The 144,179-nt window shown below is 42.9% G+C and overlaps 3 protein-coding genes and 1 pseudogene across 4 annotated transcripts; 2 read left to right on the forward strand and 2 right to left on the reverse strand.

Moving 5' to 3' along the window:
* Positions 1 to 18,198: 18,198 nt before the first annotated feature.
* Positions 18,199 to 82,650, reverse strand: PTDSS1 (phosphatidylserine synthase 1; the record flags this gene model as incomplete). Its single annotated transcript, XM_080694241.1, has 13 exons — positions 18,199 to 18,308; positions 19,995 to 20,064; positions 20,741 to 20,809; positions 26,993 to 27,092; positions 34,459 to 34,524; positions 34,997 to 35,109; positions 37,313 to 37,454; positions 41,334 to 41,485; positions 44,960 to 45,118; positions 52,993 to 53,117; positions 56,662 to 56,706; positions 67,429 to 67,520; positions 82,472 to 82,650. 13 exons carry the CDS (start codon positions 82,648 to 82,650, stop codon positions 18,199 to 18,201), a joined length of 1,422 nt encoding a protein of 473 aa, XP_080550367.1.
* On the reverse strand, positions 61,769 to 62,457 carry LOC308261919 (post-GPI attachment to proteins factor 2-like; annotated as a pseudogene). Its single transcript has one exon. The product of its transcript is annotated as a post-GPI attachment to proteins factor 2-like (transcript).
* A 3,276-nt stretch (positions 82,651 to 85,926) lies between the features above and the next one.
* MTERF3 (mitochondrial transcription termination factor 3) lies at positions 85,927 to 110,072 on the forward strand (the record flags this gene model as incomplete). The annotated part of the gene is made up of 7 exons (XM_080695002.1): positions 85,927 to 86,263; positions 87,844 to 87,996; positions 93,894 to 94,083; positions 98,358 to 98,505; positions 98,875 to 98,946; positions 101,158 to 101,319; positions 109,878 to 110,072. The coding sequence occupies exons 1-7, from the start codon at positions 85,930 to 85,932 to the stop codon at positions 110,070 to 110,072; spliced, it is 1,254 nt and encodes a 417-aa protein (XP_080551128.1). The 5' UTR covers positions 85,927 to 85,929.
* Positions 110,073 to 113,015: 2,943 nt separating this feature from the next.
* UQCRB (ubiquinol-cytochrome c reductase binding protein) lies at positions 113,016 to 117,320 on the forward strand (the record flags this gene model as incomplete). Its single annotated transcript, XM_080693852.1, has 4 exons — positions 113,016 to 113,034; positions 115,164 to 115,235; positions 116,078 to 116,244; positions 117,243 to 117,320. The coding sequence occupies 4 exons, from the start codon at positions 113,016 to 113,018 to the stop codon at positions 117,318 to 117,320; spliced, it is 336 nt and encodes a 111-aa protein (XP_080549978.1).
* Positions 117,321 to 144,179: the final 26,859 nt, after the last annotated feature.

A 144,179-nucleotide genomic window follows, 5' to 3' on the forward strand; every position in this document is an offset into this window, starting at 1 on the left:
TCCTAGATGATCACTCCAAAAATGAACACATAATATATAACATAGAAAAAACAATTTGACAGCAGGAATTGGACATTAAAGAAATATGGGCCATCTTAAAAGAGCTAACCTAAGAATAACTGGCATAGAGAAGGAGAAAGAAGATGAAACCAAGGGGCTCAACAATCTTTTCAAAGAAGTAATAGCAGACATTTTTCCAAATATAGAACAAGAGATCAACACACAGGTACAGAAAACTTATAGAACCCCCTTTATACAAGATCAGAGAAAAGGTTCCCCATGCCACATAATAGTCAAAATAACCAATGTAGAAGCCAAGGAGAAAATATTCAAAATAACCAATGTAGAAGCCAAGGAGAAAATATTAAAGGCAACAAAAACAAAAGACAAAGTGACAGTCAGAAGGAAAACAATTAAAATCACTCCAGACTTCCCAAACCAAGTCATGAAGGCCAATAGGGCCTGGAGTAACATATTCTAAACTCTGGGTGTGTGTGTGTGGGGAGGAACAACCTGCAGCCAAAAATTTCCTACCCAGCAAAACTATTCCTAAAATTAAATGGGGAAATGAAAACCTTACATGACAAACATGAAGCTGCTGAAGGAGATTATGTCTTTAAAACCAGTGCTAGAGAAAATACTCAAAGAGATTAACTACAAAGAAGAAACAAGTAATACATGCCGGAACCAGCGAAACAAGAATTTTCATCCAGTAGACAACTAAGCAAAGAAGAACAAACAGTACCTCAAACAGAAATAAAATCTCAACATGTTAGGAATTAAAAATCATCTCTCAATAATCACACTGAATGTAAATGGCCTTAACTCCCCAATAAAAAGGCATAAAGTGGCAAAATGGATTACAAACCAGAACCCATCTATATGCTGCTTGCAAGAAGCACACCTTACAAGTAAAGATAGCAACAAACTTAAGGTAAAGGGCTAGAGCAAGGTAACCCATGCCAATGGAATTCAAAGGCAAGCAGGAGTTGTAACTATGATATCAGATAAGTGAGACTTCAAGCTCAAGCTTATTAGAAGAGACAAAGAAGGTAATTTTTACTGTTCAAAGGAACAATTCAGCATGAGGAAATAACAATAATCAACATTTGTGCCCAAACACAGGTGCAGTTACTTTCATAAAACAAACTCTTCGTGACATTAAGTCACATAAAAATCCCAATACAATAATACTGGGAGACTTCAACACACCTCTCACTCCATTAGATCAATCTTCTAGACAAAAGAATCAGTAAAGATGCCTCAGACCTAAAGAACACCATTAACCTAATAGATCTGTTAGACACATATAGACTATTTCGCCCAACTACAGCAGAGTTCACATTTTTTTCAGCAGCTCATGGAACCTTCTCCAAAATAAATCACATCCTGGGACACAAAATGAGCCCTAGCAAATTAAAAAAAGGTGACATACTTCCCTGTCTCTTTTCAGACCATAATGGAATGAAATTAGAAATAAACTATAAGAAGACTCAGAGAAACCACATAAATATGTGGAGACTGAACACCACACTTCTAAATGAAGAACAGGCCATTGAAGTAAGGAGTGAAATCAAAAAAATTCTAGAAACAAGTGAAAATAGAGATACAACCTATCAAAACCTTTGGGACACTTTGAAGGCAGTATTAAGAGGAAAATTTATAGCACTGAGTGGTCACATAAGAAAAATAGAAAATCATCAAATAATAACTTAATGACATATCTCAAAGCCCTTGGAAAACAGGAACAATCTAACTCCAAAGCCAGTAGAAGACAGGAAACTTTTAAAATCAGAGTGGAAATAAATGAAGCAGAGAATAAAAAAAAAATACAGAAAATCAACAAAACCAAAAGCTGGTTCCTCAAAAAAAATTAACAAGATAGATAAACCACTAGCCAACCTAACTAAAAAAAAGAGAGAATCAACCCACATTTTGAAGATAAGAGGTAAAAAAGGAGATATCACTACTGACAATGCAGAAATCCAGAGGACTGTCAGAAACTACTCTGAAAAGCTGTACTCCAACAAAATGGAAAATCTGGAGGAAACTGACAACTTTCTAGATAAATACAACCTTCCTAAACTGAGTCAAGAAGATATAGAACACTTCAACCAACCAATAAAAATCAAAGAGATTGAAACAGCAATAAAGAGCTTACCATCAAAGAAAAGCCCAAGACCATATGGTTTCCCAAGTGAATTCTATAAAACCTTTATAGAAGAGCTAACCCCAATACTCTTCAAACTATTTCACGAAATAGAAAAAAAACAAGATGCTCCCAAACACATTCTATGAAGCCAACATCACACTAATACCCAAACTGAATACAGTTTAAGGAAGGAAAACTACAGGTATATAGCTCTGATGAACTTGGATGCAAAACTATTGAACAAAATACTAGCAACACGCATTCAAAACCACATCAAGAAAATCATACACCATGACCAGGTAGGGTTCATCCCAGGGATGCAAGGCTGGTTCAACATACGAAAATCAATCCATGTAATTCACCATATAAACAGAACCACGGACAGAAATCACATGATCATTTCAATAGATGCTGAAAAAGCATTTGATAAAATCCAACATCCATTGATGCTAAAAGCACTGCAGAGAATTGGAATAGAAGGAACATACCTCAACATCATAAAGGCAAACAATAAGCCTACAGCCAACATCATATTAAGTGGGGAAAAACTTCAAGAATTCCCCCTAAAACAGGAATGAGACAAGGATGTCCATTATCACTTCATTTCAATATAGTACTTGAGACTCTAGCCAGAGCATTAAGGCAAGTAAAGGAAATCAAAGGAGTACAAACAGGAAAAGAAGAACTCAAGCTTTCACTATTTGCAGATGACATGATACTATACTTAGAAGACCCAACAAACTCAACCAAAAGACTTATAGAACTGATCAACAAATTTAGCAAAGTATCTGGATACAAAATCAATCTTAAAAAAATCAAAAGTTTTTCTGTACACCAACCATAAATCCACTGGGAAAAAAAAATCAGAAAACACTTCCACTCAGTATTTCCCACAAAAAAATAAAATACTTAGGAATAAACTTAGTGAAAGAGGTAAAAGACCTCTAAAAAGAAAATTATAAAACATTAAAAAAAGAAATTGAAGAACATCTTGGAAGATGAAAAGATCTTTCATGTTCATGGATACTTCCAAAAGTGATCTACAGATTCAACACAATACCCATTAAATTACCAAGATCATTCCTCACAGATATAGAAAAATCAGTCTTTAAATTCATTTGGAACAACAAAAAACTCAGAATAGCCAAAGTAGTTCTCAGCAACAGAAACCATGCAGGAGTAATCACAATACCTCACTTTAAACTATACTACAAAGCCAGTGTAATAAAAACAGCATGAAGTAGAGAATAAAAAAATACAGAAAATCAACAAAACCAAAAGCTGGTTCCTCAAAAAACATTAACAATATAGATAAACCACTAGCCAATTTAATTAAAAAATGTGAGAATCAACCCACATTTTGAAGAGGTGAAAAAGGAAATATCACTACTTACAGTGCAGAAACTGAGAGGATTGTCAGAAACTTCTTTGAAAAATTATACTCCAACAAAATGGAAAACAGATACATAGACCAATGGAGCAGAATAGAAGACTCAAAACAAACCCACACACCTACAGCCAATTGATTTTTGACAAAGAGGCCAAAAACATACACTGGAAGAAAGATAGTCTGTTTAACAAATGGTGTTGACAAAACTGGTTAACCATATGCAGAAACATGGAAATAAATTCCATTTTCTCACCCTGCACAAGACTGGATTCAAGATGGATCAAAGACTTGGAAATCAGACCAGAGACCTTGTGGCTCTTTGAAGAGGGCATAGGTCCAACACTGCAACACATAGGCACAAATAAAACCTTCCTCAACATGACCCCAAAGGCACAACAAACTAAAAGGTGAATCAATACGTGGGATTTTATTAAACTGAACTGTAAGAACCTCAACTAAGAGCCAGCAGAATGGTAGAAGATTTTTGCCACCTACTCCTCTGATAGATGAGTAATATCTAGAATACAGAGAACTCAAGAAACACAACACTAAAAAAACAAATAATCCAATCAACAAAATGGGCAAGTAAACTAAATAGACACTTCACAAAAGAAGAAATTCAAATGGCCAATAAATGCATTTGATGAAAAAATGCTCAACATCATTGGCAATCAGAGAGATGCAAATCAAAACTACCTTGAGATTTCACCTAACTCCAACTAGAATTGCAAGCATTCAAAACACAAACAACAACAGATGCTGGATGTGGAGAAGTGGGAACTCTAAAACATTGTTGGTGGGATTGAAAATTAGTGCGACCACTTTGGAAAACAGTATGGAGAATCCTCAGAAGAATGGGAACAAATCTACCATTTGATCCAGCAATACCACTTTTGGGTATCTACCCAAAAAAAGGAAATCAAACTACCAAACCAATGCATGAGTATCTATGTTCATAGCTGCACAATTCACCATAGCCAAACTAGGGAACCAGCCAAGATGTCCATCAACAGATGAATGGATTACAAAACTGTGGGGTATGTACACAATGGAATTTTACTCCGCCATTAAAAAAACACAATTACATCATTCTCAGGGAAATGGATGGAACTTGAGGACATTATGCTAAGTGAGATTAGTCATAAAAAAGAAGAAATCAGATGCTTTCCCTAATATGTGAAAGCTAAGGAGAAATGGGTCATAGGAGGAACTCTAGATGAAAAAGGAGATCCTATAGAGGAATAAATAAAGCAATCTAACTGAGGCGATGGGAGTGGGGAAGAAGGAAACTCTCTAAAGCACAGAATGTACTTAAACAAACATACTGATGTCAACCACTAAGCCAAGTGTAAGAAGGAGGGATGGGTGGGGATTGGGTAGTGGCTAACTGGGCGATGTGTGCATGTATGTCTACACAAGTTTTTTATCCCATTATGTTGTATGAATACAGTGCACCAATAAAAAAAAATTTTAAGTGGATTTGAGGGTGTGGCTCGGAGGTAGAATGCCCCTGGGTTCAATCCTTAGTTGCAAGGAAAAAATGTACATACATACATATTTAAATATATACATTATGTACATTGTAAATATACATATATACATATATACACACATACATATATACATCTACACACACACACACATACACACACACACACACACACACACACATATATATATATATATATATATATATATATATATATACCTCAAATATATAAATTTTAGCTCAGGTAGAATTTTTGATCGAGGTTTGCTCATTTGTGAAATTCCCACCTCTCCAATCTTATGAACATATTAAAACATGACAGAAGATTAATTGTGCATAACATGTTCTTACTGAACCTCTGCTAAAGCCCAGTGGCCAAAGCTTTCTTCTGCAGGGATGGTCCCAGGTAACCCTTTCATACTCTGCTCTAAAATTTACTGCAGCTTTTCTGCAGCCTTCAGAATCTGCATTCTCTCCTCTTTCCCTCGTGTGATACTTTCTGATTTCTCAGGGCTTGACCTATGCCACCTCTGAAATTCAGCACCATGGTAGTTACAGACCTAGTAGCCCAGGACTTGGTATTTTAAACACATTTTGGTGCTATCTTAGGCTTCGCCTCTCCTAGTCATGTACGGTTCTCTTCCCAGGATGAAGAGCATTTGCTTGTTGGAGAACATGTAAATGAAATCTAAGTAACTCAGGTTCATGGTTGAGGTGATCCTCCCTGAGACTCTCCTGCTGCTCATGGACATGGATAATCTGAGGCCACAACTGGCCTGGGTGTTGGTAAAGTTCTTCCTCCCAGAGCACTGTTCCATGTGAGAATGAGAGATGGAGGAGGCCTTTACCAGGGGCAGGGAGGAGACCGAAGGTGATGGAGATGATTGTGATGAGTGACCGGAGGACAGAGATGAGAGGACAGTTACCTGAGGGAAGAGAGGCCAGAGCACAATTTATGAGCCATGGCAAAGAGCACAGGGTCATTGTGGGAGGGTCTGAGCAGGAAGACACTATATTGAACTCCCACACTGCGGACACCCATTATTTTGACTTCCTTTCTTGTTATACACCTGGTTTTTGAAAACTCTGCCCACTTCCTTTAAGAAAAAACAAAACTGTACTTAGCACTTTCTAAAACCCTTAGATCACCCCATGTTTGGCCATTCCCAATATGCCACCCTTCTGTGGGCTCTGCCACTCTATTTAGTAAGTGTCCTTGACTCTATGCACTCATTTTTGTCTATGCCGTTTAAAATGCTGAACCATATTCAACCATATTCAACATTCCAACATAGAGGCCCAGGTAGTAACTTTCTCAACAAGACCTCCAAAGCTTAGAAAATTAAAACAAGAATTAACAAGTGGGATGGCATCGAGTTAAAAAGTTTCTGCTCATCCAAGGAAACCATCCAGAATCTAAAGAGAAAGCCTACAGAATAGGAGAAGATCTTTACCTCTGACAGAGGGCTAAGATCCAGAATTTACAAAGAGCTTAAAAGACTTTACACTAGAAAAACAAATATCCCAATCAAGAAATGAGCAAGTGAATTGAATAGCTACTTCACATAAGACGAGATACAAATGCCCAATAGACACATAAAAAATGTTGAACATCATTAGCCGTCAGGGAGATGCAAATCAAAACATATTACACTGAGATTCCATCTAACCCCTATCACAGTGGCAAGTATAAAGCCAAATAGCAAATATTGGTGAGAATGTGAGGAAATAGGAACTCTTCTACACTGTTGGTGGGAGTGCAAGCTAGTTCAGCCACTATGAAGATCAGTGTGGAGATTCCTTAGAAAACTGGGAATAGATCCACCATACAATCCAGCTATGCCACTACTGGGCATCTTTCCAAAGGGGGTGAAATAAGAGAATTACAGTAACATATGCACACCCATGTTCATAGCAGCACAATTTGCAATAGCCAAAATATAGAACCAACCTAGGTGTCCATTAACAGATGAATGGATTGCAAAATTATGGGAAATACACACAATGGAATTCTACTCAGCAACAAAGATCAAAATTATGTCATTCATAAGAAGATGGAAAGACTTGGATAACATTATGTTAAGTGAGATTAGCCAAGCACAGAAGGAGAAGAGACATATGTTTTCTCTACTATGCCCAAACTAGAGAGTATTAGGGATACCAGAGGGACTCCAGACAATGGAGGGAAAACCTCAGGGAAGCCAAGAAGGAAGAGTAGAGGAGGAAGAAGGCTGAAGTTCATTAATGGAAAAGCTGCATGTGACTATGTGATGTGAATATAACATTGTTAACCTGGACATTCAGTATCGGGAGGGGGAAGATGCAGAAGCAGTGAAGGGGGGGCACCAAGTACTGTGTGAATATATGCCATTGTCAACATGGTCCACATTATGATGTGAGACTATAGTGCACCAATTAAAAAAATAATTCTGACCCATAGCCAGGCACGGTGGTACATGCTTGTAATCCTAGTATGGGGAGCTGAGACAGGAGGATCACAGGCTTGGTGTCAGCCTCAGAAACAGAGCAAGACTCTCAACAACCTAGTGAGACCCTGTTTACAAACAAACACACACACACACACACACACACACACACACACACACACACATGGCTGGGGGTGTAGCTTGGAGGTAGAATGCCCTGGAGTTTAATCCCTAGTATCAAATTCCCTAAATGCTTGAAGCCTTGGGGTGGGAGCTGCACGAGAGACAGAGGGGTCACTTTCAGCAGCTTGTGAAGGCCAAGGTAAGCGGGCTTGGAACCCCAGGAGCAGGGACGTGGAAGTGGCTTCCATCCTGGTGCTGGAAGAGCTGCTCTGCGGCCCTGGCCAAGTCACTTCAATCTATCAGCATCTTGGTCCAGGACAGGAAGGCATCTGGCCGCAGACTGACCCTGAGCTGCCCCTCACCACCCTACACTTCTGGTCTGCAGTGTTTGCATGTGCCTGTGTTGCCACCTGATGGTTCTGTCACACAAGGCTTTTGGCCGCCCAAGCCACCACCTCCTCCTTGAACCGTTTGTGAGTCAGAAGCTGGACGGCAGACACAGCATCTGGGAGCAACTTTCTTTGGGTGAGAAAGGGGGTGAAAATGTGCGATTCTGTTTCATTTCCTCAGCCATCTTTTAATACAGCCTAGCCTTCTGGCTTCCATCAGCCGGAGAAACGGGTCGGTGACTACAGGGTTGTAATCCTGCAGAACAGAGGATTGGCCTCTCCCTGTGGCTAAAGGAGCGACTTGTGTTTAGTTCAGTTAATCTGAGAAAGAAGATAGACTAACACAGACAATGGCTTAGAAAAAGGAGCACCTTGCACTGGAGAGGCTTTCTCGAGGAAACAGATTTCCAAAAAAGCACATAAGTGCTTTAATTCACAGGAAAGCATTTTACTCACAGGTCCATGGTTGCCTGTCTGGAAAGCTGGGGTAAGTGGCTGCAAGAGGGAAGAACACTTGTGTACCAAAGCAGAAATAGCAGCCTCCGCTAAACTGGTCACAGCAGGATAGAGTTAGCAGGATGCAGGATAATTAGTTCAGTTTGGAACCAGCTACCAATGGAAGTGCCTTTTCTTTAGGGCTCTTTTCTTGTCGAAGCAGTGAGCTGCCCTCGAAAGATACAGAAGAACATCTTTCTTAGATTCAGAACAGATGCGGTCCCTGGCAGCCCAGACCCTGCGGCTCAGCAAAGCTCTAGAGAAAACCCCACAAACACTGTCCCCATCTGAAAAACAGAAGGACTAGGTCCTATCAGGGAGGAAGAAGCTTATACGGGAGCAGGAACTCCTCTGTAAACTGTCAGGTCTGATGAAACATATCCTGCCAGCACCTTAGGGGAAAGACCATAAAATGGGATGGAGGATTGTGGCGGCGGCAGATGCTTCAGCTCTGTCTTTGTGGCCTGGCAGAGAGCTTGTTTGCCATGCTCTCTATCAGCCAGGGGTACTGAGGAGTCATGACAAGTCTGCAGAAAGGCCAAAGGGGAAGAAAGAGACAAGAGAGCCCCAGCTCTTACCTTTCAAGGAATCCCTAAAGGGGATCTCCTGGATGGATGAGTTGGCCCTGGTAGAAGTGGGCACCCACAAGAAGGGTCCTCCTGAGGAAGATGTGCGGCTGGTGAGCTGGGTTCCGTGAGGGTGAGGGCTGGTCTGGGGTAGATTGTGTTTCTGCCTTGTACTTCCAACCTCCCTGGCACGATCTCGAACTTCCAGGCATAGTGCTGCCTAGTCACCCAAGCTGAGATGCTGCCACTGTGGGATGAGACTGGAAAAGGTGTCATGGCAGAGCAGACCACTGTTGACCACCCATGCTGAGCTGATGGGGGCGGACCACCTAAAGCACGGGGCTCCCGGGATGGCAGTCTACCCAGCTCACTGGATAAATCCTGGGTATTCTTTGGAGAATCCGAGTGGGGTGGGAGGCTTCAGTGGGTAATCCCACACTTCCAGCCGATAAAGGCATCTTAGGAGTTGAGCAGTTGATTGGAAAAATACAACACATGGCTCACTTAAACTCCAAGCAGGTGAGGCAAGTTATACTGGTTTTATTAGAGGGGCAACACTTTTAAGTCTCTCTTCCTTGTATGGCGCTTTTCCAAGGCTCCAGAGGGAGCCTGGCAATGGGGCCAATGGCATTTGCTTTTGTAAAATTGAAAGAGTAAGGTCTTTTATATTACTTTTCTTAGAAAGGGTCTTTAGGATTGTGAACCTCAAAGATAAAACCTGAAGTTTTGAGTTTTGCCCATCAGCTGGCATTCAAAGGCAGGGAGAGGTGAGAAGAAAAATAACATAATAGTCCCCAAAGCCACATCCCCAGTAACCCTCCTCTAGCCACACTTTACCGGCCTACAGTTACTACCCAGGAAGTCCATTCAATTTATTAGTCCATTCAGGTTAGAGCCGGATTTAATTATTTCACCTCTGAACCCTTCTGCATTATAAATGCGTGAGTTTTTCTGGGGGCCACTCTGTAGCCAACTATACCCTTCTCCAAAGGAGGGGCTATCCCTTTCCACTGTTGGTAGAAGCCCAACAGGAAAAAGGCAGATTGGCCCTGTGGACATGCTGGGTGTGGGCTCCACAGACAGTTGAACGTGCCAGCCGAGGGAGCGGAGGCAGACACTCAACTGCAGATGCAGGCCGGGCTGCGCTGGCCAGAATCCCACGCAGGACTCCTGTGGAGCCAGAACAACCCACTGGATTGTTCCAGAACTGTCACATCCTGGAAGGATTAGTCTGCAGCCTCTGTCCTACCACCCTGTTCACGCATTTACTGAACTGCTGCTGTGGGATGGGGGTGAGCCAAGTGCCCACAGAGCCTGCAGTCTAGTTGAAACCACCATCAGAGGGGCAAACAACAGAACATGGGAGGAGTGTGTCCACGTGCTTCAGGGTCAGGGAACCTCACTGAGAAGTCTGGGCTGAGACTGGAGGGCAGAGTGGAACCTGCCAGACAGAAATCCAGGAGCAGGTCAGGGTACCCCAGACGTGGCAAAGGTGCCATGGGGCCTGAAGTGTGCTCCACTTGGAGGGCCAAAGGAAAGGGCCAGTGGCTTCACAGTGCTGCGAATAAGGTGGCAAGGGGGTGCAGGGATCAGAGGAGCCGAGCTTGGGTCATCTCATGGTAAGCCCAGGGCATGCCAAGGACTGTGGGTTTTCTCCTGCATCCCTCTCCCATCGGGTATCAAATCCCATTGCGTCTCTGTAAGAGCTCATCTGCCCTGTGCAAATCCACACTAGTTCCCGTAGAGCTCACTTTGATCACCTCAGTGTCTCCCTGCCCCATAAAAGGGGTGTCTGCACAATAATTGTGCACATTTATTGGGCACTTAGAATAGACTGGACACTGTTCTGTATTCTTAAAGAAACACATTTATTGTATCTTCTTACCAACCCTGTGAGGCAGGTGCCATCACTCCCACCTTATAGGGGAGGACGCTGAGGCACAGATAATAACTTCCCTGAAGTCATATAGCTTGAGTGGTGGGGATAGGACCTGAACCAGGAAAGCCCCGTGTGTGCGCGCATACACCAGAATTCTTTCACTATCAACTCCCAGGTAGAGAAATCAAGTTTGCTTTCTGGAATCAGATTACGTGAATCATTTCACTTCTTTTAGCCTCTTGTTTCTTCAGCAGAAAAATGGGCCAAAAGCAATAAGGGTCTTGTGAACAATAAGTAAAATCTGTGGATATGATCAGGCGTGGTGCCTGGCACCTGGTGTGCCTAAGTGTTAGCTATTTATTTATTTACTTATTTTGTTTGTACTGGGGATTGAACAGAGAAGCATTCTACCTTCAAGCTATACTCAAGAGCCCTTTATTGTGTTTTCAAACAGGGTCTTGCTAGGTTGCTGAGTCTTGCTAAGTTGCTGAGGCTGGTCTTAAATCCTCTTGTCTTAGCCTCCCAAATACTGGTATTACAGGTGTGTGCTACCATGACCCCCTAGTTGTTGGCTGTGATATGAAATATTTTGCCAAGGAGAGCAAGAAACATCACTTGCCAGTCACAGTAGCAACTCAACAGCAAAACTGTGATGAGAACATATTAAGTGTAAAGAAACTCAGACTATCTATCTATCTATCTATCTATCTATCTATCTATCTATATATGGCCGGAACAGGAGAAATGGAAAAGCTGAGGCAGTGAAACTCACATATGATGTGGACTTTTGTTGTTATCCTTGGTCAACTCTGATACCCATTTTGGGTGAGACTTCATGAGCCTGGCTAGCTCTGAAGCAGAGTACCAGAAACTGTGTTTATATCATTGCTTTGAACTTAAAAGGCAATTCTGCTGTTCACAGAATTGCAATGTGGTCTGAAAAACCAGTGATGACGAGTTAATTTACACACCAATGCATCTGGAATGGCCACTACTCCAGAATTCTGATTCTGTCATTTCCCTGTGTGAGTTTAACTTGCAAACCAAACGTAAGGCCAGCCTTTACATTTTCTGTGGCTATCACACTGTTGGACTTACCTGCCCTTCCTGTTGAAATTTCTCAGGCTTACATAAGCAGAAATTTCTGGCAGGAACATAGTACTGAGGAAGGGACACATAGCTGAGGTGATTCTAGTGACCCAAACATGCATACCCACCCTGACATTTTTGAAAACCAGAATATTGGGTTTTCTCCTCCATATCCTATGTGGGTCTGGCTATCCCCACACTCAAGCCAGGCTGGCATTTTGTGAATCAAATGTGGTCCAAAGAAAACGTCAGGAAGACACAAAGGGTGAGTGTGTGAATGAATAAGGTGTTTGTGAGATTATATATGTCTGTGGGTGGACATGTTTGTGATTTTAAGCATCATGTTCTCACGCACGTTATGCACCCTGCTCCGCTGTCAGCATATTTACTGACCACACCAGGAAAAACAGGAGCCCACTGACTTCCAGAGGTGCTCTGGCCCGCTCGAGCTGGGGTAACAGTAGCCTGGGAACTCCAAGCCCTGCATGTTTTTTCAGCTTTCACCCATCATTCTGAACTGGACCGAGGCTGGATTTAAGCAGAAAAATGCTGAAGCCCAGCACAGCAATACCAGGCATCGGCTTCTGTGGTCTAAGGATTCCGGCAGCAGGAATTCACGTGGCTCCCTACCCCTCGGTATGGCCAGGCGCTGCTGCTGCCCAGCTTGTGAAACCCAAGCCAGGAGGGGACCCACCGCTGGAATGAAAACTTCAGGGTGACTTTGTGGCTTCTCCTTCCTGCTTGAACAGCAGTAAATCTGTTCCTGGGCAGCCAGCAGAATCCTACCGCTAACGGAGACAGGAAGAAAACTTCAAAAGTCTTTTAAAATCAAGGAGTGGCTAAGTATGAACAATGAGGGTTGGTTTGGGGTGGAGATACCAGATCACCAGGCTGGGGTGCATGGGAACATCACTGTCACCCGCTGTCCCATTCCCCTTGATGCAGAATGGCATTTCAAAGTATTTGGCCATTGAGTCATTGGAGAAGTGCTATTTTTCACTTTGGAAAAACACTGCATCTCAGCAGGACATTTCACTGTTATCTGTTTTCCCTAGAAATATGGCGGGGGTGGTGGGGGAAGGTTAGAAATTAAAGCCATATGGATCCCATATTAAAAAAAAAAAATCCACCAGGCCATTACCGTGTTGCTGACGGTAGGAATTCATTATTTATAATTTGCATTCTTTCCCATCCTTGCTATGTTTCAGAAGTGAAGAGTGAAGCTTTATGGCCTCACCAGATTGTAAATCACATTCCTGAGGGCAGAGGGAGCTGTGACGGGGGAGAGGGACGAAACCCCAGGGAAACAATCCACACGGAGAGGCAGGACCCTGCTTTGAGGGGTGGCATCTTGGCTCATTTTAGGCCACAGACACAAAGGGTATGTCAAGGATGGAGTCCGCCTACTCATGTAACACACTGACACCAGTCATTCCTTCCACTGAGCACCGACCAGCCAATGGCTTCTGGAGAGGGGTTTGGTGGTGTGGCCTTCTAGGAGAGTGAGCCCCAGAGACTGGAATCTCCTTGCAGGGAGGAGCCCCCGTGGAACTCCTGAGGCTGGCCAGGAGAAAGGTGGTGGGGAGATGTGGGCACGGTGGTCTGGTGGTAGGATATGATGTGTACCTGACATCAAGTCGGTGAATCTGGGGGTGCCCCAGGTTGACCTGACAGCTCCCTTCTGGCTGAGCGCTGGGGCATGGACTCAAGTCTCCCTAAGCCTCCTGCTTCTAGAAAAGGGAGGAAGGTGGAGGATCCTCAACCCTGACAGCTGGAGCCCTTCTGTGACCTTTCCCATATGCACCCACAGAACAGCTCCCCAGCCAGGATGCACGCGTGCATCTCAGATGGAGGAGGGCACGCCCACGCAGCACTCTGTTAGGGCAGCAGGACTGGCCAGGTTTACACATTTTCAGTGTGGACTGTTCTTGTCCCTGCCTGCAACTGGACCCCGCAATTAAGACTATTGTGTGCATCCTTCAGACATGGAAATGCAATGTTTTGGTTCTTTGGTCTCAAATTTTAAAGAATTGTTTTCTTTTAAAGGCAGACAAAACTTCATTTCCTGTGGTTTGTGAAGCAATGAGTCCCCTTTGCTCGGCATCCAGAAAATCCTGTAAGAGGGGCACGCCCTACTCTGGAACATGGAGCCTGACCGCTAGGAGTAAGGGGGCAGGCGGCTCTTGACAAACCTTCCTACCACCCCAGGGCACCATCGCAGCAGCATGACGCCTTCAGAACCTCCCAGTAACAGGAAAAACAAACCGGGCCACAAGAACAGGCACAAGCCCAGAGAGATGAGAGTCACTGGGGGCTTGGCTGGATCAGCTCTGAAAGCAAAGCCACCAGGAACGTTGTTTTCTGAAGGTCGTTACAGTCATGATTAGGCTTCATGAGAAGGGAATGGATTTGTCCACATCCTGTCTGCTCCAAGGGGACAATAATGCTGGAGATTTGGGAGTGCTTTTCACCAGCACTACAGCAGGAGGCCTGCCTGTTGTCCACCTCTCCAGCCAGCCAGGTGTGCTGAACATGGAAACTGATCTTCAGCCAGAGTTTAGAGTGTCAGAACATGGAGAGGCAGAAACTAAGCTTCGCCACGTGAGGCCTTGGAGGGTCCTGGACCCATTGCAAACTTTTGAAAGACTGTGGCAACAAATATCACCTCATAGGATGGGGTAGCTTCAAAATTCTACCCAAGAAGTCGCGATAAACGGAGTATCAGGGTTTACAATGTCACAGATAAAATTTCTGAAATGGACTAAAAGAGTGTTTTGTGAACATCAGTGACAAGGATGATTTCCACAATACAGCAAACCTATAAACTAAATGATAGAAGGCCACAACCAACTATTCCTCCTCTTCTGGAGACATTAATAATTCCTTTAAATTCACAAAAGAGCAAAATAAAAAAGGCCAATTTATTTATTTTTGTGGTATTAAGGATTGTACTTGTGGGTGTTTTAGCTCTGAAAAAATTCCTGTATTGAAGCCTTCATCTGTGGCAGTCCTATAATCAATTTAGAATGTCTAAAACACTAAGAATTATGAGCCTGTCTGTCTCGGCCATTCCAATATGTCTTTTGCCAAAAACCAGACCTCAAGTATAATCCTGGGAAGGTGCTCAGAAATATGAGGGTAAGTGGTGTCCGCTAGGTAGTGGAATGCTGATAAACAGGTCTTGGCTCTGCTTACATCGTGATTTCCATCATATAAATGAAGGAGATTGAATGTTGCCATAGTCCACCTGGGGGACTTCTAGACTTCCGATGACAACAGATTTTCTTTCCCATCTCTGTCCAACCTCCCTCCCCTCCAATGACCCTGGGAGGGCCTCTAAATGCTCTACTCTCCCCACACCCTCTAGAAGCTCAATTCAACAGGCGAGCTTTGACAAAGACAGGCACTGTTTTGGGGAGCTGTGCAGGAAGTGGTTTCTGAAGGAACATCAATAGGGTTGAGCCTGATGTATTTGGTACAAGTTTTCTTTCTCTTGGGGAAGGTCTTGACTCAGCTTACAGCAGAAGCAGTCCTAGGGAAAACAAGCCTGGCATTTATAAGATGGTTAATGGGTCAGAGAAACATCCTAGCATGGCCATGAGAGCAGTGGGGTCAAGGCTTCTACCAATGGTGAAGAAAGACACAAGGAAAGTGGCGTGAGGTCCTGGAAAGAACACAAATAAAAACTGAACAGTGTCTAACACTCAAGGAAATGTGACTTGCTGTGAAAAAGACATAAAATACTCTTCATGCACTATGCCCTAAACCAAAACCATGGTGTCTTTAAAGACAACAGTCTGCAGATAGGAAACAGGAGGCCATTTATAATCAGATCATTTCAGGCACTGAAGGATGGCTCTGGGACACTATTTCCATCAACGTGAGGTCCATTTCCATAGAGATGGTGGGAAAGCAAGCCAAGCCCGGCAGCATGGTTTGGAAAAGGAATGGCAGTCACGGCCACTGGCCATTCACAAAAATACTTGGCTTTGTAAACACTGTAGTCAAGAGCTTTCACAGAAAGAAGGGGAAAAAGAAAATATGAACTTGAAGAAAGTGCATAGGAAGTATCTGCGGACTTTCCTGCTGTTCCCTACAAAGCCGTGTGCACTCTGCTCCCAGCACATGCCACAGCACGTCAAGGGTACCCTGTGCTCCACCGGCTGCTCTTTCTGCTAACCGTGGGCACCCGAGGACTGCTACAGCGCCAGGCCCAGCTCTCTGCAAGAAGGAACCTGAAAACCCCCAGTGATGGGTACACAAATCTTCTCGGCTCTGAAAAGCAAAATACAGAGTGAAACATAATGAACTCATTGCAAAGTAATGTTTACAAATTGCCCTTGTTTAAAAAAAAAAAAGGCTTCTAACATCTTGTACCCCATTGAGATATATGACTACAATCCACCAATTTAAAAAAAAAGGCCCCTTTGATGGGTTACAAGAGTGTAGGCAGGCTGAGGGTACAGCCCAGTGGTACAGCACCTACCTAGCATGCACGAGGCCTTGGGTTTGATCTCCAGCACTGCAAACAAAGCAAAAGCCAAAATGGCAGCATTTTTCTGCCCCATGCACCTCTTTTTTTCTCTCCAACGGTTTCTGGGGGAGGCTGCAGATGCTAACTGGACAGCGCAGGAAGGCTCAGTGTGGTGCCCACTGCGGCAGGTGTGTGCTGCAGCCACCGATGTTCCCTATGTGAGCAAGTCTGCGGATGGCTCAGAACCAAGGGCTTGCTCAGAACATAGCCTGTGCCTGGCTTTTAATGTTTCTTTTAACTCCTTCACCTTGGAATTCTTTTGTAGAAAAAGGAAAACATAACACTTGGATGGCTAAAAGATTTCCTTACAGGGAGAAAAGATATTGAAAACCTTGCGCTCCATGAAATGAGAAAAAGATTGCTTTCAGCAAGTTTATATCTGTAAGCTAATCAACTGGAGACTGGCTTCTTGTTAGGAAAAAAAATCCAATTTGGTAACCATGTCCATAATGAAAAACAATGACCGTGCTGCTCATTTCCTATGGGTCACCTGGGAAGCTTCAAAGTAGGACAAATATATCTGTGAGCCCTATAAATACATATTGTTTCCTTTTTTCTTTTCACCATATCACTCTCATACCCATCATCATCTGAACATTGTTTGCAAGATATAGAGATTGCTTACAAAACAATGAAAACACCAGTAAGATGCAAAGAAACAAGCATTTTGTAGATGTGCCTTTGACGGGCTTTAATGTGAATTGTCTTATCTCAAACAGGGAACCATGGGGGGTACTATCAGGAGAATGTTCTAGAGCATGGCACAGATGGAAGGTAATACTCACCAGCACCTCACATGGGACCAAGGGACACCTGGGCAGCGCGCGGCGGAAGGGAGCCAAGCACACTTGTAAAAGGCACCTGGGGAGGAGCCGCGGTGCTCACTGCCCCGCTAGTAGGGCCACTGCCGTGCGCTGTGGAAAAGTCTGGACAAGTGACGTTGGAATGGAACAAACAGCTTCTGATTTGAAACCCAGCCGCCCACGCAGGCAGCTGGCCCTTCCTCAGTCTGCTGCTCACCCGCCGTGGGGCTGATGATATTAAAAAGGGGCTGAGGTTGTTAAACAGGAACACAAACATTCCTTTCTGTTTTCCTCTAGGAGGAGGAGACACAGCCCCCTCGCCACCACCATCAATGGATTCTGAAGGCTTTGCAGCATTCTAACTTGAAAACAACAAAATAAAGAGACAGAAAGGTGGCCTGAACTTAAACAAATCAGTCAAATGGAAAGGCAAACTCATAAAAATAAAAACTGGTGACCAGTCCCTTAGCCGTCCAGATAAGACCATGTTTGAACGAAGATGTTTACACTGCGTCCACAAGACACACCAGCACAGCGCTGTGCTTGGGGACAGTGGCGATTGCTACCTTTTCCTTCCAACACATTGTAACTGCTACTGGTGACTGCTTGCCGAGTGCTGAAGTTAGGAGAGACCCCAAATTGGCAAAGGAGCCCAGGCAATGATCTGCCCAATATGGCAAGGTCTATGGGAAACAATGCTACGCTGTCAATTGCTGACTCTCCCCCCAAGCTCCTTCTCCTCTGCCTGCCTGCTCTGTACAGTTTGCTCTCCTAACAGGGAGGTCCAAACATGTCCCAAATGAGCTCTGTTTCCCTCTCAGCTGTAGGCACTCTCTGGAACATCTCTGATTAACCAGGGTCTTTCATTTCTTTCCAACTCCGTTGGTGACTTTTGACTTGGAATGTCGGTTCCTTCTTCTGGAAGAATGGCTTTCGTTGTTGCCTGAATGCTTAGGTGGGCTGTCTTCAGAACCTGGCCAAAGGAATCAGAACACACCGTCACCAGCGGCTGCTGGGCCGCGAGGGCTCATGCCTGTGACTTTGGCTCTCCCTTGCCTCGCGGCCCAGCCTGCCGGCTAGAACAGCCTCTTCCTTGATGCTGGCTCTCCCTCTAGTGGTCCTGCTTATAAGTTAACACCAGGCTGAGAGAAACCCCCGTTGAACAAGGACAGCTGGTGCCTTGGGTGTTCATAGTAAAAGCCCCACAAAATCAGGGTAGTGCCCAAAGAACTTCTGCACCTGCACTGTGTAAGGCAGATGAAGTCATGGTGATGGGGACCCGAAGTGAGGGTACAAATGAAATCGTAGCCCATAAAACCCCAAACTCCATGGGTGCCATCTTATCCCTGCAAAGGACAGCTGTACTGAGTTTCCACATCTTGAGCTGCTATGCACCAACATTTTTAAAGCCTCGATCACAAAAGATTCTTCGTTTTATAAAGCTATTCCTTTTCTCACTAAGTTGCCTAAATTGGCTTGGAACTCGCAATCCTCCGGCTACCACAGCCTCCTCCTGAGTATCTGGGATTACAGGTGTCTATCACCATGCCTGGTTAAAGTAAAGCTATTAATTGAGAGTGACACCTTTACATGTGGTAAAGATGTGTCCATGACACACAGCCCTGGAGTCACAGAGTCACGATGGGCTGGCTCTACTCTCTGCCGGAGTCTACAGCCTACCCCTTGAAGCCTAGCCGAAGGGTTCTCAGCCTCTAGGCTCGGATCCAGTCCTGTGGGAAATCTCTAGGTAAGACAGCCATCAAAAGAAAAAAAAAGTTCCCAGAGTTTTGTCTCATTGTAAATATCATTTACCACTCTGAAAACATTTTTATTTTTTTTACTATTCTGTGTATAAATATATCTCGAGCACTACTTATTTCTTTCGACAGAGAACCCAGAAGGGCCCTGAATAGAGCTACAAGATGGTCTGCGGAACCCCTTCCTATGTCAGCATCCCACTTGGGATGGCTGACTGACTCCCTGATCTGGGAAAATCTGTCGTTAAGAGGGTGACCAGCAACTCAGCAGGGTGCACACTCGTACCTCCCCAGGGTGATCTCTGAGGAGCCCGGCCCGGGAGAACTGTGCAGGATGCTCAAGTGAGCTTTCTCCCCCCAGGTCTTGGTGTCTGGGCAACTTGAGGCTCAGCTTCCAGCAATCGGCACTTCTTCCCCTCAGCTCAGAACTGACCAGCAGTTGCCGGCAATGGAGCTGCCTCGGTGTCATTACTCCACAAGTCTGATTCCTTCAAATAACTAAGTGGCCCCAGATCCTTCCCAAATGCTCCCCTGGAGAAGCCAGTGGGGGTCCCTAGCCACACTACTGAAATCCCTCTACACTCTGAACAAATGCAGCTAAACCATCTACCTTTTCTAGCTGGCTTTTCCTCTCCCCACACAATTTATTCTAACTCTTTTTACTGTGATCAAAATCAAGAGAGAGGACACACCCGTGGGCCTCAGGAAAGGCAGAGCCACATGGAGACGAAGCAAGGGTCTTGGTGAGTGCTGTGCTTGTTCCTTAATAAGTGGCAGGAGACATCTGATGAGCCGGTGTGGGGCCCTGTGAGAGCGACATCCACACCGACCCCTAGTCTCCTCAGCGGGCCTACTGGGGGCAGAGGATGTAGTAAAATTTTAAATAACGAAGGCAAAGATACCTTTTGCTCCCTTCCTGTGATGCCAAGAGATGTCTGGGCTGTAGGTGCCATCTTCACACTCTGAGTAGGTCTAGAGAGAGAGACAGGCTTGATGAGGAGATTCCGGTTATTCCCTGGGAGACATGCAGAGCCAACAAATACCCCAGACAGCTGGGCTGAGAGCATCACTCGCAAGTGACAGCAACCTCCTGCCTGTGTCTAGGCTAGAAAATCAAGGCTTTTCTGCTGGGCCATAGAGAATCAGCCTTCTAGACAGTGCCTTTAGTTCCTGGGACTAAAGCTGTGAGTAAAGGATGAAAGCATTCCTTTTACTTAAAAAAACAAAACAAAAAAAAGTATAGTTGAGTAGACTGCTGTAGTGTTAAAAGCCATTCACATCCATTCTCTGCTTTAATCATTCTCCTACCTACTAAGAGAAGGACCTGGCAGGTGTTTTGCAGATGGGGAGCCCCACCTGAAATACAAGGAAAGGCTACAAAGCCCAGTACCTGGGAATGAAACCCAGCCTTCTGAGCACAAGCCGAGGCTTTTCCCACTTGGAAGATTAAAAAAAAAAAAAAAAAAAAAGTGACCTACTGGCCAGGTGTGTCTCAAGCAGGGGCAGCAAGTGACAGGGCATGAACTGTGACCTGGTTAAGCTCTCCCGGGGCCCCGGGCCACCTGCTCCCATTGGCAGGCTCAGGCTAGCCCTACAAGTACAAGGTGGTTATGGTAAACACAGACCACCTCTGTCTCTCCCTCTGTACCTTTTCTCGGTGACCGTAGTGCTCTGCGTACCAAACCATGCCGTACAGGCACAGGAACGTGGTGAAAGCCTGGAAGACAAAGGCAACCACAAGACCACTTTATAAATGATAATGTGCAAAAACTGTCTCTTCTCCAGAACTTCCAGGATGTGATGGGAATGCACAGCAGATGGCTCAGTACATTTCTGCTTCTGTTCTAAGGATGCTGATAGCTGGACATGGCAGAGATGGGACCCCAAGAAGCGAGTGGAGCTTGAGGAGACAGATTGCACACCCAATGTTTTTTTTTGTGTGTGTGGTACTGGGGATGGAACCCAGGGGCTTTCTACTCCCAGACCTATTTTCTATTTTATTTGGAAACAGGGTCTCACTAAGTTGCTGAGAGCCTCACTAGGTAGCTGAGGCTGGCTTCGAACCTGTGTGATCCTCCTTCTCAGCCTCCCGAGTGCTGGGATTACAAGTGTGCGCCACCACGCATGGCTCATCCAAAGCTTTTAAAGAAGGGTTATGAGACTAAAGCTATGATTCCCATAATGCAAGACCACTGTCAGAGGGAAAGATGGAGGGAGGGAAGGAGGGCATGAGTGGGCAGAGGGAGGACGGACAAGGCAGGCCTCGCCTTCTAGGCTGTAAGCAAAGCAACCAAACCAAAGCCACACAGAATGACAGCCTGTCCTGCAGGGCCCCGCGCTGTAGGAGCCCTTACAGCAAGCCACTGGCGGGCTGGCCTGCCTCCGTCCCTCCCACCGCATCTCCTGTGGACACCCATGCACCTGGCAACCTCGGTAATCACCCGTCAGCTCGCCCAACATGGCAGCAGTTGGGAAATCACGGTGGGATTTGCTCTTCTTGGAGATCACTTTAGTTCTCCCTAAGAACCCTAACTTTGGATCTAGAAGGGGCCTCAGATGCCCTTGCATTTTACAAAAGAGAATGAAGCCTCAGAAGTGAGTGGCTTTCTAAGCACATGCAGCTGGTGTGCAGCAAAACTGGAGCCAGAGGAAGGTCTCTTCAGAACCGTGGGTCATATTTAAGGTCAGATACTGGTATAAACAAATACTGACTATGTCTAAACATCTTTATAACTGTCTCCATTTTATCCAGCCATCCACCCAACTATTTATTCCCATGATAAAGAAAAATATCATGGGAAGAGCCAATCCCAACTGCATCAGCTTTCCAAAGCCTGGGGAGCACAGACAGGCAGGGGCTGGGAATTCTCATCAATGCCACGTGGAGTCTGGCTTTGGTGCGGTCCCTTTAAGTCAGCACCATTTGCTAAGTGTCTGCTGAGAGCACAGCATCCTCAAGTTCCACGGAAGGATTCCCAGTGCTCCAGCTGGCCTCCCCTCCTTCCATACCAGTGATGGGGAATCGTGTCATGGTGGCAAGAGAATGTCAAACAGAGCCACAGTGATGCTATATTAAACCTCTAAGTGCCAAGTCTCCAGTTCTGCAAATCTCAATGAAATCGACACAGATGCATTAAAGTACATTGGAAATCATAATCTATGTGTGTATTTTTCACAAATATGTATATACACACATATTTTCAAACACTTTTATTTTTCACCTACTACTCTTTCTCAAAGTAAACCTCTAAAAATATGACAACTGTTATTTTTACAGTTAATTCAAAATCACCATAAATGGAATACTTGCCACTCAATTTAGGCTTTTATTCCACATGTGGAATGGAACAAAATGGGTTAATTCCATACACAAACTGGCACCCATCTACAGATTAGGGATTTAAAAAGTAAAAAAGCTCATACTGTCCCATCAAAAAACTAAGTGAATACATTAAAATTATAAAATGAAAATGACTGCTAATCTTCAGCACATTCTAATACTTTCTCAGATTGCTTATGTACAACACTAACTTTAAATATGCTTGCTTCATAGCATGGAAAGAGTAGGAAACAATAGTTTATTTATGTGTTATGCCCTTTATAAAGAGCACAACAGGTGGTCCTGGGCTTCAGAGTGGGATGCGATTTGCTTGTATCTTTGGAACACAGCACTGGCTTTGGAGTGGGGTTGGGGCTGGGGAAACAGGCCACATCATTAGATTGTCACTGCAAATTCTGACCGCCAGAGGGCAGGCACGCAGGGCTCTTCCAGGGGCCAGGCAAACACCTACAGACAGGGGGTAGCAACAGGTGCTTATCATCATGACAGCCGCACAAAGGGCCTGCTGTGGTTGCCAAATCTAGCACTTTACCTGGGTACAAGAAACCCATTTTATAATTGTCCCAGGAGACAAAAGCTTGAAATTTATGGGTTTGCAATCACACCTCTGGAAATCTAGGCAAGTACACACTTAAAATGTCAAGGTCCGGATTTAAAATAGCAATTGTGCAAAATTTGTTTAAAGAGGGGCTGGAGAGGGACAGAGCAAGGAAACTCTGTGGGCTGAGAGCCTGGCATCTGTGATGGCGGGGTGGAGGCAATGAGGGCACAAACCTGGCTTGGCTCCACAGTATGGAACCGGGCAATCCAACGTATGACGACTGATCAGACAAGTGTATTAACCAGAGCCCCAGTCTTCGCTTCTGCATTGATCTCATCACTGTGTAGGTTCTCTTGCTAAGCAAGGGGAATAATTAGGGGCTTTGTTTCTCAGAGTAGTATGGGAGGTATGGTGTAACTTAATGCTCTCTCCCTCTCTCTCTCTAATGCTCTTATTGAATAATGATTGCCTCACTCCTAAGCTGGAGATCATCTCGCTCTTTCAAAAGGACTGTGGTCAGGAGAAAGCACCAGGATCTTGTTTCCATTTGTATTTCATTGGCAAATGTGCAAGGCACTGGGGACCTCCTATAATTTAGATCTTGATATCCCATAAAGACACATGTTAGTTAAAGGGTTAGTCCCCGCTTGATGCTACTGGGAGCTGGTGGAAACTTTCGGGAGGTGAAACCTAGTGGGGAGATGTGGGTCGTGGGGTGGAGGGCCCTAGAGCCTCCTCTTTCCGTCTTTCATGTCCTGGCCGTGAGGGGAACAGGATTTGCTCCACCACACACTTCCCCCATGACGTGCTGCCTCACACGGTTCCAAAAGCGATGGAATCAAATGATCACGGGCTGAGACCTTTATAATTATGAGCCAAAGCAAACCTTTTCTTTTAAAATACTGTCCAGGATATTTGTTACAGTATCAGAAGCTGACCCCAAGTCATCCCATCTAGTAACTTCTTTTTGAGCCAAGTCCCTCCATGTCTCTCACAGCGATTGCTCCGATTAGGGGACTCTGTCTTAAGTCCCCTTGTCCTTCGGCTATTCCTTGCATTCTGTCTGAAGTCGTAAGTGCAGCTGCTCCTTTGAATCCCATCCTCAGCCAGCTTCTCCTCCCCAGCATGTCTCCTAACTCTTTACCTAATCCCATGACGTCAACTGTGCCCTACACACAGACAGCTCCAAGTCTTCTAATTCAACCACTGACCTAGCCCTTCCAATGTTACTGGATGAACCAGGGAAACCTGTAAACCTGAAAGGTCTCTCCAACCTCAACTCTGAACCAAATTCACCCTCTCCTTTCATATCCTCCAATCTGCTATGAGCACAAACAGGGGACCTTGGTGTTGTCCTCGAGCCCCTTCCCAGCTATGGCAGGGGAGTGGAGTCCTGCTGCGCTGACTCTGAACAGCTCTCCGGCCAGCCTTTTCTCTGCACTTTATGTCTCCACCTTGGCCCTGCCCCAGCTACCTGTCACCCAGGGCCCTGCCATACCTCTGGCTGCCCCTGCCCTCACCAATCCCCACCCCAAGATGTTTCCCTGGGACAGAAACCAGACCACACTGCTTTCTTACAAATCTTTGAGGCTCCAACTCTAGGCACACAAAGCCCTTCTTAGGCAGGCAGCCTTATTCTCCTGTTCCTCCAACTTGGCCTCTCACTCCATCCTCAAACAGTTCACCATGCTCCTGACAGCTGGGCACTCTCGTGGCCTCACGTCTCCATCCGCCTGGACGACTTCTCCTATTTGTTTCGCCAACTCATTTCTTTGCTCTCCACATTTCTACACACCAGGCAGCGTGCTCAAGATGGTAAGAGCAAAATAAATAAATAAATAAATAAAAAATTCCATCATGGCAGGGTGAGGACCACAAGGTCCCACGGCTTCACCCTCCGTGGGCCTCAAGGCTCCAGGCAAGGACAACAGCCACCTCTGCCCATGCAGTGAGGCCACATTCCAACCCACACCTGCGGCGCCCGTGTCGGAGAAATCCGAGAGGATCTCCATGCCCATCTGACCCGCTCCCCTCGCTCATTCCTCATGGGTAGTCTCACTAGGACACAAAATGCAGCCAAGCGTTAACTGTGTGCTTTAAAAACACAGGAGATCATTATTCCTTGTTATTGTTCAAGATGAAACGGAATGGCACAGCCTCAAGGTGCCCTGGCGCAGTTAGGATTCCTAACAAGTCACCCAAAAATAGACACTGTGAAAAGAAAAGACACCTGAAAAATACCAACCTCAGTCTGGCAAAAAAAGAAAAGAAAAAAGACCTGAATCTGATTGAACCTCTAGATCCAACTACTGATATACAGAAAATAAAAAGAAATTTGTTAAAGGGCAGGACGGGATGGAACAAGTAAAATCCTGACTGTGGGAAAATCTACAGGATAAAAGAGCTGGTTTCTTCAACAAATAAAGCGTATGGGAGCAAGATCTAGAGACAGAAGGAAAATGTACAGAACAAGATACTTAAAAGGCATGCCAACGGCTGGGTGTGATGGTATACATCTGTAATTCCAGTACTTGGAGGCTGAGACAGGAGGATCACAGGTTTGACAACAGCCTCAGCAACTTAGGCCCTCAGGAACTTAGTGAGACCCTGCTTCAAAATAAAAAACAATAACAAAAACAGGACTGGGGTGTAGTTCAGGGTTCTGATCTGAGAGTGCCTCTGGGTTTAATCTGAGGGTTCCTCAATTCCCAGAACCACAAAGAAAAAACAGGCATGCCAGCTGCTCATTGATGAGTGGATGGTGATTCAAATAAATATGTATAAGTTTAGAAATGTGTATAAGTATGAAATTTAAAAAAATTCATAGTTCAAACATTGACTGGATATTTGCTAATACTAAAGAATTACTGTTGATTCTTTTACCAAAGGCAATAATGAATTGTGGTTGCATTAAGAAAAAAGAAGCATCCTTATTTTAAGAGATAACATCCTGAAATGTTAAAGGTCGGTCCGCTTTATTCTGGATTGGGATACTGAATAGAGCATAAAAGAAGACAATGTGGGTCCTGTGTCCATCAGTGTTGAACTGAATGACAGATACCTGAGGGGGTCATTATTCTCTTTAATTGCAAATATATTTGGAATATTCTATGATTATTAAAAAATGTCCAAATTAATATTCTAAACCAAGTAAAGTGAAAAATCTTAAGCTCAAAAATAAAAGAAGAGCCAGCGTGGTGGCGCATGCTTGTAATTCCAGCGCTTGGGAGGCTGAGACAGGAGGATCACATAGGTTCGAAGTCAGCCTCAGCTATTTAGTGAGGCTCTCAGCAACTTATTGACCCTGTTTCCAAATAAAGTATAAAATAAGTCTGGGAGTATAGCTGACCCTGTTTCCAAATAAAGTATAAGATAAGTCTGGGAGTATAGCCCAGAGGTAGAAAAGCCCCGGGGTTCCACCCCCAGTATCACCAAAAAAAAAAAATAAAAATAAAAATAAAAGAAGAACTTTTACCTAACAATAACTTTAAAGTAAGAAGGTCAGTCACAAAATGTTCAAGCTGGAAAGACCTTACTTTATTTAAAGCTAAGAGAAAAGTGCAGGGCCACTCCAGGAAGTGGAGCCCTGAGCTGGCGCCCCCCTTGGCTCTTCCCTTCAGAGCACAGGTGTGCTGCACCCAGACCATGGCAATCAAGTTGGCCATGAAGTAGAAACTCCAGGACTCAATCACCTTCAGACATATATCACATATCAACTGCACCACTTTACGCAGAAACCCATTTACGAGATGCTGCTTAGCACGTGGGGGCAAATTCCCATAAGTGAAATAAAGTCACGGGCGGCGTGCCTGCCGAGGGCACTGCTGAAACCTGCCAATGACCCAAATCAGATCCTGGGTGGTCATCTGAGTTTTGTTCTTGAATTTAGGATTGACAGTCAATCTCAGGTTATTATAAGAACATGTTTCTGTGAATTTCTTAGGAAATTTGGTGCAGGAGATAATTTTTTAGGCTGGGGAGTTTGGCTAAGACTTTTGGATAAGAAAGCAATGACTCACCACACAGAGAAGCCAAAGCACAACGTAGAGTATTTGGGTCTTAGAGAAGAGATCTTGTCCGAATTTTATGCAAACAATAGCTTCCAGGAAACCAATGACCCTAATTAGATGGAGAAAAAAAGGTTAATATTAATCACTTTGTCTTTTTTTTTGTACGAGGGATTTAACCTAGGGTTGCGCTACCACTGAGCTACATCTCCAGCCCTTTTTATTTTCTATTTTGAGACAGGACCTTGTTAAATTGCTCAGGGTGGCGTCAGACTTGCAATCCTTCTGTCTCCACCTCTCAAGTAGCTAGAATTACATATGTAAGCTACCATACCCAGCAAGTTTTAATTCGTCTTACTGGAGCATATGCATTGCCAGACAGATCTATGCATGACTGAATCACACAGTTACATGGCTCAGGGTTTCTGCCCAAGACACTGGTAACAGGTCCCCACAAACGGACATTGTGCTAGCCCATTGCACTTTCCTTAGAAATAACATTTCTCATTTACCCTTCCTCCCAGACAAAATATGCACCCACACATTTGAATACCTGGGGACACCTGGTACCATGTGACTCAAGCCTCTCTTATCATCTGTGATGGACTCTGCTGATGCCCCAGGGAACCCGGATGGCAGCAGCCTCCTCTATCTTCTGCTTGTGCGTCCTCACACTGCCCTAGCTGCCATAGTGAGGGTGAGAAACTGCCCAATGACTCAAAGTCATCAATTACCCTCCTTCACAGCCTTCTAAGAATGTCCAGATTAAATATCCTGCTTTTATTGACAGTACAAACCCTGTATTCTCTCTTGATCTGCAAGTAAGGTTGCTGTATAAAAAATGTTAACACACACATATATTCTCTCTCTTTCCCTTCAGGTTTTCCCCCTTACAGAGAAGGACAATGTCCCTGGGTTCAATACCCAGTACTGCAAAAACAAAAAACACTAAGAGGTGGAAGGTAGGAACAGATAGGGTGAGGGTTTCAGAGCAGGCCACAAGCCCCAAAGAACAGAAGACTACTGGTTTCAGATGATTCTACTTTCAGTGTTTCTTTCTCCAGACAGAATCTGGAAAGGCAAAAACTGGTATACTTGCAAGCTATTTTCCAAAAAGATGAGAGAGCCCAAGGTGGCCTCCTGCCCACTGGCAGACACAAGGGCACAGCCATCATCAAATGTATGGCTGGCTCTGAACAAGTGACTGCCAGGAATTAGAACTATTTCAGCAAAGCAGAGAAATCAATAGAAGTCTCCTTAATGTCATCTTTAGAGAGTTTGGGGCTGTCATTCCCTAGCCCCAAGTAGACAAGGTTTAGTGGTAGCTGGTTTGAATCTATATCTCACTCCCCACATAGCTAGCCCTGTGTGAGGAGCATGTTTTAGTTGAGGAATACATGCACAAGGCCTTCCCACTGCCATCTCATGTCTAAATGGCGAACCGACACTAGAATTGGTCTTGTGTTGGTTGTCAGCCTGCACCGGGGAGGAAGAGCAAATCCTTGGTTGGGACTTCCTGATGAACTGAGTCCAGGACACAAGTGGGACAAGTCTACCCTTAAGCCAGACAGAATGTCCTGAGTCTTCTATGAAAAATATCTGGATATTCAGCTAGGCTCGAGTCCCTTTTCTAAAGCCTGGTGACCAGCACACTAGAACTGGCATGAAATATGTTTTCCACTGTGACCCCCACTGAAATGCATTTCACAAAACAATTTATCTTTTGCAAATAAAAATTATGGGAGGCCATTACTTTTAACTAAGCTCCTTCCCCAGTGCCCAACAGACCAAGTTAAAAGTCAAAATGAAATTACTCACATCAAAGTTGCATATCACCAAGCTGAAACTAAGCTGTTCATAGGACCTTCTGAAAAATCAGGGCTAGAGAGGTGATGGCCATATTTTCTAAGCTGGCCAGCTTTAATGGGCATGATAATGAAGTTCCCTCTGCCTTAATCTTTTACACAAAAAAGGGAACCTGAGGTAATCTGATGTTAGCAAATCGGTTGTTTTCCTACCATTCTGACTCTACCCACTTTCTGCTCTTTGCTTCTGCTTTCTTCAGTCCTTTTCTATCTGTAAAATCAACCTCTGCTCTACTTGTTACAACACTTGTTCTATTTTATGCACTGAAGTGTTACCTGGCTCTAGAAGTGAAAACAGAGTCAATTACGATCTTTAACTGAATTGCTGCCCCGCACTTTTGTATTCTATTTCATTTTAAAATGCCCATCACTTGACTGTCCTTGCATCCACTGAAGTTTTTTCTAAACTCCAGTGCTTCCGAATCATTGCCTCCTGGGTGTCATAGGCTCCTGGGTTTGGAGGAGTCTTAGCTAAGCAGCTGTCCCTGGTAGTGGCTGCCTGTCAGCAAAAAGGTAGTAGCCGAGCCAATCCTAGGAGGTGAAGAAGCTGGCCGTGGGGGTACATGGGTGTGGAGGGGCCCCGGGTGAGGCCTGGGCATAGGAAAGGCACAGATGGGCCAGAAGTGAGGGAAAAGGGCTCAGGTTGTAATTTGGGTCTAAGATATCCTAGGGATTGGCTATTGGTCTAAGGGAGCCCTAAAGGACTTGGAGTACAGAGTTTAAAACAATAGGCATCATACTTTAATATGGTCGTCTTGGGCTGCAATAGAACCATTACATGAAGGTAAGGGTAGACATAGAGGCTCCTGGGTTAAACCAGGTGTGAGGGCCTGGGCAAGGGCTGCGGGGTGGTAGGAACTTGGTTGCACTAAACCAAGACTCCTTTAACTACCAGCCACATCCCCATCCACTAGCGAAAGCCCTGATCAGCAGCAACCTTCTAGAAGGCTAACCTCACTTTCATGATTAGACTCTAAAGGACAGCTAGTCTGGACTGGGGCTAAAGTCTTGGGCACAGTAGGAGCCTGTATTAAGCCTGACAGTTGAGACACCACCAACCTCCTTTCCCCTGGGGTGGAGGCCTCCCCCTGAATAGCTCTGCAACCCAGCCCTTGTATTAGTTCAAATTTAAATATCTAAGCTCTTTCCCTGGCTGAGCAAGGGGCCAAACTAGTGTGATGGACATCAGCCTGCATCCCTCCCCTTGCTTCGCGCTGCCATGCTTATCCTGGCTGAACAAAGTTACAAGGCAAATAAACATTTGGGCTACCTAAGATATAGGCCCAGGGCCGGCCACGGAGGTTCTGACTTAGTGCTGGTCTGCTGGCTCTCGGCTCAGCCTCTTTGGAGCCAGCTCTACAGGGTAGAGAGGGGTGATATTCATGCTGAGTCAAGCGCAAGGAGTTCCTTGGTGAACGGGAGGAGATGGCCAGCAAAGTGATGACTGCAATTGGGGCACAGAAGCTCTAGGCTCGTGTGCAAGCTGGAGGCACAAAGCAGCGCCGTGCAGTGCATCAGCAAAGGCTGCTCTTGAGGTCTGAGAAAGCTGCAGCACAGCCATGGCCCCGGGGCTGCCTGCCTGAGTCCCACAGACAGCGTCCTGCAGATGCACAGCGTTCCTCAGAGTATGCTGGGAGGTGGGGGAGCCGGCCTCCAATAGTGCTGGAGATACTACATGAAACCCAGCTGTCATGGGTGCACAGGAAGCCAAGCGGTGTCCTTCAGGTTCAGGGGTGTTGTTCTGGTTCTAAATGGGACTTTTGGAATAAATGAGAGTTCTGCTGGGCCCAAACAGAGAGATTACATTGCATCTGTGTTCTGGTACTTTCTGATTGTCAGAGAACCCCGGGGCAAGGAGGGAAGGAGGACAGAGGATCTTCAGTTAACTTTATGTATTAAGGGGCTGGGACATTTGAGCAAAGGGAATCAACTGCTAGAAAGCCTCTGTAACTACTGCTTGAGGTCTTGAGGTGCGAGTGGGGATTTCCTAAGCCAACGAGTGGGGACAGCCGGGGTAATAGCCAGGAGAGGACGGTGGAGGGTAGAGCCTGCAGGAGGATGGCTCTGGCCCCGCAGGTAGTGTGAGAGCCCTGGCTGGGCCCCAACCGAGGCCTGGTGGGCGGGAAGGAGAGGCTGCAAGAGGGCTGTTGGCCGGCGGTGACCCGGAGGTGCTGGATAGGGTCACAGAACGGATAAGCCTGCTACCACATCTGTTCCCCCAGCTAGCTCCCTCCTCCTGGAAAGGGCTGCCTGCTTCCTAGCTGTGTCTGTCCTTAAGGAAGAACGCTCGGAGGCTCTGAGACTGGAAAAACGACGACTATGGGAAACTGCAGCAAGAGAGAGGGACGGAATGGGAAGCCAGAAAAGGAAAAGTGGGAGGAAATCCAGGATGGCGCTCACAGAAGCAAGAGGACAGTGTCAAGATGGCAGAGAGTGTGGAGAAGGTGCAAGAGGTGAGGGTGGGTGGGAACCGACCTTGGAGCCCACCAGGCAGAGTGGCGGGCACAGCAGATGGTAATGGGGGTTGGGATGGGGGCCCGTGAGGCTGCGGGGCAGGGGCAGCTGTGCTGCTGGGGCAGGACCTGGTCCTGGGCCTCAGGCAAAGGCATGCTCCCCTTGAAGGCCTGGTCCAGGGACTCTCAGGAGGAAGAGGAGCCACAGCTCACTCCAGCCAAGACTTGGCTACAGCCCAAGACCAGGTGACAAGACTGCTTTTCTTTCAAAACCGGGCTAATACTCTCTTCCTGGGGCAAAGACGCTCAACTATAATCAGAGTGAAGTGGGGAAAGGGCAGAGAGAGCAAGGATGTGAACTGCAACCTCCTGTCAGCCAGGCCCCAAAACCCTGCAGAGCTGAAGAAACGTACGGTGACTTTTTTTTTGCAGATCTGAAGATGGAATCCAGGGGCATTCTACCTCTGAGCTACACCCCCAGTTCTATTTTTTATTCTTTATTTGAAACGGTCTCGCTAAGTTGCAGGGGCCTCTCACTAAGTAGCTGAGGCTGAATGTGAACTGCGATCCTCCAGTCTCAGCCTCCCAAATGCTGGGATTACAAGCGTGCGCCACCACGCCCAGCTCATACTGTGACTTCTTAACAGAGGGGACCAACTCTTGCACACTACTGCTTTCTCCTGCTCGGGGCCCCATCCCCCAGCTGCATGGGCCCCAGCTCTGCCCTGTGCTGCAAGTGTAAGAACGCAGTTCAGAACTGCATTGCAACTGTAGAAGGCAACGTGGTAAGTCTGTACTTGGTTAAATCAGCAAATAACTAATACAGTTTTGGGATATAATGTTTACTGATGGCGAAAAAGATGTGAAATGGTGGGAAGGAAGCCTTAGGCAAGTGGCTGTTTGACCTTTGCCTTATCCCCTTGTACCTCCCAAAAGACAAAATGTCATAATATATGGGTCACTTCTCACAGGTCCACACCAACTTAGTCCTGGGATCATCCCTAAATTAGTATAAAGAAAGCCACATGGCAGCTACTAGTTATTAAAAGAATTCAGACATTTAAGTGTTTTCTATTTTGATAGGAGAAGGAATAAATTGATGGCAACAGTGGATAGGGGAAGGGATGAGGCAGAAGAGGGGAGGAAGAGACATTCTTGTGCACGCACACACACATGCACAGGCACACGCGCATGCAGGCAGGTGGGACCCCTGTGAGAGTCATGAAGATGGATTTGTTCTTTTTCAGCACACAGCGCCAGTTCTCATAAGACTCATTAATCTTGGCCCCACTGTTCTGGGAGTTCACAGTTCTCAATAAGGCATACTAAGTGAGTCTTTTGCATTTAACTTTATCTTAATCACCGTCCAAGGAGCACGACTTTCTAGCATTTCACAGTATTTCTAGCACCCTTTATTTCCCTTTACCTCTGCCGTTGCTCCCCCTGAAAACTATACTTTCTGGCTGCTCAATCAGGAAGAAACTGCCACATCATTACTCTGTCTCTGACCCATATCTCCTTTTCTCCTACAGGAAAACTGCTCAAGTTCTATGGAAAACATGCACTCCACGGAGGGGTAAGACCTTGCTGAGGACTTTTAAACATCAAGGAAAAAACTGTATATAAATGGATTGCATCGGTGAAAGAGAAGGGCTAAGCTGGACAAAAAGTGAGAGGAATAGCCACATCCCTCCTGCTAGGACACCTGACTCATGAGGCTGGAGGCCTCCTCTGCATAGTCCATCAGAAACCCGGAACATGTGTGTGTGGCCTCTTGCTACACACGGCTAAACAAAGGCAACTTAATCCACCTATCATCCTCCACACTGCAAGTGCTTGGGCAAGAAAATCAACTTACCCACAGAATTAAGTCATGACTAACGAATGACAACGGCCCTTTGTCTTCTAGGGTGGGGAAAGACTTGCCTAAATTGAACACTTTTTTCCTTTAAAGCTATAGGTAACCCCTCAGAATCTGGAATAAGAGCTCAAGTATACATGTACGTGCACGCGCACACACACACGTTTCTTCTTCTTCTTTTTTTTTTGATGGTACTGGAGTTCCTGTAAACCCTTCTATCTCTGGGCTACACTCCCAGACCTATTTTTATATTTTAATTTGGAAACAGGGTCTCTTAAGCCAGCGTGACTGGCTTCGAACCTGCAAGATCCTCCTGTCTCCGCCTCCCAAGCACGGGGATTACAAGCGTGTGCCACCATGCCCGGCATACACACACACGTTTCTGAGGAATGAAAGACTGCTGCACTTCTCTCTGTAGGGTTGATTTCTTTGGGTGTTCTTCAGTTTCTTCAATATTCTTTACGGAAGTTACGTCCATGTGCCTACATTGCAGTTAAGTGGAAAAACCGTATTCTGTCTAAAATCCTGTTGGATATAATTGCTTCTCTATTATGAGTTTTCCTTAAATTTTCTTTATACCATCACCGTCAATTTAGAATCTAGATTAGGTCTTGAATCTATGCGACCTCAGGGAACAAACTTCCTATGCAGAATTGCTGGACAGCTCAGAAAGTTTGGTTGCTAAATGAGATGGCAAGTTATTATTGTTGAAGCAGACTGACTTCTCTAAAACATTTAAGAGGGGCTCACCTTTAACAGGGGGCTTGGGGGCCCTAAAACTAGATAAATCATGGCCTCTTTCACGGTAGTTAAATAATAGTAAGTTAAGATAGAGCATTTATATCTGTAACAAGATAATAAATTTGAGCCATGTGGCTGTGGATTCTTTGAACACTAAGATTACACTTTGGTAAAGAGTAGATAGCTGTTTCAAGAGCCCCCGAACAGGATGGTGTCCCACACTCAAGATGCGTTCAGAGGATATTCGACTGATCTACATCTAATTTATTTCATGAGGCAAGCTCTATGTAGAAAATACCCAAAGATTTCCTAATAATTCTTCTAAAAGACAGCAGTTCATACCCTCTTTCTATAATTTGCCAAGATGACTATGCTCTGCTTAGGGAAGGAACTGTTAAAAATTAAAAATATGTAAAAACTAAAAAATAGCAGGAAACCTTGTTCACCTGCCTTCCCAGGGAAATCACACTGAAAAGCACTGACCACAAGGCCAAAAATTACCCAGAGAAATCTAGGGGCATACACGCTCTTGAAAAGCTCTGCAATATAGATACTCACCCAAACACCCAGCACTGTGTTCCTACGCGTTTGCACTGTGTGTCGGTGAGGTAAGCATAGTACTGTCTGAAAGAACAAAACTGCATCTCAGTAAGAACTTCTGGAAGACGAACAAGCCAATGTATAGTTAAAGGACTCGGACAGAGTGAACATAAAACTTGTCCCGCCTTGCTTCCTGTGCCCGATCCAGTCCTAGTCAAGGGGACAGACACCAGTGCCTACTGAAGGACTCCTCTAAGAGATTCAGAGTTCAGATTAGGCCGGAGGGGGGGAGCTTGGCTTACAGAACCAGCCTGTGAGCAAAGGGGTTTGAAAATAACTAGTGTGGCACTGATGCGGCAATGATGATTCACTTTCTGTTTTTTAAGCCCCAATAACAATAAGCCCTTAGTAACACTACAACCTTAGAGCAAAACCAAGCAATTTTTTAGAGTGGCATCTTCATGGAAAACCTGTTAACTGATGTGACTTTCTTTCTGCTAGGCAAGAGACCACAAGGCAGGTTATGTTCTAGAATAATAGGCTGCAAAAGAACTACCTCACTGTGGGAGCCGTGATGCAACCAATGAAGAGAATCCTGCACCAACTTAATGGGTGGCTGGCTTGGAAAACAAAGATGTGCTTCAAGAAGAAGGTGTTCAACTCAGTCAGCTGAAAAGAAAAGGGAGGAATCAGTCACCTTGGCACATCGCGTTAAGTCACAGGCAAGAATTCCTTAAATAGATGTCTATGGCCAAAAAGAACTGCTATGTTCAAAGCATTTTCAGTAAATATACAGGTCTGCAGAGGTCAAACTAGCAACAGTCAGTACAACATGAGCATTGACAAACTGGGTCTAGGGGTGGATCTGAGGCAGGGGAGAACTGGAATGGTGGGTAGGGCTCAGGAGGGCAATCACTATCTGTCATGTTTTCTACTTTGTCACTTAGCTCACGTGTGATCTGCTGAGACAGCTGGGAGAGGAATGCTTCGAGCACCACGGAAACCATGCAACACTTGCTTCCACTGACGGCCTTAGAGTCAAGCCGGGTCTACAGGAAGTCCAGCTGTAGAAAGTAAGCTTGTGCCCAAAGTACGTCACTGAGATGACTATGCACTTGAGCAGCACATGCCTGGGCTGGGGCGGATCCTCGACCTCAGGCAGCTCTGGAAAGCAGGGGTCAAGGCTTGGTCCAAGTTTCACCTAGGGGCAGCAGCACTGTTCCCTGAAGTTAGCATCCGAGTGCAGCCTGCCATGATGAGCTCTTGGCGGCAACTCTATCAGAAGACCATGGCCAAGATATGGCTGCCATTTGCCCCAAGCCTGGTTCTAGATCTCAAACAATGAACAGGGACCATGGAAAGGTCACTGAGCTTTGAGGTCACGCCACAGGGACTGCAGGTGCCTTGCAGTTACATCAAACACTCGCTGTTTTCCCATAGCATGGACCTCAATAATATAAAATAAAAAATAGCACAATAGTTACCACCATACCTGGTGAGCTGACCAAAGCACAGTGTTCACAGCCATGAGACAGCTGTGCTCTGTGAAATGCTACCAAGTACTTCTATTCTAGAAGTACTGGACTATCTCTCTTTCACAGATCTAATCATTCCTCCTTCTAGTAAAACTTAGAGCTTCTGGGACATTTGCCTGAATAAGGCAAAGCCTAATCCTGACACATTATACAGTCCCATTTTTATAGACAGACGCATCTCTTGGCATCTGTGAGAGACTGGTTCTGGAGAACCTGTAGATACCCAAACCTGCCGGTGCTGAAGTCCCTAATATAAAATGATGCAGTATGTACACTGAATGTATGCTCATGTCTAGATTACTTATAATAACTAGTGCAATACAAATGCTATGTGAGTAATTGTTGTGCCGTGTTGTTTACAGAATAATGGACAAGAAAAAATTCTGAACAAGTTCAACACAGAGACAGTTTATTTCAAACATTTCAATCTGCAGTTGGTTGAATCCACAGATGTGGAATCATGGATATAGAGAGCTATTCGTCCTGACTTCTCCAAAGCATGGGGATTGCTCAGTATTCACTACACTCCTGTATACACAGCCCCACTTACTGAAATGGGTGCTATTATTGTCTAGGTATGAATCTAGTCTTAAGAAGAATAGTCTTAAAAGTGACATCTGCTGATAGTTCCTTTTGTTGGGAATATTTAGTGCTTGTGTGTACAAAATATATTTTCTGTTGATTTTGAAAGATCTTTCAGGCAAAAACTGATTTGTCTTGCTAAGTCTCCAGAAGTTGAGAAACCATCTAGGGACAGAAAACTCAATAAACAGAGGCTATCTCTAGAAATCAGAAATGTCTTAGAAGCCTTTGCCAAGACCTGTGGCTGTCTGGATTGCTTCCATTATGTAACAGTCCATCTGGAACCACACCTTCTCTCCACTGGGGACCACACCGTGGAGGACGCACATCACCAAAGGGCCCATGCCAGAGCTGATCGGGCACATTGCCCACAGTGGTAACAGCTGATGTATACACCTGACCATTAAATGCTGAATTAGAAATATAAGAAAAGCCTTTTGATTTGTCTTTGGTTTTGAAAATGACCACGTTCTAAAAGGCAATACATTGAGTGATGGATGCTAAACATGCCTCTTTTCAGGAAATCGAATCTGTTCCTAATCTGCAATTCAAAGATCCATATTTTAAAATGTCTTCATAACAAAGCAAGACCTTAGATGTAATCACTCTGCTTAATTATTCTAAAGCCAGGTGCAGAATATCTTTTCTAAATTACCTAGTTGATATGCAATGCAAATTAACACTAATTCTAAATTCCTGGGCAGCTTGTTTTTGTGTTTTTTTTCCCCCAGAGTTATGGGCATCTGAAAAAATACCTGCCAAATGATCATGAAAAGGTAGACGCCAGCCACTCTCTGGAAAGAAGATTTGGGGTCAAACCATCTAACGTAGGTCCAGCTAGCAGGGGTGAACTGCAGCACGGCTCGCTTGATCTTCCCAGTGGTGGTGTGAATGTCCCTGGAAGAAGAAAATATCTCCAGTGATAATCCAGAGACAAAAGAGAGGGGATGGGGCAGGTTGGGGTCAAACAGAAAAAAAAAACTGTGCACTGATGATTTTATAGCAAAATGAGAAAGAACCCTTTCTCAATCCAGGACTCTATTTGCAGGGGGCAGGTGATAGAAGCCCAGTGGATGGGGAATCCCAGTGATGAGGGGCACGGTGCAGTGTGGTCAGGGTGTTCCTGAGCCAGAGTGAACTGGTGACAGAAATGGAGGGTCATCAGCACAACCACCTGGACTCCGCCCAGGAAGAACCTGGATGCCAGCAGGGCACTAGTCTGTCCACTGTGTGTCTCCTAAGGGGATGTTTGGGTAAAATGACTCATGCTCCATATTCTTGAGCTCACCCAAGTCCTGTCTTTATACCATTTCTTTCCCAGAGATGTGAAAAGTATGGGATGATAAATAGTTGACTTAACTTTTCTTAGTTTTAACTAGAATCACTCAACTGACAGTTTCACACAGCGATGACAGAAATGCTCCCAAGTTTACAAATGAGCATATTTAGGGTCAGGGAGAGCAGCTGGCTGATGCAGACTGACCTTATAAGCATCAGGGGTGGGTGTAGATTCTGGCCTTCTCATAATAGTTCAGGAAAGCTGAAATCCAATGCAAATATCATCTAATACCTGGCAGAGTCTTTAGTTTTACAAATATTTATCAGGGACCTTTATATCTCAGACATGATGCTAAGTGCAGAAGGCCCAAGTATCAACAATTCAGGCTTTCCTTCTGGAGAGAGAGGGGTCGGGGAGAGTAGAGGAAACCAGGTCTGCTCCTTCACCCACCCACCTGTCCATTAGTAAGAATGTGATAAGAAAATATCATAGCAAGAAGCCTTGTGGTACAACTGTAACACAAATGGAGACTACCCCCAAATTAACAAGAGCTATGAAGGACTTATCTTCAAAAAATGGCAAAATGCACAGACCTACCAAAAGAGGTACATATAGCACGATCAAGAAAGAGAATCCTTAATACAGTGAAGAGGGTAATTCAATTCAAATTAATCCGTATTCATTTGTACATCTAATGTGACTTTTAAAAATGAGCTTTTTTTTTTTTTTTGCCGGGTGTGGTGACGCACGCTTGTAATCCCTGCACTTGGAAGGCGGAGACAGAAGGATCGCGCTGGTTCGGAGCCAGCCTCACTGGCTTAAGAGACCCTGTTTCCAAATTTAAATAAATAAATAAATAAATAAATAAATAAATAAATAAATAAGAGGTCTGGGAGTGTAGCCCGGAGGTAGAAGGGCTTCCAGGAACTCCAGTATCACCCCCCCAAAAAATGAGGGTTTTTTTTTTTCCATTTAGTAGTTGGGCTTATATTTTGGCATCCTGGCAAAATGATACTGAAGTTGAATTTGAAGCATAAACATATAAAAACAGAAAAGCACTGTGGAAGGAGTCTGCCTGATGCAAATCAAGACTCCCCTACTTAGTAGCTGAGTGTCCTTGGGCAAATTACTAAGTGTGAGCCTTGGCATCATCATCCCTAAAAAGAAGAACACACCACCATCCTAGGATGACCACAATCATCCCTAAAACGAAGAGAATAACAATAAGATCCCAACAAGGAGAATAAGAGTCCCAGGACTGATCAGGCTCAAATGTGATTCAGTCCATAAAGCTTGCTTGTAGCAGCAGTTCCTCACCCAGTCACTATGCTTGTTTATGTTCTGCTTTAAAGTCTTAAAATGCCCCCCTCCCTTTTGATACTGGGGATTGAACTCAGGGGCATTCTGCCTCTGGGCTACATGCACAGCCCTATTTTATTTTTTTATTTTGATAAAGGTCTGGCTGGTTGCTAAGAGCCTCACTAAGTTGCTGAGGCTGTCATCAAACCTGTGATCCTTCTCTCTTAGCCTCCCATGTACTGAGATTACAGCCATGGGTCATGTCTAGTTCTTAAAATGTCTTTTTAAAGTTGGTTGCCGCTAGGCATGGTGGCTCATACTTGTAATCCCAGCATTCGGGAGACTGAGACCAGAGGATCACGGTTCATGGACAGCCTCAGCTACTTAGTGAGGCCCTCTGCAACTTAGTGAGACCTGGTTTCAAAATAAAGAATAACAAACAGGGCAGGGGGTGTAGTTCAGAGGTTGAATGCCCCTGGGTTCCATCCCTAGACCTGCAAAAAAAAAAAAAAAAAGTTGGTTTTCAAAGAAAGGATTGTTAAGGGTCTAGGAAAAATGGTTAGTCAATTACAAAATAAATCATGAAATCTCCTTATATCATTATATCATATGCTAAAATACATTTGAGGCAGATTAAGTAAATTATTTAAAATAATAGAGTGCAACTATTAAAAAATTAAAAGAAAATATAGGTTAATGTTACCTGAACAAATAGATAAAAATCTTTTTGAAGTTTTAAATAATAACCCCAAATAGACTAAATTATAAAGAGGCTAACAAAATAAAAAATATAATTACATTTATGACAAAGTATAATATTCTTCAACTATAAAGCACTATTAAAGGGAAAAATTTTAAAAAAGAACAGACTAGAAACCCATTATCACACAATTTTATGTGGGATAAAATTAAAAAAGGTTTAAATATAAAATTCAAAGACACAATAAATGGACACACAGACCACACACACCATGATAGATGAGAATATCAATTGTTGTACTTGTAAGAATTTATTTACAAAGAAAAATCTGAGATGCGCATAAAAATCTATGTCTACGAATATTCAGTAAAAGCTTTGGAAAATCTAAGTGACAAAAACAGAGAACTAATTTATGTTGGGATAGGATGAAACCCTTTAAAATCATGTTTTACAAGAATACTGGATGAGATGGGAAGATGTTCATGTTCTGTTATGTAAAATAAAGGTTTTTTTTTTTTTTTTTTGCAGGTTTGGGGATGGAACCCAGGGATATTCAACCTCCAAACTATACCCCCTGCCATATATTGTATTCTTTATTTTGAAACCAGGTCTCACTGAGTTGCAGAGGGCCTCACTAAGTAGTTGAGGCTGTCCAAGAACCGTGATCCTCCAGTCTCAGCCTCCCGAGTGCTGTGATTACAAGCGTGAGCCACCATGCCTGGCTAAAATAAGGTTTTAAATGCAATGAAAACAGCTACTTCTATTATCGGTATGCCGGTCTTCCTCCTCTCAGTGGCATGGTGAGAACTAAAAACTAAGTTGAACTACACAGAATGAAGAAAAGATGATGGTGTGGGCCATCCTCCTGGAGGTCTAGAGGAGGGGCGTGCAACTTACACTGGAGACAAGGACAGCTTCCCCAAGAGGGGACAGGTGAGCTGAGTCACCAAAGAAAAGGTGGAGCAGCCTGGTCCAAGGGAATGTGGGCCGACTCCCAGGTACAGAGGGGACGACTGTGCACAGCCACAGAACCTCGGGGCCTGGAAGGCATGAAAGAGGGTCCTCCCCACCCAGCCCACGATGTGCATTCTCTCCTAAAGCCATGAGAAGCCACCCACAGGGCCAGGAGCTGAGGAGCCTGTTGTTTTTACACAGTTCATGCAAGCGATGTGTGAGGAGGGCTGTCTCCAGGGGCAGGGGACCAATGACCTCAGGTGGGAGTGTGTGTGTGGCTGAGGAAGCACAGATCGAAAAGGGATGGATTTGAGAAACGCTTTGAATCAAGATGGTGTTAGGGCCCTCTAAATACAAGGTGGAAAAGAGAAAAATGACTTAGCATTTTCTGGACAAATGCTTAAACTGGGTTTAGAATCATTTGTGAATTTCAATTCCTAATATGGAATTTCTTATCATGAAGGATGGGACTAAATAGGACTCCTAGCAAAGCACTTAAAGATACATTATGTAACACTGTGACTAATGTTGAAAAAGAACTCACTTGAAGCTGGCCCAGTGGTAAGTCCTCATCTCTAAAAACCGGCAAACGACCATGCCCAGCCAGATGCCGCCGCCGTTGCACAACAGGATGTCCAGAATGACTTGGTCCCACCAGCACTCGGCGAAATTGGGCAGAAGATGCATGAAGAACAGCTGGGGAACACAAAAAAGAATGGTTGGAACAACTAAAATGGGTGCCATCAGAAAGATACATTTCCTTTTAATAAAATATTGCTCCAGAAAAAGTTATTTTATTCTTTCCTAATGCACAAAAACAATAACAAAGTCTATAACCTGGTTCTTTTTTTATATTGCAAGTGGTTTGCAGACAACATTTATGTAAATAGGTCTTTTTTTTTTTTTAGGAACTAGCTTTAAAGGCATGATGGTGCTTTAAAAACATATGACCAGTGAACAACCTTGGTTAAAGACAACATAAGGATCTGGGAGAAGGAGAAAGAAAAGTCTTCCTGCCTGACCACAAAGTATTGGGATAATCCTCAATATTAGCAGCTTGAGAATTCAAGCTGTTCTTTTCAGAAATTCCTGAGATATTTAAGTAAATCAGCGAGTAAACGTAAAAGCTGAAAGGTTAGATCTTGATGGACTAACCAGGACATCTCATGCTAACCAACTCACAAGGATGACAATCTCTCATTAGGCACCCATGACGTGTATAGCTGCAGACCTCAAGAGGAGGAGCCAGATGCGTGTCCAGATAACCAGAACCACAGAGGGAAACTGAGGCAAGTGTTACGATGGTGACATAAATGAAGTATGACGGGGACAAAGATGCATTCTCACTGCGGGTAACTGGAGAAAGATTCTGGATGAAAGACATGTTGAAGCGGGAACACTGAGGACAGGAATGACTGATTTCAAGAGGTGGAGATAAAGATGAGGACACAAAAGAAAAGGGTAAAGGAAGATCGAGGGTGGAACAGGAAGTCTCTTTTATTTTTTAATTAAAAAAACGTTTTTTTGCGGGTCTGGGGATGGAACCCAGGGGCATTTGACCTCCGAGCTACACCCCCTGCCCTATATTTTATTCTTCTTTATTTTAAAACAGGGTCTCACTAAGTTGCGGAGGGCCTAAGTAGCTGAGGCTGTCCGTGAACCGTGATCCTCCGGTCTCAGCCTCCTGAATGCTGAGATTACAAGTGTGTGCCACCATGCCCAGCTAGGAAGTCTCTTTTAGAAGTGTATCCAAAACAAAGGATGTACCTGTCACACTGAATGGCAACCTTGTCTGCATACCCCTGAAGTAACATAATAATAAATACTATAAAACTAAAACAGTATCTGTGGAACCATTTTATAAGCTATAAACAATAGGCAAACATAGGAAACTCTTCTTAATGTGCCTGCTGACAGCCAGCGTGTGATGGCTGTGGCTGCACATTTCTGTGGTGGCCTGACGACGACCCCTGAAGTGTGTCCCCACCTTCTGAGCCACAAGGTGGAGCTGGAACTCTGGATCATGAACAAGAAGAAAGAGACTGCAGCAGAAGCCAGAGACTGTTAGCTGGGGCAAAACACGTAGGCTGCAGTGATGGAGGATACAAAAACGTTAGTCCAAAAACGTTCTAGAAAGTACCAGATTCTGGGCAAGACGGGCCCTGAGAACCCGAGTCTGAGCAGCTAGGGCCACCTTTGTTCATTCACAATGGAAATGCAGAGAAGCAAGTGCCATGTGTAAGGAAAAGTGCTTGGGGCCAGGAACATGCAGACATGAGCTCTGTCCTCTCAAGGAAGAAAAATCATGTGTCTGAGACAAGAAGGGCATTTCACAGGAGAAGAGAGCGTGTTCTTCCCAGGGTGGAAGATGGAGCGCAGCTAGTGGCGGGGTGGGGAAAGCTCTCCTCTGGCTGAGCCCTATGACAGCAGGCTAGTGGGTGAGGAGTAGGGAAGGGGGAAGTGCTAAGTGGAGGGCTTCCGGGAGGGAAGGGAGCAAAGTCTTCCCAATGGGGACAGCAAGGCTGGCTAGAGGACAGAGGCCGGGTAAGAGGCTCGGGGAGGCTGGGCAGGGAGGCAGTGGCCAGTTCCCCTCGGGCCTCACTGGCTGGCTCAGAAGTCTGGCTTCTGTTTTAAGAGCAATGGACAAACACTGAAGTTTTTAGGAAAAGAGGGTCTTGATGTAGTGGAGGGCTGAAAAGGATCACTTTGCAATGGGTAACTCTTCAGACAAGAGACGGTGGATCAGACACATGTGGGAGCACAGGGATGGACTTTACAAGTGTTTAGAAGTCACAGGGCCTGGGTGCCAAGGGACACTGGAGAACAGGGATAGGAAGGGACGGCGGAGTGTCCAGGCTACAGAGCAAGCGTGTGGACGTGAGGGAGGCTGAGACAGGCTGGGCGACTGCACAGTGCACGCAGTGGGTGAGGCCGGTGCAGGACTCTGAGGTAGAATGTGGCATAAAAGGACAGGAATGTGGCTGCAGAATGCAGTCCCGGCTCACCTCAGGAAGCAAGGCTCTGAGCTCTGGTCCCCTCCTCTGCACAATGGGAGGAGATACTCCTGCCTTTCCCTGTGTACTGAGGATTCATGACGACAAGTAAGGCGCTGGGCACTGTTATGGAGGAGTTGAATCCTACACCGAGAATTCCGATACTGAAGCCCCAAATTCCAATTCTCAGAAGGTGAACTTATTTGGAAATGGAGCCATTACTATTTATTTCAGATGAGGTCACACTAGAATGGGGTGAGCCCCTACTTCATTATGACTAGTGTCCTTATGCAAAGAACCCCGAGAAGGCTCAGACACACAGACATGGAGAATGTCACGAGATCATGAAGGCAGAGATGGGGGGGGGTGCACCTACAAGTCAAGGAACACCAGATTGCTATAAACCACAGGAAGGAAGGACAAAGGCCTGGAAATCCTCGGAAGGAACCAACCTCTGGCTACCACCTTGATCTCAGACTTCCAAGTGGAGTTCTAAAACTTCCAAAAAAGGTTTGAAGCTTTTAGAGGTGCATTAATAGGAGCTATATCTAACTGGCACACTTCCCTAAGTTAGGATCAGGACAGTGATTGACACTGAGAAATAAACCATGCACATAGCCAAATTTTGTTCTCTGGGAGTGACTAATGATAAAACAAAATTGAATCATTAATTAGTTCCCCAAATTTATTTTACTAGTAGTTTTCAAGAGTGTATCTTTTTTTTTTTTTTTTTTTTTAATGACACAAGCTTTTAATCACTGAGATGCTGGAGCTCTATTGTTAATCCATTTTTCAACTACAAAATGCCTTTGGCTGCCCTTGTAATTTCGGAACACCTAATTCTATTTCTCTCAGACTGAAAGTCAGTGAGTGGGAACACCCAACTCTTCTATGCGGATCTCATTACCGTTTATTTGTCTCACTTGGGATTTCAACTTCATTCCGAAGCCTGATTTCATTTGTTTCTCTTTAAGACTTATGGGATAAAAACATACTTCATTAACCAGACAAGTTCTTTTTGGCTTTTTTAGACAAAGGTCTAGAATATTCTCACGGGATGGTATAGTTTTGTACCACAGAGGCTGGAAAATAGACTGTTATTCAACAGTTTTCTTCTTCCTACTCATGCGCTGGGCACACTGCTTAGCCCTGGGAACCCTCTCCCCCTGCGTCTTACCTCAGTCAGCTCCCAAGTAATACTGATTGTCCAGCAGAGCCCGTAACTGCGGATCAACAAGGCCTTCATGGCCCAGCCCCAGAAATGCCCAAATGCAAATATATCAAAGTGGCTGACGATCCTCTCCCAGGTGATGACGTGGCAGTTCACAGCATACTCCTGTTGGACATGAAGAATGAAGAGGGAACCCGTGAATGGGACGCTCGACACAGGCCTGCACAGGATTTAGACAGAGAATGAGAAGAACTGCTCTGAGCTGGACAACTAATGCATGTCCTACTCAATTGCAAAAAAGTTTAATAAGACGTTTCTGGAGTAAATGCACAAGGACTAGAGTTTGTAAGCAAAAACTGCTTTGCTCTGAATTGCAAACAATGGGTTAAATGAGAAGCAATATAATTTTACAAAGGCCCATCTTAAAAAAAAGCATCACACAGACCATGTCATCTGACCACAGAACAGAAGACAAGGCCCATAACAGAAACATGAATTTAAAATCCCACTAGACTTGGACACTTAAAAACATGTTTCTAAAAATTATGGGTTAAAAAAATCATAACAGAAAAATTTTAAAATTTGAGTAATAATATAACTACATATCAAAACTAAGGGGATGTAGGCAAGTGGAACTTTCAGAAAAGTGCAAAGCCTTAAAGCTGAATCTCTCAGTCTCTGAGATGAGAAGAAAACAGAATAAGCCCCCACTGAAAAATATATCAGCTACCTCATACTGCAAAATACTAAAAATTCTAAAACCTTTAAAATTTTCAGTCCCATTTTAGTATCTTTTTGGTTTTGAATACATTATATATTTCTAAGAAAGTTTAAATCTTATGCTTAAGTATTATGAAAGTAGTTATCATATGCTGACTATAGGACAATATATTTTGGATTTTGGAACACTTTATATCCTTTCTTCCCCAAATTAATCTAACAGGAAGTAGCTGGAAGATATTCACCTATTATCGGACAACTGGAAACATTCCAATTAACTATAATATTCTCCAATGATATTTTCTGAGAAATCGAAAGAACAGTTAAGAGCTTTTTTACCTTTCCTGAAACCCACCATATGGGATTTCCTCTCAGATGAAATGCATTTTACTTTGCAAAGCTGCACAGATGCTGTCGTGGGTTGGGTTTGGAACATCCCCAAAGGCTCTTGTGTTAAAGGCTTGGACCCCAGGGTGGCACTGCTAGAGGTGGGGCTCTTGGGAACTGATTGGACCATGAAGACTCTGTCCTCACCAATGGACTAATCCATTCATACATTTAAAATCTGATGGCATTATTGAAAAGTGGTGGGAACTGTAGAAGGTAAAGACTAGTTGGAGGAAGACCTCTTCTTTGCTCCCACTTGCTGTTTGTCTATCTGTCTCCCTCTGCTTCCTGGCTGCCACCGGGGAACAGCTTTCCTCTGCCTGGCTCTTCTACCATGACACTTCTGCCTAATAGTAACAGAGCCAGCCCACCACGCACTGAAACCCTTCTTTAAGTTTCTTTCCAGATACTTTGTTACAGACATAATAAGACTAAGATTTTTGTAATCTATTTTTTTTTCATTTGCGAAGTAGTGAGATGTAATATGATGTGTAAGTAGACAATATGGAGAAATATGGATATAATTCAAAAGGGGTAAGTGAAGATAAGGCTTAAAAACTCAAATTGCCCTGCACTGGGATGAAAAGTCTCTCCCTAAATGTTAGCAAGAGCAGGTTTTTTTGACAGGGAACTCCAGGCTGACGCAGAAACACACTGGGGCTGAACAGGTTATATATTAGAATATGGACAATGACAAGGTCCCACCAGCCCCAAATTCCTCAACCTCTCTAACCTCTACTTACTCTGAACAGATCTGCCTTTCAATGGGCCAGGGGAAGACAAGCCTGTTTAATCTGGGGCTGGGGCTATTAGCAAGTCTAAGGCTATCTGAGCTCCACTGAGCTTTTATAGGAAGAAATCAGCTGATATTCTGAACTTTCTTTGGTTTCCAAATTCAACTCCAGATCAGGGTACTGATTGACTCCCTAAGAGAAACATATCGCGGCCTTCTATTACATTTGGAGTAACTTCCAAACTCCTCCCTGCGGCCACCTGGCCCTGACAGCCTCCCAGCCTCGGGCACAGCTCTCCGCTTCTGCACCCCCACAATCCTCAGCCTGACTCACCCTGCTCCCTAGCCAGGGCCTCCATAGGGGCTGTCCTGCCTGAGTAATGGCCCCTGCCCGGCTGGCTCCCACTGCCCCAACTCCAGCTGCCAGCTTGAACATCACATCCCTGGCTACATTAGGTCCCTGCACAGGTTTTAACAGCACCTACTCCTTTTCCTTTATAGTGCTGCAACATGATGGAGGGTAGGACCATGCTCCCTCCCTTCTAGGCCATGCCCATTCCATGCTGTAGTACTTTGAGAATCAGGATCCATATTTCAATATTATTCACTGTAAGAACTGGCCTGGGATCTGGAACCCCATTCAGCCGCTACATCCAATTTTTAGTGCATTGAAAATGCAGGCAGACACACTCAATGATACCCTGCAAATGCAGGCTGTGAAACCCACAAGCAAGAAACTCTATGGGATAAGTAATATGGTTACTTCAAAATGAGCTTTAAGAGCCAGGCATGGTGGTGCATGCTTGTAATCCCAAAATGTGGGAGGCTGAGACAGGAGGATCACAGGTTCATGGTCAGCTTCTGCTACTTAGTGAGGCCCTCTGCAACTTAATGAGACCGTTTCGAAATAAAAAAATTAAAAAATAGAGCTGGGATGCAGCTTGAAGATAGAATGCCCCTGGGTACAATCAATCCCTGGCACCACCAAACAAACACACAAACAGAGAGCGAGTGCAAGCACGAGAGCAAGCTTTATGTGAAAAGAAAATGTATAGTGGAGACTACTGATCAAAAAAGATAAAAGAAGCCAGGCATGGAGGTGTGCGCTTATGCAATCCCAGCATTTAGGAGGCTGAGACCTGAAAATTGCAGATCACAAATAGCCTCAACTACTTAGTGAAGCCCTTTGCAATTCAGTGAGATCCTGTAAAGAATAAGCCGGGTATGATGGCACACTCTTGTAATCCCAGGGCTTGGCTGAGACAGGAGGATCCCACAGGTTCAAAGCCAGCCTCAGCTACTTAGTGAATGAGGCTCTCAGCAACTTTGTGAGACCTTGTTTCCAAATAAAGTATAAAATAGGGCTGGGAGTATAGTTTGGAGGCAGAAAGCCTCTGGGTTCCACCCCCAGTACCACAAAAAAAAAAAAAAAAAAAAAAGAATAAAAAATAGGGCTGGGGGGTGTTTTCTTGGAGGTACAACACCCTGGGTTCCATCCCCAGTACCACACAAAAAAATAAATAAATAAATAAATTTAAGAGATGTATTTCATGCAATGTGTGAGCCTTGTCAGGGTCTTACTTTGAACAAGTCAGTTGTAAAATACATTATCAGGCAACTGGAGAAATGTGAACACTACCTGCATGTTGTCTGTGAAGTGCTTATGTAACAGCAACAGCAAAAGGAGTCCATATACTTTTTATGTAATGTCTGAGAACTATTACAAAACGATCTGGGATGGGGTGAGTTAAATATCTGGCATGTGTTGGTAACTGTTGACAGGTACATGTAGACTAGAGAGTTCCTTCCTTCCTTCCTTCCTTCCTTCCTTCCTTCCTTCCTTCCTTCCTTCTTTCTTTCTTTTGCAATACTGGGGATGGAACCCAGGGGCATCCCACCTCTTGAGCTACAACCCCAGCCCTATTTTTTATTCTTTATTTTGAAACAGGGTCTAACTGATTTGCAAAGGGCCTAAGTGGTAGCTGTGGCTATCTACAAACTGCGATCCTCCTGTCTCAGCCTCCCAAATGCTGGGATTACAAGTGCGTGCCACCACACCCAGCTTACTCTTGCATATTTTTCAAAATTTCCTTAAAAATTAAGTGTTGAAACTGTTTTAGGGTTCAGTAGCCGACAGCTATTCCTTTACAGTTGCCTATTGGTAGACCCTAACTTCCAACAGGACAGGACAGGCACATGCCCACCGCTTCCTTCACTGCAGCCAGCATGGCGTCAGGAGGTAAGGAAAAGCTCAACTGAGGCTACATGAGCTGTGCTCTCAATGCTTGTCTAAAGCTTAGAAGACTTGTTTTTGTTTTTAATTTTTTTTTTTTTTTTTTGTGGGTCTGGTGATGGAATCCAGGGGCATTCTACCTCTGAGCTATACCCTCTGTCCTATTTTTTTATTCTTTATTTTGAAACTGGGTCTCACTGAGTTGCAGAGGGACTCACTAAGTAGCTGAGGCTGTCTGCGAAACACGATCCTCTGGTCTCAGCCTCCCAAATGCTGGGATTAAAGCATGCGTCACCACACCCGGCTTTGTTTTTGTTTTAAAAAACAAAATTGACAGCCGGGCGTGGTGGAGCACGCTTGTAATCCCATGCTTGGGAGGCGGAGAGAGGAGGATCACATAGGTTTGAAGCCAGCCGTGCTGGCTTAATGTGACCACTTTTGCTCCAAAGCTTTAAAACGTTGTTTGAGAAAATACTGTATCTGGGAAGTCATTCTCCCAATTTCTATTTCCTCAGGCCCCTGTGGGCACGAAAGGGCTTATTATTATAACTATATACTTGAAGCACAGTGGAAATGAAAGTATGGGGTTGGAAGCTGGACGGCACTATGGGCTTTGAGTGAGGCCCTCGGAATTTTAAGCTTCTGTTTCCTCTGTTAAATGGTCTAGTGACCACCTAGCATGTTTATATAGAGTATATATAAAGTGCTAAGCACCCTGCTTAGCAGAATAAACAACAAATAATCAGTAACTGTTAGTATCCTTCCTAAAGCCATCACTTTCGTGAGAGGCTGAGATAGGAGGACTGTAGGTTTGCAGCCAGCCTCAGCAACTTAAGAGAGGTCCTCTGAAACTTAGTAAGACCTATTTCAAAAAATAAAAACAAGGCTGGGCATGGTGGCATATGCTTGTAATCCAAGTACTTGGGAGGTTGAAACAGGAGGATTGTGCAGGTTCAAAGCCAGCCTCAACTACTTAGTGAGGCTCTCAGCAACTTAGTGAGACCCTGTTTCCAAATAAAATATAAAATAGGTCTGGGAGTATAGCCCGGGGGTAGAAAGCCCCTGGGTTTCATCCCCAATACCTCCCCCAAGAAATAAAAACAGGGCTGGAATGTAGCTCAAAGGTAGAATGCCTCTGGGTTCAACCCTCATTGCCACACACAAATACAAAATAAATGAATAAAAATAAAACCATCACTTTCATTATTGTTATAGTTTGGATCAATAATGTCCGTAAAAGCCCTATGTTAAAGGCTCGGTTCCCAGCTCGGTCCTATTGGAAGGTGGTGGGACCTTTAAGAAGTGGAGACTAGGGGACAGTTTTAGGTCACTGGGGACTTGCCCTCAAAAGAGACTGTGGGATTCCAGTCTCTTCCTCTCTCTCCTGGCTTCCCAGGTGCCATTAGGTGAGCAGCCTCCTGTGCCATACACTTAACCATGACATGCTGCTCCCCACAGGCTCAGAGTAACAGGACCAACTGACCATGAACTGAAACCTCCAAAACTGTGAGCCAACATAACCCCTCCCCCCTTTTTTTGTTGGTTGCAGTACTGGGGATGGAACCCAGGAGCATTCTACCTCTAAGTTACAACCTCAGCCTTATTTTTTATTTTATTTTGGTGGTACTGGGGTTCCTGGAAACCCTTCTACCTCCAGGCTACACTCCCAGACCTATTTTTATACCTTTTTAAAATTTAGAAACAGGGTCTCTTAAGCCAGCGTGGCTGGCTTCGAACCTGCGCGATCCTCCTGTCTCCACTTCCCAAGCACAATGATTACAAGCGTGTGCCACCATGCCCGGCTATTTTTTTTTTTTTAATTTGAAACAGGGTGTCACTGAATTGCAAAGTGTCTCACTAAATAGCTGAGGCTGTCCATGAGCCACGATCCTCCTGTCTCAGCCTCCCAAATGCTGGGATTACGCCCAGCAAATTCCCCCCTTTATAAATGTATTATGTTAGGTATTCTGCTTCAGTTATGGAAGGCTGACTAAGACAAGCATCACTGTTACAAGCTAAGTCACCTTCTGCCATTCTCTTCCTGTGAGAAATCCCCAGACGGATCTTTCTTCCTAAGACATATAATGTCTGCATTTTAATTTTTGTTTCAATCGTGCCCACTAACTTTTTTAAACACAAAAAGTTTAGAAACACCATATTTCAAGAAGTTTTTGAGCAATGTCAACTATGGTGGGATGATTACTTCTTTAGACCTTTTATTAAGTCCTTCATATTATTTGTTTGTCAAAGCAAATATGTCTATGACCTAAAAGCCTGTTCTCTTTCTCCTGAGCATCACCAGGTTTTTCTTTAAATTTTATCAAATATTAGGCATCTGAAAGGAAAGAAAATTGAAAAGAACATTACAGAATAAAACAGCGGGATATTGATTTTGGCCTATGTCCCTGGTTCCTGGCACACAGCTCCTCTTAAAACCCCTGTATTTTCCTGAGCAAGAGGAATGCTGGCAGCAACTTTTGCTTTGTCTTTGGCCTAGTTCCTGACCCAGAGCTCCGAAGCCATTAGAATTCCCTAGGTTGCAGGAACATCTATTGCTTTAATGAGGTGATCTTTGGTGGCTCCTGGTTGGGGGTTGGACACCAAAAGACCAAGCCATAATCAGAGGCTTAAAACCTTTTGCCCTACCCCTCATCCTCAGGAGTGGAGGGGAGCAGAGAGAAACTGGTAATGTTGATAACCGAACATATCTACTGATGAAGCTTCAATGAAAGTCCCTGAACTATGGGGTTGGGAGATCTTTCCAGTGGGTCAGCACACCCACCTGCTGGGAGTGGCACACCTCAACTCCAAAGAGACAGCGACTCCTGCATTTGGGAGCCTTCCTGGCCATGTCCTGTGTACCACTTCATCTGGCTGTTCATCTGCATCCTCTATCACATCCTTTATAATAAAGTGGTAAACACAAGTGCTTCCTGAGTTCCATAATCCACTGTAACAAATGAGTATAGCAGGGACCTTCTATTTGTGTCTGTCAGGTCAGACACAAATAAAAAGCAAGGTGCCAACCCTGGTTTATGATTAATATCTGAAATGCAGACTGTCCTGTGGGACCGAGCTCTTAACTTGTGGGATCTGACACTAACTCCAGGTAGTGGCAGAATGGAATTAAACCGTGGGTCACCCTGCTGGTGTTGGCAGAGCTGGAGAATTGATTAGTGTGGGAAAGTCCCACACGCCTGGTCACTGCGAGCGTAGAGAAAGAAAACAGTTGATTTTTCCCAAACATCCTTTTTCAGTAAAACCTAAAGTACAGAGTGGTCTAAGCTACAAATCTAAGAGAGAGAGAGAGAGACAGACAGACAGACATTTGGTGTGTGTGTATGTATGTACTAGTAAAAATAACAAATGAAATGGCCTCAATCATTGCCGTGTGTGTGTGTGTGTGTGTGTGTGTGTGTGTGTGTGTGTGTTTGCGTGTATTAGTAAAAATGACAAATGAAATGGCCTCAGTCATTGCCCCTTCTTAGCAAGGAGGTGGACAGATAATGGCACTGGGGCTGGAGGTCTGAGTCCAAGTGCTGAGGGTAATACTGACAGAACAGGAGCAGCCAGCTGAAGGCCGGTGCACGCAAAGCCCCTGGCCTGCACAGATAACGTTACTCCAAAATAAGTGCTACTATTTCCACTTTAGACAAAAAGGAAATAGGCCAACAAATACTTTGCCCAAAGTTTTACAGCAGACAAGTGCTAGAAGCAGAACTGAGGTGTGAGGCTGCTGATCACAATCCTTATGGTCCTCCTAGCACACGCCTTTGCATCTTGAGGACTGCACTGCCTTGGACTGCATCGCTCCTGCAAAGCCATGCAACTCAGTGGCCGCCCAGAGTCCTGGTGTTTAGCTATCTACTCAGGAAATATGGAGACCGAACAGTGTAAAACATGAAGCCTACCGCCTCCTACCCCCACAGCTACCAGCTTCTCTATGGGCTACTGAGCAGTACGTACCATGATATCTGATTCCCTTGTGGCATATCGGAGATTTGGATCTAGCCAATACATAAGGGATTTAACCTGCTCGAAATTCAAGAAGAGGAGGAATACGAGGAACAGGAAGTAGAGCACGCTGAGTCCTGACGGAAATAAAAAGAGGTTTCAGTTTAGAAGAGATACACAGCACACATTGGACTCATGTGGCTTACTGCCCAAACCTGCAAAAACACGTCACAAGGGTGTCAAGACCCCTATCAGTCTGGCATGTTCTTTGACAAGGGAGTCTGACACACAGTCCTAACTCAGATCAAGAGGAGTCAATAAAACTGTCTCCTAGAAAATGATGCTTAAGCTGAGTCTTGAAGGACTGGCAGCCAAAGGAGCATGGGGAAATGTTTGCAAAATTAAGGTAGACAAAGGGTGTGTGAGTAGTTCCTTAAAGAGAGAAATGTCTAGATCCATTATGTGGCTGGCAAAGATTCCTGACTTTCTCTAATGTAAATGGGGAGGAAACAGAAATGACCTTGGCAGTTGTTTTATGAAGTCACCCGAGTAGCCCAGTGGTGGGCCAGGCTGGGTGTGGATGTCCAGGTCTGGGGAGAACCACTTCTGCATCCCAGCTTTGAGGTGTAAAGGAGTCCTAGGCTTTTTATCTGAGACTTACCTCCTTATTAGTCCTTGCAGGCATTATTTTACTATTCTATTATAAATGCTATTCTAATAACCACACTATGTTGTTTAAAAGTTAGTAATACATTTTAAGGGGGCAAAATGTGTGCATGTAGCCTCTACCATCTTGTACTCCAGTAAGATGTATGACTACAATGCACCAATAAAAAATGTTTTAAAAATAAGAGGGCAAAAGCCTATATATTATATTATATTCCAGAAAGATTTGAAAGGCACACACTGGGGCATTTTCATTTCCTCCTGTTTAGTATGCTTGAATTAACATGTTGACAGAAGGCACCAATGACCTTGGATCACTGTGCCATATCCAAACCTGGCTCAGCTGTCCACAGCTGGAGTAAAAACGGCTGTGCTGGGCCATCCAGCGGCACTCTCCAGTCCTTGGGGAGCACCCCAAGGCCCTGACGAGCAGAGTGACCCAAGTTGCGCATCCTAGGGCCCAGGGGACATATATTTTTAGGCACATGGGTATGAGAAGTGCCTTAAGTTTACATGCATGCCCTAGTCGTTTTTACAAATTTTCATCTTATATGAGCTACATTGTAGCTCATACATTTCAAAATTATGATCCTTTTGAAATCATTATTTTAAAACAGAAAGAAATTATCTGTGGAACACGAGTTCTTAAGCTGGAGTTCTCGGTTAGACTTGGTATTCAGCGAAGCCCTGTATACTCATATGCAGAATTGTGCCTATGGGATATGTGTGTGTACTGGGGAATGATCTCCTGCCTCATCAGATTTTCAAAGGGCCCATGTTCCAAAAAAGCTCTTAGGAGAGAAATAAAATGACCCACTCCCTATAATACATCATTTGACATAGGGAAAAAAAAACCCTCAGATGAACCAAATTAGTTGAAAGTAACTTGTAATTTGAAGCAGTAAAATAAAGTCCATGGGATCTAAGTAGATATAGCCTAGACTAGCTTGTTAAAAATATAAATGTCCAGTACTTGAGAGGCTGAGATTGGAGAATCACAAGTTTGAAGCCAGTCCAGAAAACATAGTGAGATCCTATTTCAAAATAAAAAGGGCTGAGAATATAGCTCAGTGGTAGAGTATCCCTGGGTTCAATCCTTACTTATCACCAAAAACAAAAAAAGAAAGAAAAAAAAAAGAAAAAGAAAAGAAAGTAAAACTATATGTAACCTTGTCACTACTCTGGTAAAACCCCTCCTGAGATTTCCTGATGCCCTTACCCCCCCCCACTCCTGTCTATGTCTGACTCTATGATCTCATTTACTATTCTCCCCAAGGCCACTGCACCCAGGCCACACAGGCTGGGAACATATCACATTCTTTCAGGCTGTGGGGCCCTTTGAGCAATCCTTCTCTTCACCTGGAATGCCTCCCCTGCCCCCCAGGTCACTGCAGGCTTAGTCCTTCCAGCATCCAAGTTCCAGATTAAGCATCAGGACCTCAGGCCTCTTCAGCCCTTGAGCACACAGCCACTAACACCATGCCCAGGGCTAAATGATTACTAATGTTTACTGACAGCTCCCCATTTCTGATTATCTACTGGCTTAAGAGTTTATTCACAGCCAGGTGTAGTGGTACACACCTATAATCCCAGCACTTAGGAGGCTGAGACTGGAGGGTAGCAGGTTAAGGAAAATCTTGGGAATTTAACATGACCCTGTTTCAAAATAAAGAATAAAACAGGGCGGGGTAAAGCTCAGGGTAGAACGCCCCTGGTTCAATCCTCAGTACCCCCCAAAAAGAGTTTATTCACTATATCCTCTTCCCCCAAGAGCAGAAATGGCTCTCAAGGGCAGGGTCCTGTCTATCTGGTCTGTGATAACCTCAGGACCAGAGCTGGTCACAAAACCACATTCAGTGAACATTTGCTGAGTGCGTAGTTCACCAGCTCACCAATAAATCCAGAAAGATGAAGAGTTATTTCTGATCTCTGAAGATTGAAAGGGGGAGGGGAGTAAAGCAACTTTTAGCAAAATATCCATTTTTAGAGCACGTTTACATTTTTATATAACATTACACTTTCCAAGCCTAAAATAATTTATTTGATGTTTTATTTAGGCAAGACAACATCAAATATCCTAAGTTTTGAAGTATATTTATTTTAAATACACTCAGGTGACTTGAATTTTTGTACTAAAAAAAAATCAAGTAAAAACAAGATTTAAATACTTTTCATTAGGTTTTAGTTCAAACAAGGGCTCACTGCCAGAAAAATTCTTCCTTTTGCAATCATAACATCAAGAATTGCTCCTGGGAGTGGTGGCACATGACTGTAATCCCAGTACTTGGGAGGTTGAGACAGGAAGATCACTGGTTCATGGCCAGCCTCTGCAACTTAATGAGGCCCTCTGCAACTTAGTGAGAACCTGTTTCAAAATAAAAACAAAATAGGAGCCGGGCCTGGTGGCGCACACTTGTAATCCCAGCATTCAGGAGGCAGAGACTGGAGGATCTGGGTTCTCGCACAGCCCGCAATGTAGTGAGACTGTTTCAAAATAAAGAAAAAAATTTAAAAAGGCAGGGGGTGTAGCTCAGAGGGCGAATGCCCCTGGGTTCCATCCCCAGACCCCCCCCCCCAATAATATAGGGCTGCAAGTAGCTCAGAAGTAGAAGGTCCCTGGGTTCAATCCCCAGTACCACAAAGAAAAAAAAAGAATTGATGAGTTTTCGTTCCCTTCTGGATGTGGACCAGATGAACGTTCTTACAGGACACACCTGGGCCTGCGCTGCACTGCAGGACAGCATAAGGGCTCATGGAGGAAAGTCAAATCCTGTGCACATTCAGAGATAAGAGCACCAGAAGGGGACATGTGGAGTGGAAAGTGTTTACATGTACAGGAATAAAAGCCATTACCACTATTTTGTTTTTGTATCAAATTAGTTTAATAAAAAATATTAGGAACACCAAGAAAGGAGCTATACATTTTTAACTGTGGAATGGTTAAGTAAAACTGCTATGATGATACACAGATTTAAAAAAGCTGAACATATGTTCACACAGACTAGTGGAACTCACCAAAAACCATTCGCCACAAGGCAGGATGGGGCCGAGTAAATGGACCTGCAAACAGAAGACAGAGTTAGACAAACCGAGACAAAAACTAAAGAAAGTGCTACTTACTACATGTAGATAATAAGCTTAAAAGGCTTTCCACTGTTTTCCCCTTTGTTTGTTTTGCTATCTAAATGCTTTGAGGTCAAAGTCTAGGTTGAAATGTTTTATCCACATTGTAACCACCTTGGCTGCAGCCCACAGGCAGCTCCTCAGGACAGAGATTTCTTAAGGCTTTGTCTTCAAATTCCGACATCACTTCCAGTGGAAACAAAGTTGTAACTGAGTAAGTTACCAGGCTGGGTTTTAGTAAACTTGTGTACTAAGTATTATAGAGTCAGGAGTACAATCTCCAGATCCGCCCAGAGCCAGGAAAGAGGTTCAGGTCAGCCTGGATTCATGTGTGTGCACAAATATCTGTGTGTAAGACAGGAGTATGGGAGTGAGGGGTGTGTGGAGAAAGAGAAGAATCAGTCTTTTGAAAACAAGAGGGGTGGGAGATTCTCTGAAAACCAACTCTGTAAGCACCAGAACACTCAGTTCAGATACAGGCCCCACACAACTGAAACAGAAGTTTCACGTGGCTAAACTTAGCCTTTACTACAAAGGTATACCAATACTTTCTCTTCTAGTCAAGGAGAAGAGTGGGGAGAGAAGAAAAGGGGAAAGGGGACGCAGGCTAGCTAGTTGCTGAGTCTAGACCTACTAAGTCAATTTACCACTGCTCTAGTGGGTACTTATCCTGTTTCGACTCCCACACCTTTTGTATGGCCTTCCTGCATTTGGAGAATGCTGGTGTTATGAATCCACATGCCTGGGAGATGTGAGGTCTAGTTCCCCCACCTTCCATAGTGAGGGCTGTCTTGAGTTGTATCTGCTCTGCAGAGGAGGATCTGTGGTGATCTCTGTGGTTCTCCACTCTGGCCAGCTGGGGCAGTAGCAGAACAGGGTGATGGCCACTTGGGAAGCCCCTGGGGTCAAGGCAGTGGGCAAGTCCACTACAGAAGTGACTGTGGCCAGGGCTGGGGTTTCCTCTTTACACCAGTTGTGTGTGCGGTGCCTGTGTCTAGCAGTGTGGCCTACAGCCTGGTTTCCAAGCCTCCTAACTCCGCGGAAGCAGTCTATCTTCAACAGGCTCTTTAGTGAACAAAGTTGGCTTCTGCTGCTTACAACTTTGAATCTTGTGTAAGGCAAACAATACATTATAATTTTTTATTCCGGAATCCATTCTAAGATGGCTTGTGTATTCTTTAAAAGACTACACTGAAATATACTTTTACAACTTTCTTTTGATTAATCAAGTTCTTGCTGTGGAGATCAGTTATGGCATCCCGCCATCCCCATCCCCGCTGTTCAGGTCCTGAGTGTAGACAGTGACGGCTCAGAGTATGAGCCCATCATGATGGACTCCACCTTATCCAGATGAGTTTGCTTCCTTGGTTTTGGATGGAAAAAGGAAAGGCTCGGATAGTCGTGGATTTGCCAAAAAGTGTATCTGAATCTGTTCTGTCTCTAAGCTCTGAGGAAGACGACCTGCATTACTTTAATCAGCGGATTCTTTCCCAGACAGTGAAGCATATAAATCAGAATCCCCTTCCAGATAATCTAACATGGTTGCCTTTCATCAGAAACCATTGGAAACAGTAGCTAAAATTGCTATATTTTAAGCAATTTTTTCTTCCACATACTCTACTGATGTTAGCTGATGGCTCTTGACTGTAGCAACTCACTTTTGTATTACAGTGGCAGCCTGGCTTAAAAATAATGCTTCCTCAATCCCGTCAAACTTACCTTCTGGCCCTAAGATAAGACCAGTTTTTCTCTATGGTTTCCTCCACTAAGGCCCAATGCTAAAATTACTTGGCTGGCACCAGAGTTCCATGCCCACTCAACACTTCAAATCATGTAAGTTGGTGTCCTTCTCAGGGTCAGCAGTACTTTCCTGAGCAGCATCGCACACCAGGCTGAGGAACGGGATACCCCACAGACACAGTCCCTAAGCTGTCCTGACCACTTGGTGATGAGGGGGATCCACCACTCCCACAGGACGGAGAGGACACAGCGGCAAGCAGAACTGCCCGGGGTATGTAGCTCACACCCCAGCTGCCAGGTTCTACTCCTCAGCTGGCTGGGTGGTGCACGCACCTGCGGCCTCCTGGAAACTCCAGGGAACCAGGTAGCTCAGGAGTGGCAGCAGAGGGGAGTCCAGAGGTTTGATCCAGGACCGGCTTCAGGGACAGGAGTGCAAGAGGAGGAAAAGGAGCTGGCAGTGCCGAGAGCTGGTGCCAAGGAGGGAAGGGAATGGTGGAGTGCAAAACATGACCCTGCTCCAACAAATCCATCAAAGCAAGGTCAGGGAAGCAGGAAGAACCAGGGAAAGGGCAAGGATGCTTCTAGAGATATAAGCCAGGGACAGCCCAGGCCCAGGCGCTGGGGCTCACTGGGCTCTTTTACCTACAAAGGGTGAGAAAAGTCCTGTGTTGTCTGTGGCCCTTTCAGTAGCTAATAACAAAACCCACCCGAGGCTTTCCTTCAGTCATCAAACCTGTCTCCCCTGAAGTTGAGGCTTGTTGGGACTGCTCTCTGCTTTCTGAGGCCTTGGATATTTATATGTAGTATTTTAAGAAGTACTTTCTAGTAGCATTACTCACTAACAGTATCATTATTACCATCAAAGATAGGAATAGTGCTAAAAAAAAATTAGGAAGGAGGAGGCTGGCCAGTTTTCTGTATTATGAACCTTGATACCTGTGCTCCCTAGGTCACCACACTTAGATTCATCAGCCAAGTGACCTTTGAAAGTCCTAGGAGTGCAGGGGGAAATGCAGGGAGGAGCCTGGCGCTCCGCCTGCCCGGCAGGTCAGTACTTCCTGGCCCATCCTGGGAATGGCGACATTATTCCAATACCTTATCGCAAGGCCAGCCTGGCTTCCCGACAGACGGTTCTCAGTGGTGCCATAAAGGAGGTTTCCCTTTCTCTTTGCCTGTTGGTATGGTTTCAAGATTACTAAGAGGGCCCATCTTCTGACGTGCCTTTGAGTGGGTTGCACTTTCTTTCTGACTTGATCAGGAGTGGCTGCTCGGCACAGTGAGGCCCTTTGCTCAGGCTGCCCACTTTCTTGTTATTCAGGAGAAATGGGGAAGGCTTTTTAGTGATGCAGAAACAAGTCCCGGCTTCGGGACTGCAGCTGTACCCGGCACACTGAAAACTGTAAGACATGTTTCATTTAAAGACTATAAAACTAATAAAACGCATTTTATTTTGTCTATCAACCTTTCCAAGTAGAATATGTAGCTTTTCAATCCAGTATTACGAGCGGGCTTAATGTCAAAAGAAATAGAAGCCAAATGTCTGTGTCATGAGAGGAGACAGCACTTAAAAAACTACCTCAGAAGCTATAAAGTAAGATCATTGCTCAACTTGTCAGAATCCATTATGCCTATGAGTAAGTTCAGAGGACTGCACTTTGCAGAAATATAATTCTCTTCACAAAAATCAGCAGTGCCCTGTGCCACAGTGACACATTTGTATCCTCAGGCCAGAGACCCTTAGCAAGCCCTCTTAGCTTCTTCTCTTGATGATTATTTTAAAGCTTAATTTTTTTTTTCTTTTTTGTGGTACTAGGGGTGGAACCCAGGGGCTATTCTACCTCTGGGCTATACTCCCAGACCTCTTTTTATATTTTATTTGGAAACAGGGTCTCAGTACATTTTTGAGAGCCTCACTAAGTAGCTGAGGCTGGCTTCGAACCTGTGCAATCCTCCTGTCTCAGCCTCCCAAGCGCTGGGATTACAAGCGTGCGCCACCACACCCTGCTAAAGCTTAAATATTTTTTAGGAAAACCTAGAATAAAATTATCTTCAAGCAAATTTCAAACCTAAGACAGAATTATTTTCATTCATTCATTCATTCATTCATTCATTCATTTGTGGTACTGGGGTTCCTGGAAACCCTTCTACCTCCAGGCTACACTCCCAGACCTATTTTATATTTTTATTTGGAAACAGGGTCTCTTAAGCCAGCAAGGCTGGCTTCGAACCTGTGCAATCCTCCTGTCTCCGCCTCCCAAGTGTGGGGATTACAAGCGTGCGCCACCACGCCCGGCGACAGAATTATTTTTAAAAGAAAAAAGTACTGAAGTAGGAGATAGACAATAAAGAAAAGAGGTACTTCTCCCCACCCAATTTTTTTTTTTTTTTTCTGTTGCCAAGAGAAAATGGAAATATTTTCATTTGGGAAAGAAAAAGTAGAACCAAAAAAGCTCAGGACCTGGAGAAGTAAAGCAGGTGGATACCAGGGAGCCCATTTGGCGCAGGGAACTGTGCCTGACCCCTGCACCCTATTCCTATGCAGAGGAAGGCTCTGTGAGACAGTGATTTCAGAAGAGGAGAGAAATACATGCTGTGCTGCTGCTTTTTCTGTGATGAGTCATCCTTCCGGTGCAGACCACCTCTCATCAGATGGCCTCAGTACCACACTTGGCAGAGCCCTTGGAAATCATACAGCAAAATCTCCTGTCATACATGTGGATGCTGAGGCTTGGAGAGAGAAGGGTACACACCCTAAAGCCCACACCAGACTGAAGAGCTGAAACTGGGGCTAGGGCACCTGGGCAAACCGAGCAGGGGACTAAACTACAGGCCTGGAGGGGCACAGTAGAGCACTAGACACATGAATACTAGAGAGAAATGGTTGTGGTTTTCAGGTAGCAGCCACTGCTCAGCAGTCTTTGACCTCTGTGAAAGGTTGCTTTTTAAAGGCCAAAAATGGGATGGTGGTCATGAACCTCAGTCATTTTTTTTTTTTTTTTTTTTAGCACTAACGGCTCGCCTTCTAGCTCAGCTTGCCAGGTCTCTCAGTTAAGGCGGATGTTGCTTGAGGGCCCCTGTGCCTGTGTGCGGGTTGGGGAGAAGCTGGCAGGGCGGGGGTCAGTCTTGTCCTCTGCCCTTCTCCCTTCCCAGCTTCAGAAGGACCAGAGAGGACACATGGGAAGGAAAGGGGAAGGCCAGAGTGGTTTCTTGTTTCTGGGCAGAGGGCTGCCTCCTCCCAGTAGCAGAGAAGGGTTTAGAATCATTTTGCCTTGGGCTGAGAGGTTATGAGCAGCTTTTTGTTCCCGAAGTCCCACCAGGCTGTCATATAGAACGCCATGTTGGTTAGAACAACGGTGTACTCCAGGATGGCAGAGATGGTGTACACTCCAGCCTCATAATACATGTTGTACTGAAAGTAGACAGCCAGCACCAAGGAGGAGGAGACAAAATTGATGACGAAGAGCCTCCGTTTCCGGCTGTAGGACTTGCGATCTATGTGCCTCTTGGTCAGCACCCCCATGCAGGTGGGGAGCATGGATGGAGGGAGGCCGCTAAGAACATATCAAAAGCATTTTCACGGATGCTGAAGTCCTCGGAGGAGGAGACATAGGTGGGCACTAGCAGCACAAGGTTCTCCGTGATGCTGAGGCTAATGTGGAGGCGGCAGAGCTGGCGGTAGCCAGGACATGGCGAGGCACACCTGGGGTAGTGGTTGCAATAGGCAAAGGTGATGCAGAAGCGCCACATGTAGGGCTGGGGCACCTCTCCGCCTATGACCAAGCTCACAGATGGCAGGTAATTGGACACCCCACAGCCAGTGGCCACTGTGTACTCAAAGAGGAACACCAGGGACCAGAAGATGCAGAAGAAGCCGAACATGGGGAAAGTGATGACCCAGCAGACCAAGGCTGTGAAGCAGATCCGAGGCTGGGAGGTCGCAGAGCACATCCCCACAGCGTGTGGCCTGGTCAGGCCTGGAACTAGCGTATCTCAGAGCTTCTTGCTATGTAAGAAAGTAAACATTTTCCTTGCTTTTAAGCCATTTTTAAAGTGGGCTTTCTATTACTTAACAGCCAAAGGCATTCTGACTGCTGCAAAACTCTCAGTCAAGGCCTTTTTTGTTATTTAGACTCTACAAAGAGAATCACAGCTTCCTGTGGAAGTTGAGCAATTCTACAAAGATAGCATTGTATGAGTACATGCGTGCAAGATGAGACACATGGTTATAATGCAATTTAGGCCTATAAACAAACATGCAGGGCAACCTCCATCAGGTCAAGGATAAATGCCTTTGCAGTTGCCAAAATGAATTCGTTGTGGGCACGCTGTCTATCGCAGGCACCTCCCCCAGGCTGCCGCTGAAGGAGAAGGCAAGTTTGGGGCTCCACTGTGCACATGCACTTTCATTGCTTAGTTTGAGACTATGTGCCAAGGTGGGAAGAACAGAAAATAAGGTAACAATCCTGGAGCAAGAAGAGGCATGGACACTCCACTCAGAGAAGCAGTGCAGCTCCAGAAAGGCCAAGAGCCTGGGAGCACCCCTTCCCAGCGGCCCTCGGCTCCCCAGCACCTCCCCACTAAGCTACTCCAGATTTAAAAATACCCAGAAACATTCTTTCACGTAGAAAAGGTCTAATTGTACTAATCTTAGGTACAGTGTGAATAAACGTATCTTTAAAAACCAACTAGGTGAATCCAGTGAGGGGGTAATGTACACGTGGTTTCAAGACCCTCTACGTCCTCCCTTCCCTGCTGCTTCGGCTCGAGTAGAGTCTGTCCCCTACAGACTCATGTTGAAATCTGATTGTCACTGTGGCGGTGCTGGCAAGGGGGGCCCCGGAAAGGGGCGTCTGGCTCCTTAATGCTGATCTTGAGGATCTGGTTAATTCTTATGGGAACGAGTGAGCTTTGCTCTTGCAAGACTGGATTAGTGACCGTGAGAGCTGGTTGTTTCAAAACAAGGCTGCCTCTCCTGTGCTGTGTCTCCCACATGTGCCTACGGGCCCTTCTGACTCACTCCAAGTTACAATAAGGCACAAGGCCCTTACCAGATATGGCCGCCCAACCTTGGACTTTCAGACTCCAGAACTGTCATGAGCAAAAAAAAAGAAAGAAAGAAAGAAAAAAGGACAAAAAGACTCTTTTCTTCATAAGTTGCCCAGCCTCAGGTATTCTATTCTGTCATTGCAATAATAAGAGATAAGGCTAGCCAGCCAATATCACAATAACAGGATCCTGAGCTGCCATTATCCTTTTCCGTATGCTAAAACCTGAGTTTTGACATGTTCTGCCTACAGAAGGAAGGGAAAGGATATGGCAGGAAAGAATAGAGGAGAAAAAGGAGAAGGCAGGAAGGTTCAGATCAATCAGCGAGCTTCTGCCAGTCATGGGCCTGGGCAACAGAGGAGCACTGGGCCAAAGGCCACCTGCCTTCCGTAGTACCCAGTGTGTGCCAGGTACAAGCTGCTGAGACCCTCTTCTGGGAAAAGAAAAAGCCTGAGAGTGACAGGAAGGAAGAGAAACAGAAGGAGCCAGAACGTTTTGCACAGGAAGAGAGGTAAAACACCTCGCTGTGGACCAAATGAGGTATGACGAGAGAGCAATCCCAAGGCAAGAAAACATGGAGCAAGGCCCAGGTACCAGGCCACTGACATCGAGTGGTGACAGGCGACCTCTGTGGCTGACCGGTGGCCACAGTTTCAATTTTCTCATCTGTAGTATGAGCAGGCTGAACTAGATGGGGCCTCTCCGTTTGCATGTATCATAGACCACAAGAAGCATGGGATAAACGGTATAACACAAGCTTACAGGCTGTTTGGTTTTTGTATAGGCAATTAAATCCAGGAGCATTCTACTTCGGAGCTACACCTCCAGCCCTTTCTTAAATTCTGCAACAGGGTCCCATTAAGTTGCTGAGGACCTCATTAAGTTGCTAAGGCTGGTCTTTTATGTGCCATCCTCCTGTCGGAGCCTCCCAAGTACTGGGACTAGAGGTGTGTGCCAACGCACTTGGCACACTTACAATTTTATCTTTCCAAAATCAAAATAAAGGCACAATCCCACAAAGAGAGACCGAACTGGTTAAGCAGACTTTGAAGATTAGAGGACTTCCTCAGGGGATGGGGATGAGCCAGCAGAAATCACATGAAATTACTTGGGAGAGACTTAGCCCCTTAGCCAGAAAACAGCTGCGAAGGAAGCCCCGATATTCAGCTCCACCACATCCACATTGAAGGACTACTGAAAGACTGCTCTTTTAGAATCCTCAAACTTCCAAGATGACTCTGGACTCAGAAATAGCAAAAGCAAAACAAACGTAAAAGCACAATAAAAACCTTCAAGCCATAAAGTAAACACTAAAACTAAGCAACAGACAATACCCCAGGAGAGCGAAGACTGAAATAATACAGGTGGACTGACCCGTTTCCTGAGCACGTGAGCATGTGCTATGCTCTCCTGGACTGACAGGACAGGGGACAGGAGAAATAGGGGAAAAGCACTAAGGGCACAGACCAGTAGCAAGCAGCACAGAGCAGCGCCAGGGAAGTGAGTGGAGGGCGGAATGGCTGTGGAGTCACCACTGTGAACGGTCCCCTGCTTGTTTCTGAGCTCTGGTGGTGCGTGGCCTTGTGCTGGTGTCTGGCCTGAGATGGAAGCCACCATCTCCTTGCTTTGAGTTGTACTGTTACGTCATCTTTGTATGAAAAGGCCGGTTCCAGAGTTCTGGGGCCACTTGCAGCTGGTCACTTCTGTTGCTCTACAACATGGCACCCCTGAAGGAGAGAGTGGGCTGCCTCACATTCCAGTTCTTCTAAACCTGAAATTCTAAGCTCTTCTACACTGGCTATGGGAGGGGAAAAGACAGTGAGCAAATTGCCAAAATCTGTCTGACAGTGGGGATTTTTCTTAGCAATTTCTAGAGCAGGTCAATAATGTACACCTCATCTGCATAGCCCAATAACCGTGCCTTTTCACAAACATCAATCAGCATGGAAAGTCTAACTATATTTATCCTACTTGCAAAAGGTACATAACCTTTCATATAGAGAAAGGCTTTCATTAAAAGCAAATTTAATTTAAAAGCTTGAGTAGTTGGAAAGTTTAGCTCAATTCCCAAATAACCTGGCCATCTAGAACCAATCAGTCTTTAAGAAATTCAGAATAGTGGTTTTCCTGGCTCAATTACTGTGCTACCAGCAAAACCCACTGTGTTCTTATAAACATAGTACTATGTAAGAGCAGCAAAACAATATAGCAAGATTCCACTGCCACCATCATGGGAAGCCTGAGGCTTTTCCGGGGAACAACTCCAGAGAGCATTTGGTGACCTTCACAATGAGTTCCTGTATCATGCATTTTAGTCTACTGAAAAGCATGGGAGGCTATAGGAGAAATATATCTTGAGGTTATAGGAGAAATATATCTTAAAGCCTGAGGAGGTTCATGGAGCCTAACCCATAAAAAAGACTGGAATTAATTAAAATATCAGAGGTGTAAGAGTGAGCATTTAGAAGTAGTTATAGGTAGCAAGTATGGAATACTCTAGAGAGAAGGTATAAAAAGGGAACAAATAAAAATAAATCAACTTATACAGGGCAATGCAGAGGAAAGGAATGACTCAACTGGAAGCATGGCTGAATAACAAACTTGCTTCTTGGACAAAGGCTCTGCCTCATTCTCTTTATAATCATGATGAGATGGGGGGGAATATAAAACTCACCAGTAATAATTAGCTTTTTTTCCCTGATGATTAAAATTCATATCCCAAGTGCATAGTCAGAAAAGTTGACCATCATAAAATCTGGGGTGACAAATTACTTAATAATTCAGTACAGCCCTGATCCTGTCCTTAGCAAAAAAAATGACTCAATAAGAATTGAGTGTTATCTGATTCAGCTGATAACAATAAAAAGAACAGCTAACATTTTGGGGACTCTTACAAATTGTCAGTCACGGCTCAGTGTGCCATGGTTTGGATACGGTTTGTCCCCAAGGGCACATGTGTCGGGCGGGAGCTTGGGTCCAGTGATGATGTTCAAGGTGGTAGAACCTTTAAGAAGTAGCCTGAGCCGGGTGTGGAGGCACATGCTTGCAATCCCAGTACTTGGGAAGCTGAGACAGGATTGAAGTTTGTTAGAGACCTGCCTTAGCTACTTAGTGAGGCCCTCTGCATTTAGTGAGACTCTGTTTCAAAATAAAGAATAAGAAATTGGACTGGGGGTGTAGCTTGTACATAGACTGCCCCTGGGTTCATTCCCCAGTACTGGCAAAAAATAGAAAATAAAAAATTTAAAAAGTGGGGTCTGATACAAGGTCACTGGGGATGCTGCCTTCCAAAAGAATTAATTTAGTTCTCTTGGGGTTCTGGTTAGATAATTCTCATCAAATGGTTACTATGAAAGGACAAATCTAGCCCCTCCTCAGTCTCTCTGGCTTTTTGAATTGCCATGTAATCTCCCATTTCGCTCATTTCTGTCATGATGCTGTTGGCCACAATCTAAACTTAAAAGGCCCTTGCCAGAGTCAGCACCATGCAGTTTGTATACTCTCAACTTCTAAAACCGTGGGCTACCTAAACATCATTTCTTTATCAAGTCTATAGCCAGGTATTACAGCAAGAGAAAGTAAACGAATACATAGTGTTTACAATGTATTAATTTAGCTAACTCTCACAAGAGTAATCCCTGTTGCCTCAATTTTATAAAACAGAAACTGAAGCACTCTTGGAATCCTTAGGGTCACAGAACTAGGAAGAGGTGAAGTGGGCAGTCTACCTCCAGATCCCATGCCCTGACCACTACACAAAACTCGGATTTATTTTCTCTATCTTCCAGTTTCACCTCTAAATGATTTGTATTTCACAAGAGTCAGAAGGGCACAATGCATAGGAGTAATATAATAAAGCATTACATCACTTACCATTGGGGAAGGCTAACACACTGATGATAAGAAAGAAGAAGACAACAGAGAGGATGCCTCTCCAGATGTTGTCCTCTGGAACAGAGTCATCCCTGAAAATAGAAAAACAACATTGAGAATTCATTTTCAGATCTAAAAGGTGAACCAGAAAGAAGTATAACTTCCATGTTCTGAATCCTGGAAGACTACTCATTTTATTTTGCTCAGCAGTCATAGTATACACTGTTTACTAGTCATTATCATTTCCTACAATCAAAAATATCATAATAAAGTCCACTTCTTAGAAGAGAAACTTGGGGAACTGAGGGTATAGTCCAGTGGTAGAGTGCATGCTTGGTACATACATGGTCTTGAGTTCAATCCCTAGCACCCATCTTACATACCAACACACATTCTGCCCAGACACGCTGAGAACTGCTGCTCTTTAAAAACAAAAGCAAAACCCTAGGATGTCAAAAAGTGAGGTTTAATTTGGAGAAATGGCTTTTGGTTTCAAGAATAACTAAGGATGAACTTCATGGTATAGGACGCATCAAAGAATTTTTTTAGACTCAGAAGGGAAGTACAAGATTATAACAAAGGCAGCAATGCCACGATATTGTTTAACCTATTTTTTAGAATGGGTATCTAAGGGATGCGTGAAGAAAGGAGGAAATCCTGGGAAATAAGAAAGCACCAGTGTGTTTTAAAAAAGTTAAGAAAAAATATATAGATAGATATATTTTTGGTGGTACTGGGGTTCCTGGAAGCCCTTCTACCTCCGGGCTACACTCCCAGACCTATTTTATTTTTGGAAACAGGGTCTCTTACGCCAGAGCGGCTGGCTTTGAACCTACGAGCTCCTCCTGTCTCCACCTCCCAAACGCGGAGATTACAAGCATGCGCCACCACGCCCGGCAACAAAATATAAAATTTAAACTCGGGCCAGCAGCAAAGAATTATAAAGAAAGGAGACGGGCATCTTCGCTCCTGGTAACATAGTACTGTACGCGCAGCTCCTGGGACCCTGTGCTTGGAGCGGGTCCATTTGTTAGCTTCTATGTCATCCATCTCTCTCCTCTGTACGAAGCAAACGTGTGCAGCAGAGAACTGCTCACTTGTGCTCTCAGAGCCTGCCACATACTAGGCACTTAACAGATATTTGTGAACAGATTGTTGGCTAGGGAGAATATTTATAGTGTAAAACCAAGTAAAATTTCCCAACTAGAAGTTTTCTTAACATTAAGAGTGGGTAAGAACTAGGTTTTGATAGTTTTCATTTAAAAAAAAAAGTCTAGTAACACATTTCGAATTCAAGAAAAGCAAGTGAAAGAGAGAAAACAGAAATATAAGACAGAGAGGAGAAGACTTTCTGAATTATTGATAATCACTGACAAACTCTCAGGAGAAGGAAGTTCGGTGCTTCCATTTTTTTTATGCAGGATAAGTAGGCAGAAAATATGATATGAAAAAGAATGGAAGGAGATAGTCTGGAGACAATGAGACCGAGAATAATAAATTTAAAATTATTTGAGACATTGAGTTTACTCAGAGAAGGACTGTAGTGAGTTTTCACAAGATAAATATTAAGACTAAACTTAACTGAAAGAGAAGAAATATTTAAAAAATAGAAGAAAACCAAATGTGCATAGAAAAGCAAGTCTAGATCATCAAAATGTACAAAGAGGTATGGAATAAAACAATAATGAATTATCTCACAAAGAACTAAGTCCTAAGGTTTTGACCTAAAAATAGAAGTAAAGGCTGAGTGCAGTGGCACATGCCTGCAATCCCGGTATTTGGGAGGCTGAGACAGAAGGGTTGTGGGTTCAAAGCCACCCTTGGCAACTTAATGAGGCTCTCAGCAACTTAGCAAGACCTGGTATCCAAATAAAAATTAAAATCAGTCTGGCAGTGTAGCTTGGAGGTAGAATGACTCTAGGTTTATTCCCAGTGTGTGTATGTGTGTGTGTGTGTATATGTAAAAGGTGAACTGAATTTAGATATCAGCATCTGTTTAGGCAGCTAAGTTTCTGCAGATTACCACTGGCCTAAATAGCACTAACAATCTAATGGTGATGCTAACTTCATTAATCAGACTACGAAACTAAAGTACAGTCAGACTGTATCTTCTACTCTAAGACAATTTTATTTTAATGGACACTATAACATGCTACTGACCATGTGCCTAGAGGCTATGAACTGCCCTACAATGCCAGCCTAATCATTAGCAGGGAACTCCCGATGCTCTTTGGAGTAAGCAGGGAAGCTCCATGTTCAATCTCCAGGAACACCAGCTTTGACTGAAGAACGGCTGCATAGGGAAAGAACACAACATCCTCAGTCAAACCAGCAGCACATTACTGATATTAGTAGTGGTGACAATAATAACAGCTCCTGTTGTATCAGAAGTATCTACTTGTGTACCAGGCATTCAGTGGACAGTCAACTGACATTATCTCTAACTGTCACAACCAGCTGCACCACATTTTTAAAATGAATAATGGCCCAAAAAAGTTAAGTAACTTGCCCAAAGCTGCACAGGTTAAGAAGCTGCAGAGTCAGCATTCAAAAGCAGATCTGCTAAGGCCCAAAGATAATGATCTTTCCCTGATGCCAAGCTGCCTGCTGAAACGATTATCTGTCATCCGAAATCAGTCTGAGTCATGTTAGAGGCAAGGGGTTCGTAGAAGAGACTGATAAGATACACAGTATGTTAGTTATAAATTAAAACCTAGGCTAAAATTAATAACTGCTGCATGGGCAAAGAAAGGATTATTCCATGGATCATACTTTATACCAAGACATACTCTGAATGATCAGAAAAATTAAATATTATAAAGGTCTTTAGAAATTAAATATTATAAAAGTCTTGGGAGAATTTAAAAGCAAAACAAACAAATCCAACAATCTCAGAATGGGTAAAAACTTTCTGAAGTATGGCACTAAACCCAAAAAGTCATAAGGAAAGAAACTGATAAATCCGTATGGCAAAAAGATCAGTAACAAAATCCAAAGATGAAGAGTGATATGCCTGGAGAAAATACCTCCAGGTATTTTCTCGTGTCAAGACCATTACGGCTGGTTCAAATGTGCAGATTACTCGCTCTAAAATCAATGAACAAAAAGAACAAATGCACACAGAAAAGCCAAAATAAAAATGGGCAAAGCCTACAAAATGAACATTGACAGGAAGGACAAGGTAATGGCTCTCAAACAAGGAAAAAGAAAGCTCAACCTCACTCCTGGGAAGAGAGGAACAAATTAAAATAACAGAGAAGTGGTTTCTTTTCATCTACCTTATTGATACTAGTAAACATTTAATGACTAGGCTAGAGAGGATAGAAAGAAATAGATAAACAGGCACCTTTATTCATTGATGGTAGTTGTTCACATTTAAGCCTCTTTTATGGGGGCAATTTGGCAATATAATACTTTTGTAAATGTATACACCCTGTGACTCAACAGTTCAACATCTGGGAATTTCTCCTCCAGATATACTCTCATTGAAGCAAAGATGGCATGCACCAGGTTGTTCATTGTGAAATGATAGGTATTCATAAATGAGTGGGAACAAGCTGGTCACCAAAGACAGGTTAAAATACAGTCTGGTCTCTCAATAAAAACTAGGCAGCTATGAAAAGAAAGAAGGTTTTTATGAATTATCTCTTTCAGAATAATTTAGGGGCATCATGAAATAAGAAAAATTGCAGGAGAGGAGATATAATAAGAAAAGGAACATATGAATGGGAATCAGTTATAATTTGTGCCGATAGCTGCATAGAATGTCTCTGGAAGTCTACCCAAGGAATGGGGACACTGATTTTTACAAAGAGGAGAAATGAGGAGATAGATGGGTGGGGTACAGACTTTCACATACCCTTTGCTATCACTTGTATTTTAAGCAATGTGAACATATGATTCTTTTTAAAAATGTAATTAAATAAATGGCTACAGTAAGTCAGCAAATCAGTCTCTACTTAAAACTATCTACTAGTTAAGATTCTTGAAAATGTATATCAACACTAAATATACAAGAACTTGCCAGGCGTGGTGGCGCACGCTTGTAATCCCTGCGCTTGGGAGGCAGAGACAGGAGGATCACGCAGGGTCGAAGCCAGCCTTGCTGGCGTAAGAGACCCTGTTTCCAAATAAAAATATAAAATAGGTCTGGGAGTGTAGCCTGGAGATAGAAGGGTTTCCAGGAACCCCAGTACCACCAAAAACAAACAAACAAACAAACAAGAACCTGAGATCAGTACTAAATAAAAAGTAAATCCAATAAAACTGCAATTTTGTAACTCTTGAGCAGTCTTATAAGAAGTAAATGGGTGGTCTAGTTTCAGGGAGGAAAAAGGGCAAGGAAACAACCTTAGTAAGTCTGAAAAGTTGGCAGTTTCACATTTGTCTAATTAGGGATAAAAAGTATCAAAGATAGACACTGAGGTCTTTAGACAAACTAAAGATAGAAAGTCCAAGATCAAACTTTTGAAGATGGGGAATAGGTGGGTGAGTATAGAGTGAAAGGTGAATCCTAAAGATTAGAGGTCCCGCCTTCACACTCTAGCATGAGTTGACTGAGCAGAGAGGGTGCAGCTAGGGCACCCAGCACAGCCCTTACAAGTGGCAGGTGCACAGAAGCCAAACTCAGGTCGAAGCTGACCTCAGGGCATCCTGAGCACACAGGACCATTCTGTAATGCCTGCTGAATCCATCTTCTCTAAACTCCACGTCATCCAGAGACTTAACCATACAGTGAGGCATATGGAAAATTTTCCAAAGATAATCATCAAAGGGGACTCAGCCACAAGGACCACATAGTGACTCCAAAAACCCTATACTTGGGGACAAGAACCAATTATTGATGGACATCCACCGTAGTTTGTGCCTCACTGACATGGAAGCTGCTTTGCTTGTGAACCCACTCAATCTTCCTAATACCCTAAAGCAGAAAACAATCATAACATGCATTTTCCTAATGAAGTCTGGCTCCAAAATGCCAGTTCTTTCCTGTGCAGATGGCCGTACAGCACAAAGATGAGGAGTACAGGATCAGGCCAGAATCCAGCTGTGTGACCTTGGGCAGATTATTTAACCCCTCTGTCTTTCCTCCTCAGTTAATACAGGCTAATAATAGTTCTATTTCACAGGATCATGGTGAGCATTAAGTAACGGTACACATGTACCTAGAACAGTGCCTGACATGACAGAAGTGTTCCTATTATTAGTTCACAATGTCTGAACTCTATGTCCACTCAGTCTTCATCTAGGTAGCGCCTCTCCTTGGGTATGAACTATGTTGGGAGCGGAGGTGAGCAGATGTAGCCCTATTCTTGGAGGATCATGAGACACCAAAAAACAGTCATTAGAATAGCCTGGCTCTAAAGGGAATGCTTTTGATTTATAGGAACTGTGCCCTAATAATAGCAAAAAGCCCTACTTGGGGTGCTGGCTCCTTTCAGAGGCTTTGTAGGGGGCTGTGCTTCCCACTGCTCAGGAGAGATCGTAAGTCATGGTCTGGGTCACATAATCCTTACCTTGGCTTTTCCTGGCCTTAGGTTCTTATCCATGCACACATTTTCCCTTCTGGCAACAAAACAGAAACCAACTGTGATACTGAACTAGCTTCTGACTTTCTTCCTGGGTGTACAGTAGCTACTAACAAGACACCTCAAAATGCAGCCCCCCAGCTTCCAAAGCGGTGGTTTCTTACCTCTACCCAAAGCATGAGGGAGATGAAGCCCCCCCCCCCCGGGGGGTACATCACGCCCACAATTCATGCAAAGGGAGGCGAGGGAGGTGGGTGCCAGGAGCCTGGAATGCTGATTCTAGGTCAAGGTTGCTTCACTCAACAATAATGACACATACCTACGGGCTGGGGAAGCAAAGTCCGTTTCCCTCTCTGCCAAACCCAGGGGTGCTCTGGACACGCACCAATGCAACTCTGACCACAGACAGCAAAAACACCAAAGGAGAGGCTTAAAATATGACTCATTTCACATCCACGGGGCACGGTTCCCACTTTGTTCAGGGTGCTGGGCACACAGCAAGCATCCTCAGTATAATGGATGGCAACTATGTGCCAGATGACAGGCAGAACGGACCAAGCAACTCCAGGAATATAAGGCGAGTCACAGTCTAGGCCAGAGTCCGCCAACAGCAGCTTCCCTGTTCACACCCTTGCAGAAGGTGGCCCAGGGCCCATGGAAACCACCAGCAAATGCCTACAAGCCCAACTGGGGTTTCAAGCACCTCAATGCCTGCCAGATGTGGCTTCAGCTAGTATAGAGAACTACCCAAAGACAGAATGTCCTGAAAGCAGGGAAAGTATAAGAGCCATGAGTTAAAAAAAAAAATCTCCTGGGTTCAGAACCTAGGTCCACACACACAAAAATGTACTCATGAGAACTTTTGGACTCAGATTCTGTGTTAGTTTATGATCTGATAGCTACCTATAGGCAGATTTGGAGACTTCAAGAAAGCAAGGCACCTCCATTCATGTCACTCAATTCTGGTCAAGGCTTTCTCCCCGGGGCCAGGAAATCAAGAATGTGTAGAGTTTCTCAGGACTCCTTAAGGCTTCTAAACTAATTGTTCCTCTCCACCTCCCACAACCTCCTTCATTTCCTTTAATATGAGTCCTTTAATATGTATGTCTCTAGACATACATGTCAAGAGACCAGTCACTGCAAAGGATCCTCTCTCTTAGTGAAAATGTAATCCCAGGTTACAGACAGGCCAATGGCAGCTAGCTCAGATATCATCTTTAATGCTACATTCAATCTATTTTTTTTTTATTCTGAGGATTGAACCCAGTGGCATTCTACCTCCAAGGTATACCCTCTGCCCTCTTTTTTTTATTCTTTATTTTGAAACGGGGTCTCATGGAGTTGCAGAGGGCCTCACTAAATAGCTGAAGCTGTCTGTAAACTGTGACCCTCCTGTCTCAGCCTCCCAAATGCTGGGATTACAAGCACGCGCCACCATGCCTGGTTCATTCAATCTATTTTAAAGAAAGTACATAATTTTTGTCAAGACTTATTGCTGATTATCAACTCAAGGAGAATAACATTTCAAGTTCTTATTGATAAATGATTTATGTCCTGACCATTCAGCATTTACTGGGTGCCTATTGTGGGAAAATTAAGATATGTGGAAATTGACATAGAAACAAATATTACAATATGGAAGATACAACAATAGAAGATATTTCGGCCGGGTGTGGTGGTGCACGCTTGTAATCCTCGCGTGGTGCACGCTTGTAATCCTCGCACTTGGGAGGTAGAGACAGGAGGATCGCGCAGGTTCGAAGCCAGCCTCGCTGGCTTAAGAGACCCTGTTTCCAAATAAAAATATAAAAAATAGGTGTCTGGGAGAGTAGCCCGGAGGTAGAACCAGGAACCCCAGTACCACAAAAAAAGAAGGAGGAGGAGAAGGAGAAGGAGAAGGAGAAGGAGGAGGAGGAGGAGGAGGAGGAGGAGGAGGAGAAGAAGAAGAAGAAGAAGAAGAAGAAGAAGAAGAAGAAGAAGAAGAAGAAGAAGAAGAAGAAGAAATTTAGAAGTACAGAAGCAGTTCTTCCTTTGTGCTTCTTGAAACATCAAGGTATCCAGAAGCTGGGCATGGTGGCACACGCTTGTAATCCCAGAATTTGGGAAGCTAAGACAGGAACACTGTGGTTCACAGACAGTCTCAGCTACTTAGTGTGGCCCTTTACAACTCAGTGAGACCCTGTTTCAAAATAAAGAATAAAAAATAGGGCTGGGAGTATAGCTCAGAGGTAGAATGGCCCTGGGTTCTATCTCTAGTATCACATATACACAGCAAAAGGTATCCGGGAGGACCAACCAAATGGGTTAAAAAGGGTGCCATGGGCTCATGAGTAGGCAGAAGTGCCAGGAGGTGCTTTCCAGAAAGAGAAGCAGCTTTGTGTGTGGGCCAAGGACCTGCCTGGGCGTGCTGCGTGCAGCCAGGGGAAGGGTGAGGCTGGAGGAACAGACCTACCCTATAAGGAAAGACCTGAGTCCAGCTTGTACTTTTTGACAAAGTGTTTGGTATTCAGCAAATGATTGTAAGCAGGGACAGATGGGATTTCACAAATTTGTCCTAACAGATCATGAGGACAGCCTTGAGGGATGGGCTGCAAGAAGATGGGGTCAAGACCTGAAAGCATGCTGCTCTAGAGGGTTAGAGGTGTGGAGCTAAGGCTTGAGAACAGAGAGGAGAATAGCACTGAGAGCTATAAAGGACCAAGAAGACCTGCTGAAGATAGTGAACCCCAGGATGTCAGAAATCTGGGCTAGATAGAACAGGGACTATTGAAATTTTCAACTGAATTAACCAGGAGGCTAGGGCTGAGAAAGCAGACCAAATTGACTGGACTAGTCTTGGTCAATGGATTATCTGAGAATGAAAAACTAGTAAATTCCCTACAGAATTATGGAGGAACAAGAAATTGTAGCTGAAATGCTAAACACAAGTATTTGGAACAGACTAACTTGAATTAAGGCTGTTTACTAAAGACAAGTTTGAGAGACAGAAACTTCTAGGTATATAATCTCTCTGGGGTAAGATACCATCTAAAACAAATCGGAACTTCAGTCACCCAAGTGCCTATTAACTACAGATGACCCCCAAAATATATGGCATATTTTCCCTTTAATAAGTTTATAATGTAGCCAGGTGTGGTGGTATATTTGTGTCCCAGCATTTGTGAGGCTGAGACAGGATTGCAGTTCAAGGACAGCCTCAGATAATACTTAGTGAGGCCCTTTACAACTCAGTGAGACCCTGCTTCAAAATAAAGAATAAAAAATAGGGCTGGGGGTGTAGCTCAGAGGTAGAATGTCCCTGGGTTCTATCCTTAGTACCGCAGGGGGAAAAAGAAAAGTTTGTAATTTCATTAGGGACATAAAATATCAAAAATAGAGTTTAAGAAAAAACATTAGGAAATGCTTATTTAAATTCAGTTTTAAAATGTGATTCAAGCTGGCCATGGTATTGCACACTTATAAACCTAGTACTTGGGGGGGCTAAGATGGAGATTGAAGGTTCGTGGCCGGCCTCTGCAACTTAGCGAAGCCCTCTGCAAACTAGTGAGACCCTGTTTCAAAATAAAATAGGGAGCCAGGAGTGGTGGCACATGCTTGTAATCCCAGCATTCAGGAGGCTGAGACAGGAGGATTGTGGTTCACGGACAGCCTCAGTTACTTAGTGAGGCCCTCTGCAACTTAGTGAGACCCTGTTTTAAAATAAAGAATGAAAAAATAGGTCAGGGGATATAGCTTAGAGGTAAAATGCCCCTGGGTTCCATCCCCAGACCTGCAAATAAACAAACAATAAAATAGGGCTGGGGGAATAGCTCAGAGATAGAATGCCCAAGTTCAATTCTTATCACCACACACACAAAACTGTGTATGTATGTATGATTCAAATAGTAACTGGGGAAGAGAAATCAATGGGGTAGGCATCAATGTTAACTGGATTTGAAGTACAACCTAACACAGTGTTCTAAGTACACTCCAGTCTAATCCTAGTATACAATCACATCAGATAATTAATACTGCTGGTAGCAAGGAACAAGGACATCCAGGGCTTCTGGCATTGGGAAAAAAAGGATATGATGTACATAAGGAAATAGGACCAAGACATCTGAATCAGCAGTATCAGGAAACATTTTCTAATGGGATATTTATATGACCCAAAAGGAAAGATCAGGGAAGCCTGGCCAGGACCCATGAGAGAACCACAAAGAAGGTCAGAAATAAGCCCAATGATAAAATGACGAACTAAAGTACAAAGCCAATAAGGGAAGTTAAATAAAATATATTATTAAAATAAATAAAAAGCCAGGTGCAATGGGGCATGCCTGAAATACTACCACTTGGAATACTAAAATAGGAGGACTGTATATTGAAGACCAGCCTCAGTAATTAAGTGAGAGCCTCAGCAACTTAGTGTGATCCTGTTTCAAAATGAAAATTAAATAAAGCAGACACAGCAGCAGCACCTGCAATATCAGTATGTAGGGGGCTAAAACAGAAGGACTGCAGGTTCAAGGCTGGTGCACAATAATGAGACCTTGTTTCAAAAACAACAACAACAACAAACACAGCTTGGGGTATAGATCAGAGGTAGAACATCTTTGGGCTCCATCCTCAGTACCACTCAACAAGCAAGCAAGCAAGCAAACAGACAGACAGACAGACATGTTCCTGTTTCCCTGCCCTTGTCTATCTCCTTAGTTCCACATCCAGGAGACAACTAGCATAGACAAAATGATGATCACTTAGGTACAGCAATCAGCAAGAAGGCACTCTCCTGTAGGCCTGGAATGACTTTTTGGTGAATAAGTGCTAAAAAGGTTGATTCTACCATTTAATAGAGAGATGGGCTTCTTTTAATAAGATTTAGTAGATTTCAAGGTTTTCAAATCAAAATCTTCAGTGTTTATACCTAAGGCCATTCTGTATCTCCAAGTTCACCCACCTCTAAAAGCAGAGTAAACATAAGGGCGCTCAGAAATTATTGCACTCTGAGCTGAAGACAAAGGTTTTCCTTGCCCACTTTGGCAGAGTGAATTTATAAGCATATGTCTAAGCATCTAATCTATAAAAACATTTATTCTGAAATGTGGCAAAACAAGCTTTATCAAGCCTTAGGGAGATGCTCAGATAACATCTGACTCTTTTCATGACTTCATGACGGTGACAGGGATGGGAGATTTAAACACTGCACTTTAACAGTGAGTTGGCCTGGTTGCTTTCTGTATCTGTCAGCTTTGCGTCACTTAAATGAAATGCCTGACACCGGTGACTTGTGAAGAAAAGGCTTATTTGGCTTACAGTTTGGGGACTCAAAGTCTAAGTGGCGTAACACAAGCCCAAGTGAGAGTTGTCCCTCTACCCTGTCCCCTCATTTCACAGCCAGCCATGGTGGGCATATGTGTAACTGCATCACAAATGAGGGGCAGGGTAAAAAGGAGGAAACAGGCTTGCTTCATTTATAACCCTTTCATGAGGCTTCAGGGGACTGCACAAAAATTACCTTCCAGGAACACTTACACCATTGATACAAGAACCTCACACCAAGCCCCACCTATTACAGGTTTCACCACCTCTTAATATCACCACTCTGGGACCAAGTCTCCAATCATAATGGACCCTTGGGTGACAATCAAACCATACCCCCACCATAACACTGTCTAACAAAAGAACTACCTAACAAATCTAAACCCATCTCAGACTTCTGGGCAAGGTATCTAATCCTTCCCAGTTCACCACCTGTGACATTACCCAAGTACAATTTCTCATATATTAGTAAAGACATCCCCAAAGTATTTTCCTATTCTCTTAGACTAGTTGGTCTTTGCAAGACAAATTTAAGGATTATCGTTAAAGTTTTACTGAAAGAACTGCACTGAACAGTTACCTAACTTAAAACCCTTTTAAAATAAGAATAAGATTATATCGCTAATCAATACAAAAGAGCTCTAGACTGAAAATTTTTTTATTTAAATCATTACTTTCAGCCAGGTGTGGTAGCGCATGCTTGTAATCTCAGCATTCAGGAGGCAGAGACCAGAGGATCACAATTTGAAGACACTTAGTGAGGCCCTTAGCATCTCAGTGAGACTGTTTAAAAAAAAATAAAAAGAGTAAAAAAATAGGACTAGGGGGTGTAGCTCAGAGATACAATACGCCTGGGTTCCATCCCCAGTACCACACACACACACACACACACACACACACACACACACACACACACCAAAAAAAAAAAAAAAGACTAAAAAATAGGACTGGGGTATAGCTCAGAGGTACAACGCCCCTGGGTTCCATCCCCAGTACCGGAAAAAAAAAAAAAAAGAAATCATTACTTTCAATTTTTTTTTTTTTTTTTTTTTGGTGGTACTGGGGTTCCTGGAAGCCCTTCTTCCTCCGGGCTACACTCCCAGACCTATTTTTATTTTTGGAAACAGGGTCTCTTATGCCAGCACGGCTGGCTTCGAACCTGCGCGATCCTCCTGTCTCTGCCTCCCAAGCGCAGGGATTACAATTGTGTGCCACCACGCCCGGCATTACTTTCAATTTTTATGAAGATAGAACTATTCTTATAACGTCTTACTTAAAAGTGTCATGAGTCATTAGGAAAAATGAATAAGATACAGTAATTACTAACTCTACTAATGGTGCTTATGGTTTTATATAAGGTAAAACTTAATGTTCATTATGTGATTTCTATAAATTAACATTAGAACGAAAACTGTTAAACCAACCTAGGTCTCCATCAACAGATGAATGGATTGCAAAATTATGGGAAATGCACACAATAGAATTCTACTCAGCTATAAAAAACAAAATCAGCCGGGCATGGTGGCTTGTAATGCCTGTGCTTGGGAGGCGGAGACAGAGGATCAAAGGCGGAGACAGAGGATCGCGCAGGTTCAAAGCCAGCCATGCTGGCTTAAGAGACCCTGTTTCCAAATAAAAACATATATATATAAAGTAGGTCTGGGAATGTAGCCCGGAGGTAGAAGGGTTACATCCCCAGTACTACCAAAAAAGAAAATTCATACTCATTTCTTATTCTTTCACTACTGCAATTTATCAACTGCCTTGCCAGAATGTGGCATAAAAAAAGAAGTTCCAGAAAAACATGACTTTCAATATTAGAATAGATCTATTTTGAAAGGGGCTATGATAGTATTACAGCTAAAGGTTGAAACTCTTCAGTCTTGCTCATCATTATTTGAAATAAAATAGTACCATTATAAAAAAAAATAGTACCATTATTTTTTCTCATTTTGAAACTCCCTCACTAATCCCATCACTTAAACTTACATATAGCCGGGCATTGTGGCACATGCTTGTAATCCCCGCGCTTGGGAGGCGGAGACAGGAAGATAGCGCAGGTTCGAAGCCAGCCATGCTGGCGTAAGAGACCCTATTTCAAAAATATAAAATAGGTCTGAGAGTGTAGCCCGGAGGCAGAAGGGCTTCCAGGAACCCCAGTACCACTAAAAACAAAAAACAACAACAAAAAAAAACAAAAAACAAAAAACCTACATATAAACTGAAGTTAATGTGAAACAAACATGAATGTTATCCAATGTCCATTTTTCCCATGCCCTTATCCTTTTTCACAATGACAAAGTATACAGTATACTCCAAATATAACTTAGATGGCATTAGCATACAATGAAACCATGTAACAACTAAACCCTACTAAGGCATTTTAATATTTGCTATGCCTTGAGCTGGACACAGATTATCTAAACATGAATTTCATCTTCTTGATGGACCACCTGATGAGGTATTACTATTGGTGTTTTCATTTTCACACAGATTAGAAAACAGAGACTTAGCAAAATTAAGTGACTAACAGCTCTTAAGTGATAAAATCTGATGACATGGGAGTAACCATATTTAGGATAACCATAATTGGGGTCAAGACTACTTTCACTCCAAAGCTAGAAATATCATTGGCTAGATTCTGTGGAAAGGTCTAGTCTACAAAGCATTAGCAAACTTCACAATTATAATACCAGTACCCTCCCGTTATTAAAGGGTAAGAAATTGTTACCTATGCTTTGTACATTTAGGTGACTCATGTAATTGAGCACATAATCAGAAACAAAAGTCAAACGGATGGTGGAGGTAAGATATATAAGTGTGTGGGGGAGGATATTAGTTTTGTGAAAATATGGAAAACTGCAGTGATTCCCAAGGGAGGCACCACTAGAACTTAGGTATGTGTGAATTTTGTCTTTGTTTTCCGTGTTGTCCTATATGTCACTAGACATTTAGTATTCTTTACTCTCTCCTCTAGATTCCAGAAGTTTCTTCAATACTCATGGCCACCCAATCCATATACTCCTAAACACCCCCCCCACCTTGATTAAGAACCACTGATTGTTGAATTAAAAGATCAGGAGATTAGAAATAACATTAATTGAGCACGGTGTATTAGGAACTCTCTTTTCCTGATGCTTAGAAGTTAAATAACTTAACCCAAACCACAGCAAGTTTCGAAACCAGTAGAGTTGGTCTTTTGAGCCACGATGCTATAGTGGAACGCCTTTCCTTTCTTTAAAGAGAAAGGTAATTGTTGTTAAGTAGAAACCAAGATGTGTGTGCTGCTATGACTCAGGAATCAGCTCCCGATTGGGGCTGAGGGGGCCACAGGTGCAGGGAGAATCACAGGGTGTGGGTGTTCAAGAGATGGGCTGGCCAGCTCCTGTGAAAAGATACATATTAGAAGTACTCTGAGCATTTACAAGTGTTTTTTTTAAGGTGGGGAAGGGGATAAGAGTTATGTTGTGTGAAGCCTATGTATTTTGTTTAACACATATACCATTTACTAGGCACCAGGCACCACTCTAACTGCCCAGGCTGTCTCCTGTCAGCATGTGTCGGGTGATGAATGGGCAGGATGCGCGCTGGGTATGGGGCGGGCGCTCGTGCACCAATGTGCACAGGAGGTGATGGCTGTGCTGGAGGGGAAAGATCTTCAGTGGTGTGACTGGGGCAGTGCACGCTGTGGTACAGATGGTGGCTGTGGGGTAGTTACAGGAGACCATGTGTGTGCAATGCATAGCGGAGGTGCTGCAAGGAAGAATCCAGCGGTGCACCTTACGTGGACATTTCTGTGTGTAAGCCCAGTGATGCTGAACACGAGAGGACTTCCACGGGAAGGGCCCTAGATTGGGTCCGGAGCCTGTGCGGGGTGCGTGGCAGCGCGGCGGACTGGGGTGTTTCTTGTGTCTGGTAATGCGTGCTCAAAGTGGTGCACACGAGATGATTCATGCGGTGTGCAGCGTACGGACGGGGGCTGGAGGGGATGCAGAGGAGGGCGCCCGTGTCGTGACGTGCGCGCAGCGATGCTGAGCGTGTGTGTGGGAGGGGGCGACCCGCGCGAGTTCCCGGGGCGGCGGGAGGCGCGGCTGCGGGAGAGGGGGTCTTGGAGGTGGGGAGCCGGGGGCGCGGGCGTGGGGTGCGCGCGCGAGCGGCGTGGGCGGCGGGTCCGCGAGCGCGCGTGCACGGAGCAGCCCCGGCCCCGCGCGCCTCACCTGGTGAAGGCGAAGTACATGAGGCTGACGATGGTGAAGCTGAGCAGGGTGATGGTGTGCGGCCGGTAGAAGAAGTCGATGGTGATGTCCTCCACTTGCTGCTCGTTGATCATCCGGAAATGCATCTTGTAGTTCACATCATCCTTGCTCAGGGTCCGGCTCCCCACGCAGGACGCCATGGCCCGCCGCCCCGTCCTGCCGCTGCGGCGGCGGCCCCGGCCCGCGGAGGCTGGGACCCGGGGGAGGACGCGGCGCTGCGGACGCGCGGCCGGGCGGCGGGGCCGGGTCTGGTGCCCAGCACCGGCTGGGAGCGGAGGGAAGGACGGGCACGGGAGGGCGGGGTCGCGGCGCGGCCATGGCGGCCCGGGCGGGGGGCGCCGCGGGCCGGGCGCGGGCGGGCCGGGGGGCCGAGGCGTCGCTGGGCGCCGGCCGGCCTCCGCACGGATGCTCTGGGGCCCGCGGGGCCGCTGCGAGCCGGAGAAGCGCCATCAACGCCGCCCCCGGGCGCGCCCCGGCCCCGGCCCGGCCCGCTCCCCCCCGCGCCGCCGCCAGATGGTGTCGCCCACTCGGCGCAGCCCACGTGGGCGCGGGGCGGGGGGCGCGCAGGGCGCGGGCCCGGCAGCCTCCGCGGGACCGCCGCTGCAGGTAAGGGCGCCCGGCCCCGCCGCGGCCTCGGGGCTCCGCGGCCCCGGCCGGCGGTCCGCTCGGCCTCGCGGAGATGAGTCGAAGCCCTGCCCCGCCGCGGCTCTGCAGTGGAAAGTGGCTTCCTGCGGAAGTTGGGTTTGGAGAAGTAAAAGGAACTGGTTAAAACCGCCCGCGAGGCCGGCGGCGTGCAGGAGAGGCCCTTTATTACGGAGCCACCCCGCGGACACCCCCTCTCATCTCCTGAGTCCACGGAGTAGTTAGCGGGGTCGCAACCTTGAACCCTGAAAAAAAAGAAGCCTATTTCAGTGTCTTTTCGTGTTTCTAACAAAGTACCGGTACTAGACGGTTATTAATGTGTTAATGGGCTTGACAGTTTTTAAGGGTGTTTTCGTCCATCTTCCTGATGAAGGGCCCCGGTGGAAAAATTATTGTTAACACTTCGCAGGGCCTTTGTACACACATCTGCCCCCTTTTGATCACTGTGGACAAGGGAGTTGACTGTACTGGCCATTGGTTCATTTCCATTCTCTAAACATTTCGAGCTGAACAGGGCTTGAGGCTGGTGGGGAGTACTGGCTTGCAGGGCGGATCCAGAGAAGAGACCTAGCCCTGCTCGCCTAAACAATTAATTGTTAACATGTATAGATAGCAGGGAAATGGTTTTGTAAAGCTACTGCTTTTGCCGGGCATAGAGGTGCACGCCTGTAATGCCAGTACTTGGGAGGCTGAGACAGGAGAATCCTATGCTCAAAACCAGCCTCAGCAACTTAATGAGACCCTATTTCAAAATAAAGAATAAAATAGGGCTGGGTGTGTAGCTGGGAGGTAGAATGCCCCAGGGTTCGATCTCCAGCACCACAAAATAATAATAGCAACAACAAAAACGATAATATACTGCTTTTGCAAATAAAAATGGATACATAATTATATATGCACAAATGCCCTTTAATGCATATGGATGGGGTTTAAAAGTGAAGCTGCAGCCAGTGGTGGCACACGCTTGTATTTCTAGTACTTGGGAGGCTGAGACAAGAGGATCGCAGGTTCGAAGCCAGCCTCAGTAGCTCAGTGAGGCTCTCAGCAACTTAGTGAGACCCTATTTCCAAAATAAATCTGGAGGTACAGCTCGGAGGTAGAAGGCCCCTGGGTTCCATCCTCAGTACCACCAAAAAAAAAAAAAAAAAAAAAAAAGGGAAGGGGCCAGAAGTGAAAGGGACATTAATTTGATTATGGAGACCAAGTGAATTGGAGATTTCACGAGTTTGCTTTGAAGTGCTAAACAAAGTGCTTACTCGGAGTTTGGGGTCTAAAATAGTAGGACCAATAGGAACCTTTACAGAAAATACAATTTGGGGACTGCGGATGTAGCTCAGGAGTAGAATGTGTGGTCCAGGGTTCAACTCCAGTGCCACACACATAAGATTATTATTGTTATTTGGAGGATGGCAGTTCCACCCCCTATCATAGGCTAGACATTGTCTTAGACCCCCACACACAAGAACTGTCACCTTGTCGAGGTAGCATAGCTGAAGCCTTCTGGCTCCCAATTTGGCTCCCTTGTGACTACTGTGCAAAGCAAGTAGGTTTGGGAAAAACTTGACAGATTAGGAGGCTCATTTCTTACCAAAATTTAAGAAAATTCACCTAGCCCACAAGGTTACTGTAAATACTTATTTCCTTTCTAAGGGCACTAAAGAATGAATGTGAGACTTTCACTTTTATAAATCTCAGCAAATTTCTCCAAACTACGCACCTTTGAGAGATTAGGCACTCAAGTATTTAGTCTAATTTAGAACATAAAACAAGCTGAATTCCACTATGTAGGAAAACAAAGCACAAAGTTGAATGCAAAAATTCACAGAATTAATTGTATTTTATTACTTGCTCAATAATAATAATGGATTATCCATGGATCATTTCCCATATGTTAGACTCACGCTGTGTTTTATATGGATTATCTTAATGCAAGTAATATGTATCAAATTTACCCTTCCAGTTAGCTGGCTAGATATGAAATTCTTTCATTTTCTTGGCGTTTATAATACTAACAGCCTTTCTTATTAAAAACAACTACTTTTTCAGTCAGAATATACATTTATGCCTGGCTGGTTGTTTATGTTTCTGTCGCTTTATTTTACTTGCTATTTTGAAGGCTGTTCTTTTTCTTGTTTCCCACAGTGAAACAGAATTTGACAAATTTAGTTTTGTTCAATTCTCTTTTGAAGAACAGTTTTATCTGTGAAATAGTCAAGTGCTCAGAGAATACAATAAGAAACAGCCTTCACTGTTCAGTATAGCAGTGATGATATTGTGCTGATTTATTTAAGAGAGTGGATTTCTTTCTGTTTGTGACTGGTCCACGAAGTGCATTTGGATAACTAGTATTATTTTGATCAGCAATGTACTTCTGAAATGTCCTTCAAACTAAATTTCACAAAGCACTTCATTGCATCACTGTATTTTAAGTGATTTAACAGATAACTTGGTTAAGCTGTAATTTGAACATTTAGAGGTTTTTGTTTTAAATGTTTTTCATAATAATTTGGTTTTTTGCGTTTAAGTTATAAAACATATGTACATTTCCAGTTCAGAAAATTCTGTCTTGGTTTGTAACTGAGATTATCCTGTTTGTGGCTTTTCCTGTATATAAGAAACATCTCACCACTTTACCCATCTATATTTATTTAAAACACCTTTTTTTAGAAAAAATAATTTTCAATTAATCTTTTTTGTTGTTTGAATCCAGTTTTAAACATCTAAGTTGAATTGTTCTTCTTTTCATCATTATGTTCTTCCTTTGTAGACTAAGAAAAATGGCCTTGTCAGCCCAACAGCTACCCAGATGGTTCAACTCAGTTAAATTGGGCAGCTTCATTAATGCTACCCAAATCACAAAACGTTTTCCAAGACCAGGGAAAACATGGTTGTATAGCTTTTGTGCTCAGCCTCAGATGTCCTCTGACAATTATTTGCTCCAGCGGGGATTTAAGACATATAGGACTTCCTCCTTATGGAATAGTTCCCAGCCTACCAACTCTAGTTGGCAAGAGAATAATTCCGCTCAAAGCACTCTGCTTCCTTCAGTGAATGAGCCATCAGAGAAGACCCAGCACATACCCAGCTTTGATCCTGAGCTGTCTGTAGAAGGTAATTCTTAACTTCAGAAAAGTCTCCCTTTCTCCTCTTTTGCAATTTGAACAAGGTACCTGTTTACATCCTGCTAACCCATTTCAAGTCATATCCTGTACCAGTCAAAAAAAGGAAGGATGCCAGTTCTATTCATTTCTTTATGTCTTTATTTCATTGACCAAGAGTTTGTGGGGTAATATGTATAAGATTATAGGTGACCCATTTCAAGTCATATCCTGTACCAGTCAAAAAAAGGAAGGATGCCAGTTCTATTCATTTCTTTATGTCTTTATTTCATTGACCAAGAGTTTGTGGGGTAATATGTATAAGATTATAGGTGTATATATATAACATTCACTTTCTAAGTACTTACTTAGTTTCTCTCTAAAAGATTTTTCTTCCAGGGCCAGGTGTAGTACTGCAAACCTGTAATCCCAGCTACTCAGGAGGCTAAGGCTAGAGGATTGCAAATTGGAGTACAGCCTCAGCAACTTAGCGAGAGCCTATTTCAAAAAATTAAAAAGGCCAGGCATAGTGGTGCACACTTGTAATCCCAGTACTTGAGAGGCTGAGACAGGAGGATTGTGGGTTCGCTGCCAGCCTCAGCAATTTAGTGAGGCCCTCAGCCAAACTTAAACCCAGTTTCAAAATAATAGAATAAAATAAGGCTGGGGATGCAGCTCAGAGATAGAGCCTAGCATGTGTAAGGCCCTGAATTTAATACCCAGCCCCAGGGGGAAAAACCTTATTGTATTAATTAGATTATTAAAATATAATTAGTATCAAATAAAATTCATCTTATGGGGCATACAGTTCTATGAATTTTGATGTGTGCATTTAGTTGTATAACAACCGGCACAGTCACCAAAAAGAACAATTACATCACCTCCAAAAGTTACCTCCTGTTGATTTTTGCTAATCGGTCTCCTAGTGCTCTCTATTTTAGGAATTCAGTATTTCACCACAAATGGGATAATACTCAGAAAGAAAGCTGGAAGGGGACATTGAGAGGAGAGGCTAGCTATGCAAAGAGAAAGGGTAGATAGTGGTTGGAGGGAAAAAAACGAGATCATAGTCTGAAATCCTTAGCTTAAGATAAGTTACAGTTCCAAGTGTCTTCCATATTGTGTTTTATTTAAAAAAAGACATTTGAGAATAACTTGGAGAGGAGGGCATTGGATCAAAATGGAAAATTTTCAGGATGTCATGACTTTAGCCTATGCATTTCAAGCATTTGCAATATGTTGTGCTTTTAGCCAAATCAACACGCTATGCTAGACAAAATTTCTTTATCAAAATGTATTTGTAGGGTAGTTGATCTTTAACATTCTTACTGGTTGATGAAAAGTGAAGAAATGTTGCTAACCTTGATACTTACCATCAAATTTCCTATCTTGGAGGAACGGTGGGTGCATAGTCTTCCTTCCTCTTGGAGGGTAGAACATTTTTTGGACTTCTTAAATATTTAATTCTGAAATGAGCCCAAGATTTAATCAGCAAAAGATGCAAACTAGCAAAGGGGTGGTCTTTGTAGACACTGTTTGCAGTGTGTCCTTGGGCACTAACTTGCTTCTCTTTCCACATGGCTGGCTTCCCAGAACTGGACGACTTGCCTCCGTTGTCTCCGCTGGAGCCCATTTCTGAGCAAGAGGCTATTCAGATTGTTGCAGACCCTCCACTGCCCCCAGATACATTCACACTTCGCGACTACGTCGATCATTCTGAGACGCTGCAGAAGTTAGTGCTTCTAGGTGCGTTTGACTAACAAGTACTTCTTGAGTGTATTCTTTGTTTTGCTTTACTCTTTAAATTGTCATTTAATCTTCATCAAAGTAGTACATAAGGAAAAGTGAAATTGTGTGAGAAGGACTCCAGAGAATCACCATATTCTCTGCTTCAACCTTCCTGACCTTGCATCCTCTCCCCAGAGGTATCAACTTAACTTTTATTACTTGGTTTTTTAACCTGAACATCATAAAAGTAGTTGTTAAACTGTTGCTTGTTTCATCCATTTTAGACATTACTTGACCTCTTAAAAATATACATATACTTTTCCCATATTCTCTTTAGGAGTTCTTCCAGGATAGTTGTAATTTTTAGACATCAAGGGATTACACTATGATGATAAATACTAGGTACTCTAAAAAGACGTGTACTGTTTTCCTTTTTGTACAACTTTTTTGTTTTTCTGCAATTAAATGAACTTTGTCTTTTCCTTGTATTTCATTTGATTATTTTCTTTGTTTCTAGGGTTAAATTTCCCCACACCTTCCAATAACTGATCAGGACAGTTTTTCTAGTCTACTCTATCCTATAATTTGTATTCTATTGACCTATGACCTATGGTCCACCGCTACCCCCTTCCCATGGGAGCTCCCGTTCTGATTGGGTAGTTTCTCTGTTGGCCTGCTTTATAACTACCTTAGCTTGTTGACTAGTAGAACACTTGGATCTGGTAATTAAGGCAGCTAGGGATCTAATGGCAAACTTTCGGTTGGTCTTCTCGTTTTTAATCTATTCCTTCAGTGCAACCTTCCCTCCCCATTGCCACTTCCTGGTTGCCTTCTGCTTACCATTCCAGTGCAATCACTTGCTACTTCCTTCTTTTGATTGGCCACCTCTGACAGCTGGAGAACTTAGCTCAATTCAAGTAAGTTCTGACATGTTTTCTTTGACCCTGCAGTCAGTGATCTGCCACTAGGCTCCTGCTCCCACCCTTATTTCAATCCTAGCACTAATGACAGTTTGTGGAAATTGTTAGCGCATCAGTTCCTGTGCCCAGCTGCCCAAATGTATATGGAATGGCTTTTGTTCTCGAGAAGCTGAAGTGTTCAGAAACATCTACACATATATATTTTAGGATAACATACAAAGATGAAAGGTAAAGTGATTAGTCCCACATTAAAGATACAAATAAAGTTGTCCATGAATCAATCTAAATTTTAATCAGTTACTGAATGGATAAAGAAAATGTGCTGTATTTACAGTGGAATTCTTATCTAGTTTTAAAAAGAAAGCCCTGCCATTTACAACTACATAGATGAGCCCGGAGAACATTGTTGTAAGTGAAATTTAAAAAAAAGAAAAAGAAAAAAGAAGACAAGTACCACATGATCTCACTCATATGTGAAAACTAAAGAAGACAGACACTGAGAAGCTGAGAGCAGATGGTGGTGGGGAGTGGAGGTGAGGTGGGCATGCAGAGATACTGGTCAAAAGGCACAAAGTTTCCACTAGACAGGAGGAATAAGTTTTGGGGTTCCTTGGTACAATGTGATGTACTATAGTTAATAACAAAGTACTCTATACTTGAAAATTGCTAATAAAGTAGATTTTAAGTGTTCTCACCACACAGAAATGGTGAGTACATATGGCGATAGATATGCTGATTAGCTCAATTTAATCATTTAACAGCATATATGTATATCAAGACATCTGTTTATCCAAAAATGAGTACAATAAAAAAAATATCCTGTGAGTTCAGAGGCAAGAGGAGACATCTGCTGTGAGCAGGAATGGCCAGCCACTTTTCCTTTCTGAACAGCTGCTGTAGGTGATGCTAGACAGCACTAATATGTGGATCCTACCTGGAAACAATTTGCAGTATACTTACAGCCTTGGAATATGCTTCAGCCATTCCCTTGTCTGTATACTAATATCTCGGCAGCCTGTCTTGGAAGTAATTGAAATGACAGTAACTTAGAGGAACCCTGCTTGTGTGTGGGCACCCACGTCCTTGTCCTTGTCCTTTTCTTGTCCTTCTTTGTTGGCTTGGCAGATTGATTTTCTCCCTTTCTCTGCTTGTTCTGCATCCCAAGAGGACAACCCCGTGCACTAAGGCTCAGAGCACCAGGACTTCTGGAGAGCTTCAGCCAGTAGACAGGCTGGGTGGAGATATTTTTCCCTTGTTCCCCCTCTCTTTGACTCCTGTAACTGCTCTCTCCATGACAACAGCTCTTCCTGAACAACCCTTAATTAATAGCTTCAGGCTCCCTCTGGGCTCTGGTAAGCACTTTGGCTTCCTTGCTGTGGGTAGTGGAAGTGCCCTTGGATATTTCCTTTAACTCTGTCGTGCTCCTCAATTGAGTTCTTCATTTATGCTCTGTTCTTTCTTTTTCTTTTCTCTCCTGTTGTTGTTGTTGTTGTTGTTGTTGGTGGTGGTGGTGGTGGTGTGTGTGTGTGTGTGTGTGTGTGTGTGTGTGTGTGTGTGTGTGTGTTTACTGGAATTGAACCCAGGAGCATCTTACATCTGAGCTACACCCTAGCCTTATTTACTTTTATTTTGAAACAAGGTCTCAGTTGCTGAGGACCTTGCTACATTGCAGAGGCTGGCTTTGAACTTGGAATCCTCCTGTCTCCTCCCAGGTACTGAGATTACAGGTGTGCTCCACCATGCTCAGCATGCTCTTTTCTTTTGAACTTTCTAAGGCAGTATCTGATGCCTGCCAGGTCCTGACTGATAATTAAATATGCATAACCAAAACTGAACACTATGGTAATATTTGTAGTTACTGAACTGATGAGATAAGGCTGCCTAGACCGATTACCTACAGGTTAGGTAATTTATTATTCATTTTTTCTATCCCCAGTGCTTAGTAGAAGCCCCTGGTCCATAGAGGCATTCAGTGACTTTTTTCAAGTCAATGAGACCTTGAGGGAGCCCAAGTGATTTGACTGAGCAGTGTGCTCCTCTAATGAGACTCTGTTCTCCCACTGCTGTTAAAAGCAGCTCTTCAGGATTTGTGCTGTAACACACTCAGGGTGTGACAGCTCACGCTGAGCAAGGCCTTTCAACACTTGTAAGCTGGGATATTTACTTCATTTTGAAGTCTGAGCCCTTAGTGTAATTTTCAAAGGCTCCCTCCCCCATTTATCACAGATTTTTGGAACTGGTTTCCATCTTATTTCTGTATCCATCCAATAATTGGATTTTTTCTTTTTGTTAGTAATACTATTTTAAAATTACAAAAGGATTCCTTCTAGTTGCAAAAAGTGCAAATGTTTGAAGAGATCAATCTCTTTTCCTCTATCCATCTCCAAAGATAAGCACTCTTATTGCACTCTTGTTGACTTAATAGCTTTCCGAACCTTTTCAAAAGCAAATATGTATCATATAGAAGCCATACATAAAATTTCTATTCTGTTTTCTTCTAATAGAGTTAATTTAGATTATTAATTTATCTGGAATTAATATTTATATATGGCAGGAAGAAACTTTAATTATTTTCATAAGTATAGCTAGAGGTTCTCTTATACTTCAGTCAATTGTCTATAGATTTAAAATTGTATTTGAGCCGGGCGTGGTGGCGCACGCTTGTAATCCCCGCATTTGGGAGGCTGAGACCAGAGGATCGCGGTTCGCGGATAGCTACTTAGTGAGGCCCTCTGCAACTCAGTGAGACCTGGTTTCAAAATAAAGAAAAATAGGGCAGGGGGTATAGCTCAGAGGTCGAATGCCCCTGGGTTCCATCCCTAGACCCGCAAAAAAAAAAAAAAAAAAAAAAAAAAAAAAAAAAAAATTCTATTTGGATCTAATAATATTTGAAGTTAAAATTAATATAATAATTTGTCTGCTTGTGGATACCATTAAGGTAAGAATATTTATATTTCATTTGTTTTGTTTTGTTTTGTTTTGGTGGTACTGGGGGTGGAACCCAGGGGCTTTTCTACCTCAGGTCTATACTCCCAGACCTATTTATACTTTATTTGGAAACAGTATCTCACTAAGTTGCTGAGAGCCTCACTAAGTAGCTGAGGCTGGCTTCGAACCTGTGTGATCCTTTTGTCTCAGCCTCCCAAGTACTAGGATTACAAGTATGTGCATGTGACTATAAAGTTACCTCTAGAAATTAATGAATTAATGGAGTCATTTTTAATATCAAAAAATATTTTAAGATTATGAAATTTTAGTGTAAATTTAAGGTTTTACACCATCTGAATGTTTATTTTAAAGGCATAAGATAAGCTGGGCGTGGTGCCACATGCTTGTAATCCCAGCATTCAGGAGGCTGAGACTGGAGGATCACGATTTGTGGACAGCCTCAGCTACTACTTAGTGAGGCCCTCTGCAATTTAGTGAGACCCTATTTCAAAATAAAGAATAAAAAATAGGACAGAGGGTGTAGCTCGGAGGTCAAATGCCCCTGGGTTCCTTCCCCAGACCCGCAAAAAAAAATAAAAAATAAAGGCATAAGATATTTTTGTGTTAAATTTTTTAATCAGATAACAGGCAAATGAGAATAAAATGTTAAATGTTCACTTTTAATGAGAATGTTCTTTTTTTTTTTTTTTGGTGGTACTGGGGATTGAATTCAGAGACACTCTACCTTCAAGCAATACCCTCTACCCAATTTTATTTTTATTTAGAAACAGGGTCTCACTAGGTTGATGAGAGTCACTACTTGCTGAGGCTGTCCTCAAACCTGCAATCCTTAAGTCTCAGCCTCCCAAGTACTGGGATTACAGGTGTGCACCACCACGTCTGGCTCTTGAGAGTTTTGAATTACAGGTTATTTTCATTTCCTGCCTAATTAATGCAGAAATCTAACTATCTCTGAAAGCAAAAAGTGTTTTAAAATAATAACTGGGCTTCTTCCCTTTTTACTCTTTCCTGTTACTCATCTCATTTACTTTGATTACCTAAGATTATAAGATCCATATGGAGCAAAGGTAACACCATCTAAATGCTTTCTGCTTTGTGGGATGAGGTGCTGGAGGGCTGTCTGTGCTCACCCATTAGCACTCCGATGTTCATAAGCTCTCCCAAGGTCCTTGTCTCTACACTACACTACAGACCTGGAGGTGCCAGTGATGAGTAAGACAGAGGTTAAACTTTATTCCCTTATGAAGGGGTCATAAATATATTTTTAAATAATATTATTTTTAAAACTACAGAAAGATAAAGGAAAAAATCTTTAAACACAGTAACAGTTTATTCATAATGTGCTTTTTAAATTTTTATTTTATTTTATTTTATTTTTGCGGTACTGGGGATGGAACCCAGGGTCATTGCACCTCTGAGCTACAACCCTCTAAGCTACACCCCAGCCCTATTTTTTAGTCTTTATTTTTGAAACAGGGTCTCACTGAGTTGCTGAGGGCCTCGCTAAGTAGCTGAGGCTGTCTACAAACTGCAATCCTCAGAGCTCAGCCTCCCAAATGCTAGGATTACAAGCATGCACCACCACGCCCGGCTCATAGGGCTGTTTTGTTTTGTTTTGTTTTTGTAAGGGTATTCTATCTCTGAGCTATACTCCTAGCCTTATATTTAATTTTGAAGCAGGGTTTCACTAAGTTGCTGAGGCTGTCCTCGAATCTGAGATCCTTCTTTCAGCCTCCCAAATACTGGGACTATAGGCATGTACCACCCTACTTGGCTTGATCTGGAAATTAATGAATTTGTCTTTTGGAGAAATTTAGCCATAGATGTTCTTGTTTTCCTTTATATTTGCTTTTAAAATAAATGCTACAATTCGTGTTAATTTGTCTTTCATGTCTGCAATGTTTAACTTGAAAATATAAGTTTATATTTGTCTAACTCAGTTCTCCTTTGAATTGGCTGTTTGTCAGTTTTCTTATGCTTATATGTATGAACTTTAATAGCTGATCTAAGCAGTGATCTTCAAATGGTTTTTACAATTTATTGTAGGAGTGGATTTGTCCAACATAGAAAAACATCCAGAGGCAGCCAATCTCCTTCTAAGACTGGATTTTGAAAAGGACATTAAGAAAATACTCCTGTTTCTCAAGGATCTGGGGTTAGAGGATAACCAGTTGGGACCATTCCTGAGTAAAAATTATGCTATTTTCTCTGAAGACCTTGAAAATCTTAAGACCAGGTAGGGTTTTAGAATGAAATATCATATAACCTAAGTGGCTATGAAGGAAATAATATATGTAGGAAAATTTTTAAGTCTTGTTGCCTAAGTGTCTACTGAGATAATGAGCATTAATTGTTATTTTTTTATATGGAGCTTTCTTTGATCTAAATTAAGTATTCAAAACCATTATTTTGTTATTTTATTATTTCAACTTACTGCTGAGTCAGTACATAACTATTTCTCTTCAAAAATTGGAGTAGGAGTGTTTTTTTTCCTAGAAACTCCATTAAGAAATTATATGGGAGTGCAGTTACATTATGAAAGCATGATCTTTTGTGTTTTTTCTATCCAATTTGTGATGGTAGACATTTGACATTCTCTTGGAAAATTATTATATAACTTGCTTAATCATGGTCACAAGTTAGTTATTTGGGTTGTTCTGTTCTTGTGTGTGTGTGTGTGTGTGTGTGTGTGTGTGTGTGTGTGTGTGTTGTGTGTGTGTGTATACACACATACATTTATTTTATTTATTTATTTATTTATTTTGAGGGCCTGGGGATGGAACCCAGGGGCATTAGACCTCCAAGCTACACCCCCTGCCCTATTTTTTATTCTTTTATTTTGAAACAGGGTCTCACTGAGTTGCAAAGAGCCTCACTAAGTAGCTGAGGCTGTCCGTGAACCACGATCCTCTGATCTCAGCCTCCCGAATGCTGGGACTACAAGCGTGTGCCACCACGCCCTGCTTGTTTATCTTCTTTAAATAGTACCTTTATAAACATGGTTGTGCTTCACTCAGCAGTCAAAGACTTACTGAATTGGTGAGACTCTTGACAGTGTGATAATAATGATCTGTGAGATGAGGATCCTGCTAGGCCTTGAGAACACCTTGCAGAGCTTGACAGAGTCCATGGCCTTAGTTGGCCTTGAATCCATTACCACCCACCTCTCACCAAAATCAGTTCACATTGCCGTTATTATATAACGGGAACATTGTTTACCCCATTTCCGGACCAGAAATATGGATATTAATCTTGGCTCTCCTTCTTTTGGCATTCATATCTAACAAATCACCAATCAAACAGTCCAGCTGTTTGATCTCTCAAGTCAATCAGTACATCTGTCCCAATCTTCAGCTGGGATACTTTGCTTCTGGTCCCCATCATTTCATGCCAGGATTCCTACAGCAGTCTCCCTTGTTGCCTGCCTCTAGTCTTGATGGCCCTGACTGTCCTCCACACTGGTGTTAAGCCTCCCTGTGTTTCAGAGAGCACTGCAATTTCTTGAACCTTTATAATATAATGGCATTTCTCTAAATTGGGGAGAAATGAGTGCAAAAACTGCATTCCTTACATTGAACAGTTTGAGGCATTATATGTTCAAGGCACTGGGCTAGACTTCACAGGTGAAAGTTGTGCTCTGTCCCATCCCCATCATGGAACTTAAAGTCTGGTGTGAAACAGACATGCTATCACCGTTCTGTGTTGCTCACAGTTTATTCCAAGGACTCATGAACACCAGGCCATGGGGATCATTGTAGAGGCTGCAACATGATTTTTACTCTTCCCTTTGTACATGGGAGGCAGAGAGATTCAATAATTTACCCAAGGTTATACACAGAAATGTAAGCAGCAGAGCTGGGATTCAAACCCAGCTAGTCTAACTGCAGAGTCCTGGTCACTGTACCATAGTATCTTCCATTAAATTTCTGTGAAGGAAATTTAATTTTTTTTTCTTGGTAGTACTGGGATGGAACCCAGGGGTATTCTACCTCCAAGTTATACTCCCAGCCCTGTTTTTTTAGTCTTTTATTTTTTTAAACAGGGTCTCACTAAGTTACGAAGGGCCTCATTAAGTAGCTGAGACTGATTGCAAACCGCGATCCTCCGGTCTTCACCTCCCAAATGCTGGGATTACAAATGTGTGCCACCATGCCGGGCTTGAAATTTAATCTTTAAAAAGCTTAAGTTACTTGCTTAAAGTCACCCCTGCTTCTAACAACTGAAAACTGTTCCCTAATGTACATAGTAAGGTCTATGATTCTTACCTGACTGCCAATCAGACTGAACTGTAGGACAGTCATTACTTGCTATAATTTTAATAGATATTTAATCCGTATATACTCAAAATGATATGCAATGAGAAATAAGCTACTACTGAATAGGCAAAATATAGATAGGCAAAGATAATCTAATTAGTTTCTGGTTCTGCTATATATAACGGTCTTATTTTCTAGAATTTCTGTAACAACATTGATTTTATGTACTAGTTTTCTTTGCAGTGAAACATTTTAAAATGTATAAAAATTTAATTATTTCTAGAATTTTTGAATGAATAACCTGCATTTAAATGTTTTTGGTTGAGTGGACTTTTTATCAATTTTATTATAAAAAATATTATAATATGAACAACAGTTTTGATAATGTTTTAATCACACATCAATCCTCACTGCCCACCCACTCCACCATCACCACCCCAAAAGTAATCCTTTTTAATGCTCCCATCCCTTAGCCTTTCAAGACCCACCTAGAAAAATGGCTATTATTATTCATATTATTACAAATTATTATTACTCATATTCTAGGAATATCCTGTCTTATACAAGCATATATGCATATGCATACACTTAAATGCAGCAGCTGGTAGCATTTATACATACTATTCTGCACCTTCCTTTCTTGCCATAACTATATCTTGGAGATTTTTTTTAACATTTCCTATTCTCTAACTCTAGCACAGTCCGTACTACAGACCTATCTAGTACCCCGTTGATAACATGGAACCTGTTTTGGTCTTTCCTGATACCATGATGCCATGGTGACTATGTGTATACCTCCTTTCACACATATTGGTAGGGATCAGTAGAATTTCTAAAAGTATAAGAGTAGAAGAAAGGGCATATTTGTTTATAATTTTACCAGATATCACCAAATTGTCTTTTTTTTTTCTTTTTTTTCTTTTTTTTCTTTTTTTTTTTTTTTGCAGTACTGGGGATAGAACCCAGGGTGCATCACTACAACGGCTCCAAATTGTTCTTTATCTGAGTTTTTTTCAAGTTCATATTCCCCCAACAGTATACAGAAATGCAGTGTTATCAAATTGTGATTTTGGTTCATTTTACATGTAAAAATAATACCTCATTTGATATAAACAGTATTTTGAATAGCAAGTGTTGGAACATTTTTCACATTTGGAGTAACTTTTTGTGTTAAATTTCTCTCTCTGTTTCCTTTTTCATAAATGGTCTGTGTCCTTTGCTAATTTTTCATTGGGCTTTTTTTCTTTTATTTTTTATAAACATTATTTTATATATTAAAAATACTAGTTCTGTCTCTCAAGCATGTTGCACATATTTTTTCCACTGTCACTTGCCTTTTGATTTTTACATGGGTTTTTGTATACTTAAATTTATCAATATTTCCTGTCATGTCTCTAAGAAACTCCTGTAAAAGTAATAGTGGATACAGAGTAATTTAGGTTCTGGTACAGGGTATAAAACCATCATAGGCTTTAGATATAGGTATGCCTAAATTCAAATATGTTTTATCACTAATTGTTTGATGATCTAATACAAGTTATTTAACTAATATGAATCTCTTTTTCTTCATTTAGTGTGGACAATTTACCTGGCTTACCAGGATTTTTATTTTTCTGATAAGAAACATAATAATGTCCTGATATGTTTTAGACTTTTAATAAAACTACTTTTTAGTATGGTTTTAGGTTTTTAAAAATTAATAATTTTATTTTATTGTTAAGCTTCCTATGTGATACTACCTTATTGAGTAACTAGAAATTAGGAAATTTTTATTGCTAACAAAATACATATTGAGAAACCATAGTGAAATTATGAAAATATGTAACAAATACACTAACAAAAACATCTTCTCTCAATTATAGTCATGCTGAAAGGATCTTTCTTTGCCTAAAGATTTCTGTATCTTTCAATTCCTTAATTGGTGTTTTTTTATATTCTTATCACGAAAAAAATCTAAACTTAAATTCTATTCATTTATTTTAACCAAGTAATAAAATAAGTCAGACTAAGTGAAAAAGGAATCTATTAGGGATTTTCAGAATTCTTTTCTTTCTTCAAATATAAAAGGAAAGGAAACCATCCTAGAATTTGGTAGACAATTGTTACATTTTGTATATACTGGGGCCATTATCATGGGATGTTTTTATTTGTCCTTTGGTGTAGGAACCTTCTTTCTTGAAAAGGTTGCTACTTTGGGCAGTAGTATGCAACTAGAAAATGTTTATCATATGTATATTTTTGTTTACTTCTCTAGGGTGGCTTATCTACAGTCAAAAAATTTCAGCAAGGCAGATATTGCACAGATGGTCAGAAATGCACCATTTTTGCTAAGTTTTTCAGTGGAAAGATTGGATAACAGATTAGGATTTTTTCAGAAAGAACTTGAACTCAGCGTGAAGAAGGTAAAGAATGGAAGAAATCTGTACATTTCCATGTCAGTACATTTAGTAATTATTAAATCTCATGTTTCTAACAATTGTCTGACCAATATGAATCCTATAAATTCTTGGTATTTTGTACAAAAATGAATTATCCTTTTGGGTTAAAGATAAAGCATCATCTTTTTATAACATCCCGTCAAGTTGACTCCTTACCTTTTGTTTTCAATATTTGTTCATTCTACAAACAGTTATTATGTATTCCCAAGGGCCCTATCACTTTTCTGTTGGGTCATCTTTTGAATTTTACCTTCAAATTCCCAGTTATGCCTTGGTTTTCCACACTGGTTAGATGTGCATGTTTTGGTGATAACAGATTGTCTATAACTATAGACTAGAGACCTGGTTGTTCGTCTTCCAAGGCTACTCACTGGAAGTCTGGAGCCTGTGAAAGAAAATATGAAGGTAAGACAGCATTAAGCTGTGTAAGATCATTTTCTTTCTTTCAGTGTTTAAGCCCTTTGAAGAGAATAGAATTTGCTCTTGTCATCTTAAAGAAAACTGGATTTTAGAAGACGTTATTTCTGGCTGGGTGTGGTGGTGCACACCTGTAATTTCAGTACTTGGGAGGTTGTGACAGGAGGATTGCAAGTTCGAGGACAGCATCAACAAATAGTGAGGCTCTCATCAACCTAGTGAGACTCTGTTTCAAAATAAAAAGAAAATAGAGCTGGGCGTGGTGGCGCAGGTTTGTAATCCCCACGCTTGGGAGGCGGAGACAGGAGGATCGCGCAGGTTTGAAGCCAGCCTCGCTGGCTTAAGAGACCCTGTTTCCAAATAAAAATATAAAAAATTGGTGTCTGGGAGTGTAGCCCGGAGATAGAAGGGTTTCCAGGAACCCCAGTACCACCAAAAAAGAAAGAAAGAAAGAAAGAAAGAAAGAAAGAAAGAAAGAAAGAAAGAAAGAAAGAAAGAAAGAAAGAAAAGAAAAGAAAATAGAGCTGCAGGTATAGCTTAGAGGTAGAATGCCCCTGGGTTTAATCCCTAGCGTGCGCGCACGCACACACACACACACACACAAAGAGAGAGGGAGGGAGGGAGGGAGGGAGGGAGGGAGAGAGAGAGAGAGAGAGAGAGAGAGAGAGAGAGAGAGAGAGAGAGAGAGAAATTATTTCTAAAAAGACAGAAAGAAGCCAGGTGTCGTGGTGCGCACCACTTGTAATACCAGCATTTGGAGGCTAAGACCGGAGGATCGCAGTTCATGGACAGCCTTAGCTACTTAGGCATTTTGTAACTTAGGGAGACTCCTTCAAAATAAAAAATAGGGCAGAGGGTGTAGCTCAGAAGTCAAATGCCCCTGGGTTCCATCCCCAAATCCGCAAAAAATAAAATAAATAAAAAGACAGAAAGAGAAAACAAGTACCTCTGCAAGCAATTTGTTTCAGTTAATATTCTCACATGTTGACCAGGTGTTACGTGAGTAAATTACCTGTCAGACACTGGTACCTATAATCCCAAAGTAAGGGATAGGGATGTGGGTAGTGCCTGGAAACTGCTTCTGTTGCCTGGCACGAGAGGCTATGTTGTTTCCTAGTTTTTGTAACCAGTCTGTGGAACTGCTGTGTCTGCCCAGTTCAGTCCCCTTGAGACTCTTTGTCAAGGGGAGTTTGGGAGGCTGGATCTAAAAGCCTGTGAGGAGAAGGGACCAGCACATTGCTCTCCGTGAGACCAATGTCAATTGCCAGCTCTAGTTCTATCACAGAACATACCAGACTCTCTTTATTGCCCTTCCTCCAAGAGAATAGTATGAAGCCAAAGCAGCTGACTAGTCAGTATGCAAAGCTCTAGTAATTGAAACTGTTCTGCAAGTCCTGATCTCGAGGTGCTGAAGTGTCCCACAGTCCATCTGTGCTGGGGAGGGAGTACCTGCTCTCATGGAGCTTAGAGTCTTATGTGGGGATAACCACAGAGGGATAAGAGCAATGCTGGGTGGGGGAGCATTGGACACTCTAGAAAAGGCGCAGCAGGCCTACCCCCTTGGGTGTTTAGTTTTGTTATCTCTGTCTGGAATTTGGTCATGCAGTTTTTCAATAATGTGTGTGAGTCTGCTTGAGTACAGAAGCTCAAAAGGCATTTTGACTTTTTTTTTTTTTTTTGTGGGTCTGGGGATGGAACCCAGAGGCATTTGACCTCCAAGCTACACCCTCTGCCCTATTTTGTATTTTTTATTTTGAAACCGAGTCTCAGTAAGTTGCAGAGGACCTCACTAAGTAGCTGAGGCTGTCCACGAACCGTGATCCTCTGGTCTCAGCCTCCCGAATACTAGGATTACAAGTGTGCGCCACCGCGCCCGGCTGCATTTCAACATCTTAATGTTGGTCCATATCCACCCATAGAGCCTACCCAGGCCTCCCCTGTGTACTGTAATCCCAGCTCGCAATTACATTGCTCCTTCCAGTGTCCTTCATGATGATCTCCCTTCATTCTCAGCAGAGGGGCTTGAAGTTCAGGTTACCCCAGAAGCAGGAAGACATAATCCCTTGAGGGTACTGACATAACTGTCCCCAGATTTTAAAATAACATTATTTTAAATTTGAAAACATCAGTGTGTCCTTTGGCATAGTACCAAAACAACTATTTCTATTTGTAACTCAAAGCAAATTTATTTTCTTGTAGGTTTATCGTCTTGAGCTTGGTTTCAAACATAATGAAATTCAACATATGGTCACCAGAATCCCAAAGATGCTAACTGCAAATAAAAGGAAACTTACAGAGACTTTTGATTATGTGCACAACGTGATGAGCATTCCCCACCACATCATTGTCAAGTTCCCACAGGTAACACGGCCCTGGCCCTGTATCTGGGCTGCGTCCAAGCACAGTACTGCGCACTTCACAGGCGTGGACAGTTCATGACTGCAGGGCACACATCTGCATCTCCTGAGGAGAATCAGTGATTCCTCTGGGTCCATGTAATTTATACCTAGTCCTTATTCTGTGAATATAATGTAGTCTCTCTGTGTTTTGCTCCATTTAAATTCCAAACAGAGCGCAAGGCCTTTGGTTCAATCCCCAGCACTAGGGAAAAAGCAAAAACAAAAAACACTTAGAAATGTTTAATATAGTGCGTGTATCCATAAATTTGAAAAATATCACTTCCCTTGGCTTCTCTTTCAATGCTACATGTAGTTTTTTATTCACAGTTTTTCTAAATTTATGAGTTAATAAGCAGTATTGCAGTGGTCTCCAACCAAAGCATAAAACATTTCTAGTATGCCATCATGCCAAGGCTGTAATTATATTTTCTTTAACTCCTGGGTGACATTATCTGTCATTCATAAGAATATTAATTGAAAGCACAGATTTGTTTCATACATGGCTAAGTCCCTAGTGCCCAGAACTATACCTGGAACTTAGTAGGTATCCAGTAAGTATTTGTTGAACAAATGATTGCATTTCATCAGAGTAATCCTTCTTTCCTGTTTGCCAGGTAAGGAGGCACTCAGTATGTATTTATTAGATAAGTGACTCATGCCGGGCGTGGTGGCGCACGCTTGTAATCCCAGTATTTGGGAGGCGGAGACCAGAGGATCGTGGTTCGCGGACAACCTCAGCTACTTAGTGAGGCCCTCTGCAACTTAGTGAGACCCTGTTTCAAAATAAAGAATAAAAAATAGGGCAGGGGGTATAGCTCGGAGGTCAAATACCTCTGGGTTCCATCCCCAAACCCGCAAAAAAAAAAAAAGATAAGTGACTCATTAAATTTCCTTGATTCCATTAGGCATGTACTCCGTTAGGCATGTTCCTGTTGATATAAAGAGGAGCAAAAGATGGGCGTGGTGGCACACACTTGTAATCCCAGTACTAGAGGCGGAGGCAGAAGGATCTGAGTTTGAGGCCAGCCTCAGCTACTTAGTGAGGCACTCCACAGCTTAGACTTTGTTTGAAAAATAAAGGATAAAATACGGGGCTGGGGGTGTAGGTTGGAGGTTGTATGCCCCTGAGTTCAAACCCCAGTACCACACACACACACAAAAAAAAAAGAGGAGCTAAAGAAATATGACCTTAACACAACTTCTAGAACTAGATTGCATTTGGTCCAGTTCTTTCACACAGAGCAGTGTTCATTTGCCCATCACACTATGAATAGCCCTTAATCTAGGATTTTCCTGGCACCATATAAAAGTGTTAGAAGCCTATGGTTGGTTCTGTGCATTTGGCTTATGAAGCAATTGAAAAGTAAGTAATCTTCAATGAAAAGGATGACAGTTGCTGGACATGGTGACACATGCTTATAATCGCCGTGCTTGGGAGGCTGAGACAGAAGGATCAGACAGAAGGATCACAGCTGAAGCCAGCCTCAGCTACTTAGTGAGACTCTCAGCAACTTAGTGAGACCCTGTTTCCAAATAAAATAAAAAATAGGTCTGCGAGTGCAGCCTGGAGTTAGAAAGTCTCTGGGTTCCACCCCCAGTACTTAAAAAAAAAAAAAAAGACAATTTGTTTTCCTTGAGGGTTAGTAGATAATTCAGTGACAGTAGATCATAAGAGACCCCCCAAACCCTAGTGGTCTAGTCATTGGTTTAATATATCCTTAGCATTCATTGCCTTGGGGTAGACCTTATGTGGGTGCCAAGGATACCAAATCCAACATGTGTGATTTGTATTTCTGTGGAATTTGTGATCCACTGTGGTTTCAAAAATATAATTATTTCTTGTAATATTAGTCTCAGCCAGATTTGTATAGCAGTTAATTCAACTTAGAAGTAGAAAAATCAAGCTGGGTGTGGTGGCACACGCTTGTAATCCCAGCATTTGGGAGACTGAGACAGGAGGATACAGGTTCGCGGACAGCCTCAACTACTTAGTGAAGCCCTCTGCAACTCAGTGAGACCCTGTTTCAAAATAAAGAATAAAAAATAGGGCTGGGGCTGTAGCTTGGAGGTAGAATGTCCCTGGGTTCCATCCCCAGACTTGCAAAAAATAAATTTAAAAAGGTAGAAAAATCATAGAAATAATAGCTATTATGTGTTCACTGTATGTCCACTAAGTCAACTTCTTTGCTTATCTTAACTCATTAAAATAATTCTCACAATGCCAGGCGTGGTGGCACACGCTTGTAATCCCCGCGCTTGGGAGGCATAGACAGGTGGATCGCGTTGGTTCGAAGCCAGCCATGCTAGCTTAAGAGACCCTGTTTCCGAATAAAAAAAATATAAAATAGGTCTGGGAGTGTAGCCCAGAAGTAGAAGGGCTTCCAGGAACCCCAGTACCACAAAAAAAAAAAAAAAAAAAAAAAGTAAGCATAAAGGGATTAACCTGGCCTAGGTTCCTGAGTAACAAGGTGCAGAGCCAGGATTAGAACCAGCAGTGGAGTTTAGGAACCCAGGCTCTCTCTCAGGATATGCTGCACTGCAGAAGTATCATCCCCAGGAGAATGACGAGGCCCGTAAAGATGGAGAGGAAGCTTTATATTGACAGATGTATCACAATGACTAGTTGAAAACCAGTACTAGAACTGTGGCTTCCAAATTGAGATTCTCAGACTTCTGGAGGTCTGGGAAGTATTTTGGAAAAACATTTTTTAATGAAAAATATACTAACTGGAGTAAGGCTGTTAGGGAACTGATGTAGACTTTAAATTTGGGGCAAGTGTTTTAAAACTAATTTTCTCATGCAGTGATAGATCTGATTGGCATATATAGCTTAAGAATAATTAAAATGGAGAGAGAAATATAATTTAATAACTGTGGCTAATTTAGTCATTCCAAAGAAGAGATCATAGAAGGTTAAGAAGAGCAAAAGATGGACTTGAGGAAACCACTGAGGACTTTATGTTCAGCATCACCCAAAGCTTTGTCTCTTCCCTCCCACTGCGTGTTTCTTTGAAGGCAAATCTCAAATCTACTTTAGGATGACAAGATCAATAATTCTCAGGCTAGGAGCCCCCTTATTAAAAATTGTAGTACTGGGAATTGAACCCAGGGGCTCTTTACCTCTGAGCTATAGCCTCAACCGTATTTTATTTTTTATTTTGAAACAGGGTCTCACCAAGTTGCCGAGATTGGCCTCAGACCTGTGATCCTCCTGTCTCAGCCTTCCAAGTACAAGGACTACTGATGAGCACCACCGTGCCTGGTTCCACGTTTTCTGTTTTAAAAACAGAATAAGGTACCAATCCAAGCTGTAGCTTTTGAACTTAAAAGAACACATCATTCTCTAATGATAAAGTAACCTTAAAACATTGGAGAAGTAGATATATCTGGTCCTAAACTATGTAAATCTTAGAGTGTTATTATATTTAGGAAATTAATTTGTAGTTTGGCAACTAAAAAGTGCTTATAGTTTTGTCTGTTATATGATAATTTTGTAAGCCAAGAGTCACTGCCTAGGAGCTATACTTAAAAAAAAATCTGAGCCAGGCGTGGTGGCGCAGGCTTGTAATCCCAGCATTCAGGAGGCTGAGACCGGAGGATCACGGTTTGCAGACAGCCTCAGCTACTTAGTGAGGCCCTTTGCAACTCAGTGAGATCCTGTTTCAAATTAAAGAATAAAAACTAGGGCAGGGAGTGTAGCTCGGAGATTGAATGACCCTGGGTTCCATCTCCAGACTCGCAAAAACAAAACAAAACAAAACAAAAAAAAGACCTACAGTGTCTTTTTTTTAAATTTTTTATTGGTGCACTGTATTCATACATCATAGTGGGATACAAAAAACTTTTGTAGACATACATGCACACATCGCCCAGTCAGCCCCCACCTGATCCCCACCCCATTCCCTCCCCATCCCTCCTTCCCATGCTTGGCTTAGTGGTTGACATCTAGTATTATAGCAATTTATCCAAAATTAAAAATGATAATCTCACATAACAGTTTCATTTGTCAGATACCAAGCTTTTGATAACTTAAAGATAACATTTTAATATTTCTTTTTGCTTTCTTTCTTACCAGAGAATTGTTTTTCTTTTTTCTTTTTTTTAGGTGAAACTATCATATATTTATATATTTATTTTTAAGGAAAAAATCTATCCTAATATGTAATATGGACTCTAGATACCCAAAACGATCTCGAAAAAGAACAAAGCTAGAAGATATATATTTACTAATTTCAAACCATATAAAGCTACAATAATTGAAACAGTGTAGTACTGTTCCAGAGGCAGATATATAAACCATTGGAGTTAAATAAAAGCCTAGAGATACATTCTTCCATATATTGTCAAGTTATTTTTGACAAGGTTTCCACGAACATTTGGTGGAGGAAATAATAATCTTTTAACTAAATATTGTTGAAAAATAATAATTACATGAAAAAGAATAAAATTGGATCCTTACCTAACACCATATACAAATATTAACTCAAAATAGATAAAAGACCTAAATATAAATCTTAAGACTATAAACTTTTAGAAGAAAATCTGGGTCATAAAACCTCACAACATTGAAATTGGCAGTGATTTCTTGGATATGATTTCAGTGGCACAGGCAACAAAAGGGTATACAAACTCCCTAAAAAATAAAATATTGTATATCCAAAGACAATGTAAACAGTTAAAAGTTACTGATAGAATGGGATAAAATATTTCCAAATGCTATATCTGAAGGTATATTAATATTCCAACTAGAAATCTTAAAAATTAACAATAAAATCAAACAATACAATTTAGAGATAGGTATAAGACTAACATAAATAATGAATCTCCACAGATAACTAATCTTATTTGTCTGTTGGATGGAAACTCTTATTTCTCTGGTTCTGGTATGTGTTACCTATTTCTTCTTTGTAGTTAATCTCTTTGAGTATTTTCTCTAGTGCTGGTTTTGAAGACATAAATTCCTTCAGTTTCTGTTTGTCATGGAAGCTTCTTATTTCTCCATCTAATTTGATAGAAAGTTTTGCTGGGTAGGAAATTTTTGGCTGGAAGTTGTTTTCTTTCAGAGTTTGGAATATGTTACTCCAAGCCCTTCTGGCTCTCATGACTTGTTTTGGGAAGTCTGGAGTGATTCTAATTGGTTTGCCTCTGAATGTCACTTGGCCCTTTGTTTTTGTTGCCTTTAAGATTCTCTGCTTGGCTTCCACATTGGTCATTTTGACAATTATGTGGCGTGGGGATCCTCTCCTCCGATCCTGTCTAAAGGGAGTTCTATAAGTTTCCTGAACCTGTGTATCGACCTCTTGCTCTATGTTTGGAAAATTTTCTGCTATTACTTCCTTGAAGATATTGTTGATCCCTTTGGTTTCACCATCTTTTCCCTCCTCTATTCCAATTATTCTTAGGTTAGCTCTCTTAAAATGGGCCCATATTTCTTCAGTGTCAGATTCCTGCTGTCGGATATTTTTCTCTAGATTAGAAACTATGCGTTCATTTTTGGATTGCTCATCTTCTAAGAGCAAGATTCTATTCTCCATGTGGTCTAATCGGTTGTTTGTACTTTGAATTGAGGCCTTTACTTCATTAATTGCATCCTTTATCTCTTTTTGGTTCTCTCTGAATTCTTTTCGAAACACCTCTATTATTTCTAAAGTTATTTTCCTGATTTGATCTTCTAGAAATCTCTGAATTTCTGTTTTATGGGGTTCTGATGTTGTGGGATTGTGGGCATTCATTGCTCCATTGTTATTCCTCTTTCCCATGATTTCGGGAGTTTGTGCCTTCTCTGGGTTCTTCCCTTGGGTCACTACGACTTCACTTAAGGTGCTCTGGATCTCGAGTCTGTGGTATCTCAGTCACCACTACTCCTTTACTGGGTTGTATCGCAAAGTCTCAGACCCAGGGAGTCGATAGAGGCTGCTTTAGACTGTGGGGGGTGCCAGGTTGCGCGTTCTCCTATGGTGTGATATCTCTGCCACCGCCACTCCCCCACTGGGTCAAGTCCCTGGGAGTCAGTACTGGGATTTCTCCTCTGGGGCCCGCAATTTGACTCACTGTTGTTGAATATGCAGATGGAGCTGTAGTAGACTCCGTGAATTCTGCTGCTGCCGCTTCCACTGATGGCAATATGGCGCCGCTGCCACGCCCTCGGCTGTGAGGCTGGCGTATTTCTTCTGTTTTTGAACTCCGCTCTGAGTCCCTGCAGCGTGTGCTGAGCCCAGCCACTGGGAGCTTTAGATGCTCTCTGTGCCGAAAAATCTGCCGATTCCCTCCGGGCTCTTCCGCAGCGGCTCACCTCAGCTCGCTGTCCAGGCTCTTCCGCAGCGGCTCCCCTACAGTGTCTTATATTCCATTACCATTAATAAGTGGTAATAGGAATTTAGTGACCAAAGTGAGGGCAGAATAGGATATTATTGTTTTTGCAGAGACAGAAAAAAGACATGGGTTGTTCCAAATGCACACCGGCCCCATGCTGAGTTAGCACCCTGTACTTTTTTTTTTTTTTTGTCTCTGTTCTCAAAGTAAAAATTTAACAGTTGTTTTTCATAGTGTCCTTTCTATGTGGATGTGCTGTGCTGAGTGCTCCAGCTGTCAGACAGCTGCTACAAGCTGCACATTGAGCAGGTCATCTGGACCTCACCAGAGCCACACAGGATTCTCAGCCTCCCTGTCCTCAACAGCGAGTTTTTGGGACCTGGTCTGCCTTTTATTTTTTTTAAACAATGCTGCCACTCTCTCTACTCCTTGTACTTTCATTTAATTTCATTTTTGCAGTGCTGGGGATGGAACCCATGGAGCATTCTACCTCTGAGCTACACCCCCAGCCCTATCCTTTATTATTTATTTTGAAACAGGGTCTCACTAAGTTGCAGAGGGCCTCACTAAGTAGCTGAGGCTGTCCGCAAACCATGATCCTCCTGTCTGAGCCTCCCAAGTACTGGGATTGCAAGCGTGAGCCACCATGCCCAGTTTTCCTTGTACTTTTAAACCAGAGAAGAGTAGGACAGTTTCCCTTAGTTGTTCCCCAAACAGATCAAATTCATTTTATTTTGATTCTAGCCAGAAAACAGTAGGATTTAAATTTTAAAAAGAGAAGCTTCATGGCTAAAATCTTACACATTTTTTGCTGACATAGATCTTGATCTCAAACATTGGTTCTCAAATGTAATAGATATCAGAATCACTTAGAAAGCTTGTTAAAACAGGTTTCTGGCCGGTGTGGTGGCACATGCTTGTAATCCCAACATTTGGGAGGCTGAGGCAGGAGGACCTTGTTTCAAGGACAGTTTCAGCTACTCAGTGAGGCCCTTTGAACTCAGTGAGACCCTGTTTCAAATTAAAGAATAAAAAATAGGACTAAGGGTGTAGCTCAGAGGTGGGATGTTCCTGGGTTCCACCTACAGTGCTAAAAAAAAAAAAAAAAAAAAAAACAGGTTTCTATACCAGGTGTGGTGGTACATACTGTAACTGTAATCCCAATAGTTGGGTGGTTGAGACAGGATCACACACTCACTGCCAACCTCAGCAACTTAGTGAGACACTATATAAGAACAAAAGGGGGGGTATAGCTAAGTATAATGTCCCTGGGTTTAATCCCCAATGCCACCTCAAGAGAAAAGAAAAGAAAACAGATCCGGATCCTGCTCTCCAAGATTCTGGTGAGGTAGTTTTTGAGTGAGTAGGCCTGGGATTTGTTATTCTAACAAATTGTCCTTTGTCTCTGGAATAGTCCATGTTCTTTGGCCCTGTGTGTACCCCCTAATTATTTTATTGTTCTGTTTGTTGACTTTGAGCCTCTTTTTAGTCATAATTTCTTATCTAATAATTTTTAGGGAGGTGCTAGGGATCAAATCCAGGACCTCACACAAGTGAGGTGTGTAGTCTGCCACTTAGCCACACTCCCAATCCCTTTAATCATATATATTTTTTTTTGTGTGGTAATGGGGGTGGAACCCAGGGGCTTTTCTACCTCCAGGCTATACTCCCAGACCTATTTTATACTTTATTTGGAAACAGGGTCTCACTAAGTTGCTGAGAGCCTCACTAAGTAGGGGAGATTGGCTTTGAACCTGTGCGATCCTGCTGTTTCAGCCTCCCAAGCGCTGGGATTACAAGTATGTGCCACCATGCCCAGCTCTAATCATAATTTTTTAATAGAAACTCTTATTTAAATCTTGTCGTGCCAGGTATAGTGCACACTTTTGTAATCCCAGTATTTAGGAGGTTGAAGTAGGAGGATCACAGGTTTGCAGCCAGCCTCAGCAACTTAGTGAGGCCATCCACAACTTAGTGAGACTGTATTTTAAAATAAAAAATAGAATAGAGCTGGGGGTATAGCTCAGAGAGAGAATGCCCCTGGGTTCAATCCCCATTACTGCCAATAAATAAATAAATCATGTGGCAGTAATTATGTATATTAAGCATGTGGTCAATACTTTATATTTTTAAAATATTTGACCAAGTAAGCTTCTAAATATTTCATTTATTATTTTACACTTCTAAACTTTATTTTTCCTCTTCCAGGTATTTAATACAAGGCTGTTTAAAGTCAAAGAAAGACACCTGTTTCTTACCTATTTGGGAAGAGCACAATATGATCCACAAAAACCTAACTACATCTCTTTGGACAAATTAGTATCTATTCCTGATAAAATATTTTGTGAAGAAATTGCCAAAGCCTCAGTACAGGACTATGAAAAATTCTTAAAAACACTTTAGTTTTTGATGAATGTTAAAATATAATGTTATAAAGTAAATATATTTGAATAAATGAATATATTTTTAAGTAAATGTCTCAGGTCTCAATTTTCTTGATATTGTATACTTGGATACATACACTCTGGTAGATTTTCTTTACAAGTTCCTAATGGCTTAATTTTTTTTTTTTTTACTCAGTCATATCTTTCCTCCTCAGGAAGAGGAGAACTAAAATATAGTGGGCTGAGAGAAAAGGAGGAATTCACCACAGGTTGGCGCTTTGTCATTCTGGAGACAGTGACCAGCGGAGGTTTCCCTGCTCCTGCATTCACAGGTCTTTTAAAGTGGTTTCATCACAAAGTGGCTTTATTTTCTTTAAAAGATAGGAGTTAGCTGGGTGTGGTGGTGCAGGTGTAATCCCAGTACTTGAGAGGCTGAGACAGGAGGACCACAGGTTTACAGCCAGCCTCAGCTACTTAGGCCCTCTGCAACTTAATAAGACCCTATTTCAGAAATAAAGAATAAACCGGGCGAGGTGACGCACGCTTGTAATCCTTGCGCTTGGGAGGCGGAGACTGGAGGATCGTGAAAGTTCGAAGCCAGCCGTGCTGGCCTAAGAGACCCTGTTTCCAAATAAAAAAAGTATAAAAATGGGTCTGGGAGTGTAGCCCGGAAGTAGAAGGGTTTCCAGGAACCCCAGTAGCTAGGAGATGGAATGTCCCTGGGTTCCATCCCCAGTACTGCAAAAGTAAAAGGCATGATCTTCTGGAGCATAATATAGTATTCACCTAATTGCTGCTACTCAGATACTGCTCAAAACATGTTCTGCTTTAGATTATCTACAGTTAATCACCTAAGCCACAAATATTCAGAGTTGCCTTAACTACAAAAACAGGAAAGGGAAAAGGAGAGGGAGGAAAGTTTAGATAGGTAGAAGCAATGAGACATGGTAAGAGCTGTAATTAACCTTTGATTTACTGCCAGCAAGCCGTTTATAGCATGAGCCCATTACCGTTCCCCCTCACTAAGTTTGTTATCCTGAGTAAATGTGTGTTTGTGTGTTACTAGGGATGGTGGAACCCAGGAGTACTCTACCTCTGAGCTACACCCCCAACCTATTTTTTTTAGTCTTTATTTTGAAACAAGGCCTCACTAAAACAGGGTCTAAATTGCAGAGGGCCTCACTAAGTAGCTGAGGGTGTTTGTGAACGGCGATCCTCCGGTCTCAGCCTCCCGAATGCTGGGATTACAAGTGTGTGCCACTATGCCCAGTAATATTTTGAGTTTACAAAGAGACTAAATTTTATATTGTCTCAACTCTTGAGTTAATGCTGGGGGTGGGGGGGCAGACATTGCTAAGTAGTGGTAGAAGCTCACCAGTAACTATCAGTCATGCTAACTCCCCCAATTGTTTTCTGTCCTGTGTCTTAGACTTAACATATTGGGCTGAGAGCTTGAAAGTAGACAAATTTGTGTACTCTCCTTTATCTTAAGATTTTATGTAACATTATGTAAATTATGTAACATTTTTTATGTAATATTCTAAAAAGTTTTCTCACTCAACCTTGCACCAAAATGGTTTGATGTAGAACTTCAACTGTAGGAACTGAATGAAGAACAGAGAGATAGGTTTAGTGTCTTTCCCAAATGTAGTGTTGTGTATGGCCCTAGAATTAAAGAGGCCTGGATTCTCAGATTCTGGAAGAATTCAGATTGGATTCTTTCTAGCGGTATGCCCTTGGACAAGTTACTCAGCTTTTCTGAGGCTCAGCTCTCTCCTCTCTACAAAAGAGAGAACCATAGGACTTAGCATCATTGATTTAGAATTAAAAAAGAAGCTGGGCATGGTGGCACATGCTTGTAACCCCAGTAGTTGGGAGGCTGAGGCAGGAGGATCACAGGTCCACAGCCAGCCTCAGCTACTTAGTGAGGCCCTCCACAACTTACTGAGACCCTGTTTCAAAATAATAAAAAAAAACAGGGCCAGAATTATAGCTCAGAGGTAGAATGCCCCTGGGTTCCATCCCCAGTAACACACACACAATTAGAACATAGCCCTCTATGTGAGTTTTTTTGTTTGTTTGTTTGTTTGTTGTTTTTGTAGTACTGGGGGTGGAACCAGAGGCTCAGAGGCTTCCTACTTCCGGGCTATACTCCCAGACCTATTTTATATTTTATTTGGAAACAGGGTCTCACTAAGTTGCTGAGAGCCTCACTCAGTAACTGAGGCTGGCTCCGAACCTGTGCGATCCTCCTGTCTCAGCCTCCCAAGCACTGGGACATGCGTGTGCCACCACACCCGGTCATATGTAAGTTTCTACATCTGTGGATTCAAATCACCACGGATGGAAAGTAATCGAAAAAAAATGTATCTGTATTGAACATACACAGACTTTTTTTTTTTTTTTTTGGTCATCACTCCCTAGGTAATATAGTATTTACATAGCATTTACATTTTATTAGGTATCTAAAAGTAATCTTGATATGATTAATGAATACAGGAGATGGTGTAGGTGATATGCAAATGCCACGCCATTTTATACAAGGAACCTGAAAATGCAAGGGCATCCTCTGGGCTCCTCCAACCTCCCCACTCCATACTGAGGGACTGTCTACCTTAAAAATATTTCATATGCTGCCTGGTTGCAAGGGCTGCATTAATACCGCCGAGCCCTGACAGCTAGCAACCGAACCTGGACTAACGACCCTGATCCTTAATTCTTTGCCTAATGGTCTTCCCATCAAGCCAGAGTGAATGCTTTTAGGAACAGCGAGGGCAAAATGCACAGCCGACGTTCCCGCCTCGCGGTCGGTGGCGAGGCACCTGCAGGCAGCGCCGGCGGCCTCGGAGCTGCGCCTGCGCGGCGTCCTCACGCGACTCGCGAGCGACGCGGGCGCCTGCGCATGCGCGCGCCGCGTCCTCCAGGACTTACCCAGAAGGCCGCGCTTCGCTCTCGGGTCAAAATGGCGGGTAGGCCTGCAGGTAAGCGCTTGGGTCTTACCTGTGCTTGGGTCTGCTCTATATTTTATTTTGCAGCAACATACACCTCTTCTGCTTTCTCTAAATGGCTAGGTTTGCGGCGTAAGGGAAAGCGGCGGCTCCAGCCCAGAGAGGAGCGCGCTGCGCTGCGCTGCTCCCAGGCCGGGCTCGCCGGAGGGTTGGGACGGGCTGTGGGGAAGGCTCCAGGTGGCTCTGACAGCAAGCTCAGCCCCCGCCGCCCTTCTGTGCGTCCTTCCCCTCGGGCGTCGAAAAGTTTGAGTCCGCAAGGAAATAATTAATGGATGACTTTTAGCCAAAGTAGGCTGAGTGTTCGCCTGTGAGCCGGGCGCGGTCGTGTCCTGTGCATTCGCTCGATAGATTATTCAGTTGCTGCAAAATGATCGGAGAAAATAGGGGGGAAATGATAGGAGAAAGGATTAGAACCCTCATTCCGCCACTTGGCGCTTCTCGCTGGGAATTAATAACAGCTGAACAAGGTTTACAGGTTGACCTTGGTTTATCTGGGACGTGAGCTTGGTCTGTGGGTTTGAGAAAATCCATACTTATTATAGACCCTATAACATTATTATAAAATAGAATTTACAGGTTTCGGAATATTTAAAGCAAAGTGCACCTCAAATCGTAGAAGTTTTCTCCCCGTTTTTCTTTTCCTTAATCTCTGCCCTCTCGTGGAATAAATTGGAATCGTCATCAAAAGCTTCTATTCCTTTCAGTCTCCAAGCAGTTGTGAAACCATTAAAGAAACATCAGATTGCCAGATAAATCTGTTAACCTAAATGACATTGAGCTTTGGGGGTGGAGAAGACATAGAAAAATTTGTTACTTCATTAATTTAACATGTATTAAGAAACCTTATTAAAATTTAGGGCATTCTGCTTCTGTCTTGTGTATGAGAACCACATAGACACACTATTACTAACAGCCCTGACTCTGGGTAGAATCACTTCTGTAAGCTTGTTTACTTTTCTGCAACAGCAAACAAATCGCAAATAAACCCACTAATGTGGGTAAAGCAAACGGAATGTTACCTGGCACATTATTAGTGCTCAGTGAATATTAATTCTTGTAACGTGTATGTTTACAAATAATTTGTCCTCTACATGCATGTTTTTATATGGTTGACTTTGATGCTTTTTTCACTAGAAGCAATTTTATATATGACTCTTAATTTCCAAGATTTGCCAAAGCCATGCAGTTTGTATATACTAAGGAGTAGGGAGCCAAACAGGATCAGAGTGAAGGGAGAATATATTTTCTTCCTTGGTAAGGGGCTAGCTCTAGATAAAATTTTAGAAGACATTTTAAACTTTCTCCTATAAACACACTTCTCCTATAAACATCAGACACTGTCATGTTGTCCTTAGTCCTTATTGAGTTACCCCATTAGACTCGGCCTTGTTTCCTAAAGAGTTTTAACATTACTTGTTTCTCCTTGTCCATGTTCAAATATTCATTCCCTTAATGGAACATTAGTTGCTTAGAAGAAAGAAAATGGGGTTCTATTACTAGTCCATATTAATGTTTGAATGACTGTTATAAGAATCTTTTCAGAAATACATATATATTTAACGAGGGTGGCCAAGTGAAATAATGTAGATTTAAAATTTTAGAGAATTGGGAGTCTTTAGATTTGCCAGCCTACCTGAAATCTCATCCCTCTTTTCATACAACCCCACCTCCTTTGATGTGGAAAATTACATTATTCCTGTCTTTATTTCTGCAGCTACTAGAAAATAGAATTTTTCCATGTCCCTTTCCCATCCTCCACCCTTTCATTCTGATAGTAGTAGAAGGATATAAGGTCATTGGATGTTGGACTAAGAGAGGCTGGATTGGCAGTAGTTGTATGTACCTGTGGAACTTTGTGGTTGTTGGAGCTCACCTTTTTCCCCTTGACTTGCCATCTAACTTTTTACCTGTAGTTACTTTTGCTCATCAATAAAACTAGCTAGCTAGCTAGCTAGCGGCTCTTATCAAAAATAGGTAGAGTGTAAGCTTTTAAATGGAAACTCCTCATGTTTGTAAGAAAGTAACAGTACGGGTTGCTTGCCTCTTGATGTGCTCATACAGTGTAAGTGAATTGTAACAACTAACAATATGGCACTTACCAGTTGCAGCATCAGGCCGGTGGCTGGATGGTATTCGAAAATGGTATTATAATGCTGCAGGATTCAATAAACTGGGTAAGTGTCCGTGCTTTATTCTGTTTGCTTGTTGTGCAAATAGTGCTTTGTAAGTTATTATGGTTTCCAAAAATATTTTGTTAGCCAGTCATGGTGGCACACGCCTATAATCCCAGTGCTTGGGAGTCTGTGAGAGGAGGATCTCAGATTTGAGATCAGCAAGTAGTAGTTTAGGCTGGCTGTATAGATCACAGGTTTGAGGTCAGCAAGCAGTTACTTAGGCTGGGAGTATAGCTCATTGGTAGAACACCCTCAGATTCAGTCCCCGGTATCACATACACACAAAACTTAGACCGCACTTCAATCCTAAGGTTTTCTTAAAAGGACAGGATGAAGTCTTCTAAAATGTTTGAAGTAGAAATTACTTATGGTAGCAAGATATTTTCTTTATATTCTCCGTCTTCCATCTCCATTTAAATATTTTAAATTTAATGAGCATTGAATAGAACTTTATAATTTGCCATGAGTTTCATCTTTTGTTATTGAAGCATCATCAAATATTACTACTTTCTTAGTTCACTATCCTTAAGATTTTTTAATAGTTATCTCAGATTTGAAGTATGAGAAATGGTTTATTGAATGTGTCCAGGGACAAGGTAAAGATTTTAAATATTTTCCTAGTTGGATTAGAGGAAATGTGAATTTTGTGGTAGTGGTTATAAGTGGTCACATATTGGTTCAAGAAATAACTCATATGTATGAAATGCTTTGGGTTTCCATTGTTCCTAGTTATTGTACCTCTTGATATTTCATCTGTGTCTTAAGTTGTGAGTCTTAAAGATCACTCATTTAAAGTCTCTGCTTTTTGAGATATTGAATATAGCGTTTATTTTCTATCATAGGGTTAATGCGAGATGATACAATATATGAGGATGAAGATGTGAAAGAAGCCTTAAGAAGGCTTCCTGAGAACCTTTATAATGACAGGATGTTTCGCATTAAGAGAGCACTGGACCTGACCATGAGGCAACAGATCTTGCCTAAAGAACAGTGGACAAAATACGAGGAGGTAGAACAGCTTTTATGTATCTGATGTTGGCCATTAAAGATGGAGTATTAGAAATAAGAGAAACACATTCATTTGTGTAGTGCTTTAGAGTTCCCCAATTGTGCCACATAGAAATTTTTTCAACAGCTCAGTGGAGAAAAAAGCATTACTGTGTAGAGGTGAAGTGACTTCTAAAATCCTGAAGTAAATCCCCAATATGGAGAACCAGGACTAGAACCAAGGTCTTCTGTGTCTTGGGTAATTGATTCCCGCTACACTTTGCTTCCTACACAGATGAAAATATTTTGGTGTTCATGTGAAGCCCACTGAGTGGTCCTCTGGATGTGTTGAAGCAAACCTACATTAAAACCAAAAGCCTATAGACACTGATTTCTTTTTCCCCTCACAGACTTTCCTCATAACTGATTTAAGCAGCTTATTACAGTATCTTTGTAGGGTTTTACATTTTAAAAAGTAGATGGTTGCTGGATGTGTTTGCACACCTCTGTAATTCCAGTACTTGGAAGGCTGAGACAGAACTATCACAGGTTCAAAGCAAGCCTCAGCAACTTAGTGAAACCCTATTCAAAATAAAAGATAGCCAGGCATGGTGGCACACGCTAGTAATCCCAGCATTGGGGAGGCTGAGACCGGAGGATCGCGGTTCTCAGATAACTTCAGCTACTTAGTGAGGCCCTCTGCAACTCAGTGAGACCTGGTTTCAAAGTAAAGATTAAAAAATAGGGCAGGGGGTGTAGTTTGGAGGTCGAATGCCCCTGGGTTCCACCCCCAGACCCATTAAAAAAAAAGATAAAATTGGGTCGGGGAAGTATCTCAGAGGTAGAATGCCCCTGGGTTCAAGCCCCAATAACATGCACACACACAAATAATTCTTACTCTGATAAGAAATAATTAGTTTTAATGTTTAAGATCTCTTTGTTTATTTAAGACCCAATGAGTATTTAGGATATATCAGCATGTCATGGCAAAATTTAATTTTGTCTTTTATCTGTTTTTAGGATAAATTTTATCTTGAGCCATATCTCAAAGAAGTTATCCGGGAAAGAAAAGAGAGAGAAGAATGGGCAAAGAAGTAATCCTTTAGTTGGCATCTGTGAATGCAGCTGTCTTTAAAGTGTGTTTATGAAGCTGGCGAAGCCTGAAACATAATAACTTAAGAATTATTTGGCCTTCAGATGTATCACTTTAAATAAATATCTGTTGTAATCATCACCTGTAGCCTGATGACTACTGAATTCACCTGCCTGTCACAATTTCTTCCAAGTGTCTAAGCTATTCTTAGTCAGTGTAACTGCTTCTTGGAGACCAGGGAAGCCACTTTAATATTTTCCTCATTGGTTGGGTAGCCTCTCAGTTTACCAAAGATTACATTATATGCCAAGCAGAATAGTCACCTTTACATCGCCTTTGTAGACTGGCAAGATACTTGCAAGATGTGTCAAGGCCTAACCTTGCAGGCATGGGATGGAGCAAGAAGCAAGAGCCAGTAACCTTATTTTTGAAGCAAACAGCATCAGCAGGTGGCTCTCGGCCTCAGGAGCAAACGAGTGAAAGGAGGGAAATCACCCACTGTTTTAGTGGAACTGGGAAACATCCTCTTCATCCACTGCTCCCAAGTAGGTTTATCTTGCATCCTACCCTTTTAGAAAGAAATTATATGTGCACTCCAATATAAGACTATATACATTACCTATATGTGCCCCTGTACTAATATGTAGAAAAGCAGACAAAAATGGAAAAATAAATTATGCTGCCTTTTAAACAACTTTTATAAAGTATATTGTAAGGTTTGGATACTAGTCAGTTGAATGTTTTAATAAGATTATAGGTTTTTTTGTGGTTTTTTTTTGTTTGTTTGTTTGTTTGTTTTTGTGGTACTGGGATTCCGGGAAACCCTTCTACCTCCAGTCTATACTCCCAGATGCCCATTTTTTATATTTTTATTTGGAAACAGGGTCTCTTAGCCAGCAAGGCTGGCTTCGAACCTGCGCAATCCTCCTGTCTCTACCCCCCAAGCGCGGGGATTACAAGCGTGCGTTACCATGCCCGGCTAGGATAATTTTAAAAACATAAATTAGGATTGCTTAGTGTCATCATTTGTACGCTACATTCTAAATACTTTCTCTGGTGGAGGTAAGGGCAGGGAAACCACAGTGAGCAGAGCAGAAGTGGAAGATCCTGTATGCATATCTTCACAGACCCTGAGTGCTAAGATCTTACCTTGAAGGAGGAGACAACAGTAAAAACCAAAATTTTGTATTTAAAATAAAGCAATCAAAATGTGCCTGTTACATTTGTTCCCCCCCGACAAAATATGTTCAAAACATTTATGTTTAATCTTTGCAGCATTAAAGAGTATCTTAAAAGTTTTGCTGAACTAAGCCCAGTGTCACATGTCTATAATACCAGTACTTGAAAGACTGAGACAGGAGGATCATGGATTTGAAACCAGCCTTAGCAACTTAGAGCCTGTTTGACAAAAAGGCTGAGGATGTAGCTCAGAGGTGGAATGCTCCTAAGTTCAATCCCCCCATAAAAAAAAAAAAAGACTTGCTGAAATATTAGTAATTCTCATTAAATTTCCTAAGAGCCCCTCTTCTGATATTCAGACTGTATTTTGAAGTACCTATCCTGAAAATCATTCTCATTGATTCTCTTACCTAGTCTGAGTTAGATCCTCATAAATGCTGTTAACATTTAAAGCAAGACTAAGGGCAACTCTGAGAGTTGACAGCTGACCAAAGTTGAGGCCTAAGGAAAAAGCTTCCAGGCACTTGTTCAAAATGTAGCATGACAATAGGACAACCTATAATTTTGTGAGAGTTCTAGAACTAAAGCCACATTGTCGTTGTGCATATTCTGCGTTGCTTGATTACCTTCTAAATGAGAACAAGTATGCAAAAGTTCTTTGAAAACCAAACAACACTAAAAATGTTTTCACTGTTAAAAAAAAAAAGTAGGACTGGTATTTGGTTCACTGAAAGACTAAGTAAATGAGAACTTGCTAACCCGTTAATGAAATCCTTTTAATTGAAAGAGCCTTTATGTTATCAAAAGCTATTCTGTTTGGAAAATCACCCCAGGAGAGTCTGAAACAAGGGCCTGTCATCATCCTGAAGACAGAGTGATTCAGAGCAGACCCTGCATTAGATTGCACAAGCCTCAGTCCATTGCTCACCGCATAACTGGAATACAGCTGAACCTGTCTCTGCCTTAGTTTCCTCAGCTCTAAATTGGGGCTAATAATATAACCTATTTTACTGGGCTGTTGTGAAATTGAACTCACTATGTTAAACATCAAACATTTAGAACAGTTCCTGGCACACAGTAGGTGCTAGTAAAGGGAGAGTAAATAATTTGGGAAAACACTGAATGCCATCAAGTCTAATAGCTGACTAGTGGCCGAGTCCCAGAGTGCTGTGTTCCTCCTTGCATCTCATACTTGGCACTCTCACTTCCAGTCCATCTATGTTCCCTGGATGTCTGACTTTGAATGAAGTACCCATGGCTTGAGATTAAAACAAGAAAAGGAGAAATTGGATCCACATGACAGCTTTGGTTAGACAGAACCCAGTTAAGACCCTGCTATCTCTTTGTTTTGCCTTTTGGATTGGCAGTGTCTTCCAGTTTCTAATGTGATCCAGCTAATTTGCTTTGTACTATTTTAAATGTTTGGTATCTTTTGTCCAGAATTTGGCTTTGGTCTGTGCTTTCAATATATGGTTTTCCTAGACCTTGAAGGGAAATATTTTTGTTTACTTGAGTGGGTTATGTCCTATTTTTCTACTTTACTGTATGCAATTCCATCCAAAATCCAGACAGCTGATTTAAGTTCTCTGTTGTAGCACACTTCTTAGTGCCACTTAATCTTCATGTTGCCAAGGTATAGGAAGCAAAGTAAGGCATACTGGGGCCTCAGGCCCCCAAATGATAACCCTGGTCCTGACTCCACATTGCATGAAAATATCATGGCATTTCTGAACTAAATTCTCATAACGTGAATACGTTGTGATTCTCTATGTATTGTACAAAAATGTTAACTAAGAAATCTTCACCTTTGCTTGCTTTTAAATCCTAAAATTTTAGTAAAATCCAAAGAGCAGATTGTAGTAATAATTGCATACAGCTGTTTAAAGACTCCCTTTTAAAAGCATTAGCTCTGCATTAGCTCTAACTTGCTAAAATATGCAAAAATAGAATAAAAACTTGGCCAAAGACCAGAGTTACTATAGCTCTAATAATCCTTCCAAATTCCCAAATAGGGTGGTATTTTTAGAATATCCTGTGTGTGGCTTTGAAAATAACCAAAGTACTCAGAGTTAAAAGTTAGGTGAACATAAAAGCTGTCATAACCAAATCCTTGACAGGCTGATGGATGAAAAGCAGGTGGGTTTACACTGTACGGGCAGCATGCAGTTTTAGGAACCACAGCATCAGCGATTAATCAGTTAAGAGGTGAGTAAGCTCTTTAGAAACAAGGACTGAAATTCTACCACTAGGAGGCGATGCACTACAACTTTATAACTTGAAAGTATACCATGGAAGATTTATCCAGTTTGTACCCCTACCAATTCCCTCCCCTTCATTTTTCAGGATGACAAGGCCTTACAGGTTTATGGCCGCCAAGAGAATTTACTACTAAGCTATATACTTATGTAATGAAATCTAATATATGCTGTGCAATGAATTATGAGATGTTATTTAGTTTCAGGATTTTATTATTTCAATCAGTTATGACCATATTTCCTTTTATATGATTGCTCACTCTTTAAACATACCAGAGGACTGTATAAGGCACACCTAATAAAGTCTAAATATGTTAAAATATGAATTTTTAAATTGATTTGCCATCATTTGTTTAAATTCTGGTTATAAGGGTGTTTGTATTAAAAGCCATAACTTGTTAGAATCTAAAAATCTCAGGGTGCCTCTTAGCTATATTTAATAAGAAATGATACTGTATGAATTAGCAATTTAACATGAAGAAGAATCATTACAAGGTAGTTAATTTTTAGCATAGACGCCATAAAGCTGTTAATATTCAAGAGCTTCATAGCAAACTATTTAAATAGTCATGGATTCTGACTATATCTCTACAGTAGAAAGAATGTTATTTGTTTAACTTTGTATTTTAATACATTTGCCTATTTTTGCATAAATGCCAGAAATGTAATTTTCAAATAAAACCCCTGTAAAACTTCTGGTAACATTGTTCAATTGAATCATTGTTCTGTTAGTATTCTTACTATTTTTAAGAAAATTTTATACATACCTATGAAAATTGTATTTAGAAGCCAAACCAAAAAAGATAATTATCTGTTTTAGAAGAGTCAACTTACGCTTTCTTTCTTGTGCATGCATTTAAGATGTGGTCTGCCACTAAACTGGAAACTCAGATCCAAAGCCAATAATTTCGCAAGGTCATTAGCCTTTATAGCTGGGATTCTTCAACTATGAAATGAGAGTTTGCAAAGTCTTTAAGACCAATTTCAGTGCCAAACCAGGCTGGATCCATGATTTAACTTATGCACTTTACTACTAGGATTAACTAATGTTGATTACTGCCAGCTCTGTACTAAGCACTTGTTCCTACCTTGTCTCTTTTCTTCTTTCCTGCAACCTCCTGGCCTAAATTTTATTAGGCCTATTGTAAGGAAGAAGGAATTAGGATTTATTTATTTATTTATTTATTTATTTATTTATTGTGGTATTGGGGTTTCTGGAAGCCCTTCTACCTCCGGGCTACACTCCCAGACCTATTTTATATTATTTTTATTTGGAAACAGGGTCTCTTAAGCCAGCACAGCTGGCTCCAAACCTGCGCGATCCTTCTGTCTCCGCCTCCCAAGCGTGGGGATCACAAGCGTGCACCACCACGCCCGGTGGTACATCTATAATCCTAGTACTTGGGAGGGTGGAGCAGGAAGATTGCATGTTTAAGGCCAGTTTAGGCAATTTACCAAGGCTCTGTTTCAAAAATAAAAATAAGATCAGCCCGGTGTGGTACCACACACTTGTAATCCCAGTTTTGGGAGGCTAAGACAGGAGGATCCCAGGTTTGCAGCCAGCCTCAACTACTTAGGGAGGCCCTATTAAAAAAAAATTTATATATACATACATATACATACATATACATATATACACATATACACATATACACACACACACACACACATATATATATATATATATATATATATATATATATATATATATATATATAAAATGTGCTGAGGGTGTATCTCAGAGATAGAATGCCCTTGAGTTCAATCCCAGTACCACAAATAAATTGAATAAATAAATAGGGCTAGGAGTTCAGCTGAGAGGTAGAACTCCTCAATTCAATTCCCAGTATCTCATCTCATCTCTTCTCTTCTCTTCTCTTCTCTTCTCTTCTCTTCTCTTCTCTTCTCTTTTCTTTTCTTTTCTCTCTCTCTCTCTCTCTCTCTCTCTCTCTCTCTCTCTCACACACACACACACACACACACACACACAGAGTTTATTTTGCCCTATTTAAAAATGTAATTTTCTGGGGTGGGGGAGTAAGGTGTATGTTTTTATGCTGTAGGCTAGGCAGAATCTAGGGATAAAAAAAAATGGCTTCTCAATCTCAGCACTTTTGACATTTGGGGCTCAATAACAGTTTGGGACTATCTTGTACACTGTAAAATATTTAGCAACATCTCTGACTTCTATACATTAGATACTGGTACCACCTCTTCCCCTGCCCCCAGTTGTAAAAACAAAACTGTTCTTTAGATTTGGAGGAGTACTGGGTGCTGAACCCAGGGATGCTCTGCTACTAAGCTATGCTCCCAGATCTTTTTTATTTTTTAATTTTGAGACGGTATCTTGCTAAATTTCCCAGGCCGGCCTAGAATTTGAAATCCTCCTGTCTCAGGCTCCCAAGTACTAGGATTACAGTCATATGCTACCGTGCCTGGCTAAAATGTTTCTAAGTATTGCCAAATGTTTCCTGGGAGAGCAGAATTGCTCTCAGGTGAAAACCCCAATGTAGAGGATACAAAGATAGAAACTAAGATGTTGGAGACAAATTTGTAACTAGATATATAAATATGTAAATTGTAATATTTACTGGGTGCTATGGAAACATGGAGAAGGAAAACAACCTAGATGAGGATTAGGGAAGATTCTCTGACAATTTAAATGATTTCAGAAGAGTGAGCAAAGTTGGCCAAGCCAAGAAGGTGGTGAAGGGCTTCCTAAGGAGAGAAAAATGAGCAAAAAATGTTTTGCAGTGTAAAAGTGTAGGTTTTTGCATTGATGAAGTGACAAATGTCAGCTAGGGAGATTAACTTGAAAGGTATATATCATCTTAAACTGCTTGGATTTCTTTCTATTTGTGTGTGTGTGTGTGTGTGTGTGTGTGTGTGTGTGTGTGTGTGTGTGTGTGTGTGTGTGTGTGTGTGTGTGTGTGTGGTGTGTGTGTGTGTGTGTGTGTGGTACTGGGGTTCCTGGAAACCCTTCTCTGGGCTACACTCCCAGACCTATTTTTTATATTTTTATTTGGAAACAGGGTCTCTCAAACAAGTGAGGAGCCTCGAACCTGCGCGATCCTCCTGTCTCCACCTCCCAAGTGCAGGGATTACAAGCGTGTGTGCCACCACGCCCGGCTTAAACTGCTTAGATTTTTTTTTTTTTAAATTAGGGACTGAGCCCAGGGGCATTTCACCTCTGAGCTACCCCAGCCCTATTTTATTTTATTTTATTTTTGAAACAGACTCACTAGGTTACTGAAAGTCTCTCTGCATTGTTGATCCTCAAACCTGCGATCCTCCTTTCTCAGCCCTCCCAAGTACTAGGGTTAAGGAGTGCACCATCACGCCCTGTGTGGACTTCAATCTTCCAGCAACAAAGTGAATAGGCTCAGGGAAATTAAGTCGTTGCATCTAAGGGGATGGATATTTAGTTTCTCTATATTTAGCTGCCAATTTGGTTTTTTAAAAGGTTATAATAATTTGTACTTCTTCATGAAAGCAATGCATGAGGGTCCTTTTCATTGCACCTCTGCCTACATTGAGCTTTCGCTAATCATCATCTCTGGGGATTTAGTGGAGAGTTTCTTGTTCAAATTTGTACTTCTTAGATTGAGTAAACATTTTTTATATACTGATATCAAGTTAATTTTTCTCTTTCATTGGTGTTGTTCATGTCCCCTGCCTATGCATCCATTTTTATTTCTACAGGTTGTTCTTATTTGTTTGGTTTTTCTCTTAGCTCTCACTTTCCCCTCAAATTCAGGCCGGTTCTTATCTATCTGTACGAGACCTTTATATATTTAGACAGTACTCGTTTTACTTGAATTTGCTGAAACGATACTATTTTGTTGTTTGAATTTTATTCTGGTTATTTTTTATGCCCTTTCAACTTTGTTCATGGTGGGTTTTGTCAAGGAAGTTTCCCATTTTTATGTATTAAAAACCATCAATCTTCTCCTTTGTGGTTTTGCCTTTAAGGTCTTCCTTTGGAAGCACTCTCTTTACTCTGAGGTTACATAAATATTCAATGAGGTTTTCATCCAGTACTTTTACTATAAGAAAGAAAGCGATAAATCTTTAATCCGTGTGGAATTTAGGTATATGGGGATCACAGAATATACCTTTTGAGAGGCACCAGGAGGTCCAATTGGCAAGGTAAGCTGATCGACTGGTCATGCTGGGGGTTGGGGCTTAGAGAGGGAAGTATGGAAGAAATCCACTTAGGGGTGTGCCAAGGGGGATGCAGGTTGGGAGTCATCGGCTCCTGTGAGTTGTCCTTCTATAGGATTGTTTGCTGTGCTCCGTATGCCAGACCTGCCCCGCCCTTCTCGATCTTGCCCTGTACCCTGGGAAGCTGGTCCCATGGACTGTATCAGTAGATTCCCTCCAGCTTCTGGTTTGGGCTTGGCCAGCAACAGAGTTGTCGGCAGGAGAGAGCAAATGAGAGAGAGACAGGGTTTCTCCCCCAGCCTACTCACTGCTCACGTGGGTTGGCCCCGTTTCCTCCCTCTGCAGAAAGCTCCTGTGGGCGAGCTCGTCCTGCGATCTTCAAGTTGGCTCTCCTTGCCCTTGCTTGCCCTTTGTTAACAGTCCCTTCATTGGAAGGTCCTAGATTGCCTGGCTCAGGTGCCGTCCTTTCCTGCCAAGACCCTGACTCACGCAGGGCTGGGCTTCTGCCAAGGGTCCTCTTGTGGGAGCACCCATGCTGCCACTTGGAACTGGCTTGGGATCTGTCCCTGGAAAACCTGGTGCACTTGCTTCTTTAAGGTTGGCTAATCCATGCCCTGGTCAGTCTCCAGGAGACCTCGCAGGCTCCTCTTGGAGGAAGGAGCCTCCCCAAACCAGCCTCCTACTACCTCCCCCCTTCTACCTCTCCCATGACAGATCTGCTTCCAATCAGAGACTTACTCTTCTACATAATTAATGCAGGTAAATTCCCACATTACAAAGATGCCATATGACAGAAAACAGAAGGTTCGCCCATCCTGACATGTCTCTGCTCTGTCTTTCCAGACAAACTCTTGCTTCCTGTTTAACTCCCTCATCCCCAAACACACTGAAAAATGTTTCCTCTAACCTTTGTTCCTCCTGTTCCAGATTCCTCAATCCCTCAGGAAGCTGCCCGATCCCCTGGGATGCTGCCCACGACCCTCTTCACTTCCTGTGCTTGTCCAAATCCTACCTTTACTTTAAGATAAACACTAAGTTCTACCTACTCAGAGAGGCTCTCTCTGACACCCAGACACCTGACATTTCTATTTTCTTTGAAGTTCAGAGGTACTCAGTGCCTCCATGATCACTAGTTACTTAAGAACTATTTACCTTATTGTTATGGTTCAGCTAGGAAGTGTCCCCCAGAGGGCTCGTGGCTGGAGGACTAGGTCCCCAGTACAGCAGTGTTCAGAGGTGGGGCCTTGGGGAAGCGACTGGATCATGAGGGTGCTGACCTCACCCGTGGACCAGTGATTTGATGTGGTGGGGCCTAGTTGATCATTGGGAGCAGTGGAAAGGTAGATCACTGGGAGCAGGCCCTCCCATCCCTCCTCTCCTCTCCTCTCCTCTCCTCTCCTCTCCTCTCCTCTCCTCTCCTCTCCTCTCCTCTTCTCCTCTCTCTCTCCCTCCCTCCCTCTCTCTCTCCCTCTCTCTCTCTCTTTTTCCCTCCCTCACTCCCTCTCTCTCTCCCTCTCTCCCTCTCCCTCCCTCACTCCCTCTCTCTCTCTCCCTCTCTCCCTCTCCCTCCCTCCCTCCCTCCCTCTCTCTCTCCATCTCTCCCTCTCCCTCTCCCCCCTCCCTTCCTTCCTTCCTTCCTTCCTTCCTTCCTTCCTTCCTTCCTTCCTTCCTGGCTTCCATGAGGCAAGCAGCTCTTCCCCACCAGTCCTCCCTGCCACAACACTCTGCCCCACCACAGGCCTGTAGCAATAGAGCCAGCCGGCCTGGGACTGAGCCCTCTGGAACCATGAGCCTGAACAAATCCTTCCCCCTCTAAGTTGTTCTCAGGCAGCAGCCATGTGATGCAAATCTGACCAACACACTAGTGTTCACTGGGTGCCGTTCACGGTCTCAGTTATTCCTTCCTCCCCTAAGTTGCTCTTCTCAGGCAGCAGTCACAGTGATGCAAATCTGACCGACACACTAGTGTTCACTGGGCACCATTCGTGGTCTCAGTTATTCCTTAAAAATGCCCTCTGAGAGTGAGGGCCATTTCATGGAAGCTTAGAGAGGTGAGTTAACTGACTGGTACAAGAACATGGTTAACAAGTAAGTGAACTGAAATGTAAATCCTGTCTGTTTTGATATTGTTACACTGTCCTCTAAGATGTACAACTTGTTTTTTTTCTTTTTCTTTTTCTTTTGTTATAGGGCAACTTCCAGAGAAGACCACTCAGACTTAGCTTAAGCCAGATAGAAAGTCTTTATTAGCCAGCCGGTGACTACACTGCAGGGTGTTTAGTCCTGAGTGCAGCCCCAGCCATTTTTCAGGGCGCCTTTTATACATCAAAATTACAAGCTCAGGAGTAAAGAGTTTAGGTTTTCGCAGATATGGACAACTCCCAACTGTTTTTTTCAGTGGATGTGCAAGTCAAACAAAGTACAGAAACCAGGAACAGCCTTGTGCAGGAGCTCAACAACCTATGTCTATCTCTTCTATGGTCCACCTTTTGATTGTTTTAAGGAAAGAAAATTCTAATGGCCTTTGTTTCTCTGTAGGTGCAAGCTAAGCAGTAGTTACAGAAGCCAAACAGGCAGTTATGCATGACTAGCAATAACTAGTCATGCATAAATTAATGAACATTGGTTTTCAGGCTGATGAACATTAGTGCCTTGGGGTGACCTAGAGTAACATCATGGCATCACTGAAGCTAAAGCCTAGGCTCATTTCATCACACTTTGAGATACTAGGGATTAAACCCAGGACTGAACCTCTGAGCTACACCCTCAGCCCTATTTTATTATTTATTTTGATTTGAAACAGGGTCTCACTAAGTTTTTGAACGCCTCACAAGTAGCTGAGGCTGGCTGCGATCCTGTGATCCTCCTGTCTCAGCCTCCCAAGTACTAGGATTACAAGTGTGCACCACCATACCCAGCTATGATGTTTTGCTATACATGTACATCTTGAAATTATTGCTACAGCCGTGCAAATTTAAATACTCATCGCTGCCCATAGCTACTTTTTGAACCTTGTGGTAAAAGCACCTAAAATCTCTCTTCACACATTTCCAGCATGTGATACAATATCATTAACCATAGTCTTTCCTCGTGCTGTACACCAGATTGTTAGACTTAGGCATCCTACATAACTGCAAGTTTATACCTTTTGACAGACTTCCCCCTCCCTCTCCCCTGTAACTACCATTCTACTCTCTATTTCTATGTATTTGAATTTTCTTAAATTCCACATATAAGTGAGATTATGCAGAATTTTCAAAACCCTGGAGGGTTTTTGAGCAGTGAAATGTGATTACAAAGCAAGTAGTATATTTAAAACTACCTCTTTTTTTTTTTTTTAAGGAATGCACTGGCCTCTGGATTGCGGATGTACCATAATTTATTCAACCACTTTCCATGTTGATTGACGTTTGGTTTGCTTCCAATCCAAGGCTATTACAAATAGAGCCGCAGTGAATATCCTTGTGCACTTGTGCTTTTCAATTTTTGTAGGAGAGAGTCCAAAGGCTTAAAAAATTTAGACAGGGGACATGGTTAGTGGGAAAGAGAGAAGATCACGTTGGACTCTCTGTCATAGAAGGGGCAGAGACCTCGTAAGCTTGAGCATTGACAGCCGCCTGGATGAAGCCAGGTTCAGAAGACCATCAAGATTTTGTAAGCAGCCACTGCAGTGTCCCACAGTAACACCAAAGTGTGAGAAATATGGCCACGCCCAGGGGTACTGAAACAGACATTTCATTTCCCTTTAGGGTTTTAAATTGATTGCATTTACTCTGTTCTCGGTAACATCCAAGCAATTCACTAGCATATTGTGTGTTTAGTCAGCAGTATTTATTTATTTATTTACTTACTTATTTATTTTTGTGGTGCACGCTACACCCCAGCCCTGTTTTTTATTATTTTGCTTTAAAAGAGCGTCCCACTAGGCTGATGAGTGTCCTCAAACCTGCGGTCCTCCTGTGTCAGCCTTCCATTTACTAGGATTGTAGGAGTGCGCCGCCTCACCCAGCTCAGTCAGTGCTTTAAAATCCTGTTGTAAATCCGAACAGAATCTTCCTTTTAGATAAGTATACTTTAAAAAATAATTCCCCTTGTCTACAGAAAAGGAATCTCTTTATGAATATTTCTCTATTCATTCAAAAGTTTTCTTTTTTCCTTAAGCTATTTTTACCTTCTTTTGCATATATTTGCATGCAAATAAGTTTTAATTAGCTCATGCTAGGTGCTGGGATTCAAAGACAATCACTTTCAGTCCTTGTCCTTACTGAATTCTCAGTGTGAATGGGGTGGTAGTCCAGGAAGCAGAGAATCACAATTCAGGATGAGAGGACTTTGTGTGTGGGGGAGTACAGGGAATTGAATCCAGGGACATTCTATCTCCAAGCTTTGACTCTCCCTCCAAGCTATGTTACTGAAGCCATTCTAGAACCTGTAATCCTCCTGCCTCAGCCTTCCAAGTACTGGGATTACAGGCATGCACACCATGCCCAACATAAGAGGGCTTTTTGATGGGAAACAGAATATGGTATGGAAATACATAAAATGGACACTCAACCCACACTGGACTGGGGTTAAATTAGGAAGGTAACATTCAATAGGTAATAAGTAACGGAAATAGACTATGGCTTACTTAAGAGGCATCTGTATTAGGAGGAATATCATGGAATCAACAGAAAGATATATTAGTTTTCTGTTGCTGCTATAACAAATAACACAGACTTGGTAGTTTAAAACAACACAAATTTTCTATCTTACAGTTATGAAAGTCAGAATGAGTCTTATAACACTGAAGCCAATGTGCCTTCATGACTGGTTCTTCTGGAGGCTCAGGAGGAGAACATGTTCCTGCTTCTTCCAGTTTATAGAAAACACCAGCATTTCTTGGCTCATGGCCACCTCACTCTGTTTCCATCAACATATACATAGCCTCTTCCTATCTTTGACCCTCCTGTCTCCCCCTTTGAAAAATCTTGAGCTACAATGAAGCCCAGGAAAATCCAGGATAACCTCTCCATCTCAAGATCCTTAACTAAATCACATCCCCATGTACAGGTAACATACCACGGGTTAGGGACGGGATGGGAACATCCCCGGGGAGGTTGTTATTCATTCTACCGCAGAGGACAAGAGAACAGCCATGAGAAAGGAACACAGGGCCTCCGTGCACAGCCAGTGTCCTCCCACAAGGCCAGGCTGAAGCGCAGAACTGGCCTTGGCAGCTGCTGGGCCCTCGGCCGCCCTCAGTAACTTCTCGGCTACCCTGTGCCTACCTGTGTTGTTCTCACAAGACAAAAATCTCCAGTGGGAACATCTAGTTGGTGGATTATGGCTGAGGGTGGGTGCTGGCTCCCAGGAGAAGCCCTGTGGCTCCTGAGGCCCTGCTCCTGGGAGCTGGGGGCTTGCCTCCCTCCCAGACTCAGACACACAGCCAATGCAAGTTCACTGCGAGGGAGAACAGATTGGGGGACGGTCCCTCCGGGGAGGTGGGACGGTCCCTCCTGGGGAGGTGATGCCTGGGCCGAGAAGGGTAGAGAGCCTCAGGGGAGGTTTTCTTCTTCAAGTAAATTATTGAAGGACCCATGGAACCAGTTTTCCTTCCTTCCTTCCTTCCTTCCTTCCTTCCTTCCTTCCTTCCTTCCTTCCTTCCTTCCTTCCCTCCCTCCTTTCCTTCCTTCTTTTTCTTTATCATTCTTTCTTTTTGCTGGAGATTGAACCCAGAGGCATTCTACCTCCAAGTTACACATCCAGCCCTTTTTATTTTATTTATTTATTTATTTTGAGAAAAGGGCTTGCTAAGTGGCTGAGGTTATCTTTGAACCTGCTCTCCTATTCCAGCTTCTCAAGTACTGAGATTACTGATGTGCACCACCATACCCAGCTGGCTCTTTAATTATCAAGCTGTCACTAAAAGAACCTCACAAGTACAAGGGATCTGAAAATAAAGCTACACAAAACACTTTCAAGCCTACAAGTGAAAAACACTAGCACCATGCACACATAAATACTCACTTGGTGGGTGTGTAAATCAACCATGTCTTTCTCAAAAGAAATTTGAAATAAATGCCAAAAGTCTGTAAAGGACACACCATTTTGACCCAGTAATTTTATGGTTCACAACTGGCACAAAGGGATATATATTATATTGTTATAATTATGTATTTTACTATTATATACTTCTATATGATCATGATTATATGTAATTACACATATGTCTATGTTATTTATAATAGCATGTTATTTATAATATATATGGAAGCAAATATGGATAATATTACTTTTTAGCAATGTGAGAGTGGATGATAGAATATTATTTACTCTTTAGAAATTATATTCTCAGCCGGGTGTGGTGGTGCACGCTTGTAATCCCTGCACTTGGGAGGTGGAGACGGGAGGATTGCACAGGTTCAAAGCTAGCCTTGCTGGCTTAAGAGACCCTGTTTCCAAATTGTAAAATAGTATAAAAATAGGTCTGGGAGTGTAGTCCGGAGGTAGAAGGGCTTCCAGGAACCCCAGTACCACTAAAAAAAGAAAGAAAGAAAGAAAGAAAGAAAGAAAGAAAGAAAGAAAGAAAGAAAGAAAGAAAGAAATTATATTATCAAAATATACTTAAGGATATGGTGCAACCTATATGCATTCTTGTTACCTGGGGTAAAAACTGTTTCAAAGCAAAATATATAATACTAATATTATTAAAAAATGAGCTTTGAGCCGGGCATGGTGGCACACGTTTGTAAACCCCACGCTTGGGAGGCAGAGACAGGAGGATCGCGCAGGTTCAAAGCCAGCCGCACTGGCTTAAGAGACCCTGTTTCCAAATAAAAATATAAAAAATAGGTCTGGGAGTGTAGCCCAGAGGTAGAAGGGTTTCCAGGAATCCTAGTACCACACACACACAAAAAAATAGCTTTGAAATAAAAGAAACTGAACAGTAATTTTTTAAATAATTTTTTTTGTTTCAGAGCATGTAAGTCTATCCAGAGGACTAGATTTAGACTCCCTGGACTAAAAGAATATCTCTGGTTAGTGGAGTTAAAATGACTTTAATCTTTTTGTATGTTTATATTTATACATATATTTATAAAATATATGTTTATATTTGTGTTATATTTTTATATGTTTATATTTTCCAAATTTTCAATGTATTGTTAGCATAATCGGAACTTTTAAAAAATAGAAGTAGTAATAGTATTGGAAAAATAAGTTGATCTATATGGAGAAAATAAAGAAGAAAAAATAGGTACACCGTGTTAATTTTTCATTACCTGGGGTGTACATGAGGAGCATTGGGGCGCTTGCTCCACCACACACACACCTAGCCTCCACCCTGGAGAACATGTTTCAGTTATGCAAACTAACACATCAGAATTATCTGAATGCCACAGTTAAGGATCAACAATATACCATAATTCCAAACAGGTCTGTATTTCCCATATTTTATTTTGTTTTTTGCGGTACTGGGAATGGAACCCAGAGTAATTCTACCTCCAAGCAACACACCTATTTTTTACTCTTTATTTTGAAACAGGGTCTTGTTGAGTTGCGGATAGCCTCACTAAGTAGCTGAGGCTGGTCGCGAACATGATTCTTCTGTCTCAGCCTCCCGAATGCTGGGATTACAAGCCTGTGCCACCATGCCTGGTTTATTTCCTATATTTTAAAAGCAAACTCCAGGCCTCCCTCCTCTCTGATGGCCTGTTTCCCTCCCTCCTTTCTTCCCAATACTGAAGAGTGAACCCAGGGCCATTCTATCTCTGAGTACACCCCCGGGCCCTTTTTATTTTTTATTTTGGAACAGGGTCTCGCCAAGTTGCTGAGGCTGGCCTCGAACCTGCGATTCTCTTGTCTCAACCTCCCAAGTATTAAGATTTAAGGTGTGCACCACCATGTGTGGCTTTCTTCATTTCTTTATATCTAAGTAATTAATGTTTCTTCAGTTCTCCTTCTCTTCATTTCTTCACCTCCATTTTACTTCTGAACAGCACCCATTTTGCTGTCAAGCACTAATTCTAACTTATATCTTGGAAATCTCTCCACCTTTTATTATGCATTGCATATTTATCATCTATAAAATACTTTGAATTGCACTTGCTGGCATAACACCCCTAAATAAATCTGCCAGCATCGGAAGCCGCTGCTGCTTTCTCACTATTTAAGTGATGCTGCATACCCAATGTCAAGAAGTGACTTCTGTTGCCTCCCCTTTTGAAGTTATGAGAGCAGTTTGCTAATGGCAGAGAGAAAAAGTCTTAAGTTGCCCTCCAGAATAAGGGTCAAGTCCTAATGTCCTTAGCTGGAAAATCCCAAGACTCACTTAAATCTTGGAGATCAAACCGTGACATGAAAGAAGCACATGAGTTGTCTTTCAGAACTGGGAGAGCTTCCTCCAGGAACCTGATTGAGAAGGGGTAGAGTATGCTGCACCATCCACAGGACCTTGTTTCTGGGGTTAGACAGCAGCTTTCTCTCCTTTACCCAAATATTTACAGGACCAGATGATAACAAATGGGTGGGCCAAAAGAAGGAAAAGTCATTTTGGAGCAAAAGTTTCTTCCTCCTCCCCAAAATGCTTTGCTTTCCAATCCACATCGAAATTTTGATATAAGATAAAGGAGTAGAAACATCACTGGAGCAATGGAAGAGTCTTAGGGGAGGAAGACGGATAGAGACATATAGAAAGTAATGGTTTACATATATGAAATTATCAATACCAATCTCAATGACATGTACAGGGAAGGAAAGGGAGTGGGTGGGATCTGGGGGAAAATGCACCAAGTATTGTGTACATACATATTCCTATCATTCTGAAGCTCATTATGATATATAATTACAATGCACCAATAAAAGTATCAAAAATAAAAGCTTTAGCTAGGCATGGTGGTGCACGCTTGTAATCCCATTACTTGGAAGGCTGAGACAGAAGGACTGCAGGTTCACAGGCAGTCTCAGCAACTTAGTGAGGCCCTCCACAACTTAGTGAGACTCTGTTTCAAATAAAAAATAAAATGGGACTGGGGGTATAGCTCGGAGGTAGAAAGCCCCTGGGTTTAATCTTCAGTACTATAAAAATAAATAAATAAATGTTTTGATGGGGAATAAAATATAAAAAGTACCTTAAATATTGAGTCCTAGATACATTGTTTAGCTGACTCATATTTTAATCTTTTAACAGTTAAGACTAATATCTGAAGATTAGGAAAAAATGAGAAAATAAAATTGCCAGGAACAACTGTTTCAAATTATGACTTGGTTGACTTAAAAAGCAAAATATCAACATTAGACCTTAACACTTCAACTTGGAACTCAGTATGGGGTTTGATGGAATTTACAACCTCAGTTCCACAGTTCAATTATTCTGGGAGAAAAGGGTCAATGGATTTTCATTCCGACACTTAAGATAGAAGTTTGAGAGTAGAGGGGTTGGTGAAAACGGTTGTTTACTTCTAAAGAGATTCCTTCATTTGACAAACAAATTTGTTTTTTTTTTTACATTTAGGCATTGTGCCTTAATTAAAAATAGAAATTATAGTATCTTTAGTTTCTCTCTGGTAGTTTGGAAAATCTCTAAATTAATTTCAACCCAAAATTGTCTTTACTGTGAAAATTTTGTTTGTTTTTGCAGTGCTAGAGGTCACATACATACATACATGCTGGGCAAGCACTTCACCACTGAGCTATACCTACAGTCTTTTTTTTTTTTTTTTTTTTTTTAGTCTTTTTATTTTTGAACAGGTCTCACTGAGTTACAAAAGGCCTTGCTAAGTGGCTGAGGCTGTTCCTGAACCACAATCCTCAAGTCTCAGCCTCCTGAATGCTGGGATTACAAGGATGTTCCACCACACCTGGTTACCTGCAGTCCCTTTTAAATTTTATTTTGAGATGGGTTCTCACTAAGTTGTCCAGGCTGGCCTTGAACTTGAGATCCTTCTGCCTTTGCCTCCCACGTTGCTGGGATTACCAGTGTATACTATCAGACCTGGCTCACTCTTTATTTGTAAAATAAGACACTCTATGAAGTTTGGTCTTCAGGCCTTCAGAAAGAAAATAAAGACAGATCTTGGTTACACAGAGGAACGGGATGGCCTGGACTCCACAATTCTAGTGGAGTACTTCTATACTTTGGGGCATGGGGGATACGGTCATGAACAAAACAGATGAACTGTCCATCTTAGTGACAAAGTGGACATTAAATAAGCCATTTGGGAACAAGATGGGGGAGAGGGTAATTAAACTCTCTGGTTGCATGAGGGTTGGGTAGCGGTGCTGATGCTTAACAGTGAGGATGAGCAGCTGCTGGGATGTATTGGTCCAGGCCTGTGCAGTCTCTGTCTGTCTGTCTGTCTCTCCACATACTTTGTCTATGGTACTGGTGAAGCCTTATAGAGTGGCTTTTTACTGAATGTTTATGTCCCCCTTAAATTCAATGTTGGGAACTCTATTATAGTTTGGATCTGAAATGTGTTCCCAAGCTCATGGGCTGAAAGCTCAGTCCCCGATGCAGCGAGGTGCAGAGATACAGATCCACGAGGGCTCTGACCTCATCGTCCTATTGAGGAAGGAGGCCACTGGGGGCATGCCCTGGAATGGTTTATCTTTTCCTTGGCCCTTTGCTCTCTTTCTGAATGTCATGTGCTGAGCAGCTTTCCTCTGCCATGACCTTTCACCATACTGCTTCTCCCCTGGAGCTGGCCTACCATGGACCGAGACCTCTGAAACCATGAGCCAAAAAAAACCTCCCTCCTCCAAGTTGATCTTCTCAGGCATTTTGATCACAAGTCATGAGCGCTGACTAATACAAACCCTAACCCTCAGTGTCATGCTATTTGGAGATGGAGCCTTTGGGAGGTACTTAAGTCCTGGGCCCTCATAATAATATTAGTACTTTACAAGAAGAGTCAAATGAGAGCTTGCTTCCTCTTCTGTCTCTGCCATGGAAAGATAAGAGAATGGCACCTACCTGTAATCCCAGAAGCTCAGACAAGGCCAGCACATGGCGACTTAGGAAGACCCTATTTAAAAGTACAAGTAAAATAGGCGTGTAGCTCAAAGTGGAATGTCCCTGGGTTCAATCTTTCGTACTACCACCAAAAAACCAAAACCGAAACAACCAATGACACAGAAAAAGAGAGAGAGAAGAGAAGAAAAGAGAAAGGGGAAGGGGAAGAATATAAGGAGAGGGAAAGGGAAGGGAAGGGAAGGGGAAGAGAGGAGAGAGGAAGAGAGGGGAGGGGAGGGAAGGGGAGGAGAGGAGAGGAGACTAAGAACCAGGAAGAGGGCCCTCTCCAGACTCCAGATTTGCTGATGCCTATGAGATCTGCAGATCTCGGACTTAACTGCACTGCCTCCGGGATGGTGAGAAATCCATGTTCGCTATTTGAGCCTCCCAGTCAGTGGTGTTCTGTTTATGGCCCTAACTGACTAATAGAGCATCTGATAGAGCTTCTGGCTGTGCTGTCTTCTGCTAGCTGTTTGTTTTCTGTAATATGCACTGAATTTAAGCTGCACGTCTTAGTGGGTTCCTGGATGGACACACACACGTTGCACACAGCGCCTCAGCCCCATTCATGGCCAGCAGCTGGCCTCTCCTGCTCCTCTCCCATCAGGTGAGCATCCACCAGAGACAGGCATGTTAGGGGCCCTCTCGAGCCTCTTGGATGGGTAAGTTGACCTGGCAGCCTGTGTCGAGCCGCATCCTGGGTGGGACCTGGTCCAAAAGGACGCTGTTCTCTCCTGTGTCGCTCTCTCTGCTCTCCCAGGCAGCCTTTGCTTCTGCTACGGGAATGATGGCAGGTGTGATAGGTGTTGTCCAGCCATCCTGGACATTCACATACCTTCACTGAGGATGGGCTGGATCTGCATGAGGGGGATTAGGAGGCTCTGAAGGCAGATTGCCCAGGTTTAAATGCCAGCTCTGTTTTTTACAGACTCTGTGACCTTGGACCAGTTACTTAGCTTCTCTGTGCCTCTGCCTCCTCATTTGTAAAAACTGGAATGATAAGATAACTCATTTTATTTTGTTGTTGTTGTTGTTGTTGTTATTATTATTATTATTATTATTATTATTATTATTATTATTTTGGTGGTACTGGAGTTCCTGGAAACCCTTCTACCTCCGGGCTACACTCCCAGACACCTATTTTTTTTATATTTTTATTTGGAAACAGGGTCTCTTAGGCCAGTGAGGCTGGCTTCGAACCTGCGTGATCCTCCTATTTCCGTCTCCCAAGCGAGGGGATTACAAAGCGTGCGCCATCACGCCTGGCAAGATCACTCATTTTAGAAGACCACTGTGATCAAGTTGGCTGGCAGGCAGAGCAGCGCCTGGTGTTTAGTACATGTTGCCTATTGTGATTTCACAGACTGTGACGGAGAACTAAACATCTGCCTTGATCTTCAGATTTCTAGAAGATTCCTCTTTACATTTCAACTCATTCTTTTCTCCATGGAGGGAGCAATGGTGGAAGAAAGAAAAGGACTCCTTTTGTGGACTGAGAGACAAGCAGCTTCAAGGAAGCAGGGCCTGGAGGGCAATGCTGAGTGGTGGACCTGGGCCTCAAGAAGTCCACGTGGATCGTTCCAGGGAGAGCGAAGCCCATGTTTCTTCCCATTCCCCTTTATATCTCACCCTGGCCTCTGAGTAGCTGAGGTAAGAGACTGGAAAAAGGCAAGGGTCCCTTGTGCTGTTCATTAACAACCATGGAGCAGGAGCCCTAGCTGAACTCCCCATGCGCAGGCCTCTTCCCCTCCCCCACACCTGACCACGGACGCGACAGTCAACAAAGCTCTGCTTGTGTGTTGGATTTTTAAGGGGCAGGATGGGGGGGGCAGTCCTAGATTTGTGTATTGGTAAAGAAGAAATTATCTGGCCCACATCTCTGCCTCCCGTTGTCAACAGCAGATTGGTGGCTTCCAAAGTTTCCCGACCACAGAAAATCGAGCTTCCCAGCTGTAGCTCTCGGGGTAAGGTGAGTCTGACCTCAAAGCTTCGTGTTTATCATTAGATTTTGCCAAACAAACCAGCTTAATGAAAAACATGGAATTGAGACGTCTTCCCAGGGCCAAAGTCTGAACAGTAAGGAGAACAGAAACTTGGCGTTTGGGTCCCCCATTTGTTTCTGAAATACCTCTCTTGTCTTCTCCCTCCCTGGTCCCTGGAGTGTTTAAACATTTGAATAAAGATTTTATTCAAAGGGAACTGATTGGACTTCTCACAAGTGGGGTAGAAGATGCGTCAGTGAGCGTCAGCATCGTGGCGGAGGCAGGAAGGTGGTATTGCTGGCTCCGTTTATGTTGGGAGATCAGTTTTCTCTTTTGGCTGGAAGTGTTTTGTTATTAGAGTTTGTTTAAAACTTGAATCCTCAGAGTCCTTTTCTGAATAGCACCATCAGCATCTTTCTAAGCAGCAAAGATGTTTCTTTCCCTACCTCAGATCTGGCCTTAAAAAACCAGACCATGTCCGTTGACTTGTTTTGGTCTTCCACACAATGGAGTTTTCAGACTTTTTGAAGTCTTAGAAACCTTATTCCCTCAAAGTAAGAACTTTGATTGAGAGATAGATTTTAAAGATAGAAGGCAAATGCAAATAAAGCACCAATTAAACTCATTGTCAGCAACCATAAAAAGGAACCTTACAAATGACAGCTTAATAAAATACAGGAGAGTGAGGATGGAGGTTTAGGGATTCTAATAAAACTCAGATCAAGCCAACAAATCTTTGTTGCAATTATATTGCTCTTCTCTTGCTTAGCATATGGTAACTGAGTCAGGTCAAGGGCACAGAGATAAAGATGAACTGGGGATGATGGGGAAAGAGGAAACAAGATGTTGGAGTCATGAATTTTAGCAGGTGGTAAGATATTGGTATCGTGTGTGTGTGTGTGTGTGTGTGTGTGTTTCTGAAGACTGAACCCAGCATTCTACCTTTGAGTATACCCCCAGACCTAATTTTTTAAAAAATTTTGAAACAGTCTTGCTAAGTTGCTGTGGGCCTGCCGAAGTTGTTGAGGCTGGCCTTGAACTTTCTTCGATTTTCCTGTTGAAGCCTTCTAAGTACTGGGATTACAGGCATGTGTGCCACCATACCATCTGGGATGTTGACATCTTTAATTGAAAATGAAGGAATGGGTTTAGGGAGAGAAAATGATGGTTCTGCTTCAGAGGCATAGAGTTCACATGCCTACACGACATCCCCATTCAATCATCACCTCCATGAAGACAGAAAGACATTTCAGGGACTTCATGACTAGAACTCTTTACTATCCAATAAACGTCTGATAAGTGTACTAATGAATTAATAGCTCCATGTGGAAATGTGACCCCTAGAGGTTGGAAAATGAATCTGGTGTTCTAGAGAAGACCAGGATCATCAGTTTGGGCAAAACCACAGAGAAATGGTCATTGAAATCCTGGTAGCAGACAGTTTAGAGAGTAAATGTGAAGTAAGAAAATAGGGATCCTGAAATTTGATGTGGGAATTACATATAGCTCATTAGTGTCAGCTCTCTGGGAACTCCCCAGTCTCCCAGTTCATGGGGGTTCCTGCTGGCTTGTCACAAGTGCCAGACTGGTTTGAGGAGAAGTCTGAGAATCAGAGGTAACAGAGAAGTCAATGATTCTTCCCATAACATATCTATAAAGGGAGGTAAATTACAAGAGAAAAAACAAGTCTCAGAGGAGTTACACTACATATTTATTAGCAAGTGCAAGAAAAGACACTCATCCAACCTTCTCATTTAAGTTTGGTGACATCCTGGCTATCCAGCAATTCTTGACTTAAAATGTTTTCTTGAGGCTGATATGACAAAGTCCTAGAGGTCAGGTCAGCTTCCCTCCTAGGCTAATAGGATAAATCGTCCTTGAATTCGACACACACGGGTCAAACAAGCTCTCACTCTATTCGGCCATGTAGGCTAGATTTATGGCCCGATATCATGTGCGCCTTGACATCTTGTAAAACTAAGAGGGCCTCCAAAGGCCCAACTGCAAGTTCTCCTCCCTTCTCTGCTCTGCCTCATTCTAGCAAAGGAAACAGCAGGTGTAAAGTCTCTGTGGCAGGAATGAGCTTGTTCTACATGAGACACAGCAAAGAGATGGTGAGTGTGGAGAGGGGAAAACAAGAGTAAAACACAACTGGATATGAAGCCAGAGAGGTGATGGAGACAGATCACATAAATGTGCATGTCCTAATGCCAGGACCTGTGAGGATTTCCTTATATGGCAAACATAAGATTAAGTTAAGGATCTTAAGAGGAGAAGTTTGTCCTGAGTTTATGTAGGTGGACTCTAGATGTAGTCACATGTATCCTTACAAAATGGACATGCAGAGGAGAAGATAATGGGAGGATGGAGCAGAGAGACGTGGCCCACGCCGAGAGCTGGAGCAGACCACAGACGTTGGAGAAGGCGAGGAGTCTACACACCCACGGAGCTTCCTGAAGCTCTGGGCCTGTGGATGCCCTGACTCCACACTTCTCGCCTCCAGAACCATAAGAGAATCTGTTTCTGTTGTTTTAAGACTCTAAAACTATGATCATCTGTTACCCCAACCCTAGGAAAGCAGTAGAGGACTTAGAGGTTATGTTCAGGTATCTGACTTATTTTCTGAGGGATATGGAGAACCATGTGGTGGGGAATGAGCAATGTAACAACATGATCTTGCTTACTTACTTATTTTGATATTGGGATTGAACCCAGGAGCATTCTACCTCCAAGCTTCATTCCCAACCCTTTTTATTTTTATTTTTGAAACAGGGTCTCACTAGGTTGAGGAGGGTCTTGCTTACTTGTTGAGGCTGGCCTTGAACCTATGGTCTTCTTATCTAAGCCTTCCAAGTACTGGGATAACAGGCGTGTGCCAGCACATCCAGCTATCATTTTGCTTTTGTTTTAAGAATCACTGTGAGGACTCCCTTGGGGTGGGGAGCACGAGGGGCTGCAGCAGTGGGCCATTGGGGGATAGCCTCTGGAGCTCAGGTGCACAGCTATGGTGGCTGGGACTCAGATGACAGGAGTAAAGGTGATGAGAAGGAGACAGATTCTGGAGATGTTTTGAAAGAAAAGCCAAGAGGATCTCTGATGGACCTGATATGTCGTGTGACAAAAAGGGAGAATCGAAGGTGACTCCCAGATGTTTGCCTGAGCCATTAGAAGAGTGGAGTGAGAGGCCACCACTGAGATAGGGCAGAAGACAGTAGAGTGGGTGGAGGGCCAGAGCCTGTGACTGCTTCATTTGGGGCGTGAGACATCCAAGATGCCTGGTAGACATCCAAATGGAGACACCAAGTAGCGGTTGCTATCTGGGCGCAGTGTCCATGTGAGGGGCTCACACTGGAGATGCATTCTGAAGAGTCAGCTGCCCATAGGTTGTGAGTTGTGTTTAAAGCTGAGACCAGTCAGCTCTGAAATGACTGGGGGCAAGTTCTTGATTTATATTACCTCTTTTTAATTGGTGGGGAGTACTGGGGATTGAATCCAGGGGCATTCTACCTCTAAGCTGCATCCCAGCCCTATTCTATTTTTTATTTTGAAACAGGATCTCACTAAGTTGCTGAAGATCTTGCTAAGTTGCTGAGACTGGCCTTGAACTTGCTGTCCATCCTCCTGTCTCAGCCTCCAGAGTATTTGGATTACATGTCGTGTGTGTGTGTGTGTGTGTGTGTGTGTGTGTGTGTGTGTGTGTTACCAGGCATTGAACTCAGGGTGTTCTACCTCTAAGCTGCACCCCCAACCCTATTTGATTTTTTATTTTTGAAACGGGGCCTCACTAAGTTGCTGAGACTGGCTGCAAACCTGCGATACCTTTGTCTTGGCTTCCCAAGCACTGGGATTACAGACATGCATCATCGCATCCAGCCTTATATGTTCTTTTGTTTTAATTGACAGCACCACCACACAGGAAAACTGACATGAACAAGATGCCCCCAGTTACTGCATGAAAGGGAATCTGCCTCCAGATGTCCACTGACATGTCCTTACTTGACTCTGAGCACATGGGTCACAACCACCAAGATGATGACGTGCTCTGGCAATGGTACTGACTACAGACTTACAAGAATGAGAAAGAGCTGAGAATCAGTCATTTAAAAAATTCAGTCCAAGCATCCCTCCTCTTGCAAAATACTGCAAAATGCTGTCTCCAAACAGGCCCCCAGGAGCACAGTTTAGGCAAGAGCTCTGCCTGGCACCACGCTTCTTCCTCACACCCCAGAGGGAACTCCCGAACAACACATGTCCAAGAAAAGAAAGCTTTCCATTGAGTCCTGGACAATGAAGTTGATTTCAAATTCCTTGGCTGTTAAAATATAAAAAATTATACTTTTATTGGTTTATTGTAATTATACATTATAGTGAGGTTCTAAGTGCTACAAGCATACATGCACACAGAACTTGGTGTATTTCCCTCCAGTACCCACCTGCTCCCCCACTCCACCCCATATATGTTAGTGAGATTGGTAGCAGTGCCTTTATAAATGGACATCCTGTTATTTCAACTGTTTCTCTCATTAGTTTTCCTTTTCACCTCCCCATTCTCCTCCCTCAATCCCCTTCCTTCCACTATTCTACTGATCTCTCTCTCTTCATTTATCTGATCTCCGTCTTTCTTTCTCTCTCTCCCTCTCTCTCTCTCTCTCTCTCTCTCTCTCTCTCTCTCTGGTGTGGTACTGGGGATGGGACCCAGGAGCTTTCTACCTCCAGGCTACACTCCTAGTCCTATTTTATATTTTATTTGGAAACAGGGTCTTACTAAATTTCTGAGAGCCTCACTAAGTAGCTGAGGCTGGCTTCAAACCTGTGATCCTCCTGTCTTGGCTTCCCAAATACTGGGATTATAAATGTGTGCCACCATGCCTGGCTCTGAATTCTCTCTTATTTCCTATTTTCTCCCTATCTTCAAATTCTTTGCTTTTTTTTAAAGATAGATTTATAAATGGTAAAGATTAAGTTTAAAGAATTGCAAGAGCAAGTTAACTTTTCTGAGAAAGTTGTGGCTGATTTGATGGCAGTAACAATGCCTTTCGCCTCACAATCTCTGTGCCATACATAGCCTTTATATTCACAATTGGTTTCAGTGACTGTCATCTTTATTATTATAATCACTTCCATCCTGCCTCCTCTTGAAAGGGAAATTGAAAATATCATTAATCAAGGGGGAAACTAAAAATCAGAAAAACTAAAATAGCTAACTTAGAAAAAAATCCTGCATTTTTCAATTTGACCCACTTCACCAGCCTCAGGGCTTTCTACGGGTTGACTGTGCAATTGTTTATGTGTGGCTGGGCTCTCAAGCGAGGCAACAGACAGAGGCAGCCCAGGTGTTGAAGTCAGATCTGAGTTCAGATCCGAAGTTTGCCTTTGCCATGATCTTGGGCAAGAGCCGGCAGCTCTGACACCAAGTCTACTTCTTTCTTATGTGGGGACAATAGCCACCTCTTCTACAGCCTTGAAGCTGAAATGAACTCAGATACTCAGGAAGGGCCAGTGTCTGTTCTGTGCAGGCCTCTCATTTGCACCAGAAGTCAGGTAATAAGCCTCTTTCATCCTAGGTCCACCATACCCATGCTGGAGCTTGAAGGATGAATACGACACAATCCATGCTCCTGCGGTTCTCAGTGCCTTACAGAGTTTGTTCATTCATCCAACAGACATTAGAATGAATAGTAAGTCATTAAGTGCTTACTATGTCCTAACAGCACATATTAAGTCAGCCCTCCGTGTCTGTATTGGTGGGTTCTACATCTGTGAATTCAACCAGCTACGGGTTAAAAATATTTGGAAAAATTTTTCATCTGTACATGTACAGACTTTTTCCCTGGTCATCATTTCCAAAATAATGCCATATAATGGCTGTTTACATGGTATTATAATTTATTAGGCATTATAAGTCATCTGGGGATGATTCAAAGTATAAAGAAGGGTACGTGTAGGTAATATGTGAATACTGCATCATTTCATTTAAGAGACTTGGGCACTGTCGGATTGGGTATCCTGGAGGGAGAGTGTGGTCCTGGAACCAGTATCCTTGGCTACTGAGGCATGACTTACTACTGTCATTACTCTTGTAGTACTGAGCTAAGAGCGAGCAGGTGGAGACCCTCCCCTTGAGGAGCTTACTTCTCACTGTAAGAGACGGCAACCACAGCCACAAAGAGATCTTGCTAGGCAGGTGGGGGCCCATGCCATGAAAAGGACAAGGGTTTAGAGAATTATGATGGGGTGCTGCTTTGCTAGGTTGTAGGGAGGCAGCTTCTCGAAGAAGGTAGCAAAGACATG

Source organism: Muscardinus avellanarius (assembly GCF_963383645.1).
Source record: "Muscardinus avellanarius genome assembly, chromosome: 4".
Taxonomy (NCBI): domain Eukaryota; kingdom Metazoa; phylum Chordata; class Mammalia; order Rodentia; family Gliridae; genus Muscardinus; species Muscardinus avellanarius.